This window comes from Tyto alba, unplaced genomic scaffold, assembly GCF_018691265.1.
Source record: "Tyto alba isolate M040663 unplaced genomic scaffold, T.alba_DEE_v4.0 Super-Scaffold_48, whole genome shotgun sequence".
Classification (NCBI taxonomy): Eukaryota; Metazoa; Chordata; class Aves; order Strigiformes; family Tytonidae; genus Tyto; species Tyto alba.
In genome coordinates this window covers 17,074,085-17,209,303 of record NW_024881324.1, presented here as the reverse complement: position 1 = coordinate 17,209,303, position 135,219 = coordinate 17,074,085, and the positions used below count along the sequence as shown (strand labels likewise).

The 135,219-nt window shown below is 38.6% G+C and overlaps 2 protein-coding genes across 6 annotated transcripts; one reads left to right on the top strand and one right to left on the bottom strand.

Annotated features, from left to right (window-relative positions):
- Positions 1–13,760: 13,760 nt before the first annotated feature.
- Positions 13,761–88,352, bottom strand: DROSHA (drosha ribonuclease III). 3 transcript variants are annotated; one of them, XM_042806766.1, is made up of 32 exons: positions 88,289–88,352; positions 84,852–85,709; positions 81,569–81,661; positions 80,356–80,587; positions 79,343–79,484; positions 75,599–75,753; positions 72,114–72,194; positions 69,972–70,058; positions 69,778–69,864; positions 67,918–67,989; positions 66,270–66,351; positions 64,904–64,978; positions 61,343–61,512; positions 56,614–56,738; positions 53,339–53,438; positions 50,239–50,346; positions 44,687–44,794; positions 42,088–42,226; positions 41,361–41,421; positions 39,376–39,435; positions 37,286–37,385; positions 34,466–34,568; positions 31,936–32,006; positions 30,788–30,832; positions 27,665–27,822; positions 26,718–26,823; positions 22,984–23,125; positions 21,908–21,990; positions 21,691–21,794; positions 19,568–19,660; positions 18,711–18,757; positions 13,761–15,736 (listed from the first exon to the last, which is right to left on the bottom strand). In XM_042806766.1, the coding sequence occupies exons 2-32, from the start codon at positions 85,700–85,702 to the stop codon at positions 15,606–15,608; spliced, it is 4,011 nt and encodes a 1,336-aa protein (XP_042662700.1). In that variant the 5' UTR covers positions 85,703–85,709; positions 88,289–88,352; the 3' UTR covers positions 13,761–15,605. The 3 variants fall into 3 exon arrangements, with proteins under 3 accessions (XP_042662700.1, XP_032847807.1, XP_032847808.2); XM_032991916.2 differs by lacking the exon at positions 88,289–88,352 and adding an exon at positions 86,868–87,134; XM_032991917.2 differs by lacking the exon at positions 88,289–88,352 and having other exon boundaries at positions 81,569–81,719; positions 84,852–85,628.
- A 37-nt stretch (positions 88,353–88,389) lies between these two features.
- Positions 88,390–104,564, top strand: CUNH5orf22 (chromosome unknown C5orf22 homolog). Of its 3 annotated transcripts, none has more exons than XM_032991925.2 (9): positions 88,390–88,526; positions 91,738–91,883; positions 93,066–93,215; positions 95,498–95,960; positions 97,954–98,016; positions 100,168–100,289; positions 101,197–101,263; positions 101,876–102,015; positions 103,414–104,564. In XM_032991925.2, the coding sequence occupies exons 1-9, from the start codon at positions 88,422–88,424 to the stop codon at positions 103,544–103,546; spliced, it is 1,389 nt and encodes a 462-aa protein (XP_032847816.2). In that variant the 5' UTR covers positions 88,390–88,421; the 3' UTR covers positions 103,547–104,564. The 3 variants fall into 3 exon arrangements, with proteins under 3 accessions (XP_032847816.2, XP_042662701.1, XP_042662702.1); XM_042806767.1 differs by lacking the exon at positions 103,414–104,564 and adding an exon at positions 102,466–103,007; XM_042806768.1 differs by lacking the exon at positions 88,390–88,526 and adding an exon at positions 88,626–88,760.
- The last annotated feature ends 30,655 nt before the right edge of the window (positions 104,565–135,219 follow it).

The window sequence follows — 135,219 nt, the reverse complement described above, 5'->3', positions numbered from 1 at the left end:
GATGCATTCAAGCTTGCCTCATAAATGGACCATTCTAGTTAAAACATTGAGAAATTAATTCCTGGCTCTGTTTCATTTTACTGAGAAAGAAAACACAGTGGCCTTCTGGGGCAAGATCTTTAATGATTTTCAATGAGATTTATGTGGCAGAAAGAGCTCTCAGAGACAAATCAATATAACTAAGTACGGCACTCTCATACAATCACACTGATCAGGAAAACTGGCTGCATAATCAGAGGGCTGTCATTTTCTCACTTGCATTGTGTGAGTTTGTCTAAGGTTTCTCACAACATTGAAACCAAACCCTCTAGTTGACAGCAGCTAGTGACAACAGGGAGTTCAGGACGAAGGAGTTGTATCTTCTCAAGCTCATGAGTTGCTATACATATTTCTTTTTCTGACAGACTTGCGATTTCCATTCCCTGGCACCATATTTCCAGTGCAGGCACATTCTCAGAGTGCAGATGTCCCTCTATTAGACAATTTTTATAAAAAATGCGAAGCCAGAGATTGCAAGAAAAAGTATATTCTTGCACTTTTTATACATCCATCCTGTTTATGTATTTGGGGATATTTTTAATAAGTCTATTTGTAAATAATGTAAAGACAATGCCTCATCTTGAGTTCCTAAGCAAGATGTTTCTGATCATCAGTTCTTCACTCCCTTATAATCAGACAAACTGACTGCATTGTGTTATTTTCTTGACTCTTTCTACTTCATATGAATTCCCACTGCATGGCCCCTTGACGTGGCTCTGGTTTTGTTTTGCTGCTGTTATGCGTTTTCAGGTTGGTACTACTGAGGAACTGGTAAGAGCAGGGGTCTGCTGCTCTTAGCACTGCACAGAGAAAATGGCAGTTCCCACCCCAGCAAACTTACCAAGAAAAAGGTAACAGATGTCTGAAGGAATTCAGGTGTAAACCAGTGTTGTGGTTTAAACCCAGCTGGCAGCCAAACACCACACAGCCACTCACTCATCCACCCCCACCCCAGGAATGGGGGAGAGAATTGGAGGGGTAAATGTAAGGAGACTCGTAGTTTGAGATAAAAACAATTTAATAATTGAAATAAAATAAAATTAAAATAATAATGATGATAATAATAATAGTAATAATAGAAAATACCAATGAGTAATGCACAATGTGATTGCTCACCACCCACCCACCAATGCCTAGCCTGTTCCTGGCTAGCGATCGCAGAGAAGAGAAAGTCCCAAAACCACAGTCCTGGAAATGAGAGCAAGCTTCCTGATCAACCCTCATCTATATACTGAGCATGATGTTGTATGATATGGAATACTCCATCGGCCAATCTGGGTTTGTTGCTCTGGCTGTTCTCCCCCCCTCAGCTTCTTGTGCACCTACACACTAGCAGACACAGGAAGATGAAAAGTCTCTGATTTCTTGGTAACAACTGAAAACATCAGTACATTACCAACATTCTTCTCATATGAAATGCCTCAAATCCCATACTGAATTCAAAACACAACACTATTCTAGCTACTAAAAAGGAAAAAAAAAAAAAAAAAAGCTCTATCCTAGCCAAAACCAGGACAACCAGTAAAATCAGGAAATTAAGGATTAGGAACTCAACCTGCCCAGTCACTTCTGAAAACCCAGACAGACATCTGCATGTAGGTCAATGTGCTTAAGTATAGCTGTAAACCTGGCCTTGCCTTTCTTGAATGGAAAAGCATCCAAAGCAGGACATGAACACTGAATGCTGTTCTTGTACTTTAATTGCAGCGCACAGACTCTGACTGCTTGTTCAAATGCATGTACCAGGCTCACATGTGTACACGAGTTATGAAGAACCTATGCAAGTCTAAACAGCTCTCAAATAAGATATGCTCTAGTGAGACTTTAAGAAATAGGAATATTAAGTCCTACCTGAAAATAATGAAGGCTATAGCAATACAAGTTTATTGCCGATAGACATTTAAAGCACAAAACTGTGTGATAAAGAAATAATATTATGAAGTACTTTTGTGGAAAGGTCCCTCACATCATTTTAAGGTCAGTTCTGCTACTTAACTATTAGTCTTAAACATATGAGAAAAAGATCACATGTAAAATTAGTTAAAATGCTTAGCTGTACTAGTGATAAAAAGAAATGGGGAGCATACAAATTAGGGAAAAAGAAAAAAAAAAAGAAAAATACTGAAAGAAGCAACACAGGCCAAAAGAGAAACCTCAGGAGGAAAATGAACACAGCCTGTAAATGTCTTCAAGGTAACAATGTAAACGAAGGAAGGAAATTACGCTGTCTCAGAAGAAAACAGAAGAAGAAGTAATGGCCATAAGCAAAGGAAGGAAAAGTTTAGGCTAAACATGAGCAAAAATCTAATAGTAATTAGGCTAGTGAAAAATCCAAAAGTAGCTAATGTGCAAGTATTACACATATTTAAGAACACCGGTCCAAGAATAAAATGATGAAGAGACTAGATCTGTAAAATTTAAGTTTTGAGAGGAAACAAATAAATTCTTCTCTGGCATGCTGTCTATGATTTTTCTCCACAATGGTCTGATCAACTCCAGATTGGCACAGTGTTCAAACTGTTACTTGCAACATTCTTGTTTTCTCATTACACCTGCTTGTTCATAGTATTTTTTTTTGGTTGTTACAGCTGACATCAGTGCTATTCTTTTTTTTTTTTTTTATCTTATTTGACTTCTCATTAGTTATACTTCAGTCACCGCATTTCCTCAGCTCATCATTTTGTTCCCTCTCCATCCAGCTCCTTCAATCAGTATATAGACACAGATGTTTCTTCTGCAGTGAGCAATGATTTGACTGTATGTTCTTTCAGTTGCATTTGCCTCAAGCATTTTGAATTCTGTCATGTTCCAAGAGAGTCTCTGTAGCTGTTCAGGTGTAAGTAGCAACTGTTAAAAGCTGTGCAAATGGATGACCCTTGTTCAACATGGGGTTGGTTTTCAATGTGTCTTTTCTTTCAAGAGACATCTGTGTTTCATTAAGTACATTATGATTTAGTATGCAGCATAGATGTTTTTTCATCAGTGGTATCTCCTGGATATTTTGACAAACTGTAAATTCATGCTTTTAAAGTCTCAGCTACTTGCATGCCAAGGTTTCATTTCAAGGTTCAACTTTCAGCTCAGCGTAGATGCATATTAAAGTCAAGGGAAGGAGCCTATCAACTCAGATGAGTTTAGAATGAGACCTTATATTTCCATTCAAACTTAAGTAACCCAGAGCATAAATTTGCCATTTGGATCCTTTACAGTGAAGTCAGTAAAATAGTTTCCACTTCTGCTATCACAGACAGCATTCTAATTCAGTGGTCTGTTTTAAGTCCTCACAAAACTCTCCATACCTTCATATGCAAGTGCTCAAAAGCCCATGACAGACTTACACAGATTCCAATAATATAAGGTCAAGAAGTGCTATTTTCTGCTTTTGCAGATGCGCAACTCATTCTCACTTAAAAAGCAGCTGGGTGCCTACATAACCTTGATGATCTATGCCAGAAGGACTTCTGTGGTGTCCAAGTAGACCTTAAGCTTTTCCTGGAAAAAAATGCTTGAATCTGAGTTTCCCAGTGTGTGGCCATAACACAGGGAAAGCTGGATGGAGCCACAGCACTACTATGGATGTGTAGTAGTAAGGACTTCATGCCAGCCCAGGGACAGTGATGGGAGGTGAAGAGAAAAGAAAGACAAAATTTATAGTCCCTTAGCATTTTTCTCCTCATTTCACCATTCTAAAGTTGCCCTTGCTGGGGTTAATTAACAACTATGCATGTCAGTGCTAAAGCAACAAAGCAGACTGCAGTTTTTACCCCTCTCCTGCGTTTTCCACAGCAGTGACTGGACCTTCGGTTGTAACCTCACTAAATGCTCTCTCATTACCTTCCTACTAATTAGTACCATTTCATTTATGAGGTGTATTACCTGCGGATTTTATATAGTTTAACACATTAAAAAATAAAGCTTCCTGACATTTGAAAGTACTCTCATTTGAGAGAAATTGTCACTCCTCCTCACATCTGCACATAAGGGGATGGCTGAAGGAGTCGTCTGAGGATAAGGAAGTGTCCTCCTCACAGCAATGGTTATGTAAAGTGTTAAGGGGGGCTATGCCATGCTGACTCAATTTGAGCACTTGTGTCTTATTACAGCTGTATGCCACAAATATTTAAAGCCTAGATTTAACTCATCTATGGGCACTGGACTAACCAAAAAGATAAAAGAGCCATCATCCTTCAGTTTTCAGACAAGGGTGGGTGATTCATCCTGCCCAAGCCATGAACTAGTCTCTGGAGGTGCCCCTTGTCACAGCAGGGGCCTAGGGACCATAGCTATGGCTTCAGCATCTACTATTTAGTAGGATGCATTTCAACCTTAGAGTTTAGTATGGTAGATGAACTTGCCAGGGGTTCTTGAGTTTGGGGAATTTTCTTTTTCTATAGACACACCTTGCTGCAAGGTCTAACTCCAGACATGGTCCTGAAAAGCGTGTTGTGCTAGCCTATGCTTCCCTCCACCTCTCTGTGTGCTTATGTACATTCAACCTGAAGATAAATGTTACTGAAAATTCATCCTAGAGCAGCAGAAGCCAAATCAGCACACTTCTTCCACCATGTTTGCTAAGGTACTTAAAAAATCCAGAGGATATTCTGCAGAGCCAGGTACGTTCAGAGGTCGCTGGTATTCACCTTCAGTAAAATAAAAGCCCTCAGTCTTTTCTCCACTATCTCCTCCTTGGAAATCTGAGAGGGATTGATGAGGATTAAACTTCTGAAAGTGCCATGCCAGAAGTTAGAAAGAGGAGCTTCTTACCTTTGTACACTCTCTTATAAGGTGGTGTCTCCTCCAGACTTGCCTTCTCTACACATGCTTCCTTGTACGGAAAAATTGCTGAACAAAAGAAACTGAGTTAGGGTGAACATCCTGAGTTGTATTACAAGTTTTAAGACAGAAGGATGTGATCTATTCTGAAAGTCCCTGATGATTTATTTAGTGGGCATATTTTTACATTGTTTCCTTTAGCATCAGGGAAAAGGTGCCTTTGGAGAGGCACAGCTTTTATCTCATCTTCTTTAAAATCACACCACAGATCTCAAAAGAAAGACTATGTCATGTCAGAATTTAAAACATTCACCTTATGGCTGTCACCCAAAGTAGATTAAATATGTGCCACTGAGTTTTAAATGATTGCTTATGCTGCCATTCATAGTCAGATTCTCAACTGAATAAGTTCCCACTGTCTCTCTGAAAGTGATGAAGCTGAATCTTTTTATACCAGAAAAGGATCTGACCCTTAAGTTTCAGCATCTTCCAAATCCGAAGTAAATTTATCCACTTGAATAATTTATCATCCTAACCTATTTTTCATTAGTTTGACTATGCTCTCATTCCTCTCAGGCTTGGTACTTACAGTATAGCTCTTCTGCAAAAAACAATGATATGAAATTAGCACTTTCTTACTCAGCAGATCCCTTTCCTGTGTGAAGTCAGAAAGAGCGCAGCTTAACCTACCATAAAAAAAAAATGTACTAAAATTTTTTTTTTTTTTTTCCCCTTCCCTGTTTTCCACCCAGCAGAACCAATACAGCTGAGAGGAAGCAAACCACACAGGATTTTTGGCTCGTGTATCTACAGGACTATTAACCAGACTCCAGGGCCACCTGGGCAGCCTGCGGGTCTCTGGGCTGTGACCGCCGTTACACTACCCCTGCAGACGGCGGAGGGATGTACAGACAAACAGAGCTTGCAGAGCTCTCGCCACTAACAACATGCAAGTCAAAACAATGCAAGCTCCCAGTTCTAGCCCACATGCCCAACTCAGAGACACACAGTCACATGCTTAAAATTCATTTTAGGCATAAGCATTGCAGAATCAGGGCCACTACGAGTCTGGGGACTGAAAACCAAACAAGGCTACTTGTTGACGCGCTGCAAAACATCTCAGGTGTGCACCTTTCTGCACCCATCCTGAGGGATTCACTTAGCTAAAATAGATTGTGGAATCAGATTGAGGGTCCCAAAATCAAATAAGATTTGAGGACAATTTCTTACATTGTAAGAGGGAAACTGATTGCTCTTTCAGGGACAGCTAAAGTAACATTGGCATAAGATCTCTCATGGAAGACAATACAGTTGGAACAATACTCCCTCCAATGTACTGAAATTCATATTTTTTTTCCACTTCTCAAGATAAGTTCGTTCTAAAAGTCACACTACAAATTCAGGATTACTTTCCCCCAAGAAAGTACATGAAATACATAATAAAAATGGGAATTTTCAAAACCGCTTTCAATTTCCCTTTGCCATAAGACATCGTTTATTACCAGAATGTTCTTCAAGTTTAGGCAGTCTCTAACATATGACTAAATATGAAGTCACTTTGTCTGTCAAAAGGTAAAGGGCAAATGAGTTATAAGGGCAGTGAGGTCATCAGAAGTTGTTCTCTTTGGACCCAATGTAGTAAAAATTATCCTCAGTCTTTCAAACTACTAAACTCCCAAAAGGCCACAAATCCCAGCTTTGCAACAGGCCAACCTACTCAACACAAAGGTCAGTATCATTAAACAGAATAAACAAACCCATCCTGTAGCCAGAAATGACAGATCTGCCTAGGAGGCAAAGGAGTCATGCAGCTGTCTCTCTGGGCCTCCTGCACTCCCACAGTTGCAGTCTCAAACTTCTTTATCGACACACACACACTCATCTGTTTAACTCCATACACATATATGTATACAGATGTCTGTACAGTGCATGAACATGTGGGACCAGGCAAAAATCTCCCAAAAACATGGGAAGCCAGGAAGTAAGCCACTACCAAACAGTATGGAAGCAACAGCTGATTGAACTGAGCTCTTCTGCCTTGTACTGTCCTCTGAACCTCTGGTCTTCCTCCTCCCTGCCTCAGAATAAATACTATTTTGGTCAGAGATTAGCAGCTTGTAAAGAGAGAGATCCTGACTGTACCTTCAGCTCTCTCTCCCGTCTCTGCCATTCGAGGCTGAGCTAAAACCCATGATTATTCCTCTGCCTGCCTTCTTACTGGCTGAAGATGCACTGGATGTGTCCCACTAGCCTGCCTCGGCACCGGTGTCCGGTGCTCCCGGCCCGGGGACCGTTCTCAAGCAGGCAGCGAGTAGTCTTGCCCCAACCTCCACCTCCTATTCCTGCCACGGGATTCGGCAGCTGCTAATCCTCCTGAAGGAGCAAGTGCCCACTGCAGCACAAAACTAAGAAGAGGGTGCGCTCTTCTCTTTTAGTGACATTAACCCATGGCCCCCTCTACCTATCTGTGTCCTCTACTGGAAGACAAACAATTTATTTTCAAGGAACCAAGGAAATTGCTTAGGCACTTCAGAATCATGTACTTTGCATAAATGAGAGCACAGCTGTTGGCATGCTTATTTTCTTTGGTAACCATGCTGGAAGTATATTGTTGTGCGTAGAGCCATACTAACCTCTAATGGGTTTGGTGAGGACGCAATCAGAGTTAAAAAAACAACAGCCGTTAACTCCTGGCTGTGAATCCAGAACAGAGACCTGTCTTGTCCGGCGCATGTATAACGGAACAAGTGCCAGCTCCGCCACAGCACAATGACACTGCTGGCTACTACCCGAATGACACTCGTCACACGTACCGTCACAACGTGCTGAGTGGTGGACCTTGGAGCTATGAGCCTGAGCTGCCTCAGCAGGAGCTCAAGAGCAACAGCAGGCAAATGTGAACACACTGGCTGCAGAGACACTCCTATCAGGCAGCACCATCCACTTGAATTTTCTTTCATTTTAAAAATTACTGTTATAAGCTTTCAGCATGAAAGGGATTACGTAAAACCTCATTCTAGTCTGCTGTGTATGAAATTTAAAATGCCCACATTAACACAGAAATAAAACAACTACTATATCTAAAGCTATATGCTGTAAATAAATAGCTTTGCAGTATGAAGAGAGAACAAATCTCAGCTGGGACTTGACAGACTCAGGTTTTGTTCCTATTTCTACTGTTGACCTGTTCAGTGGCTTTGAGTAAGTCACTGCTTTCTTTCTATTTCTTTCTGGGTCAGGGACTGCCTGTCATTTTGTGTTCATAGTGGCTGGCATGAAAAGCCCCAGTGCTAGTGAAGATCTCTGGATATTTCTACAATACAAACAATATTTAAATACCTGTTAACAAACAATGAACACAGAGGAGACATTTTTTCTTGGTAAAAAAGTATCATGTTGCAGAGTGAAAACTTCAGATGTTTCATAAATAAATAAATACATATATATATCTGCATTTACCTCAAGCACACATATTCAAATACGTTCCTAATTAAACTCTAGATAACTATTACAGCTTTGCTAGATTATTTCCCAGCTCTGTATCTTAAGATATTAAAGTTTTATCGCCTCACTTTTGCTTCTAATAAAAAGTATTGACTTGTTATATCTTATCTTTAAGATTTATACTCTGGCTTCACATAAAACTCAACTCTTAATGCATTCTTTTAAAGCCATCCTTATCTCAAGCACATGGCACAGAATTGTATTTACATTACTATGAAACCCCATATTTTTCAGTGCATATTTGATATTTTTCTAGCCAAATCAATCTGCTTCTCAGCAGTCAGTGTTGAAATAGGCCTTTTTCTAGTGTTTTAGGTAACAGATCTGCCTTTTCTTAGCTCTCTCTTCTTGCTTACATGTATAAATGTCCATTTATACACTGCCAGCTGAAATAGATGCCAAACTTAATCCAATTGCATAAATTCGCAATATAAGTTGCAAAAAATACATCACTACATGCCTGAAGACTTCACAATCTCTCTTGAAATGTCTGACAGAAGCCCCCCAAAATTGTACTGGAAAGATTCAGTATTTTGTTTGCATGGGTGTGCAGTGAGGCTCTTGTTCTTGTTGTTGGCACTTGATTTCTGACATAAATGTTGAGGTATGACTTACAAAGGCAAAGAGTTTAAGGTCATTTATTTGCTTTTCTCACAGTGGGCAAGGAATTGATGCTGTATCTGGAAACCAAAAGTAAGGATCAGGGAACTTTGGAATACCACACAGTAGTGCCATGGACCACATTAAAAACCAAATAAACAAGCAATGAAAACATTGAAAAATGAAAAAAAAATAAAATAAAAATAAAAAATAAAGCAATAGGAGCAAAAGGAATGGGGAGTCTTGAAAAGCAGTTTCTGGGTAAAGCCACTGAGTTCTCTGAAAGTTCTGAGAGCTTATAATGTTGGCAGTGTCCCACCATTTTGGATGTCTGGTCAAGACCTGGTTCAAAAGAACAGTAAGCAGTAACACATGGATTGCTTTCGGTTGTTAGTGTGCAGACTTCTACTAAGACAGGATATTGGTTGTAAAATCTGTTCTGACGGGTGGAAAACATTTAAAATATTTAGCTCAGTTTTTGGAAGAAGGAAGAAGACTACAGTATTGAATGACAGGAATTTTAAATGTCAAAGATTAAAACAGTTTTTTTTTTTTTTTTTTCTTATATTTTCCTTTGGATGGCATATTTATTTTTTCTTAATGACAAAGCGAAAGGATTCTCACGTATTTGACAATGTTTATCATCACAACAACAGAAGGTAAGAGCAGCAATTTTGGCTGACTTGTCCAATGAGGCCATTAAAGATTCTTATCTTGGAGAATTTTAATAAACTTTTTTCTTTTTTAATAAAAAATAAATTTATAATTGGATATTGAACAACATTAGCATTTTCAAGTTCTGGTGGATCAGGAGATGACTGCTTTTTGTTTACCAGTTCAAGTATCTCTCTGGAAACAGAGCTGCAGTATTTAAATTGTAATTCTAGTTGGCAGCAAAAACTGGTCACCATGTCAGAACTGTTCTGACACAGTAAATGGCCGAAGTAATGACAGGAAAAAATCTGCAGGGAAGTAATTTTTTTTTTTTTTTTTTTTTTTTTTTTAAATGTTGGCTCAGGTTTTACCAGTAGGGTCCCATGGGTTCCCATGGCCACCATCCCCATCTTTAAATAAAGTAACAAGCTATCTCCAGTGACAAACACTCATCTGTCACTCCTGCATCACTTCTGGACCACTGATATATGAGCTGCTTCTGCCGCCAGTAACAGTTCACATTTTGTCAGCTCCAGAGTCTGTCCATTGCTAATGGATTACTTTTACAATGTCTGCTGTAAGTGGAAGTTTATTTATTCACTTTTTCTAAAAAGGTGTACAAGCAACACACTGTTTGGGCTCTGGCTTCTCATTAGTCCCCCGTTTTAGAGAGCTTCTTGATCATTGCTTCCCAACATTCCGCAGGAAAGAGAGATGAGGGTGACAGATGCCCAGCCTGCATGGCCAAGTTCTCTTTTTCTCCCTCAAAGACACCCTCAGGCATGGAAAGAGAAGCACACCATGCTTTCGAAGAGAAGAAGATACTTAATCCACAGACTAGGGCACCTACTGGACGAGGCATCGCTGCCCTACCGCAGACCTCCTGAGGCCTGGACCCAGGTGACCATTTTGTCCTTGTTTTCATCTCTCAGCAATCAAATAAACCGTCCCTTATTCCCTCCCACAGGTGCTGCGAAGAGCAACAGAATCATATGCTTGAAGCATTCAGCTATGATTATATTGTAAATCACAGGTATAAGATTTATATCCTTATGAAAGACTTTAAGGAATGCAGTGGGGATTTAGACAAAGGGAAATATACCTAGTTAGCAAGGTTTTGGGTGTAATATGACACTCCCTTTGTTATCTGTAGCAAGCACATGAAGAAAAGAGCCTCCGAGGTAAACCTGCTCCCCGATAGATAGGGAAATCTGAGTGGCTGGAGCACGTAACCTATTTCATCTTAGGACCCCAGAAGAATCCGTGAAATTTGAGGGTACCTGAAAAACCAGGCATGGAAACAAAAAATCCAGGACAGCTGTAGAAGATAGCAACTCTTTTCGTTGTCTTTGAGCAGTCCTTGTCTTCTGACTTTTAGAAGAGGGGAGATATTTCCTTTAATTTCTCTTCACAGACTTGGCCTACCTGTTCTGGCTGAATTGCTTTAAAGAAGGAATCCAGAGAAGCACTACCGAGATGTGAGTGATGGTCTTACCCAATGTTTCATTGCTAGGTAGACTCAGTATGTCCATAAACATGAACAATTTGCTAAGAAACACACCATCTGTAACTCAGGCTGGGAACACAAAACACATCAGAATATGAGGGAAGAAAACATTGTAAAATGCTTTAAAAAAGTCATTCTCACTAAAAGAAAAATCTCCACCTTGCCACTTTGAAGTGACCAGTACACTTCCAGATTTAATTAGCATACTCATACGAAGAGAAATTACGTCTTCAAAATACAGGTACCTATTTTTCAGCAGTAGATTGTCTAATGAGCATCTCTGCAATAAGAACAAATGGTATTGAGATGTGTCCATGACAGATCCGATTCCCTACTCCACCTACCATATTGTTATGACAATGTTTTTTGTTAGTCTAATAAGTAAATGCAAGTTCATTATGCAGCCACCAGTTTATTTTGCAGCTGTTTTCCAGGTTATTCACTGTATTTGCTTTACTATGAATGAAACAACAGACAGCAGAATCCAGAATGCCTGTCCCCTAACACCATGGCTTACTGGCCAAGAATAATTACCAGCACCAATGATGAGATGTGTCATATTTCATTTCTGAGCCTGTTCACAGCAAGATGTCAGTCATTCCAAGAGCTAAACATTTAGTCTTGCAGGCAACAGAAGACAGAGCACAGCACTCTTCAACTGTTAAGTTTCCGCTACAATTTCAGGGAACAAAACTGGAACAACTTTCTCATTATTATTCCCAGGCAAAACTATTTCAAATGCTCAATGGCAAATATATAACCTGTGGATGGAGGTGGGAAAAGGGGAGAAGCAGGGTGGGATGTATGGGTCACAGAAATTTGATACAGATGGTATTGAGATAAAAGACAGTGCACAATGGTACAGTGTAGATGATCAACTCCCTAAGCTCTTATACAGCTTTACCAAGCTCCAACAAACAGAAACTTTTTACGAGTGAACCGATTACCTCATTTAAATATGTAGCCTGTATAATCAGAGTCTTTCAAGTAGGGTGACAGACGATCAGGATTTGCCTTTTGATCTTTCCAAATTGTTTTAGCAAGTAACAACTATGCCCGAAGTCTTTTCTGGAAAACTTTATTACCAGCAATGTTTACAACAGCCTTAGAGACCAAGGTTCTCTGAGAATCACTGTTAAATAATCTTCCAGAAACAGAAACCTTACAAAGCAAACTTAGGCTCTGCAAAGAACAATGAATTTTATGTTGTCGATTAAAACTCCTCCTGAAATGAGTTGCAATTCTATTCAATGCTCTGTGCATATGTAAATTAAAGAAAGAGGGGAAAGGGGGGAAAGGGGGGAAAGGGGGGAAAGGGGGGAAAGGGGGGAAAGGGGGGAAAGGGGGGAAAGGGGGGAAAGGGGGGAAAGGGGGGAAAGGGGGGAAAGGGGGGAAAGGGGGGAAAGGGGGGAAAGGGGGGAAAGGGGGGAAAGGGGGGAAAGGGACATGCTTTCACAGGATCTGCTGGATCAACAGAGAAGTCAGTCTTGTTCTTCAGTCATCTACTTGTACCCAAATCAAGTCAAGTGATCTTGCATGAGAACCTCTGAAGAAGAACAGATCACGCTCCGGAGCAATTGAAAAAGGACCTTACTTTATCAGCAACCCAGAGACACCTTCACGTTTCCAAAAAAAAAGCAGCTGCAGTTGCCTAGGTATAAACTACAGTTGTTCTACTGATCAGCATGAGCTCAATAATCATATTTCCCAAATTTAGGCAACTTAAAGAAACAATTTTCTTTCCTTAGTGTGTGTTATAAAGGACTGTGTTCACATTACATATTCTATGTATCTCCTTAAATTATCAGAAACATTCACAACCATTGTTTTTTAGACAGTATGCACACAAAAAGACACCATGGTTTTGACAAAGGAAACGTGAATTTCTTTACCTTTTATCATGATTTCTGCCCTCAAGACAAGGAAAAAAAAAAATTTCTTCAGGCAGTCTTCCTAGCCCATGCTTATACAGTGAAAAAAGGGAAAATAACCCACTCATGAAAAAACGGTTATCATCTACATTTTATTGAGGAAGACCTAAAATTTATTAACTGTAGTAATGGAATGCAGAAATAATTTTTAAAGTTTGTTTGTTTTCAATCCATTTCTGGGTCAAAGAAGAAAAGAGAACAGTTCTGGGTTCCTCCCCCCAAACAGCATATCTAATAAATTCAATCAATTTTTATGCAAATTTTTATGAATAAGCTCACAGTCTTCTTACAGCTGAAAAGTGAAATTATGTATAGGAAGAATTAAAGTAATGTTAAACTGTGAGCTAAGAATTCCACTGGGGTACTCTGGTGATATCAGATATGAGAGAAGTTTGCAAAGCAACCATACACCTGAAAATGAAGTCACTGCACATTCTACTCGATAAACACATGAATCTGGTCACAGTAAAGAGGGAAGAATAAAACAATGGTGTATACAATTACCTTTAACCCTCTACCAATGCACCGTTTAAGCCTACTGCTAGAAGCAGATGGGCAATTATACAAAAGAATTTGAAATACAAAAGACTTGAGGGCAGGGGAGTTGTTGCTGCTTGCTTTTCAAGCCTGCTGCCATTCAGCTTTTTATTTAGACTGAAGCTATAAGGAGTTACAATAACATCTCAAAAGTCAAAGAACAGCGGCATCCAGCAGAGAGTAGCTCCTTGCCTTTAACTTGTTATTTTTATCCCCTCCTTTATATTTTAATGGTTTATTATCACTCTCTAAATTACAGAATGTTTGGTTTGCTTTTTGTCCATTTTTTTTCTCCTTTCATCCTCTGAAATGTATTTAAAGCAACAATCCATTAAAAAAAAGCAATCACAGAAGCTGGAGGAAGTGAGGTAGTGCTGTGGGGTCAAGTTTTTAAAAAACAACATTTAAGTGTATCTCACATTGCATGTGTACAAAAATGTGCTTATGAAACTACACGTATTGATTAGCTTAGAAGTGAAACTTTGGGAAGACATTTGGGCAGTCTGAACTTTTCAGCTACACTTGTGTCTACTTTGGCACCTGCAATAAAGTGCTTTCATGGATGCCCATCACACAGCTAAAGAAAGGTGCTTCAGACAACTGCTGAATTAGTTGCTCAGCGCAGTGTGGCCATTAGGCAAAAGTTTTCTTTCAGGAGTCTGTATGAATTCTTTGGGCCAGACTTGTGCATCCATGCTCATGAAGCTGCCTGGTATCTTATCACATCTATCTGTGCTACTCACATCTGGAAAGATGCGTAAATGACTCATGAAAAAGGATCTGAAGCAGTAATAAGATGCACAGTTGAGGAAAACAAGAGCTGTATCTTGTTTCACCTATTGGAAAAGAAAGCTAGAGAAATGACTACACAGTATTTACTAAGGGACTGTTTTAACTAATAACTCAGCATAATGGAAATGGATGGCTTGAAGCAGGAAAATGAAAAGTATGAACAACACACCAACATCTACAATGAACCAGATAACCAGTGGAAAAAAACACCAATAGACGAAGTGGATGTTCCACTTTTGGTACCATTCAGAGCTTTTATAGAAGAAACATCTGTCTCTCTAATACAAGCCCCAGGCACCAAAAATCAAGGAAACTGGGTAACTTAAAACTGTATGCCACCTTTGAACTATACCTTGGGGACAAAGTCTTCCTTTGTATGCAAACAGTTTGCAATGAACCTATCTGGAACAGCACCTTTATGGAGTTTCTAATACACCATGTAACTGTTATGGTCACACTGGTATCTTCTGGACAAAGGAAACCATTAAAGTAGACACCAGTTTGAAAGAACAAGAAGTTGAGAATGATGCTAAACTTGTAAACTCAGTACATTTTCTGTGAAAAAAGTTGTTATTCTATTGCTTCATAATTACCTTTCTTTTCTTTTTCTTAGAGTTTTATTATACAGATTTAAAGACAAAACCCCCTAAAGTTCCACACACACCTGTGTCACATTCCAGATGTGGAATCCACTGTTTAAAACAAAACTGAGTATCTCCTTTGTTTAAATTACTCTATCAGTTTCTGTAAAAGGACCTGAAGTTTATGGCTCTGGTGTAGCAGAGTCAAGAATTACATTTAGCTGCAAAACTTGTTAGGCACATGCTTAAGTGCTCTGCTGAATTAGTTTCTCATAACACTTTCCCCCTCCACGGTGGAGTTCATGCAATAACTTTGCTTGTCACTGACAAAACAGCATTTGGATATAGGAGACAACTGTTAAACAGCTTTTCCTCCTACAGGCTTTTGAAATTAATACTTTATTACTTCATACAAGACAGTAAAAATAATAAAAATAATCCCACAATTTTTCATAAAAATTAAAAGGATTTAAAACCAAATGTTAATAAAAAGCCAAACAAACTTTGCACTTAAAACCAAAGAAATACTATATATACACACGCTTTTTAAAGAAGAGATTATGGTTTTCTATTTGATATCAACAGGCACTCTTCATTCATCATCTGCAAGAAACTAGGTTAGGTCTCTGTAGGCCACAGTCAGAGTTATTAAGTAAGTAAATATGCCACTGCTTCTGTGCCCTCCTTTTATTTCCTTGCTTCTTCAGTCTCATCTGGCTCTCTCTCTTGATGCTCTCTTTCCCACCTCATTTCTTTCAACTCTTGTCTGTACTTCCGTTCAATGAACCGTTTCTGATGGGCCATCTGGGGAAAGTTATCTGACACAAGGAGAAATATTTTACATTAATAAACAAACTGGTAACACAGAAAGACTCAGTTTTTTGTTTTGGTTTTGTTTTTTCTTTTTTTTTTTTTTTTTTAAAAAAAAAAAACTTAAATGAGATTAGGGGTAGGGGGGAATAACATTATTACCATTTTAACTCATTTATTTCTAATAATCCATAGTAAATCAGGATTGTGTCTCGTAAGACTTTGGTTTCTTTGTGTTTTCCGCATCTGCTTCCCTTGCTACAAAGCACTGACAAATCTAATACCGTCACAAAAATAAAATATAAAATCCTGGTATAGCAACACAGCCAGGTATTACCTGGATTTTACATTCTGTTCCCTTAGCAACAGGTGGTCGATACTGAAAGACGAATGTGAGACTACTGTCAGTGCTGTCAGGGCTTTTTGTCTTGTTCTCACTCCAAAATTTATGAGCCACCAGTTCCAAGCATCATACAGATGTTTCCATTATTATTATTTTAGACCACGCAGAATCCACTAGATGCCCCACATTATGGCAGGGTTCCTAATGGGAAAGTAATAGTGTAACAAAATGGAATGCAGTAAAATCTGTTCCTGAAAAAGTTAATGCTTGGATATGTACCAGAATACAGCCTTAGCACAGCCTAAGAGCGTGGATGAGTGAAGACTGGCTAAAACAGACTAGACAAGGCTGAGGTGATAGAGAAATGGCTAGGAGGATGGATGCTTCTGATTTCAGACATTTGTCCATTGGCTGGTATGTATGTACACTAGTTAGAATGGAGGCTGTAAAACCAGCTTATATAATTGATCAGAATTGCTCTCAATTTAGTGCACAGCTGACAGAGTATGACATTTTCTGCATGAGCAGGGTGCTGACATTCATCGGTGTCTCTGTGCTGCAGACCTGCACCCTCCAGTTGGTCAGAAAACGAAGAGGTGGTAGAGTACATGGCAGACTGCAGCTGGGGGTAAATCCTGCTGGGATCACACAGAGCTCTGGGATCAGCACTGGCTACCTACCTGTGTCCGAGATGAATGCAAAGGTTACTACACTGACCTTTAAAGTCATAAGCAAATTTGGGAGATGTCTGTCTCAGCAAAGGACTGCTCTCTCTCTAGCTGGCTACCATGAGAATTCACCTGAGGCTCCTCAGGGAGGAGTCCCTTGGCACCAAGCATTTTCCTTCTCTTTCTGGGTCCCAGGCAGCACAGATTTGTTCAGCTAGAAAACACGGTGCAGAAGCCACATAATCTGCAGGAGTTTGTGATAGAGCAGAATGACTTTCTACTACTTCGTTTGACTGGCTGGTGAAATTTGTGCCTCATATTATATACTACAGGAATAAATTTTATTCATCAGTTATTTACAATGCAGGCATAGGAGGGTGTATTTATTTAAACCAGAAAGCAATCTCAACAAAAGAAAATCGTTTTTAAAAAGGCTGTTGTTTTTAAAAACACTAGTGCTTTGTTTAATGGAGTTCTGGGATATTTTGTTGCTCATGTGCACCATAAAACGAACATCGGATTTTCAGCACTGTGACGGTAAAGTGATTCTTTAAGAAATCTGAAGAACTTGGCTTGATAGCAAGCTGTTTGTTTATAATCCATTTAAGATGTTGAGAAGGAAATTTATGTAGTAAACTCATCATGGCTATCATATATATAAACATGTACACAAAAACTACTTTTACTTGAAGTTAGCCACTTATGCATTAAAAAAATAAACAAAAGACTCCACTCCACAAAGATATATATAATAGAACAGTTGCCCACAGGGGCTGTGGAGCCTCCACCCCTAAAGACAGTCAAAATTTGACTGGCAAGGCACTGAGAAACATGACCTAACTTGAGAGTTGGCTCTGTTTTGAGGGGGGGTTGGAGTAGAGACCTCTAGAGGTCTATGGTATTCAAACAAATACGTGTCAGAAAAGAGCTGTGAAGTCCTTGGACTTATAGGAGATGAAGCTCACCGCTCTCTGAGTAGAGATACAGTCACGTGAAAAAACATTCTAAGAAAACTTCAGTAATGTATTGCAGATCTTCAGTGGAGAAAGGAAGTTACATTTTCCTACTTGTCAAATTTATCAGTGGTATGAAGTATATGCCTAAGGGATGGGTATAAAAAAAACTTTCTGAATTACAGGGGTTCATTGTCTTCTGAAATTTTTAAGCCCAGGGATTTCCAGATGTAGAGATAACACATTAAAAACCTCTGGCATCTGAGGAACTGCATGTCTTTGAATTAAATGAAAAAAATGTTCCTTCCCATGTTCTTCTCAATAAAGCACTTCTGCCACATGAAATGCTTGTAAACTATTTGGCTTACAGTACATCGACACCTGGCACTTTAACTAAACTGACCCGAGTTCTTTTGTATAAGAAGTTTGCATACACTTATTCCTTTCATATCTGAGACTCCATTGCAATGAAGGACTGCTCCCACACTGGCTATCCTGTGCGTAATTTTGAGATGCATACACAGATCACTGGATCCTCAGCTGATATAAGGTGTTCTTAACAGATAAATATTGACTTACATTGGCCAGATTTTAGCCTAGTTTACTGTATAATCTAAGCTCAAATTTTATTTTCTACATCAGCAACTGAAAAGTAATTTTCCTCCTCCCCTAAATTAGAGGATGAGACAACCACACTGTCAGAGACCAAGCAGTCTTATCCCACTGCATATTTAAGCATGAAAAATCTTAATGACGCTTAACTGCACAGGGCTCCCTCTGAGTTGCAATCTCTGTAGCTGATCAACTCCCTTTTAAAATATGCCAGGTATCATATTAACTTCAGCTGTTGGAAAATTGTCTTGAAAGTACTGAAAGGAAAATCTGCTGCTCAAAAGCTGACAGTATTCAACATACGCATTCTGTTCAAATCTTATCCCCCACAAAACCTACATCTCAGCTCACTACAGACCAAAGATGTAAGCTATAAATTATTTTATCTGTTGCCCAAATATCTTACATTTTTCAAGTGCGTCCATCGCAGCTCCCATTTCCGCTTGCTGAATACTGTGAGAGCCAAACAAAAGCATGTTACATGAGATACAAATTGTACAGAATAAACTAAAATTTCTGACAAAGTGGAACACCAGCTACTCTTCTGTAATAAAACTCTTCGGATAACCAGTAGCTAGTAAGTCCCAGAGTGTATGACATATCAGTCGTTCCATAAATATGTGAGCAATAGCACTAAAGCTCCAGTAGAATATTTTTAAGCTTGGATCAATAACAATAACAGAATATTCTAGTCCATTCTTCACTGAAGCATTTGCTTTTACTTGAGAGAAAAAAAGAACAAAATCAGAGGTGTGAACACTATAAAACCAGTGATATTTTTATATCCACCACCAGATTTAGTAGCAGAAAGTACGATGAGGTCTTTGGGGTTCATGGTTGAAGTCTTTGCAACTTTAGAAACTGTTCTAAATTGCCTAGAAGTAATAAGATCAGCAAAAACCCCAAACAACTGCGAACCTTGCACCGTTAACTTACCAGCTTAAGATGGACAGTAATCCAGTAGCAAAGCTAAAGTCACTATTTCCCAGAAGTTATCTGCAGTTTCTAGTCTGAGAGCCACAAATCGTTTAGCATTGCTAGCCACCTTGTAGGCAGGTTCATAAAAAAAAAAACTTAAGACCCAAAAGTGTACAGACGTTGAACCCTTCAGGCGTTCCTGAGGCAGAAACTCAGAATAGGCTGAAGAAGGCTCTGTAGCTTTCCATTGCTAAGGTCAACCACACACTTGTTTATCTCCACGGTTAGTCATTTTGGACAGTCACACTCAAACTTCAACACAATGTAATTAATTTTTCACTATACCTTGGGCCTTTACCACATCCGATTCTTTCACCTTTGAAGTAAACGGCTACTGTGTAAGTCCTGGCATGAGATGGTCCCACCGTCTGCAAAGTCCTGAAATAAGAAAGGTATGATTTATTCAAGCAGGAAGTATTAAAAAACAGAATCTGTTTGTGGCACATACATCACCAAGCTTTCAGTCTGGTCAATACATATAGTGGAATTAGTGCAAAGCACAGATCAAGGGTTGAAAGATGCCTGTATAAATCACACTAACCCACAGATTACGAGTATGGTGTGCAATAAAAAGGAGAAATTTCCATAAAATGCACCTTGTTTATATTGGTTATATTTATTCCTCTGGCTTCACTCCGGAGCACCACAAGAAAATTAAAACTTTAACCTATAAGCAAAAATGCAAACTATATACAAAGTGCTTAAACACTTGTAATAAAGTCATATAAATTGTGTGTAGTTGTGCAATTGTAAATAATCACGCCACTATGATTATTGTGTGGACTAAAATTTTAGTCCTTGAGAGCAATGCAGTTAGCAAGGTTTAAAAGGACTTTATATTGGACTTGGTAGCTCTCTAAATATTCAATTATCGCAGTACAAAAAAAATTTTCCATCAGCTTTGAAAAGTTACATTTTTTCACAAAACAAACTTCCAATTTGAGCTAATGTCTAGGATATGCATCAACAACCATTTAAAGAGGAAAAAAGATAATTGCCTAGACATGCAATGAATTGCTGCTTCTGCTGTTTCTTCCTGCTGTCCCAAATCTCTACCCACTGTTAGCTCAAGTTCTGTCCACTCCCTTGTTTATTTCTGGAAGGAGCACCAATTTCACATCAATTTTAAAAGTATCTAACTATAGTACTCTGTGTGCTGTGACAAGAGTAAATAAAACCCATCCAAATATAAAAGCAGTAGTACTGACTGCAGTGAAACAGACAACCCCAAGAAAAGGAATTTAACAAGATAATAGGAAGATAACAGCATATTACTATCTCTAAGCTGTACTATAAAAATCAATTTATCATCACAGCAAAACAAAACCAACATTTGGTACTTGATACTCAGTGGGTTTTATGAGAATCAGGAATTGTTTTTATTGTATTTATCTTCCTCACTCAAACAAAGCTGTGAGCACTCATACAGAGACTCTGAGGAGTCACATTTGCAGAGCACCAGTTGCAGTGTTAAAGCAAATACATTTCTGAAGTGCACTCTTTGTCACTAGAACTAAACTGCTACATTTCATTGAAAACTTTACTTCAGTAAATGTGACAAACAGACTCTCGTTCTTCATACCTTTTTCATAAAATAATGCCAACAACACAAGCCTAGAACTTTCATAGCCTTTCTCTCTTCTTCTGGGGGCTGCCATTGGACCCATTCCTACATTAATTGAATGGATATGGACGCAATATACAATCTTAAGTTTATTCCTGACTCTTTGAAGCAGCTATTATGCAATTTTATAACTCCAAGAGAGAAGGGATATCCACCCCATCCAGCTTCAGCTATCTGAGGTGTACAAGTTAAGAGGTTCGTTGCCCTGAGCTCTTCTATCACTTAAACAGAAGGACATAAGTGGGCTGAATTATGCAGTGAAAATGTCCAAAACTTGTGCTGCTCTTCAGTGCCTGACTCAGTGGATTAGAAACAGAGTCTACAACAAGGATGTGTAACACAAGGCATTTATTATGTCTGAATAATAATGTAGAGTGTAGAGAAACTTCATACTACTACTGAAATAGTATGGAGGTATCTTGACTTCACATCCAAACAGCCATTGTTCCATTAATTTTATTTAAAATATTGCTATTCCTTACATTAAAAGAAGAACAAATATAGAATGATGTCAATTAAATACTCCATTTGAACATAAAAATTATATTTTCCCTTGGAACCAGACAAGGTAAAATGCCGCTTTTATCTTGTAACAGCTTAAAACACCTAAAACTTGAAAACATTAGTTCAACATTTTCCATCTTCAGGCAAAAAGAGAGTAGAAGGCTTGAATAACTACAGTAAAAACAAACTATGGTAAAAACGTAGGGTGACTGATAACATCTTCCTCCACGTACAAGACAGACTAATAATTAGCTTGTATCCATAAGATGCCCATTCTTACTTGTAAAGAGGAATGTCTGGCTCTTTTCCTTCTGTCCTGAGTGTCAAGCAGCACTGCTGAAGCTGAGATTTAGGATCATTCCAATCTTGATTTAAAATAAACTCCTGTAAGAAGTTAACAAATAAGTTTTTATGATTGAGAGATTGTGGTAAGAGTCCCAGACACAGTAATGTGTTAAAACATAGTGGCAGGAGAGTAGGAACCTGACAGATCTTACCTTTAGACGTGGAAAAAAGCATACGTTCATGAAAGTGTGAACATATTCCAAATCTTTATCAATGTACAGGGCAGCAATAAAGGCTTGGGGGAAAAAAAAACAACAACAAGTATTGTTATTCATCCAAGGAGAACATTAATGGCTTGCACTTTTAGAAACAAGTATCTCTGAGTACTCTAAAGCCATATTCAATTATGTTTCACAGCAGCGATCTGATGAGGTATTATTATCCTGCATGCACAGGAAAGAATAAAGTTGGCCAAGAGACTAAGTGACTTACCCAAATCCAGTCAGTCATTTAAAGAGCTAGAAACAACACTCAGCTCCTAATCTCACATTTTGACCAGGAGACCGTGGGTATTCACAAATAAATTACTACTGCATACCACAAAAAACTTTAGATATAAATCACTCCTCTTTGTGTGCTATTTCTATTTGCTTAGAGGATCTGGCATAAGCCAATGGGTCTGAATGGCTGACAAAATATATCAAAATAGACAAAATATATCAAAATATACAAAATACAGATTACCCTTCTTTGCTCAATCTTTATCAATGTTTCCACTTTCTTTGGAAAGAAAGTAGCACAAACTTCCATAAATGGACTAAAAATAATTTAATTTCCAGGTAGCTTTCTCTCTTGTAGAATGACCATTTTGAAACCTCCTAAAATGCAGTCAAATGAATCACAGAATATTCACCTGCTGAAGGAACTACTTTATCTTCCGACAGTGACAAGAACATATTCATGAAACACTGAAACGACTGTTAAATAGCTCAACTCCGACTACAAGCTTTAACTTTCTGGACGTGTTTTTGGTCTGGTCATCATGACCCCTTAATTTCTAAGCCTACAACTTTGTATCTGCAAGTATGTCTCCTTCATGCTTTCATACAGACTACAAAAATCTAGTCGAGTGTTCAAAAATCTGGCTTTCAGAGGTATAGGCATAATTAATTTGAAAGCTTGAACATATATTTTTAATAGTGATTTGGGGGATTTCTAATGGATTTCTTAAGCCCTGAGGAAAAAGAAATTGTGTAAGTACTAAGCTGTTATAACCAAATTAACTCACATTCCAAGAGGTCAGCCAAAGTCTTAGTTCGAAGAGCTACAGGTCTTTTTGTCTTGTCATTAGTGATGGCAAATTCCTGCATACCCAGCTCTTCTGCCACCTTGGCCTGTGTCCTGTTGTTCACCAAAGAGCTTCTCAACAACTGCAATGGAAAGAAGTTCCACTCAATGGCAACAATTAGCAATATCAAATTATGAAAGGTAGAGACAGCTGGGGAGAAAGTTACTTTTATCCTTGTAGCCTCTCACTCCTCTCAGTTTATTGACATTTTCTTTCAGCACACCTCAAATGATTTACATAAACACCTACTCATGCTTTCTACTGGTGATTTTTCCTTCTGTTTTGGTTCTTCTCACCAAATTTTATTTATTCTATAGGCATGTTACTTTTGTAGATATGCTTTGCTTATCTAAGCTAATCTGCATTTTTCTAATTTAAGCAATATACAATTATATATATTTTTCCACATGAAGCATAAACATACAATACCCTGGAGTCTATAGAACAGTGCCGTGTCCATCAAATAAAAAATAAATAGGCAGTAATTAAAACAAATGCACATTAAAGCAAGACAGTCTATTGGTTCAGAACAAGCAGATGAGGAAGTCACTCCTTTCATTTGGCCAGAGAAGAAAATGCATAGCAGGACAGCCTGTAAATATTTTTTGCTCTGCTGAAGGCAGTAGAGCTGAGACAATGTATCCCTGACAAAGATCTGGCTCTAACATTTTCAATATATGAAAATGTCCAGGACACCTGGTCCTCCAGCAGGGTTCCCTGAAATGCTTAACCCTGGACCTAGGCAGATTGCCTGAATAAACATAGAGCTCTTCCAAAGATACAATCCCGTGCAGTTTAAAGAAGTATTGTGGAATTTTAGGGTTTTGTACAATTTTCCAAACCCCCTGGTTACGGTAAGCTTTTTTCCTGTTTGTTTGCTTTTTTGCTTTAAATGAAACAACATTAATTTAAGAACTTAGGGATATTATAGGAGGTGGGGGTGAGAGGGAAAGAATGTCTCTCTTGTCCACTGTTAATGTGTAATCTAGAGTTGAGAAGCTGCATACACATTTTTTCTCTCTGTCTTCCATATCACATTTGCTCAGGTTATTAGATCCAAGCTATATGCTACCTGGCTCCAGCATGTCAACTGAGCTTATGAAAATCAAGATTTATTTGCTGCACTTGATACTTCATCTCTGACAACAGATAAATAAGGAACAGTATGTTCATAATTTGTTTGGCAATGATGTATGAAGCAGATACTCAGAATTTGATTTTCATAAACTAGGCTGACTGCAGATTATAACCTACCTCCCTAACCGCTGCTTAAACTCATCTTCTACTTGTTCCATTCCAAAATTCTTCCCTTTTATGTCCTTAAGATAAGTAAACAATGCTTTCCCCAACAAAATCTTAAGTACAATATGCCAGCTACAAGATAGAAGTGCAGTACCACATGACAAAAATCTGTTTCTTGTAACGGGAGAAGAAAGATCCCTTTTGCTGTGTTTGCAAAGTATTTATTTTGATGGGACCTGTAATCATGATTAGTAGTATCATTAAACAAAGAGCAACATATACCCTACACAGTGAATTAGAGGATGGAAAAAGAAAAGCCAGTTATGCTTCTAGCACTGTGGTTATCATCTTGGTCCATATTAGAATTTGCCTCCTTTACAAGCGTGATCTAGTAAGAAACAAAATTCCTCTTAATGATACAGGGAAGACATGCTACCTGTGTCTGCCCAGCAACGTTTTTAGAGCTAGTCTCTACTCTGGCAACACACAACCTGCATCATTGCAGATGCTGTAACATGTGACAGATGCTCAAGTGGAGCTTAACTCTAATTACTAAGCAATTTTATTTTTATTCTTCCATCTTCACACAGCATACCACTACCCATGACTGTAGCATAAGCCAGTATTAGGGAAGCTGTATTTTCCAACAGCCAACAAAATTTCATCCTCTTTTTTGGCAGATCAATTGGCTATCTCAAAATACATAGACAAGACTAAATTCTTCTCTCCTTTTCTTAAATATAGTTAATTTACAGATATATCTCCACAAGTAATCACTACACACTGGGAAGCCACTGCATTGCCAGTCAAGCGGAATCTCCCCATCCTTGACCAAAATTGTTCTCAACAGACACCATTTAGCCAATGTTCTGTTATTACTTTGAATGTAAATATGTTCCTGTTTCTCTTCAGATCCCACATCAGTCTCCTTTCTCACGTCTCGTTTCATTTGCCCTCAAATTTAAAAACATTCTAAAACAATTATTCTTTTCACTGTACACACATCCCCAGAGTTGAAATTTTATTCTAGGTATGCCTACTTCTCCACCTCTTTATTTGTTTTCAGCATCCATTCCACTCTAACTTTGTAGTTTTCCCATCAAACTTGGACTGTGCAACTTGTTCTACTTGTCAACTCACTAATTAAATTAAGCAACACGGAGACATTCTGATCACTGTTCTGAGCATTTACACCCATTAATAGCAGCATTTCATATACTTCCTGCCAAATAGTTCTTGAAAGATTTATTTTAACATAACAACACTGATGCCTGACATTCTGACATTCTTAAAAGTCACCTACAAAGCAAAAAAAAACCCACCAGTCTTGGATTTCTGCCTTATGTTTTTGTTTCTCTGAAGAATTAATATGGCAAGGCTCTTCTTCTAACTTCTACTTCAAAAGTTCAAGCTTTATCTACTCTGTCTCTTGAATGGTACAGAAGAATCTATACAAATGCAAAATAAACTTAAGAACTGCTGAAGAAAACTTAAAATTACTTTCAATCAGAGCATGTACTTTTTTTCTTGTAAACAGCTTTATCCCAGAAGACCCAAGAAACATATTCTTGAAATCACGTTGCCTGCTAGAGATTTAGCATCGCCATCCCTTTATTGATTTGAGAAAACTACTCCAAGTAGCCAACAAACCTACAGTGCTATTTCCTAATTTTAACCTGAAGACTCAACTCATATTCCTGATATATGTATTACTTTTTTATTCTAGTCCAAACTTGAAAACTAAGAAAAATTAAGTAAGTCCAAGAAAATTTCTTCCTCACAAAGCCACAGCTGGTCTAGCTGCAGCACTAAATGAAACATTCAGGAAAAAAACTACCTATGCTACCACCCTATGTTTAAAGTACTGTAAATTGCTGAAAGATCCACAAACTGGGTTGTTCAGAGACCATGAGAGGCTTAAAGGCTAGAGTAATCAATAACAGTTGACTACAACAATAGTAAAATTAAATTAAAAAGCTACCACAGGAGCTCCAGATTGAAGACAACATGAAAACCAGACTAAAACAGATTGTAAAAACTTATTATCGGGAAACATAATTCTGCCTGGTTGCAGGTTCAACAGACTAGAAGCCATGAAGAAAAAGTCATGTGACATGCTTACTTAAATAAATGGTTTAAAACACCCATCTTTAAATAAAAACTAGTCTTATCTCCCAATTTCGTCACTGACACCCTTAAAATTTTTGATCCATTTCACAGACAGAACAAAAATTATTGCACTGGGCTCATAAATCACTTTTTCCTATTCATTGAAGTGCTCATGACTTAAAATTAACAAAGCCTTATTAAGAGAAGTGGTTGCTGAGGCTTCTTTTATTAATCAATCCAGAATAATTCACTAGCTGCTCCCATAATTCCAGTCTCCATCCCACTCTTGCTCTTTTGGAAAGCATGATTGATGGCAGCCTCACCGTTAAGTGCCCTTCATGATGATCGGGGAAATGTATGAATAAATACTCTGTGGCTACCAACTGCATTATGGAGTCACCCAGGAATTCCATCCTCTGGTTGTGGCCTCTGAAAAATGAGACATCAATGCAGCAAAATCAATAAGCACTCAGGGAGGAAAAAACAAAACCAGCATGCACACACAAATTAAAATAGTGATCTGAAAGTGAGCCTCACTCATTTCCAAATGCACTTAAGACAATTTTGCAGTGTTAACCACATGAGACAAAAACACAGTTCATTACTGTTGTAACACCAACTTTCAGGGAGAATGAAAATCAGGATAGCTACATATAAACACAATTATTAGATCACAGATCTAGGATGAACTGAAGGAGAAGAGCAGTTGACACCAACTTTGTAATGGGATAAAGCCTTTACCTGAAATTTCTTATAAGAAAGTCAACTAATAAATGCAACAACTTCAACACAGAAAAAGGTCTGTCCATGCACTAGAAATAAAAGGATCAGGATTTAAACTCATGTGAGATCCTGGACTGGGTAACCACTGGTACGGCTCTACTGTTTCCTCTAGAACAGGGCCTGGCAGCTTTACACCCCACAGAACACAAGGGCTGCACTTGGACCAAACAGCATGATTTTACTTCTTTCCTCTGCCCAAATGTACCTTCACGTACATTTTGCTACTGCCTCAGGAGTGATGTGCAAGTATCAGTGATGCAGGAAGCTCAGAAGAAACAACAGGAGAGCACTCTGACAGCTTTGATAGTCTTTTGCAAGGTATCCACCGAGAGACAGCGTACTGAGCCAGGCAGGCTTGCGAACATAGCTGCTCTATTCTCTTCTGGAGAACAGATATAACATCTAGAGTTTGTTTACAAATAAAGCAATCTGGGATACTAACAGAAGGACCAACAGAGCTCCATGAGGACTCTTGCTGTGTACTCACAGAGTCAGATGGTTAAAGCCTACAGTTCTCAGAGTGAAAGCACGTGCTAGAAGACGAACGTGAGTAAAGATGACTCCAATTGCTTCCTCAAACTCTGTAAGCTTTTGAAGAACTGGAGAGGTCTCAATGAGTTGCCTGTCAGTATTGGACTCCTGCAGCTGTAAATAAAATGAAGTGCAAATAATGATAAACTGACACTGTTTCAGAACTTTTCAGAGAAGAGCAAGGCTTTTGTAAACCAAGGGCAAAGAATACAGTAAACAAGTTGTTCCATGGACAGCTGAACTGAGAAAACAGTTTCCTGTGGCTTTTTGTCTTGGATAATTACCACTCAAAGAAGATGTGAGCTCTGACATATGCATTTTTAATAGCTGAGGCATTTATAACACATTGCTTATATGGTCTTGTCTCTACATGTGGGTAGCACGGGCTACTTATTTTCACAAAACATGTACAATTGTAGGTGTCTGAGTTTTCTAGTATTATCACGTTTGCAACTGAGCAACAGATTAAAAAATTATTATAATAGGGCTGTCAGACTGACAGAATGTCAAGATGAGACAAAACCCAAATCTATTTCTCCAACTTTCCTTCAGTATCAAAAATCAAGAACAAATACTTAGTACAGGAAATTCAAAAGGGCACAATAACACAAGAAAACTAGAATTATCACTCTGGGTCAGGATCTTTTCTTATCAGTTTCTTGTTTGATGTCCTTGATGTGGTGACACCATTCAATGGCTTTTTGGAACTGGAAAATGGCTTAAGCATTTCCTCCAGCCACTCCTGGCATCTCTTTTATAGCTATGCCTTAGAGGATGAATCAGCCAGATAAGGATGCCTAAAGAAAAAGTAAGACTAGCCACAGTTCTTTAAAGTGGCTTTAAGATCTTTTTTGGTTTGTTGCCTCTCCCTTTTCTATTAATTAATTACATTAAATTTGTCTTCTTCCTTAAACACTACTGAGCTTTCAGCTGAAATTTTCATTGACCTACATATCCCAGCAACAAAATCCTATGCTTGGGTGATAATGATCAGTTTGGGGTTCAGTTGCATGTGGAGCTGAGACTGTTTTTGCTTCCTCATGCCTAGTCCTTTAAATTTACCTGCACAGAATTCCATCTGCTTTTTTACTCCATAGTTAGTCACTCTTGCATTCTTGCAATCAGAGTGCAATTCTTCACCTGCTGTTGTCCCTGCTACCCTGAATAAATTGATATTGTTAACAAACTGCTACCTCACTGCTCATCCTCTTCCCTAAGCTGTCGATGTGAACACCCTGTACTTCAGCAAAGATCCCTAGGGAAATCTGCCAGTGATCTCCATCCCTTGTAAGATGTGGTCATTTCACTCCTGTTCTTCATTTCTTAGGTTTCAGCCATTCCTTTACATTTTGTAAGGGTATGACAGTATTCACTTGGGTTGGTTTTTTTTTTTTTTTTTTTTTTAAACATATTTTTAAAAGCCTTTCATGAGTGCCTTTCCAACAGCTTCTTAGGAAACCCATCAGACAGTATCATCTGCATCATCGCATGCTTTTATGCCTTCTTTAAAATCTCCTATTCATTTGGGAGGCAGGACTTGTCTTTACATGTTGACTTTTCCTAAAGGGACCACATTTACCCAGGTGACCACTATTTTTTTCATCACTAATTCTACTGACTTGATGACTACCAAAAATAACGACTTCAGTTCTTTATATCTTACCCACAGCTTTTTTTTTTTTTTTTTTTTTTTTTTTTTTTTTAATTTGCAACTCACTTATCATTTTGTTATGGTAACTTTTAATAATTTTTAAAATTACATTTTTCAAGCTAGCTGTGCCCAAAGGCTAACCTGAACAGCCTGTGTTTCCCCTACTGGCAAGCAGAGAGCTAGGTTGGCTTCTGAGACATGGAAGAAAATAAATTTTCATCACACAAGGTAGTATCAAGAAATGATAAGCTGCATATACTATCTCCGATCTCTAAGCAGAGTCCAAGTCTTCTTTGTAACAGCAGAGATAAAAAGGTTAAATTGAAGAGAAAAGAAAGAAATCCAGAATAAGAATTTTCACGGGAGCTTGTGCTACCATGCAGGACAGCTGGTGCTGAATCTCAAAAGTTTATCTTCCCGTTAAGACTCTTTTTGTATTTACACTCACAGAGAGCTGGTCATAAAAACGCTTCGTGTGCACTGATTTGTTGCTGAAGATTTTGTCTATGTATCCATTGCAAAATCCTGACAAACATATGACACTTTTCAGATAGGAGCCTCAAAGCGACCTTCTGCTGGAAGGGTGCACAGTTTCAAAGGAGTCAAACTGACTGCACAAAACATCAGAGATTTGTCTGGACAAAAAGTACCTCTCAGATGTTCATATGACCCTGAAAAACTTACTAAGTGGATGACAATTTGAATACAGCTATTCTTGCAGCACCCCTGCACATCTGGAAAATGCTACCATGTTTGCTCTGAAGACAGGAGCTACAGTGCAAAGAGGCTCTGTGACTTGCTCTAGGTTTCCGCCAGAATTCAGTAAGGGAACAAGAACTGGGAAACCATTCTCCCAACTTCCAGCCTTGTAAACTTCCATTCGTCAATACATGGAGGATAAATGAGCCTTCAGACACCCTCATAATTTCAGTGTTTACTTGGTATTAAAGCTACTGGAATCACTGAAACAACCATGTTATCATTGCACACACACATCAAAAAAACTCTCAAATCCAGAATCGTACTCTTACTCCATTCAACTAATGTGCCTTCCTACTATTAAGGTTTCAGCCTTAATTTCAGGTCAACAAAACATGTACATAGATTGTTTTTATACCATTTTCCCCTAACTTCAAGAAGATGAACAAGAATCCACCAAAATGTTACCTCTCACTAGATTTATCATTTAAGCACAGTTATATATCAAACATGAGCCTAAGAAAGGTGAATGATTAATTCTCACAGAGACAGAGACTCATTTACTTAAAAATACCCACACCAAAGCCAAACACAAAAGCAAATATATATATTCCTTTGGCTACTTTCTAGCACAATTTCTGAGATGTCATTACAATGGAAATCTATGGAAAAGTACCCCTGAGAATAAAACAGAGCTATGAAATTTATTACAGAAAGGGATACACTTACTTGGAGTGGGTGTAGTGGATAATTAAGCCATACATCCCGCAGGTCCTGCAAACATTGAGAGATGCCTTTAATGCTCAAGGGAGTCATTTAACAAATTCCACAGTACTAAATAAAATGTCATTACTTGAAATACTGAACTATTTCAGATGCTGACTCTGCTTATTGCAAATTCAATAGTGCTGGCAAACTAATTTTTAAAATCATGTATTTGCTGTTCAAACTGCCTGTAGTTTTCCCAATTAGCTTGTGTCAAAGAGGTGGAAAAATCCTTGAACGAAATAGAATGTGGTTAAAGGAAGAAAAAGATTTATTTAAGCCTCAGGACTAACTTTATCTGCAAGTACTCCTCAATCGCAAGTTTGACTTCACCAAAGGCAAGGACTAAAAAAGGAAAAAAAAAAAAACAAACCCACACTTATTTTCTTCTATTTCATCTTCCTTCACTATAGGCACTGAACAGCAAATAAATACTGAGTTACAATAGCTTTCAAAATACTTTTATTTCTAATAAGCTTTGTCATTTCAGACTCAGAGACTTTCAAGAAAGAAAATACTGTATAATTCATTGCCTCATGACGGCCATGTGAATTGTCCCAGCAGTATGTACTGGTTACTTTCCTTAGCCATTATATAGGATAAATTCCAACTAACAGCGATCTAAGATACAGGGTACAAGAATGGATCAGACTTTTAATTATGCAATTGTGCAAATGTTAGATGAAATCCTCTGTATTTTCTTCAAATACATGTTTTTAAAACTTTTAGGGGTAGGATGATTTAATTGATGAAACAGGAATAGTCACTCTATCTGTGCATTATTTCCCCAAAGCATGGTGCCTGGGTGGACAGCACCCATCTCTGTTGTTAGAGCAGCACTTTGAATAGGAGCCTCTGGGTTTCCCACTCTGCCCACCCTTCCCAACCTAAGCCAACCAACAAACAGCACACCTGAGGAAACACCATAATTTTTTTGCCTGAACCAGTGCAGCTTGCTGCCCTAAACAGACTATGCTACATTCAGTTTCCAGGAAGTAAGTACAACAGATGTATTCCTGGTCATTTGTGATTCTCAGGTAAAACAATGGACAAGAAAGAATGCCTTCAGTTATTTTTAAAATGGAAGTCAACACATATAAACACACAAGTACCTTGTCATTGAAGAGTAAACGTCCAAATAATTGTTTTGCTTCTTCTAGGCTTCCCTCTAGATAAACAGCTCCTGCATGAGGGGACCAATGTCTAAGGTCAATACTGCATTAGTACTTAAAACATTACTAAGCACAGGAAAGTGCTTAGTAATGCCTTCATCTCCAGTACACTTATTTTTTAAAAGCATGCTTTCTGTAGTAATACCTAATTTTTTGAGAAATTTAAAGCGTATTAAACACCAATATAAATCAATGGTTATAAAATGCACAGAAAAACCTGAAATAGTTAAATCACTGATAGAAAATAATACATCCAAAGAGCAAAACTTAAACAAATTAGTCTAGCAGCAAACTATATCTAGGAGTAGCTTCCAGTAATCAGCTAACTGATACCACATACACAGATAGTGAAAAACATTAAGTACATTTCAATAGCTAGCAAATAACTTTCATTTATTCTGTACTTTCAACAATATTACATTCTGCATACAAATGATGTCAGGACTATTCCAAATCTCAGTGTCTCCCCAGTATCACAATACATTGTCTGAACTGGAAACTTCACCTCTGCATCTCTCAATTTCTGGAGATTACAGTATTCTTTCTCGTTTTCTTTTTTTTTTTTTTTATACTGCATATACTAGTCCTTCACATGTCCCTTAGTAACAAGCTCTGCAAAACTTGTGCTAGCATACTGTATTTTTCATGTGTACCATATACACTCTGTATCTGCACAGGCACTTTATAAAGTCAACACTTTGTCCTTTGATACTCTTTATAGGAGGTCTTCTGAAAATCTCAAACTAGTTCTTGTAAGCACATCTTTGTAAAAGCAAAGGGAATACACAGCTACACAAAGAACAGAGAAAGGCAGTCAGGGTTCCCATATACAGGGAGAACATGGTTTGCCTTGCTGTGTCTTTCCCTGCCTCTTTACTTTTAATTCCTCACTAGGTCAACTGCTTTCATTGGACTCTTTGGAGAACAGTTTGGGGATTTATAATAAGACTATTGGAGTCATATTATGAGAGCACAGAATTTCAAACAAGTCCTAGAGAGCCTGCTTGTACTTTTGATTATTTTCATCACAGGGGAGAAGCACCAGTCTTTTATAAAGGTTCTCAAGTAGGAGCACCAGACCCCACATATACTTTTATAGTCCCTTAACAAGCTCCCAGATTTTAGCTATGGCCCTGACAAAAATCTTATTGCTCAATTAAATCTGAATAACTTTGTATTGGAGGTTAAACAGTAAGCGTCTCTCTTAGCAAATCCCAGTGCTTGCCAAATAGTCCTGATCATTACATCCTAGACAAGCCGAAGTATATGAACAAAGCCACAGATACATATCTAGTGTTCCTTTCTGCTTGTTTTTTTATTTTTAAATTAAAGATCAAAGCACTCATGGAAAGTAAAATAGAGTTAACAAGAAAAGTCTTATTTCTTGATAAGACGAAATGCAATTTGGCCCAAGGCAGAACGCACAGAACTGCTGACATCTAAGTCAACTACAATCTATTTTTCAAAGCAGGAGAAAACGCTTTGGGAGCTTGTGTAGTATGTAAAGACCTGGATCAGGGCTAAACCATTCCCACAGCTAATATCATGTACAGTACATTTGCATGAATATGAAGCCACATCAGTGAGATTTAGCTTGTTTTGTGTATACAAACAAGTAAAGTTTTATAAAATATGCTATTTAAAATAGAGCTTGTGTGGATATAATGGATCAGATTTCTGCCTTACTGCTTGCTTATTTGGTAACTGTGGTCAGGCAGTCCTGATTTCTTCTCCAACATAAGGATATCAACTAGCACAACCAGTCACTAATTAGCATCTTAGTGCCCAACAGTGAATTTGACAAAACTCCCCTTCAGCCCCAGCTAGAGGGGTTTAGTAGCTTTATTACACCAGCAATGGCATATTGCCATGTTTTTTATTTGTAAGGAAAACACAAAGACCAAAAAATATTTAAGCAGCAAACGCCCTGTTTATTTCATAGAAGACGGTTAGCAGGGCACAGAGGAAGTGGGCTGGTGACTTGGTTGGGAGTGCCTGGTACATTCAGAAAGCAAGCTGCAGAGTTTAAAATTCAGGACTGAGTTACGACTCCACATTTTGCAGGTCTGCGCAAGTACTATTGGAAGCAGTGAACCTGCTCTTTTCCTGTCAGGCCACGGTGACTAAACTGCTCCTCTCAGACGACTGCAGGCAGCAGGCCACGGTGGCACACGAGAGGTGGAGCTGTGCATTGATGGACAGAAGTGCTGCGCCACAACAGTATGAAATGGGTGCATCTTCAGTGCATGGGAGGCAGGAATGGGCAGATGAGGTTTTTCACTGTATTACTGCACTCATCATGTTATACACACGGCGTATGTGCAGGAGATGGGAAGAGATGAAGATTTAAGAAGCTTTAATACCACCTACCCTTATTAACACTGCTCAACACAGACCCATATCTCCTCCATCACAGGCAACATGGCATGTAGACATATTAAAACATAACTGTCTGCACACACGTCTTTACCTATTAGGGCTTCAAAGCAGTTGGCCATGGCATGGCGGAGATCCGATTCCCTGCAAAGGTCTGGACCATGAGCATAAAGCATAAATCGATCTAGTTCCAGCTTCTGTACAATATGTGGAAAGAGTTAAAACCATGGCTTTAGAGGTATGAGAGAAGCAGTTCTAGTCACTAGAATTCAATTACACTATTATTATGCGGCAACTGGGTTTAAGGGAACTTTAAAGCTTTTCTCCACGGTTTCAGACATACGCTAAAATTAGAAGATTTTGTACTTGTTTACCACAGGCAAGCAACTAGAGTGTGATACCATGGGAAAGCTAGGAATTATCAAACCAAATTGTCAATGGAAGCCAGATCAAAACATGTTATTAGGGAGATTTAGGAATAAGTTCAAGTAAAGGGCTGAGGGTGTGACAGAAAAATATCCTGATAATGGCTGCGTGAGCAATGTGCCATGTTTTTTGTCAGTAGTTTGATCTCATGAGATTTGCCTTCAGAAATGCCAAAGGGACATTCAAAGGGAAGGGAATTTAAACTGAGGAAAACGATTTTGCCTACAAGAAGATGAAGTAGAACAGTGAAGAACTGGAACTCTGGTAGACAAAATCCACTGAACATCTGAGTGTCAACAAGTGGCAGTAACAAAAGTCTCTGGACACTGCAAGCAGAACACTGATATTTTAATCGGCAGTGCCACCTAGCTTTCTTTTTCCTTTCAAATGTTTATCACTAACATTCATCTGTTGCCTAAACCATAGTTCTGCTTGCCAGTCAGAATCTCGTGTAGTGAGTCAGATATCTTATATATGATAATTCTGCTATAGAAATGCTGGCAAGAGCTACTAAATTCTCTTTACATACTAATCTTTCTGACACAAAACTATTACTGAGATTTTTAAAGAAGAGATTTGTGCATCTTGCAAAGTTCATATGAGAACAGGTTCTTCCCAACTGGGTGTAAGTTTTTACTGACTAATTTCTCATTAACTTTCAACTTCATCCCCCTGGAGTATAATTAAGACTTAAAAGTGGAGACTAAGTTGTTTGAGGTGCATGGTTTAGGCATATTTCAATTTGAAAAAAGGGCTCTTCTATTTTCAATGAATGAGAGCCTATTCACTGCTCAGGAACACAGAGAATTACCACTCATGATGTTCCACTGAACTTTATAAAGTGCAGGGAGCACTTGTTAGAATCAACATAAAAGTGGAACATTAGTTGTTTTATATTGAATTTAAACTTCTTACAGATTACTGTCATTCATTCATTTTAACAGCTGGTGTTTGGGTGTTGGGGTGTATCCTCCACTTCCAGTGGCCTATCTCCATTTTTGAGGCTTACACTCATCTGTCTTTACATGTGTTCTGCTTCTCATTTTTTGATTGCAACACATTTCAGATTTTTTTTAAATTTCTGCTACAATGTCTCTTAGAAACTATAGAAATTTATTGTTTGATCCTCAGTTAAAACAGCATTCCACATCCACAAGAGAAGTTGAAGAGCTGAGAGTTATCTTGAGTAAGTAAACTGAATGCAACATGACACTGCAGGGGATAATTAAAGGGGATGAAACCAGGAACATCATATAAGAGAGGAAAAAAAGGGTAAGTTTGGAAATTAGGAATGTACAGATACCTAATATTTACAGTTGTATTTAATATAAATAAGTACAGTTTAAAAAATGTTGCAATAAAAATTTTCAAAAACTGTCCATATTATGATAAAAGCTATGAACAGACTTTAAGGATATATAAGCATTCCTGATGCAGGTTTTACAATAGTACCATGACTTCAAACATCAGGCAGTTCAATACCATATTTGTAAACAAAACTCTGATTTGAAACATTTCAATCAATTCGTGCTTAGCTAAATCATTAAAAGAAAGCTTTGGAGGAGAATGATTCTGTTCACTCCCTTTCCAATGCCTCTCCTAAGAACTGAGCAAAAGATGACATGTTAGAAATCATGAAGTTTTTGTCAAAATCTCAAGATTGGATATGCATGTTTAAATTACTATGTGAATATGAACAGAGAAGATTAAAAGAGCACTTGAAAACTATCAACAACACACAGTGGACGTGTGTGCACGTGTGCATGCATAGCTTAATACATCAGTAAGTTTCAGGCTGTTTTTTAAAAAAACATGATAACAAAATCAAGAATGAATAAGGAAATTTCAAGTTATCTACAAATAGAGACTTAATCAACTTTCAACATCATATTCCTGCCCCCCAGTACCATGTAAAAACAAAATGTTCTGTCATTCACAGAATTAAAGAAATACATTTCAGAAGCATCTTGATTTTTCTGATAAGATAATACAACTTTTCACCAAAAGCCTTTCTAACATATTTCTCTCATAGTTCACAGTGAATCTGAAGTGATAGTGTAGGTTAGGGAGCAGACAAAATTATTTCTTCCCCCCACTTTCACTACAACCTGCTGCCACATCCTCCCTACATATTCTTTCAGGAAGTCCTTTCATAAGCAATCAGTTTGTTTCTTTTTCTTCACTAAATTTCTTCTATCAGCAATTTGAAGGAAATACAGACACACCTTCAACATAAGCATCCTAAAATACTTATCCTTCTGTCTGCAAAAATTATTCCTCTTAAAAACATGCTTTGGAGAGAACACTAAGTCCTACTTCATCTTTAAAATGTATTTTCAAACTGAAAGAGTTCCTGTATCCCAAATATTGTATATGAAACACAGTAAAGACACTGATGTTCAAAGCAGGCAGGTCCCTCAAGAAGCAATGCACACACTAATAGTATCCTACCTACAGGTGTCAAATACAGAGACGTGTAAAACTGTACCTTAGCCAACATGGCCAGGTGCTGGTTCTGTACGATGGCAGTGCGGTACGTAGCTAATCCTCCCTCCTCTAGAGTGGGAAACAGGTAGTACAAGTGGACACTGGCAAAACAAAAAATCAGATCAGATGCTGTCAGCATTTGGTTAAAGATGAACCACGTGTGCCTTTAGGGAACCGTGCCCTTCCCTCAGATCCTCGCTGGGAACACAGGTCCCTTCCCAAGGTGGCCACTCAGCTTGAAGTAAGGTAGAAGAAACAACCATTAAAACAATGCTCAATAAACTGGATCGCATTAGTGACAGGGGAGGAAGAGTTCTTTTTCTCTACCGGGCAGCACTTAATCTCTAAATCCCTGCAACAATATGCAGGTTCCTCATCTGAAGATTTCCATCCACCAGCAGCAGTGGGTTCACCACGGTTGACACCTAGAGGACGCTGAGGAATAAAGCACAACGGAATTGTCAGCCTTGAGAAAATCTGTGCTGCAGGCACGCAGTGCTTTAAGATGATACTACTGATTCAGGCTGGACCACCACTCAGGACATTTGTTTTACAAGTTTCTTACAGTACTTTATCAGATGATACTGGAGCCAAAGAAGAGAAGTCAACAATCTGTATTTTTCAAATGTGTGAAGTCATTAATACCACAGGAAAAAAAAAAAAAAAAACTAGTAAAAATCACAGGCTTTCAACTGCCTTTAATGATATTTGTCATCACACAATTAAGATACTTAATAAAACACAAACAAACAAAAAAAGTAATCCAGTGATCCAACCAAGATCTGAGTAATGGATAAATTATTCTGCATATCTTCATATATGACTATCTAACTCATGTCAGAAAGAAGTTAATACAGAATGTTTCCAACATCCCACAAATAAGGCAGTAGATGACACTAATTATTAAAATATTTTATTAACCCAGTACACATGGAGAAAACTGCAGATGGATGCAAGATTATTTAAGGACAAAAATTGATGTAAAACTTAGAGGCAATCTAATCAAGCATCATAAATCACAAAAGCAGAGACCTGAAGTCAAGAGAGTTAGAAAAAAATTTAAATAGGTGCTTACATGCTCTATTGAACAGAAAAGTAGTTCATTTTTTTTCTGAATTGAGAGAAAAGTTAGCTCAGAAAGTCAACTGATGGTTGATGAACAATGACAATGAAAAATGCAAGACATTTTAATCAGCAAGTCTTCCATCTTATCAGCCTATACTGTTGTATATGAGAAAAGGCCATGCGTTTTAAGGGCAGTGGAGACCTTTATAGACTACTAGCTTTTAATACTGAGTAGCTAATGGCTAGTAGGGGCTAGCAGAGAAGGGAGATATAAGAGAGGTTTTGTTATTCATATAACAAGCATGCTTAAAGAGAAGCTTTATAGTAAACAAGACTACTCCCCTATTAAAAACAAAGAAAATCATCTGAAAATAGATAAAAATCTTTGTTTTCTGCAAACTGCCTGTTTGTCATACTCAGGTAAGAGACCAATGGAGGTAGCTGATAATACCCCTGTATTGTCCACTGATTTCAGAATACTCAAAACAGACCCAAACTGGAACAATTTTTAATGAACCATGTTTTTTTGTTATTACTTCTGAATAAATTACATTTGTGCTCAACCATTCTATTTACATATAGACTTACATACAGACATTATGGAAGCTATAGCCCTAGTAACTGGAAATACAAGAACAGTAACACATTCAGTATTACCAATAACTGCTTTTCACTTGCAACTAGAGAAAGAGAACCCATGGAAACAAAATGGCATGCTAAGAAAAATATCTTTCCTTTAAAAAAAGGATAAAAGATTCACCTTTCCTGTTACTGAATAATCTTTAACCTGAATCAGCTTAAATGCACTCCATGAAATAGAAACTCTAGCTTTTAATTTTGTGTTCTTCCTTCTATTATCAGCACTGAAGGAATTTTCAAGCAAGCTGTGTGCAGATGTGCAGCTCTAAATATGAGTCAGGATTGCAAACATACACAGCCATAGAGTAGATGCTGCAAAGCTTTATAAGCCCAATGGTATGACAATAACACACAAAGGTGAGGACTGTTGAAGAACCCCCCATTTACCTTGTTAAGAATTCCACCACAGCATCTCCCAGAAATTCTAAACGCTCATTGTGGTTAATCCTGAAAAAGGTATTTTAAGGTTTACTATCAGCTAAAAAACACACGCTGGTTATTTACACAATACAATTAAAATAGAACAAATCAGAGTTGATTACTAATCAGCCATGATAGACATTTCTGCAGTCTCCCCCACCCTCTCCGGGTTACAATCCTTTCCAAAACAGAATAACAACTACATGAATCTTGCAACTCAGGACTAACACCACCACCTTTGAAATTTTCATATGTTCCATTCTGAGCTATTGTCAGAGCTTAACAAATGGAGAAAGGAAACAGTACCGCTGATTGGCACTGAGGTCAGGTTTCTTTGTCCATCAGAGGGCACCAGGTGATTGAAATACACAGCCTGTCTTCAGTCTTGTGCATGCAACTAGGGAAGTGTATGTAATTAACATCAGCACCTGCAGAGTGTGATGACTGCAACAGATTTGTTGGTATGGCAGAGCTACAAGGAAGTACTTCCATTTTTCATAGCACCTTTAAATGCCCCGATTTCTGTAACTTCATTTAAGCTCAAAATTAAAAATGGCTGTACAAGAAGATGCATTCAAAGATGCCATTAAGCTAGTAGAATCTTGTATTCCCTGTTTTCCTTTTATTCTATCACTGCTCCTGATTTTCCATTGATGTGGATTTTTGGGGTTTTTTTTGCAAATATTTTGTTTCCTCCAAGCTCTCTGCCTGCTTATATAACAAAGGACTAACAGGACACAGCAGCTGAAAGAATATGACTGTGTCTTTGAATATAAACACATTCCTGCTCTATACATCAAAGCATATAAGTAGCACCACTTTGACTTAACAAATGATTGTAACAGGACTAAGACCACTGCCACAGGATTTTTTTTTTGTTTTAAATCCAGAAGATCCTTCTCAAGTGTTTGACAGCTTTTATTGTAATTTGCACTCTCCCAACAATTATATAGTTAGTCTAATTTCCGAAATGGGGGCTCTTGTTATGTGCTGAAAGAATTCAAGTACTTCTGCTGTGTAAAGCAATAAAGTGTGAGCAAAGCTATAACTCCTCTGTGTAGCAACACAGTGGAAAACAGATCTCTCAAGTAGGATTTTATATTTCTGTGTTATTTGGTCAGAATTAACGCAATACAGCCTTATCTCGTGTTATCTTAAGAGGGCTGAAATAAGCTTGAGTCTGACTCTGAAAGAAAAAGGCACAATCTAGCTGAAACAGCATTTGGGGAATACTGCAACAATAATTTATTCAGAATTCAACTTCTCCCATTTCTGAGCTTCCTCCAAACTGATGACTCCTAAAAGGACCAGTCATAGCACTAGTTAAAATACACTCTGCCATCTAGTTCATTCATTTAGGACGTTTCACATGAATCTGTTTCTTCCATTATCCCTATGTGCTTTGTTTATTCACTTCAGCTAAATATGGTGCCTGTGGCTATAAACCACATCTTAAACATTATTTATTTGCACAGAATTCTTAGTGGTCATTTAAGGATTATTACATTACAGCATTAATGGGTTTTGCATGTGTCTTTAAATTGGACCAGTAAATCAGCAAAACCCACATTCAGTATTACACTCATGTTAACAAGGTGCCATGACAGGAAGGTACTACTGTGAGGAAACATGATAGAGAATCCAATTTACAGCAGTGATAACAGTAACAACAAATTTTATTTTTTATTCTGCAGAAAACAAAAAGGTAACCTTTTAGTCCTCCTCATTTCAAGGATAAACAAAAATGATAAAATTATCTGTTAAAACCTTCCTCGTGAGTTTTCTGCAGGCATGACCAAATTACTATGTCACTGCTAATGGAGGTTCAACACATCTTCATAATAAAAAAGTCAATTACTTGCCAGAGCTGTTCCTGACAGTAAGTTGGTTGTTTCTATTAAACATCTCCCTACGCAACAGGTTTTCTACTTGCAAACAATTATTTTCATTACCTGGAAGGAGCTGGATCATCCTGTCCCAAACGGGACATAATATTTATCAGGGTGTTTATCCCTAGAAATATAAACAATGCACTATTAAAGAATCACTAATTCAGTTTGAATAGGCTTAGAAAATAATTACTCAAAATGTTACTTTGTAATTGCTGTATACCAGATCATCCTGTTTTTTACAGGGTTTACTTACAGCAAGTATAATCCTTACAGATGCTCTCTGACTAACTGACCACAGTCTCATTACAATACTACTGTATTTTTGCATTCAGAGAGCCAGACAAAAATACCACTTTTGCATGAAAAAGACATGACAAACATTACAGTAAACTATTTACTTCATTACAGCTGAATTTATTTTTGAGGGATAAGGAATATTTTGCAGCAGACCACATATTTTCACATTAATAAGGCATTTTTATAAAATATCATCCAGTTTGCTCACCATGTTGAACAGCAAATTAAAAAAACAGTACCTGCCAAAAATCAAAGAAAACACATCCTCACATTTATTATCCTTGCTTTTTCTCAGCTCTTTACTTGTTGATTAATTTGCAAAATGCAGTCTTTTAGAAAGATCTCAATGGTGCCTGTGTATAATCATTTGAATCTTTCACTGAAGAGATCTCTCAGAGGAACAATGGCCAACGAAATAATAATGGACAAAAGTTTTTCTTACCGATTAAGTGTGAGATGAGAGAAAAACGGTAGTGGTGTAACAGCATACCTTTTTTTCTCATGTGCATATGGTGAACTTTTCTATCTCCATACTTTGGCTGTCGAATCCCACAGTTGGATAAGGAATTTCTGGCATGATCTGGATTCATTCCAAAGTTTAAGTGATGGCTTGGATGAGTCATGGCAAGCTATAACGTAGCACAGACAGGAAAAAAAGAAATCTTAGATGTATTTTTGCAAATGTAGGGAAAAAAAAAATCCTAGAATGGTAGCTAATAATTGTTATTTTTTATTTTGAAGAAAGGCAACAAAGTGATGTTGTCAATCAGTAGCTTGGTTCCAGCAATTTAAATGTAGGACGTACTATTTCAGATGCCAGAAAGAAGCAACATTTATGTCCAATCATCAGTTTAACTCATTAATTTTCAACAGTTTTTTTTTCTTTAAAGAAAAATTAGTTTAGAAGAAAAAAAAAGCGTGAACTGTCAATTTGTGCTAGCAGTTTGCTTACCAGTTTTGCTGACCTAACTTCAACGCATTTGCTTATTTAAACATATATTCACTTTACCATTGCAACCTAAATATTCATATTAAAAATACGAACAACTAAAAGAGCTTCTCAACCATTCACATATTTAATTTAGGTTAAAAATCTATAAAACCTTCCTACTTCAAAAAATGAAACAGCAACAAACAAGTATATTATCTCTGTCATGGTTATTCACAGAACTCTCTCATGACTATACAGGGCCACTCTTCAACCAGAAGTGAACAGCAACGGCAGGATTGGTCTTCTGTTTTACATCTGGACAACCTAGTATTACCAAAAGCTTACTCTGCTGCTGACACCACCACTACAAAAATGGCAGCAGTAAATAGAACTACAGCTAGCTTTTATTACTTTATCTTGCAAACTCACACATTTCCTCTTTCTTTACACATACAAACCTAAAAATATTATACATGTATGGGCACACACACCTTATATATAAAACAAGAGATACATTGGCAAATTCAAGCTGCAGAAAGTTACTTGTGCAACACTTGCAGGACTGGTGCCGCAGGCTGTGAGCAGATATTCCAGTAGTTCATTCAAATATTGTCCATGGCTTTGCAAACACGAGACTTAAGAGAAGTTTATTTTAATTGTTTAAGAGAGTAAAATTGTATTTAATCAACAATAAGAATTCTTCCAAGTCCTTTTTAATTCCTCGCTAATATTACTAAATTTAACATAATTGCATATTCTCAATTTCTGCTCCATCTGAACTGGCTGGATGAGACATTACAATTTCTCCAAATAGTTAAATTTGCATAATCTTTCTTGCCCAGTCTGTACTTTAAAAAGAATACATCATGATGGAACAGGTAAAAATCAATGCAAAATTATATATCTAATATTGCCTATGCTGAAGTAGGTGATTGGTGCTACATACATTTTTAAAAAGCTCTTTCTCTTCTGGAACAAGTTTATAGGTTTAAAATAAATTTGCATAGGGATCAAGAATTAAAAAGTACTTTTGTTATAACTAAACATTAATTTGACTAATGCTGACACACTGGATTTTATGCTTTCTCCCCTTTTCAATTGTAATTTGCTTTTTGGTTTGTGTGTTTGGTCTCAACAGTTTTAAGATCTCCATCACTGCATTTTTATCTTTCATGTTAAAACCAAGGCAGCCTCTGAACAATCAAATCCTACAAGATGCTCAATATTTAATGTACCTTTCAGTAGGGGAAGACCTGGAAACCAACTTCTAGAAAACAGAAAAGCTATGAAAAAAGATTTCTCTGCAAGCATCTGCTTAAAATAGTTTGGGAGTAAAGTCTCCATACACATAGAGAAACTGCATGTTTTGAACTTAGAGAAAATTCACTTTTCTCAGCCCCAGTCAGTGGAGAGATATGATGCTTATTTCAGGGGGAAATCCTGAACATAAGTCTCCATTTCCCTTCAGTAACTTCAGAAAAAACATAAGGTGAAATGGGCCACCATGCCAAGAGTTAGCTTTTGGAGCTGATAAATTCCAAATATGCACTTACATTAATGGCTGATTAAGCAGCATGGATGCATTTAAAACAAGTAAGAAATTCTCCTCTCCAGTTCCTGCCCTTGTTTGTAAATGCAAATATTTCATCATGTACGTGTAGAAACCAAGAGCTTAACATAAGTTTGCAAATTCCTTTTCACTAGCTTTCACTAGCAAAATAAAAAGCCAATGCTTAAGGTTTGGGTTTTTTTGAACAACAGACTATAAAAGGAAGAAGCAAGGCATATATGCTCATCTTCAGAATAACATCTCATTCTTCACAAATATCTAAAAAAAGAGCTTACACATAATAAGCAATGTACCTGACAGTCTTTTCAGTAAGCATATTTTTGTCTTTCTACATGTTACAAGCAAATCCAGACCTACCACTGGAGCAAAGGTAGGTGTATGCCTACATGAACAACAGATGTCTCTATTCATAAGTCTCTTGGGAAAACTGAAAATTTTGAAAGATCTGCAGTGCTAGTAATCAACTACCTCCAGGCTGTGGTAAAGCAGTGCATTTCTCAAGGTTGCACAGCAGGTAGGATTATGGAGAAACTCAGTAATATTAGGAAGACAAAACAGCAAGTAGTTTATTTTTTTTTTATATCTTACCTGCAGCAAGCACCTGTCTCGAAAAGTGTAGCCTATCAATTTGTCCAAATGCATCAGACACTGATGGTAGCGGACATGGTGGGTGAGGACAGGAAGCATCATTGCATGCTAAAACACAATTGAAATAAGGAAAAGCATTCAACTTCAGTGTACAAGGTACTCAGCTGACTAAGCTATAAACACAAACACTTTCCATTTGTCACAACACATGGTTTTACTGTTTTGGTTTAAATGAGGAAAAAAAAAATGGTTTCTCAAACTTCATCATTAGAGGACTTAAATCAGATTTGTCCACCTGCATCATCACAGTGGGGACACAGCCCCACCCAGACTAAATATATACATATAACCAGTCTTGTACTTAAGTATTTTGAATGAGGTAGAAAATGTCTGGTCACCAGTAACATCAAATGTCAATAATCTGTGACTGAATACAATGCTGTATGTTTGTACCTTCCCATTTAACACCCTGCAGTTTTAGGTTAGTACCAAAGATAAAGGAAGATCATTTCCCCTTTGCCTCATAACACTAGGGAAGAAGTACTTTATAGCACCTTAACCAGCTTTCAGGAAACAATGGTAGCCACTTGATTTTCAAGCAGTTATTAGTGCCTTCATTTCCTTCTAAGGAGAATTAGGACTTTTTGAAATGCTGTAGTCTGGCATTTACTAGCTCAGTGTGCTAAAAAAATATCAGAAAGGTTGCTGTTTGATCATCTAGGAAACAGATAATGTTCTTCTGTTAGGGAAAATTTCGATAACAATTTAATTCACTCTGTTTCAACAACAAAAGTCTCCCTCTTTCAGTGTTTTAAAGCAGGAATTCTACACTAATATTGACTTCAGTTGGATCTGTGTAGTACAGTTTATCAGTACAGCAGTACAGCAAGTATGATAACATCAAAAATCTTGTATACGAGTGAAGAGTAAGAGCTACAGAAGAAATGTCAGTATTTAAAGAATTTTATGCATGTGACCATTTTTGTGACATTGGTATCAAATTTCAGTTCTTCTAATCATTCCTGTTAGTGACGTGACAAGAATATATTCAAAAGAATGATGTGTTTTAAGGCAATCAAAATCTGAGGGCTATCACTATTAATTTCAGAAAGAGGAATGCATATAATTACAGAAGATGAGTGTACAGTGTGGAGAGATGCAAGAAAAACAAGCATACAAAGCAGACATATAGTTTATGGAATAAATCATATTATGGATTTCTGCATGTCACTAATGAAAGAACAGCAGAAAATACCAGCTGGTGAATGTTACAAGATTGAGAAGTTAAGAATAACCAATAATTTCTGTTTAAGTAAAAGACTGCAAAATGCTTGAGAACTGAACACATAGCCGGAAGGTAATCACAGAATCATTTAGGTTGGAAAAGACCCTTAATGTCATTGAGTCCAACCATTAACCTAACACAGTCGACTCCACTACTAAAGCCATGTCTGTAAGCACCACACCTACATGACTTTTAAATACCTCCAGAAACGGTGACTTATCTAGGCAGCCCATTCCAGTATGGGTGAAGAAATTTTTCCTAATATCCAATCCAAACCTCTCCTGGCACAATTTGAGGCCATCTCCTCTTGTCCTATCGCTTGTTACTTGGGAGAGGAGACAAACACCCACTATTTATGACAGAAGCCAGGAGCCAAGGGCCTTCTTGGCCACCTGAGCACACTGCTGGCTCATATTCAGCTGGCTCTTGACCAACATCCCCCAGGATCCTTTTCTACTGGATGGAAGCAACTAGTCAACACCAAGAAAACAACTCTCTGGATCTCTGAAAGCAGGAAAATGCAAAACCAGACCAAGAAAACTGAGTAAGTGTAAATGAAATTTAATTCTGTTACCATGTCACACATTTAGATTTTTCTTAGGGTGATTCACAAGCTAGGAGAACAACCCTTTTACCTCCATATAAACTGTACAGGTGTACTTCCTATGTATTCCTTCACAGAAGGAATTCATTACAAAAAACCCAACCCCAAACTTGCTTCATGGGACAACTCTGCTTCCCTGCCTGTATGTTCCACTGAGCTAGGCAGAAGGATTCCCTCAAGCAAGGTTTAATATTCTTTATACCAATACACGTGGCCCTAAGTTTGAGGACTGAGATACAAAGTTTTAGTTTTTTATCAGCTGTGGTGCAGTGAACTAACAATTGACATCTCCTTGGGAACACGCAGAAGGCCTTTAATTTGACTCTTGCAGTTATATTGACAAAGTGCTGCTTCCATGGCATTAAATACTTGATTGAGTCAATTAATGTGCATCATGTTGGATTATAGCTATTTGATGTTTTTGATGTTTTATGTATTTATCTATTTACAAGAAAATAATAAAACATAAGCTTTAAAAATTGTATTAGGCTAAAGAATAGCTAATGATTAAAAAAAGTCTCCTGAAACCATATGGCCACAGGAGTTATCCCATAACCTTGGCACTTGTAACTGGTTATAAACATATAAGTAACTTCTTTTTGGTTTTTAAATATATATGATTTTAACTATGCTGCATGTTCTTCTCTTGCTGCAGCTGGCATAGCAAGGCAGGGACACTCAGGCGGCCCCAGCTAGTGCCACCACCCCCCAGGCTGGCAGATAATCCTGACCTGAAGCTACTAAGAACCAGGTGAACTGAAATATTCTGAAATGAATCATTTCCCTTCTCACCTTGAACACCTAACACAGCTGTTGAGGGCACACCAGCAACAATACAGGCAGTGATGTGGGGGTGGGTAGAGGGTAGGGGGAGGGTTTCTTTGCAGCATGGCCCCATCCTGGCAGACTCCATAGTAAGCGCTGCCCCACTTAGTAGCCCAGTAGTGCACTTCATCTACCAGATAACTTGAAGTGAGCCTGGCAGAACACAGCCATTTTACATTTTTGGAACATTTCACTCACCCTTTTTCCTCCCCCTCCAAGCAGTTCATTTATGATACTGCAAAGACTACTGTGATTACTGTTCTGTGGAACTTAGAGCAACTATAAGCTATGAGAGTGACTTAAAAGAGTTGCAGTGTTCTAAAGAGCAATGCTTTTAAAAGTATTAATTTTAAATCACTGCACTTCAGCCCTGCCCAGAGTTGGTTTATGTGTATTTAGTTTAAGTCTTCTTTAATCTGGGAAAAATCATGTAGAAACAGCACCAATCTTTCATTTTACAGACATAGAGTTTGCCTACTCTTGGCCTCTCAAAGAAATCAAATCAAAGGATCTTCATTCCAGAACTGGCTGATTTAGATGTTATGGCTGCAGATGGGCCCAAAAACACCAAACAGCTTTACTTTCATCATTCCTTGGTGTTTTGCTGTCCTTTGACAGCAAAACAAGACAGGAATATCCAAGAAGACTTTAAGAGATGAATCACAGAATACGTTACGAATAATACAGAACTGTTTCAAAGTTCCTAAATTAGAAATTCACACTGTTTACTTAACCTGTAAAAATAGATATAGTTCACAACAAATTAGAAAAGTGCTGTAATTTTCCTCAGCTATGTGAGAAGATATTGTTCCACTATTATCTATCTTAGACTTCAGAAGCAATAATAGAATCACAAGAAATGTTTCAGACAGAAGAAAAGCAATTTTAGTTATTAGCATTTACCTCCCATTAGAATTTCCCCTTTGGCCTTACCAGACTTTTAAGATAACAATGGGATTTCTACCTATACCTTTGCTGAGCAACCCCCAAAGTTTATATTTTATACTGTTAAGTCAATATTAAACTGTAAGCATTTAATTCTTTGTCATGGTTTGGGCCTCGTTGGCAGCCAACCACCACACAGCGGCTCTCTCTCCCTTCTCTTCTGGCAATGAGAAGGGACAGAGAGCCAGGCTTGGGGTTAGAGATAGGACTGGGATGTGGAAAAATCCCCTTTTATGATCATGAGCAAAAGGCAGACTCATTATGGGAAGAAAAAAAGAACATACATTTATTACAGGCACTAACAACACGTAACAGAGTAGGACAGTGAGAAGCATTGCCACATCTTGAGAACACCTTCCCCCCACCCCTCCCTTCTTCCCGGGCTCAGCTCTGCTCCCGATATCTCTACCTCCTCCCCCAGTGGCGCAGGGGCAGGGAATGGGGGGTGCAGGCAGTGCTGCCATTTTCTTTATCTTCGGTGGGGGGAGTTTCTGGAACTTCTTCCCCCTGCTCCATCGTGGTCCCCCTCTCACAGGAGACAGTCCACAAACTTCCTCCGACATGAGTTCCTCCCATGGGCCGCAGTGTTCCCCACACTGCTCCGTCATGGGTCACTAACTTCCTCCAACTGGAGTCCTTCCCATGGGCTGCAGCCCTTCCCGAGCTGCTCCAGCATGGGACACCCCTGCATGCTGCAATCCTCCCAGTGCTGAACTACAATAGTGGGAGTTGCTTCTTCCCATAAGATCCCGGCCTTCTTTGGGCACTGTCACCTCTTACTCATCCATGTGAAACCCCTCACAGGCCATAAATCAGAGTCTGCTCCATCATAGATCTTTATGGGTGGCGGGGGGGGTCCACCCTGCCGTCTCACCACAGGATACAGGGTGGTCTCTGCTCTGGCACACCTCCCCTCTCCTTTCTTCCTTCGTTCCTCCACTGACCTTGGTGTTCATGCAGCTGCAGCAACTCCTCCTCACAAGTCCTGCTGCCCGTCACCACGTCCCTTCTTAAATACGTTATCGCAGAGGCGTACCTGGTTGGCTCAGTTTCCAAACAGAAGTGGATCTGACTTGGAGCTGGGGGAGCTTCGGGAAGCTTCTCACAGGGGGCTGCCCCTATAGCCCCCTCCCCTGCTACCAAAAAAACTCCACCACTCACTCAACCCAGGACATTCTTAAATAACATCTCCAAAACAGCAGCTAAAAAAAATGGTGCAAGTATACCTCTAGTATATTTAATTGTCTGATATAACTACTTGAATTTTACTAATATAATATTATATAAAAGCTGAACTTATTAACGTATCACAAAGCTAGTCACTGACAACTGCTTCAGAATAGGATCTAGTGGAGAACTGTACCTTGAAGGTGTCATGTGTATGAAACAGAGCATATGAAACATATTTTCATACCGAGGGCCACCTGTTCTAATCCAGAAGTTGTTTGTGGTGGTTTTTTTTCTTTATCTTCTTTCAGGCAAAAACATATTTCTTCACACTTCACAGTAAAATTTGTTTTTAAAAAATATCTAAAAAAATGTATTAAAATAAAAATATCTAAAATCAACCCAATTGATGGATGAAGAAGCTCTTGGAGTTCCACACTAGACTCAACATTTGGCTAACCTCTAGCCTCAAACTGGCCGTTCCTACCCCCCCTCACTTGTGCTAATCAACCAGTGGCAAGAAAACTAACATTTTAAAGTAACTTTTTGTGTGCATGGAGGAGGTGGACAGGACACTAGAATAGTTCCCTAAATCAACAGAGCTTATTGAGGCAAAGGTGTTCATTTCCATTTGGCTCTTCAGCCTAGAATCACAGCAAACCCTTGCAAGAGGTAAATGGCAGCTATCAAGAAAATACATCATAGACATCTCTGTGGCTTAGTCACCTGGCAGACATCAGAGCGTATCCCTGTTTTCCAGAATCCCTGGCTACTTAACTCAACAGTCACTTCACGTCTCATTGTGTTCTTCTGACGAATTTTCTGCAGTGCTTCCTAGACAGGGAGAGAACAGTTCTACATCACAACAGTATCAATGCACACATGAGTGTTCACAATGCCCATTTAAGGTTTGCTTTTGGTAAGCAGTTTCTAAGACCAGTCTGAATCTGCTAACTGCCTGCCACCAACTGTAGAGGACATGCTGGAGTACAGTGTAGACAGAGGATTTTAGTAGACCAAGAACAGAACAGAGGTGAATATGTTTTTTACTGCAAATAACAGAACAAACCAGTCTAATTCATACATCCAAGATGATACACAAGTAAGCAAGTTTAGGTCCTTATAATGAAAACACCTTCTTGACCCCTGTGTGAAAACAACCTCTTAATTCAAGTCCATCACCATGGGTAGCCCTGGATTAAAGCATTCAGCAGGAACAAAACAGACTGAGTGAAAGAAAGGCTTTGTTCTGTGATGCCAGCTACTTCATAATAGTTCCTGTTCAACACAATCAGTACTGGGAAAGGGGTCAGCATTCACTAGCCCTGAAGCCTATTATGATGAAATCTACCAATATTATTTCAATCAGAAAATTAAAAAAACAATAATCTGTTTTGCCTTGACCACTGGCTGTCTGTTATTGTGTGAAGAGTTTATTTGTCTCTAGAAACCATGAAAGGGACAGAATCATTAAGATTCTGACAGAATCATTGAAAGACAATATTTTCTGTAAAAATTGAATGAAAGAAAACCAGCTGAAATATATCATCCCTCCATCAGGATGTCCTGGTTCCAATACTACAAAAGCTGTGGGGTATACAAGCTCCCCACACAGCATGCACTAAAGGTAAAGACTCCCTCAGTGCTCTTCCCTTCTACAGAATATGAAACTTTTCAAAGCTGCAACCCATCCTCCCTCTCCTCCTCCTTTTCATTACAGGGCACTTGCTCAAAGCTGTCTCTTCCCAGCTTCCAGTCTGAAGCCTGTGAGCATCCTTGGGCAGGAACAGGCTCTGTCTTCTGTTCTGCAGAGACTCAGAGTGGTTCTAAGAGGCACATCTATCCAGACATAGATTCATCAAACCTCAGACGTCTCAATACTGAGGCGTCTAGGGTAGGAGGCTAGTTAGCCTTGGCTCCTTTTATATTCAATGAAGAGGGATAAAAGGCTTCAAAAAAATGCATTTCTCTTTCCATTGACTTCAAAGTGAGCCTTCAGGTTCCAATTTATGCACCTGCTGTAAACGCTCAAAGTTAGGTTAGAGGAACAAAGCCCCCAGGCACGACCTTGTCACAAATAATAACATCATACAATTCCATAGCAGTGAATGATGGATGACAGAGGGAACAGAGACACTTACAACGCTGCACCCCTTGTGCATTGACTAAATTTGCATTTCAAGGCTGTGTCACTGGGTGTTATGTGAGACAGGCACTACAGTGTTTGCGGGACCTAGCTGTACTTTCAGGCTGACTGGTTCAGGAGCACTCCAATATTACTCATAATATATGATTCATAATCTTTAAAAGCCCGTGTACCAGTCAGGTGCAGTCCTACAGCTCCTTCCAAGTTACTGACACCTCCACTGGCAAAATGCATAGGTTATCCTCAAATAAAGCCTCTGTTTCAGTCCTGCATGCTTCTCTAATGGCAAACTACTTCATAAACTCATTATCCTAGATAATATGGTCTAGAAAGAAAAATCAGCACACCACACAGTAACTGATAAATATCGAATGAGCATTTTATCTTTTGAATCAAAACATAATCATGACGCTATATCCAATCCACTACAATTTTACAAATAAGTCATCCATTAGCCCCTAATAAAAAGATCCCCATAAAACAAACGCCTTCCCTTCTACTTGCTCTGAGTGTAGAAAGCTGTAGCAAACAAAATCACAAAATCACCTCATGTAGAGACAAAAATTTTTTTTCCTTATAGCTGTGGCACAGTCAAGTCACAATATTGTGGTTTTTTTCCATTTACAAGTAAGGAAGCTCAGGGCTTATGTAGTACCAGCATAAATAAAATGTTAACTAAGACTCTTGCTCATGCAACAGCATACTATGCTTTTCAGTAATAATAAAAATCAGGTGCAATGTCAAATGTGTCAAACATTTACTGCAACCAAAGCTACACAATTAGCAAACTGGGAAAGACTCGAGAATTTGACTCTGATTCTCATGGGTCCTTTCCAACTCAGGATATTCTATGATTCTATGAATCATAAGGGTTTCTAATCAATAAATAAAAACACAACACCACTTAATTAAATTCCATCCAGTACAAAAATAGTTAATTTCTCCTCTATGTATTCTTTATGTAAGTTGTCCAATTAAGAGTGCCTGGTAGACATGCACCAGACATTCAAAGCTTCAGTCCAAGATCCTAAAAAAATAGATACCTGAGAGCAGGCTGCTTCAGTCTATATTTAGGTGACTTTATTTTTCTGATTTTAATTCCCAATTGGTTGAGCATCTGCACTTAGGCAATGCTTATTGCTCATCATTTCAGGGAAAAAAAAAAAGAGAGAAAAGACAAAAATTCAACAAATATCTCATTTGTCATTAAAGATTACTGAAAATAACAACCACCAGATGATTTCAACTCAAAGATCTTAAAGAATGTCACTAAGACTGACTAATAAATTACGGCTTAAAACCATGCACAAGTGTGGCAGTTTTTATCTCAGAAGATAAATGTTTAAAATTATGAGCCAGTTAAAAGTGCACTCTGAAATAAAAAGTCCTTCTCTATGCTAATTCTTGAAACCATTAATGGCAACGGCTATAAAGAAGTTGTGGTTCTAGAATGATGATTTCTACAACTGGATAAAAAACTCGTAGTAGCTTGACAGCTGAAAAAGGGAAAAAAATCCATTCACTAACAAGCAAAGGTAAAAATAAAATCAGTGTTAACAGCCTGAAAAAAAATTATTTTGTGAAGAATTTCTATTGTTTCCATAAACAGGGTTGTCATATGACTTTATTCCCCACTGAATTACCGTGTTCAATTATCAGTTATAGGAAGGCTCAACATACCTCTCTCTGTGATAATTTCTGTTTATCAGCCTGTTTGACTTTAGGACTATTAGCCAGCAGGTGACGCAGCTTCACATAACTCTTCCATAGCTTTTGGTATCTGAACAAAAAAAAAAAAAAAACAGAAAACAAATATTTTGGTTGATACAACAGAAGTCTCTCACCATTGTCCTAAGAACACACCAGCCGCTAATAATGCACCCATATACACAAAGATTGACTGGAGGTGTCTTTTTGCTCCAGAAAAAAAATCTCAATGCATTTTCCAAGAGAGGTGACAGTCTCTCTGCAGTTGTTCCAGCAGGGTGCACACAGCAGCAGAGAGGAGGCATTAGTGTGCAGTGTGAGGTGAAGAGCAAAGCTCAGGGCACAACTCAGGTCTCAGATAACCTCCTATCCTCTCCAAAGGGCCATCTCCACAGGCTGAGAAGACTTGCCTGCAGCATGACATCTCAATTCAGACCAGTGAAAACTCTCTCTTCTTCACAGGGTTTACCTATCGCTCACTGAAAAAGCAGTAGTAACCTTTCCCAAGAAGCGTCTGTCCTTACACTGGTTGAAACATTTCAGTGAAGCACACGAGGAAGAGCTCTACAAATCATGTGCAACGTGAAGTCATCATGTGAACAGTGAAATGAAAGTTTCATTCCCTATGGGTTTGTGTTGAACAGAAACAGCAAGTCAAGTTTTCTCTGTGGTTAACATACACTTAAGGTTTTTGGTTTTCTCCAGTTGTCTAGCCTTTTCTTATTTTGTGACTGTCTAATTACACAGAACGTTTTCCTTGGTTGGAGTCCCCCTGCGATCTAGCATGGATTTTCATAAAACTTGTAAGAACTTACTCCATTTGTAGACATCCCACTGTTATATTCAGCTGCAACTGACCAACAAGTTCAAAACTTACCATGGGAAGGGCAACCAAGAGAATCATGACATGGACCTTGTGTCCTTAGGAAAGAATGCTATCTTCAAAATAGTATCACCTCTGTAGAGTTTTCTCAAGAAAACCCATAAAACCAGACTTCTAAAAGGAAGCAGGGAATTAGAGGACAGAAGGAAGAAGTTTACTCAAGTAATTTATTTTCTTTTATATTTACATTATAAAAGAAGATCCTTCTCAGCACCAACTTAGAGCAGTGGTAGTAGGAAGCTACCACATTAACGGCAAAGCAGTAAATGAAGTAGTAGCTCTTTTACTATTCCATAATCTTCTGAGCACCCCACATTCACAGACACACAAACTGATCTCCTCTTACTGGCATTTTTTCCATAGCTATTTCTCTGCAGCGTTCCTGAATGTATACTCTAGACATGCTGATATTTTTTGTGTCTATAAACACATCTGAAATCATCAATCCATAGATTATTCCTATGCTCTCTTCTCCGAATTTCTGCAATCTGCAGAATAGCACATCTATTTCTGATAAATCCCTATCCGAAGAAAAATGAGTTAATGAACAAATCAATCAACCAGAAATAAAATAAATGTGGTGAGGAGGTTTCAACCCAAAACCAAGAACCTGAAACAATGATCTACAATGTATGTTTTATTACTAGTATTAATATGGGTGGAACAAGCTCTGTTATTGAAGTTAAGTTTGAGAATTAATAAAGAGATTACAATAACAAAAATTCTGTATTAAAACCTCATAAAGAAAAGACATACCAGAGGAAAATCTTTTTTGGGTATTTCTTATTTCAGACATATACCAGAGTTAAGCCTAAGGTTTACGATGGCACCACAGAGGTCTTTCACAAAAACTGCTTTGTTACTTTGGTAAAAAGAAGCACACCTAAATTCTGTAAGCAGTTCTGGGGAAAAAAAAAAAAAAAGCCACAGAAATTTTAAAGAAAGTTAAAATAAAAGAGTATGGGAAGAATATTTTTTGTATCTTTATACTGCTTCCAATGCAAGGTACTAGAATTTTAGAAATATTAAGAAATTCAGCATCAGAATAGAGGTGGTTCTCAATTCTTTGGTCTAGTTATTTTCTTTTTAATGGATAAGAAAACTAAAAGATGAGGAGGATTAAAAATCATGCTCAAAGCCAAAGGAAAATATATTACTATCTGGATAAGCACTCACTCTTCCCACCATTATTAAATCTAAAATTCTCAGCAAGCAGTTGTAGAAGAAAATGTCTGTCATACATGCCCATATGAGTGTCTGGGTCTCAACACTGCAGGTGAAATTCAACATCCTTAAAAGACACTGGAGGAAAATGTACGAGGAAAAAGACAACCTTTACTACACATGCACAAGACATGGGTTCTATAGTGTCTGTCATCATTCAGAAAACAGATCTCTACATCATCGGAAGTGTTCCCTGAAATTGTCAAAAATTAAGAAAAGGATTGTGAACAAAATGCAGCAATCACTTTTATGCCACTACATGAATCCACAGTGAAACAGTAGTTTTTGCTCTGACTGTAGTTCTGATTCCCTCTCCACTCCTTCACTACATTCCTCCCAATCTCTGTAAGGATATAAAAGTTACAGAGAAAAATACCACGGATGCAACAGCTTCCAAACTGTGAAATAGTATGTACACAATCTTTCAAGGCACAGAAAGGGACAACTAAGTAGGATATGGCAGGGTGCAAGAAACATAAATGTCATAAAGGAAGCAAAGAGAAGATTGCTATATTCTTCATTATTAGATTTAAGACCTGAAGAACATCTAATTAAGCGATCAAGTAGCAGCTCTGAAGCAAAAGTCAGTCCTTTTTCTTATGATGCACAATATTACTGGGGAAGTGATTACCTGGAATCTTCTTCCTGTCAGTAGCATAAAAAGATTCAAACAGTGATTTGAGAAATTTAGAGAAGGAAGGTCCATTCAGGGCTGTTAAACAAAATGATCTAAATACACCCTCTAGCTCAGAAGTCCATATGCTACAGACCTTTGGAAGCCTGGGTATTTCTCCCTCTATGCCTTCATGTTACACTATTTTCTCTCTAAAAACCCACAAATGGCCTCTCGGATAAATAACGTGGAGCTTGAGGAAACTCTGGTCTGACCTAGAAGATCTATTCTCAGGTTGAGAAATTTCATACTGCACATACATGCACATTTATTTCAGCAGACCCTGAATCATGCCAGAAAAAAAGAAGTTATACCTTATATTCTCTAATGTACACAAGCTCTTGTAAAATGTCATAAGCACTAAGCTTTGTATCAGCCTCAATTAAGCACATAAACCAGCCCTATTTAAGCCACAAATGGCAACAGTAATGACTTTCAGAATGAAAGATGGAAGGAAAAGCATCTTACTGAGGATCTCCAGCATAACTGAGTTGAGCAGGTCGTATCCCGAAGTGGACAATAATGGGGAAAGTAATTACATCAGGATTGAACTGTTCGCGATCCAGTTGATCAATACGAACTGAGCTGGGTTTCTAGGAGAAAAAACAAAATATACCCAGTTGACAACAGCTCCATGGAAAACTTATTGCCTCTAGCCCACACTATCCAGGAACCATGAAGAAGCAATATTCCACATATTAAAATGCACATAAAAGTAATCATTAATATTATAATAAATATTTGGCAATGACAATGACTGAAACAAAGTTAATTGACTTAGCTCTCTCAGAAAAAAAAGGAAGTCCTTTTATTTTCATTTTGCAAGTCAGAAAATTTACAGTTTGTTTATTTCCAAGAACTTAAAAGTAACTTTCTTTAGTCAAAAGTCACACTGGAAATTAGATCAGGATTAGCATTCTGGCACCCAAGGTCCCACATGCCTGAGCAGTTCACTAAGGTCAGGTTACATCTCTAATTTTGCCTTTGTTCCTGATTTTCCAAAGCAAGTGAAGCCATTATTAGATCCATTCAATTACACACACTAAACAGCATTAAAAAAAAATCTGTCATGCTACTCTTAGAAAAGGTTCCCAGGCTGATGTGTACAATGAGGAACACAGTCTTGTAAAATGAGGAGACTTCTGTCCTTTGTACACTTCAAAACAGAAGTTCTTTTTATAGTTAAAAAGGACAATGTAGAAGGATTCAACTTTCGCTTCACCCCTAAAAACACAGAAAACCATTAATTGTATGTCACTGTAGAAGACATGCTGCTTACAGAGCTCTCAATCACTTATCTAACATTTAAAAACTCAGTTGAAGTTGCACAGTTTGTCTCCAAGTAAACATTTTCTCCATTACCTGGCAAGCTGCTTTGCTATGTGCCTGCTTATTCCCTGCTTTGCAATCAGCTGGATGAAGCCAATATTTTCTGCTTGTCTAAGGTTTCAGAAAAAGGGCATTACTTCTAGTTACCTGCATCTCAAAACTTCTAATTCAGCATTGTGAATCTCTCAAAGACAAGATTCAGAGTTACAGAAAGAGCTCCCACCATTCTCTTCACAAAACAATAAAAACCATGTCATGAACAAAGCTTTCACCCTTCAAACCACCTTGGTACAACTGTTCACAGGAATCATTTTCTGCACGGATAAGCAAAGCCAATTCTATAAAGGTAAGCCTCATCGGGTGGCCACACTTCCAACCTACCCTAAAAAACCCAAAAACTTACTTAAAACTTTGACAGTCAGAGAAACATTTTCTAAGGGAAAAATGCTTATCAGCTTCCCTTTGGACATGATGACTGAACATAGTTACCTCTCCTCACCCAGAAAGAGAGAAAAATAAAAAAATGTAAGTTACTTAGCTCATGCTGCCAGGTTTGAAAAAAAAAAAAGAAAAATAAAAAGAAAAGAAAAAAGAAGAGAAAAGGTTTTCCCCACAGCATTTCCACTAAAAAGGGATTAGGACAACAAAATCTAATGGAAAACATGTGGAGGATTTGTAGCAGACAGAATGTTGCTCTCTAAATCAGCGCTTAAAGTCCTGAAATTTAAGGTTATCTGGTTTTGTGGGTTTTGCACAATGCCAATTTGAAAAGTTTTTATCTTCACAGAAGTTGTTTGTTGGTTCTCCCCTTTCTTAACACTAAAAATGAGGAACTTCTTCCATCCCCGCCCACCTCAAAAAAGCATCCTTGCTACGCAACAACTCCTCTGAGAACCAAGGTGGCAAAATATAATTAAGAGAATATGAAACAATAATTACACTCAGTAGACTGATATATTTTAAAAAAAAATTTTCAACAATATTTTCCTATTCAAATGTTTCACATTTGAGATACCTAAACAGAAGTAATCTGATCATCAAAAGTGTGAGAGGGAGAAAAGCTTTCACTATGCCTATAGCAGGGTCTGCGTGAAACGTGTGGCCTTGGCATCTCACCAAACTACGCTTTCTTTATTTATATGCCACTGCCTTTGAGTTTTGTCACTCAGTTACACAGCTGTTCACAGATGCCTGGTAACAACCAGGACAAAAGAACACCTTGTTTGAGACAATCACAATTGTTCCTTCACTGACAGTTATGAGGGGGATATAGCTCAGCTTCCTTCAGCACAGCGAACACTAGCTTCCTCTCTGCTGCTGTTTCTGACGGATAAATGAACGAATAGCACCATACAGAAACATACAGTATAAATTGTGCACCAGCAGACAGGATGCAAGCAAATTAGATGTTATTCTTCCAGATTTTTATCCCCATGTTCTTTTAAAAGTGCTGTGAGAGACTAATAATCACAACCTTGCTTTTAAGATCTCATGAAAAACAAAGAAATTCTAACAGACAGAGGCCCATTATCTTTGTTTCCTACTCCAAACCTCATCAAACAAGGCTTTGCTGATATTAGAAGACATGATGAAACTGCATGCAGATGTAGTACAAATGTATGCTAAAATACATATATTTGTACTAGTGAGAAAAGCAACAATGTTTTAGGAAGAGTGATGTGTTAGAGGACTAAAATTTCAGAACCTTTAAATAAATTCCAACACAAAGTTTCACTGAACTAATGACTCACCATGAATAAGTTAAATGGTTTTAAATAATGTCGAACTGTTGTTAGTTGTTCAAGTAAATGGGATTTATTTGCCTATCAAAATTTTTTCCCTTCTCCATCATCCATATATACACCTCACTTTTAAAAAAACCTAGAATATATATAAATAAAACCTAGATCTGCTCACAGAAAGAATTATTATTTCTGAAGTGATGTTGTAGAGGAAATCAGCAAAATAAAATTTAGTGTATTTGCTCTGTTGTGTCAAGTGGATAAAATTGAATTGAAGAGCTGTCATTTTCTAAAACAGTTTCACATTCTCTCTATAATAGAACTGTTTTATCTTCTAATGTTATAAAATGCATAGAAAATACTTTCACACTCTTGTTTTTCACTTACTTTCATACTCAATAGAATCTGCTGCAATCAACAGAAAAAAAAAATCCAAACTAAATCATTGCAACCTTGAGAAAAAAAAGCATGTTCTAATGATGGCATTGTAACATGACAATGTTTCAAGTACTGCAGATTTCTTTTATGCTTACATATTTTGATGTCCACACGCATCTCAAAACATTGTGTTTTAGTAGAATGCAAAGTCTGTCAGTAAGATCACACAAAATCTCAAAATTAACACTGTAACTCACAAACTCCACTGCCTTGTGCATACAGACATTTACACTTCAGCGACGCAAGGAAGAAGCATATATGCACTCTTTCATGCTAAACAAAAAACCAATTTTTCAGGTAGCTGAAATCATCATATCTTCAGCAAAATAACTGATGCTAGAGTATACCATTCAGATGCTGACAACTTGTGCACTAGCATTTACCTTGTATCACAGAAACCACAGGCAACATTAAGTTAAACAGCTAAGGCTATCTAACAGTTTCTATTATGAGACTGACTTAGCACTCAGTTTTAACCAGCTCAGGTAGAATTTTCCATAGTGAGAATCCACACATATACTGTATTTCACATTTCCACAGGTGATCTTATTTTCCTTTTAGTGTAGAAAGTTTTAGCCAGAATGAAAACACTCACAGTGAGATCAGGGAAAAAATAAATTATCCTGCCCAAGTTATGATTAGCTTATAAAGTACTTTAGTAAAAGGAATGCTGCCATACTTAAAAATATGAACTTGAAAAATATATTTAGGAGTATACCCTGGCTGCAGTTCAGGGACAGGTTTTTCATTTAGCAAACTAAATTTCCCCTTAGGCATGATACCAAGTCACACTTTCTCTGCAGAAGCTAAGAAGTTGAGCTATGAGCAAAGAGGGAAAATAAAGCCCAAGAAAGGTATTATAACTGAGACAGTTGCATGGCAGTCTAAAATATTAGGTCCAAAACATGTCTCTACTACTGAGATACCACTTTGCAATACTGACCATACGACACAAACAGAACCCTCGCAGCTTTTAGTGGACATCATCCATTCTGGTACCCACATTTCTTAAGTGTCAAAGTCAGAAAATGGGCTAAATTAACATAAACACTGGAGCTGAAAGGAGCTGTGTTCAGAGAACGTATGCTTTAAAATACTAATTGTTCCAAAAATAATAAGGCCATAGGGGTTTCAAGCTTGGCACTGAAAATTAATAGATGCATTCATTAATGAATACAAAATTCCTCAGTGTGAGTGAGAGTAACATACAAACAATGTGGAAAAAAAAACACATAGGCAGAAAATACCTTTTCCATATTCAGGGCAGAATCTGGAAAGAGCACTTCAAACAGAGCTAGGAGGTCAAAAGAGCAAGATGAAAGAAAATAGCAAATAGTTACTAATTCTCTGGTCCTCTGTCAGGGAAAAGAGAATGAGATCATCAACATAAAGACTGAAAAAATAAGAAAGCATCCTCTGCAAACTACAGTTTCACATACATAAAGTATAGCCACTCCTTTTAACATGCACATTGAAACAGTGCTCATCTGGAAATCTGCCCTTCATTAGAGCAGCAAAGGGTACAATTCTTCCCAGGGCTAGAGAACAAGTAAATGAATTGTTCCTATAGCAATTTGCAACTGTCACTGGTCATCCTTTCCCTTTCCTATTCAGTCTGTAGCAAACTCTCTGAAACAGGACATATACATGTCATTGGGCTGTTCATAAATCAGAATTATTTGCTGTACCATGCCAGGGCTGATAACGATCATCCCTTTGCATTCTTCTGCATATTTCTGCCATTCCAGTTCTTCCCACTGAAGCATGTTGGCAATCTCCTCTTCAGGCACCAGAGCTTTATTGCATCGTAACAAGTAGAGAAGAATCTGATGCATCGAAAGGACTTCTTTTCCTCCATCTTAAAAACATAAATAAATAAAAGAAACACATTTCAGATATTCACTCCTAAAGCATAAGTAAAAGAGAAAATATGCAGAACACATAAAATATTTGGATGAGCAAAATAAAATGCAAAATGCTTAAGTGACTTGACAAATATGAAGGCAAATGTTTTACTGATGAATACTGCAGATGCATAAATGCTTTGCCAAATTGGAAGCACTAACAGTAACAGTTACAAGAGTAACAGTTTCTTCATCCTGTAAAGCTGAAGTTCCTAACTTGCCTGAAAAAACTTTAAAATTAGTAGGCAGAACAATCAGTTACATTGTCCAGTTATATCTTTCTTTTCACACTTTTATCATTCTTTTTATAATGGTAGTTAAAAAGACTTAGGGATTTATGCAGATTTTTTTAAGAACACTCAAAAGTTTACAGAATACTTTTGAATGAATGTAGCAAGTTATAGTTGCATTTTAAACTCATCTGTAGTGCTTACGTGCTGTACTTGCAGTAATGAAGACTAAAGAGCCTCATGCTGTCTTCTGTCACTAAATGAATCAAGGGCACATGAAAACTGTGAAACACTTCCGAGACACCAGGAAACATGCACAGCAAAGGCTGCTTGTAACAAAGGAAGACAGCATAATAAACATCTGACTGGCTCCAGGTAGCCAGTCACAGATGTGAAGATGCAAACAGGAAAGATGAGTGATGGTCCTGACAGACCACCACTCAGAAGACACTGACTATTCAAATTCAGTATGTCCGCTCATGTGAGTAAGAGATAGGTATGTTATAGCAGTGCTTTAATTTTGATACACATCTCTCCGACGTCCTCCTCCAACAACAGGGTATAAATCTGTAGGCATCAAGGCATCTTCAAATTTCATCCCCACAGAGCACAAACATTGGTTTCCCTTCCCCAGGGAGCAGGAGCAGTCTGGTCCTGCCATCGAGTACGTTCTCTCTATCAGTACACACACAAAAAACAGAATGGAGACCAAACAGAAGTAAAGCCTTAGAGCAATGTGGGGGATGATGCCACAGCACAAGGAATGTGATCCCAGGCACACAGGAAAAGCCTCGCAGAACTGCTGCATAACAACAGGGTTGTTTAAGTTGATATCCTCTACAAGACATGTGAGGGAACAAGCCATTCTCTTACTTCAGCTGGGATTACAGCACTATGGTACAGAAAAGATGAAAGGGAACGATATAATGTGGCCTCTTAGAACAAATAACCTCATTCAGGCTCCAAGAGGGAATCTTAAATGGGGAAAATATATCCCAAACCTCACCGGAAACAGAAAACACTTCTAAATAGCTACAGAGGCAGATCTTTAAATCTGCAAAATTTTCCTTCAAATTAAAGGCAGACTCAGTTTATAAGACTTGTCTTTGTCAACAACTAGATTATACTGTTGTGCAGCAGGCAACCCATATCCAACAAACACCAAAAAGAAAGTAGAGTTTTACTCACTGAAGACAGTGTACAGGAAGGGTACAGGTTGCTACAGACAGCTGTGCTGAACAGTATCTAAAGACCCAACCTTTCCTGGGTCAGAACATGCAGTATTTGGCAGCTCAAATGTTGGTTTTTTTTTCCTAGTCTTCTACTCTCTTAATACATTTATAATCATAAAAATTTATCACAATTAATACAATATAGAAACTATTCCACATACTATGTATCTCTAGCACTCAGTAAACCTGGCATGATTAGCTCAAAGCTACACAAGGCCTGTCTCTAAGTAATCCATGTAGAAAATGTGACATGCCAAGCATCATAATTTAGATAATTAGAAAAATAAGAAAGAAAAAAAAAAGTAGAGGGGATGGGAAATCAGCAATTCATTTCTATCGTTAAAGAGACAGTTGATGGACATGTGGAGATCTGTTACACCAATGTATCTTCTTTAAATAGACATAGATATATAATATTCTGCAAACATACCTGAAGGAAATAGATTCCCACTCTATGGAAATTAAAAATCTCCAAGGACATCTCAAATAAATAATCAATACAAAATGCAAACTTGATTTTAAAAATACCTGTCAAGGATGCTGAAAGGCAACTATCTATGCAGAAATATGAGGAAAAATACATTTTTAAAAATAGTTAAAAGGCTAGGAACCTTAATGAGGAAGCACACAGGAATACATGTTACAAAAACTTTTCTCTCCTGATCAGTAAGCAATCCAGCAGTGCAGAAAGAGCTGACTTCTAAACTAAAATAAAATAAATCAAAATATAAAAACCCCAAACTAACAAGAAAACACCCTGAAGCTACACAAACCAAGCAGGTCAAACGTGTTCTCATTTTGTGATGAGGTCAAGTTAATCAGCCACATGTGGCTTGATGGCTTATTTTGTAAATTGCTTCAGCAGAACCAAATCAATGTTTGCTAGCAAGCCTCAGAGCTCTGCTTCTGATTGAACAGTGTTGTGTATCCAGGAAGGAACAACAATTAGAAATATAGTCATCTAGCCATCAGTACTCTCCACAGTAATGAGACAAATTTCATTTAGCTACAGCTATAATTAATATCCCAACTAAGTTTCAAAGCCCAGAGCAGAGAGGACCTCCAGGCCACAGCCCTCTTGATGAAGACTGTTCCATGTCACATCTGCACCCTCATTCTGGCAGCTGAAACGCATCCTCCTGTCCACACAACCCTTCTGGAGCAATCACTGACAGGATCTCAGCAGGACACATTTTCAATGGAGCCATGACATTTATATCAACTGAAAGTCTGTCCTAGTATCTTAGGATGTGTTAAGTGCCTGCGTAAGCTGTTCATTATAAATTAGCATAATGCTCCATACAGAAGCTTGTCCATGGCTGGCAGGCTAGGGTTGAATTGTAGTGGAATGATGTTTTTCTGTCTTTCACCATTTGCTGCAAGGTCTAAGCTTGCATTAAGATAAAGAAAGAAACAATCAGAACAGGTGCTCAGGGCTGCCAATCACGATGACCCTTAAAACTGCACATCAAGAGTTTTAATACAATCACACGGTATCCTGAAGAGCAGAGGGGACATTAAATTAAGTTTCACACGTGCAATTAGGTAAAAGCATTCCTCCTCAAATGCCACAGCTCCACTGCAGGGCAAGACAAGGATGACCCAGCAGCACTGCCTAAAATCACCACAAGAGAGACAAAAACTGGAAGCGAGACTTGGCCTGTTCATCTGAATCCCAGTTCTGAGGAAACCATCCACACTGCCAGAAAGCACTAAAGACTTCAGATGGAAGCACCAGATCTCCATGCTGACTGAACCATTTGACTTGAAATAGAGGGTTTTTTTCGGTGGGGTGGGGGGGAAGGTGGTGGGGTTCATTGTGTTTTTTTTTGTTTTGTTTTTTCACATCTCATTTCCATAATGCTACATAGTACAAATATTACCTGGAAGAAACCTCACAAATCGCGGCATGAAGTGAAATCTAGGGCAGGAAATAGTATCATTTTCAAGTGAAGGACCTTAAATATGAAAAAAATACAGAAAATTTATGAACAGCAACATATTTGCAAAAGAAGAAAGACAGAAGGCAACTCTGCTGCAGATGAAATCAACGAACAGTGATTACATTTGATAGGGCCTAAGTTTCAATCAGAAAAGTAACAAATTGAACAGAGAGAACAGAGTAACAACTTCTAGTGAAAGCTTTCACATGGACAATTTCAAAGAAAGCTACAATAACTTAAAAATAATCTAAAAAAAGCACAGTAGTTTTATTAAAATAAAACAGTGATACAGAAAAAAACGTTAATTAATTCACTTTAGCCTTATAGACACAAGTATTAGTTTACTAGTCCCTCCCAGTTAGTGGGGTGTTTTTTGGTTATAAGAACAAAGGTAACAAGGAAATATCCACAATGCTATTTTGTGGACTTTTTTAATTTCCTATTTCATCATCCAAACCTTTGCATTAAAATAAAAACAAAACCAGTAAGCACCTGCTGTTAAAAAAGAAAGATAAGAACCAGTGATATGAAAGATAACATATTAGAACGCATTTAGTATCAAACCAAAGAAGACTACACAAAATGTACGAAACTTGTATGCTTCTCTATTTAGCTGCAGTAAATGCAGAGTGCATCTTCATAGACAAAATCAAGACACCAAAACACACCTACAGATTCTGAAATGAAATTCCTCTGATATTCTCAGCTTTCTTTTAGGTCAAGGGTAGGATCATCCCTGAAATTCTCCTTTGTTGCAGTCTTCACAGAAACATACATTTTCATCTTGTCAAGTCAAAAACATTCAGCTATAATGATATATTATCCCTCTATGGCTGTCTGTATGACACTGCTTTGTAAGTTGACTGTAGAGAAATATTGTATGAGTAACCTGTTTGTTAGCTTGTAAAAACAGAGAGAATAGTTTACCTAACATCTTGGCTTTCAAAATACCATGCGCACTATACAGTGCCACATTAAACATACAATAATATTCACTGTTTGATTAAAAATAACAGTTTTGGATTAAGGAAGAAAATTATTTTATCTGCAAGAATACAGTGCCAAGTTAGTGCATTTTAACTGCTACAGCCCATACTAATGAACTCTAACATATTTCAACTTCTTGAGGAACAAAGTGGAAGTTTGTCCCTCTAACATAAACCAACATTTGACTTTGTTGTTTTGAGGTTCCTCCCCACTTTTTTATTTTTAAATCAAAGAATGTAACAAAATAGCATCCTGTTTACAAAAATCTGCAATTAATTGGGGTTTTGTATGTTTTTTTTTTCCCATAAATAAAAGGTACCTTTAAGATTCCAGTCGTAGAGCTCTAAAATATCTTTGAATAGATATGAAGAGAACAGCTCAAGACCTCTCACACAAAAATTCTGGGGAAAGAAAAAAATAAACCAGAATTATATAATACTATAATACAAATAATGGCACTCATATTTAAATAAAATAATGAAAAAAACAGTGTCATCATATTTTCCAACTGCAAGACACTGGGCTTTGGAAACAATATTAATATATCTATAATCATCTACTGTGACAACACAGTGATCTCTTCAGAACACATTTCCAAGAAAGTATTGTAATGAAGACTCTTTAGTCAATGTCCAAATTAAGACTACAGGCAGAAATTAGGAATTTGCAGTAATTTGCCATGCACTAAAACCCCTTCACCTGAGTAAGCTAAGCAGATCACGTATTTCTGAGAAGCATCTTTTTCATAATTCACTTCCTACCTGTCCATATTAACAGTTTATAGATCACCATCTGTGATATCATGATCACTTCCATAGCAACATATCAGTACAAAGCAAACTGAGGAGTTTGACCTCGAGCCAGCAGTAAAAGAGAGAAGAAAAAAAGGGGAAAAAAAAAAAAAAAAAAAAAAGAGATTCTTCTCATCAAATGGGGGAAGCAGCTCCACCAATGCAAAGAGCTTTCATTCAGAACTGAAGGAACTTAATAAAGCCTTCCTTAATGAACAAAATCAGGCCAGGTTGATATAAATCATATGTGTGCGATACCAGACATAAATTCCAAACCCAGCAACACAATCTCTTTGCAAGAATGCACTAGTAAAGACAGTCTGCAAATAGCGATGTAGCCAATTGACCAGGATTCCAAAAAAATGTCAAATTCTCTACTTTGCTTGGTGGCCATTTGTTGGTTTAGAGCAAGATTTGAAGACAAAATAGCAGATTCTGTAACAAGAAATTAATCACTTTCATCACATTAAATCTTGCTGAGGAATTTCAGGTTTCTTGCATATATTTAGATGCTGTTGAGCAACAAAAAGAGATAACTAGAAAGAAAAATGTAAATATATGTGACTAAATTAAACACTGATCCTATCTTTGTAGTTAATATGCAGAGATGTTTCTGCACCTACACATGCTGTTCCACTGCAGCAATTTACTTCACAAGCTGGCTTTACCAGGGATTAATTTGTAATAAAAAAAAAGATTATGAACTGAATTTGCTTTGTTTGTATCCACCGGAAATTTGTTTTGGCAACAGCTTATATTAAGTACTGATAAGCAATCTTCAAAACTTCAAACTCATGATTAAGTTTCAGCTCTGCTATTGACTTATGTGGTCCTGGCAAACCTGCACCTCCACATGCCTTATTTTTGTCATCCATAAAAGAAGATAATGCCTAAGTCTTCTTACAGATTAGAGTACCTGACATATATTGCATATAACTTAAAATGAAAACAAGCTATGCATATAAGCACTTCTTACTATTTGATTTTAGCATACAATAGCCTAGGTAGATGGATTTATGCTAGTACCTGTGAGTGCAAGTTCCTTTTCAGCCATTCATTCAGAACACAGCTTGTCTCTTAGAGACTTCACAAGATGGGATTCTGAAGAGTTTAATCCATTAAGCATATCAACAACTCATAACTCACTCTGACTTTTTGACTAATTATCCTTCTTACCTCTGGCATCATCTCCTCAATGAAATGAATTGTATAGTCAATGTTAAATCTGATTACTTTACATAGCGGAATCTGGAAGGAAAATAGAAATTCAGCATGAAAAACTATGCAGTATCAAATGTATATTTAATACAATTTTGTATGAAAAGGTATTACTGTCTGCTGAAAAGGACACTTACTAAAACAGCTGCTCTGAGGGATCATGCAGACAGGAACACAAGCATGTGCATGAGAAGTAACAGTTCTAACCTTCACCTCTGTAATAACAGGGCTGACAGGAGGGATGGTAAAGGAAGATTAAATAATGCCATCTACTGGAGATGAAATTTTCTTTAGAAGAAAAAGCAAAGCTCAGTAAACGCACTTCTCTCACTTTATATCTGAAAATTAATTTATTGTTGGTGACACAACATGTCAGATTGATACAATGACCTGAAGGCAGGGTGTTTTTAGCGCACTGACAATTCTGTTAGCTATACTGTCTTAAAATATGGCTCTAAGTCATAGCAACACAATGTAAGAACTTCAGGATAAATGTATAGGTTAATACTAATTTCATCCAGTAAATATTCTCAGAAGTTCACTCAACTAACTAGTAAGACAAAGGTCTAATTCCTTTTTTTCACCTCTGAAAAAAGATTGCTTTGTTTGCAAAGTCTATGGACTGCTGAAGGTGTCTGTTTTTTTGGTTTTTTTTTTTTAAATAGGATTTTTTTAAAGAAAAAAAGTTAAATTTCTAAAAGACTACAGAAATGCCTAATCCTACCCTACACATCTACAGCTCTTAGCAAGTTTTGCTATTCACTGTCCTTGCAAGCATAAAAGAATTGTATAACAATTCAATGGTTTGTGAAAATGAGGCAACCCAAGGTTATTTTGCATTGATAATCACACAAATAAATATCTGAAGAGTACTGGGGTGGCACTGAATCAATGGATTTAGCAGATATGCAATATTCTGCTTGCACGTTCTTGCAGCCCACTGTCAAACATTTGACTATTTTGTCTACAAAAATCTGTTGATATCTGTATGATAAACTAACAAGCTACACCAACCAAAGAAAAAATAGTATTTCCTACAGTTTGATACCATATTAAACGTGAATACAAAAATACAAAAGCTTGGAAGTCAAATGTCCCATTTAGAATCTGAGGAGAGCAAAACCTGTCACATAAATCAGCGTGGCTTTTTCAAAAAAAAAAAAAAAAAAATACAGGGAGTATTTTCTTACTTTCTAACATGTAAGTTAAACCAGAAGAGGATATTCTGATTCAGAAGCTCAGTAGCCTGGGGTATTTTTCTTTGTACTGAATAGAAAATGAATGCTTTAGAGAAGTGACCATGACCAAAATCTCCATGAATTAGAGTTGTATATATACAAGCAAATACATAGCAAAGGAACATGTGGTTGGTACTGTAACTGCTGAGTTTTTAGAAGAGAGAAATCCCTTTAGAGTGGATCTCTGAAAAAAGTCCATTTGTCACACAAAGGGAAAAGCCTTTTTTGTTGTTGCTGCTGGTTTTTTTTAAAACTTTTCCAACTTAACAAACCTCCTCATACAATTTAAATCCAATTAGCTGCTTTAACAAGTTATTCCATGATTTCACTTCCAAACTGTGAAACATGTAAAAACATTACTTTGATGCACATCACAGTCTCAGTAACAGTTTGAAGACAATACTTACCACTATTAGCCAAGACAAAACCTGAGACTCATTAGCACAAATGTCTCTCCTCTGTCCCTGATGTTGACAAGATGTAACATACATGTAACATTGTTTTAGAGAAGTTCTACTTCAAGGCAGAAACAGCTTACGTTCCAAACAAATCCCATCCATGTAGTACTGAATGTACTTACGTTTGTTAGTGGGGCATGTGCAAACATTGAGAACCCTTCAAAGATATATTCATGGTCATCATACTCAATAACAGTAGGTCGGTCTGTCTTAAAAAAGCAAATAAGACCACCACAGAGTAAGCAAAAAGCAGTACTACTTCCATCACTGAAAACAAAATTAGAGTCCTAGTTAGAATTATTTATAAAATACTTACTAAGAAGTTTGTGGGAGGTGACACTGTAATTCGATAGTGGTACAGTCTTCCAGCATTGTTGGTCATGGGGCGACATGGTTTAATGGGCTTAAAGAAAGAGATAAGTACAATTATGTGTAGAGTCAAGGCAAATTTAGATTAAAAGAGAGAATAAAGTATTTCTAATAGCCATGAAATATGCACTAGGAAAAATTAAATAAAGGCAGGTAGTCGTAATTAAGCATTCTGGGAAGAAAGAATGTTTGGCCTTATCTACATTCTCACTCTCACAAATATTTTTAAAGCTATTCAGAAGGAGAAAAAAGGTGAAAAACATTGCTGCAGTTTTTTTGGTTTTCCATTTGACTCTATCTTTCTTATAGACAGCAGTTAGTTGTTTACATACCAGACTAAATTTCCTCTTTTATATAAATTTGTTTTGGGAAACTGATTTTAAAAGCTTACAAAAAGAAACCTGGACCTACCATGAGAAGATCTCAAAATAGGTTATCAAAACAGACAGTTATTAGATCATCTGTTTGGGGCAAATCTGGGGGTGGAGGAGAAGGGATTAGTCTATGACCACAGAGGCAGCTCTGCTAACCCTGCTCTGTCTGTCAGGTTGTAACACCCACGCGTGAGGTCCAAAGGCAGCCAGCCCTCCGTGTACTCTGGTGCAACACCAAACACCTGGGATTCACGTTTGCTTCCAGCTTATTCTGAAGCAGTCCAGTTTAAAGACCTACAAATCCTCAAGATTCAGACAAAACCAGTTTCTCATATGCCCTACATCCAATTTGCTGCAGTTCAAAGGCTGCCACCAGCCTGTTTGGATTACATTTGACTGCTTGGAAAAAAAAACAAAAATCACCACACTGAGCAGGGTACTACTCTAAACAGCATTACAAAAGTTGGCCTGATTGCAATGGCAACACCACTCTGTGCACTTTGCAAAACCCATCCAATAAGTAGGGTAATTACTCCGGCTGTTCAGCTCCAAATTAAGCTTCTCACTACTGTGATGAGACAGTTACAAACCAGTTAGTTTAAAGTTAAGCAGTTTTACCTACAGGACACTGTAAAAACAAGTATATCTTAGGAGATTTTCTGAAAGCTCAAATTTCCAGCTGTCCTTGTTCCATGGAACACAGCTGCCCTCATGCAGCAAGTTTTACACATCATTTTTCTCCTCCAAAATTTTCTCTCTCCTTCTCTGCAAGAAAAGCACTAGAGACAATGTGGGGAGGAATTGATCCTGAACTGAAGCAATTTATAGTAAACTTCAGACCAAAGCCATTTTTCTGAACTGGAATAGTCCACAGGAACCTTAAATCCTTAACTGCAGAGAAATACAAGAATGTTTCAATATAGGTAAAAAGGCATATAATAAAATTTTTCAAGAAAAATTACAAAGGTAAATTGTAAGACCTACATATTCATGTTCTCCAATTCTTTCACAAGAACAAAGTTTTTTAGAATGAAAAAGCTTGAGGTCGTCCAAGCACTGTTTTTATTTCCAGAAACATTATTGATCACAAAGCATGCTATTTATAAGTGAATATTTCTAAGGAAAATAACCAAACACTATTTCAACATTCTTCAAAAGAAAGACACTACCATTCTAAAATGTGTTTCAGGAAGCTGATGGAGTAATTTTTTCTAATCACATATTCATAAAGAACTGATATTCATTAATAAACTGACTGACAGTTTGCAGTGCAGACATGCTCTAGTGCTAAGGCAAGAACACCTCCTGACAAGCTTCCTGACCCTATTAGCAGAATTACTATTTTATTTACTCTTCCTCTTACTTTTAAAGCAATCCCTTCACAAAGAGGGCCCTTGTAACATACTCATACACTTGAAGATAGTAGATCTTAGATCACAAGTTCTTTTTTATTAATGTAATTCTGTTTCAGAAACTTTTAAAAAAACCACACCCTAGAATTAAACAAATGCAGGCAAAAGTTTTCCATAGTTCTGAGGTGAATTTCATTGCCAGCATTATGTTTTAAATATGAGGTTACACAACTAACTGATTTGAAGTCACACAGGTGTTTTTACTCAGCCTGTAAATCATGGAAAAATAAACTCAAATCAACCCAAGTACGAGTTTACAGCAGCAAGTTTGTATTCATAATTGCAATTCTTAGAATTACTTACCTCTTCGCCAGGATAAATGCCATGTCTTATTCCCGTTCGTCGGGCTTTAGCACTGCACTTGCACAAAGGTCCATCATTCATCTGTCAAAAACAAAACAGGATTCTGTTTTTATTGAAAAATGTTTTTGAAAAAAAGTATGTTGGTTTTAATGCTTAGAGTGCTGAGGCTTCTAAAAGCCTGTCATGCTTAGATTAAGTAGATGTTCTTAAGCCAATAAAACTGAAAACAGTATAGGCTAATGTAAGAAAACTGCACAATAGCATTAGAACTTCATCACTGTTTCAGAAGCACAAGATGGAAAAATGCTCGCAGCAGAACTGTACCACTCTACTATCACATACATCTTTTCCATTACTTATACAAACATGCTGTCTACATAAAACAAAATTCAGGCCCTAAACATGCATTTGCAAATATATACATGCTGAAATCTCCACATTCAAACAGTTCCAGTGATGGAAATCTCATCCCTGACTAACCCCTCTGCCATGTGGCAAGGCTATCACCTGAAGTATGCAAAGCAGACCATTTGAAGATTTTACCTGGTATTTTAAAGAACTAATGGGAACACCTCAAATCCAACTCGTGAACAGATCAGTAAAAAAGAGGAAGGGAGGAATAATATCAACTTTAGCGTTCTGTATGGGTGCATCAAGTAGCTATACCAAAAAGGGCCGCTGCACACATTATAAAGCTAGTGTCTGTCTTTTCACTTTTATGACCAGGTTCAGTGCAGACTATCAATTACTGCAATACCCTGAAGTTTTCTGCTCTTAACATTATGCCCGTTGCAGAAGTCCAACAAAAAAATACCCAAAACCAAACCAGAGAAACAAATTAAGTTCCCGACTCCAGACTCTCATAGAGTTTTTCAAAGTTTGAATCCAAGAACTGAAAGATTTCTTTTAACTTAGAAAAACCTCAACAAGCTTGCAATGCAATACAAAAACCAGCAGAATGTTCTGTGACACTATAAGCAGTTTGAAAATGCTAACAGCATCCGTGGTGGGGCTCGATAGCATCATTACACAATAGATATAATGTGAAGATAACCTTAGGAGGCAAGAACCACCAAACTGCTGTTAATGGAGAGAAAGATGCAACTTTTTAGTTTTGATGTTAATTCTCTGAATGTTCATCTCAATTTAATTTCTTCAGACTGGCAGAATACATACATGCAAAGGAACATAAGAAGTTGGGCACTTCTCCTTTGCAAACTTAGTCGTGCAATCTTAACAAGTGACATGACAGTGTTTTGTTCATGCATTTTTTTTCCATAGTCGGAGACCCTTGAAGAAAGTACAGGCTCAATTAAACTGAATCATGCTTGTAGGTAAAAACATACTTCCTCCCTGGTTTATACAGCCACAAAACAGAAGAGAGTTTAAAAAAAAGCAGTCAATAGCAAATTGCTCATCACTCTCAAAAATAAGGGCCTACTGAGGCTATTAAAAAAATAACCACTTCTTTTTGAAATCTCATACTTGATTCTTAGCTCTGTTCAGCACTAATACTGCCTCTGTTACATTAAATGCACAGACCAAAACCGAGAGATGTGAAGTACCTGTAAAGCCCAGGACCTGAAAAGCAAGTCAGATATATACACCCGTTTTGTCCCTAATGACACCACTCATGCTAAAAATTGCAGAAGAGAAATTATGAAGTGATATAAAATGATGTTGAAAGATCATAATTTTACCTAGGCAATGGCTTCTAACTTTCTCTGACCAACAGGGCAACACAAACAAGCAGTTAACACTTGTAAGGAAAAGGCCACTGTGGTAGCATGAGCTTTAACATTTTATTTTCTGGCAGCTGCCAGCATTGCTGGAGATTACCCAGAGTAACAAACACACCGCTCAGGTGGAAGGGTTGGGAAGATCCATCCTAAAAATCTAGTTCTGTGTCAGATGGTGTACTTGTACATGCCAGCGTGCACGGCAATCATTCCTGTTTTATGCAGTGATAGTTAGAAAGCATTTTGGCATACCAGATAAATACCCAGAAAAACTTCAAATGTTTTCAAATAAATTCTACTCAACAGTAGTACAGCACTGACAAGCTTGCCATGATCAGATTTCAGCCCCTTAGAATCAAAGATCTCCAGTTGGAAGGGACCCATAAGGCTCATCGAGCCTAACTCCCTGCTCCTTGCAGGGCTACCTAACACCAAACCAAACATCAGCACGCTCCCCACCGTTCAGCCTCAGGTGCTCTGGGATACAGCTGCCAGCATGTACTGGGACAGGGCCAAGTGTGTACTGAGGCAGAGCCAGGGAATCCCATTTATATCGAGACAAAGTCCAGTCCGTACTGGGAGGGGGCCAGGGGATCCATTTCTTAGTGGGACTGGGCACTGTATTGGGAATGGAGCCAGGGGTTACAGTTTCTACTGGGACAGGACCCAGTCTGTGCTGATAACAGGCCATGGGATCCAGTTTGTACTGGGATGGGACCCAGTCTCAAGTGAACAAAGAAAAGCCTCAAGAAATTTTTTGGGAAAGAAAGGTTTTCAGCAGGAACTCATAAACCACACCTTCCTGAATCTATTAATCCTAAAGTTATTCCACTTATTTTTATTTAGCTAATATTCTGGCCTAGAACATTACTTTGAAGTGTGCCCAAGAGCTACACAATTTTTTCAGTTAAATATCTAAACAGTTTGCTAATTTTATTTTCCACGCAAATAAAAACAGCTAGCTATGCTCAGTCAAATGATTATTTTTTTTCTTAACTAGAAGCATAAATATGAGTCTGTAATAGAATATTCAACAGACCTTTGAATTACCACAGTGGCAATAAGCTTTGCAGTATCTCTTCGCATTATGATTTGTTGCATGCTAAACTCATGCATCAAAGTGCCAGAAAAATAAATTTACTGAGGTGCCATTTGACAATGAGTTAGACTGTAAAATATTCAAGTAAGAAAGATGAAGATGGCAAATTTGCAAACAAAAACTAGTCTTCTGTGCAATGTATACATTCAAAACAACACTTCATGAGCGCAGCAATTACATCTAATGAGAACTATAATCTCCATGCAATTACAAAAGAATCATTAGACAAGAAATTAGGAGCATTAACTGCATATTTAAAACATTATAAATAAATGAGCTGACAGCTTTTAGGTGAAAAGTTTGTAAAGAAGGTAAACATGTTGCCTTTTCTGCATCCCAGAATTCATCTGTGTACCTTTATCTCATGGCTAAGAGGACAGCATTAGTACACTGTTAGCAATTCAGGTTTTATTAACACTGTCAGACATGACTCCAGCTGAATAATCCCCAGGATTCATGAGCTGGAACCACACTCTTGAAATAAAAAGTGAAGTGCTTTGAAGAAGATGAGAGAGAAAATGGAAAACGGAGGTAAAAAATGCATATTGAAATAGGTGTCACTCAGCATATCTGACAACAACGCAGAATTTACGGTCTACAAGTGCAAACGACTTTCAGACACATAGTACTTTTTCCTCTCACCATACCTGTCCTGGATCATTGTACCACAGTTCTTCATGAAGACGATCAGGGTGTGCTTTTTTACGCTTAATTTCTGCAATGACGTCAAAAACATCTGAATCTGAACTGCTAGAGCAGCTGCTGTCATCTTCAGAGTCACAGTCTGAGTCACTGGAGCTCTCTGATTCACACAGGAAAAATAAAATCAGCTGAAAAACACTTCCACACACTTTTCTCCAATCGCAATGCATTCTCTAGTGTGACATCGCTAACTGTGCATATTCAAAGTTACTGAAGTTGTGCACGACATTTACACCAACAAAAAGAACAGCAGCAACTGGATTTTTAAACGCAGTTAAATTTAAAAATGACAGCAAATGCTATGGATATTAGATGCCTATAACAACTTATCCTGGTTTCAGCTAGGATAGAGTTAATTTTCCTCCTAGTAGCTGGTATAATGTTGTGTCTTGGATTTAGTATGAGAATAATGTTAATAACAAACTGATGTTCTTAGTTGTTGATAATATATTAAGTCAAGGATTTTTCAGCTTCTCATGCTCTGCAGCAAGAAAGCTGGAAGGGCACAAGAAATTGGGAGGGGACACAGCCAGGACAGCTGACCCAAACTGGCCAAAGGACTATTCCATACCATATGATGTCACGACCAGTATATAAACTAGGGGTGTGTTAGCTGGGGGGCTGGATCGCTGCTCAGGGACTGGGCTGAGCATTGGTCAGTGGGTGGTGAGCAATTGCATTGTATATTGCTTGTCTTCCTTGGGGTTTATTTCACTCTTTTTGTTATCTTCTTTTTAATTACTATTATTATTACTATTATATTTAATTTTTATTTTAATTATTCGACTGTTCTTATCTCAACCCACAAGTTTTACTTGGTTGTGATTATCCCCCCCCCCACTCCATCATGGCAGGGGTGAGAGGGAGCGAGCGAGTGGCTGCGTGGTGCTTAGCTGCTGGCTGGGGCTAAACCACAACACAAATGCATCAATTTGCATTCACGAGAGATTGCTGTCTGGCTGTCCAGCAGCACCACTGATCAGCTGTAGAAGAACAATTTCAGTTACCTGACAATAAAAATTATAGAGCTATAACCAACACAAGTATTACCATAAAGTTTTGTTGTTTTTTTAAAAAAAAAAAAAAAAAAACAAAAAAAAACCCACAACCTAAAATGAGAGAGAAAAGGAATACACATCAGGTCACTAGCAAGAGCAATGAACAAAGTGCTTATGCCTAGTTTCATTTTACCTAAAAATGCTCCTGTCTGCAGCAGGATATTGTCTATTTAAGAGTTTTGAAACAGCACATATGTATAGAATTATTATACAACATGTATTGTTAGACTCACTTTTCAAAATCAATTATTTCTAATAAATCCATTATCACATATTAGAAACCACATACAAGAAGAAAAGCTGGAACTACTAGTTGAGTGAATCCAGGTATAAATTTTTTGGAAGCTCTGTCCTGCAAGTTTTCCTTTTTTTTTTTTTTTTAAAAAAGACATTTTTATTTGTCTGAAACAATTTTTCTGATTTATCAGAGGGAAGAACAATGCTAAAGTTAAAAAAAAAAAGAATAGAAGATGGTCTTAGACTTGTTAAATTGTCTTCTTTCTGGTGTTGTCAAAGTAATGTTAATAAGTGTCTGGATTTAAGTACAAAAAAATCCGAACAAACACCCCTCACAAAAAAAAAAAGCCAAATCTCACATATCTCTAAATTTCCTGTGGTACATAAAAGCCACTCCCTTTCTTATGCATGTAATGTCATTCATTTCCACAGATCTCCTCAGCTCCAACTTAAATAAATGCCTTCATAACCAAGACATATACCACAATGCAAGTAAGGTTTATTATTCTTGGATGAAGGGATGCAACATTTCCTCCATTTCTAAGTTTTGACTTAAGAGAAAACATTACTACACTGCCAGTACTTTGAAATACTGTGATACTATGGTTTAAAATATGTGTATTTATTGAATACAAGACTCAATTCTCCTTAGTTAAAAGAAAAAGGAGGAGAGAGAAAAAAAATAGAGAATATTACTAGTAAAATATGTTTCCCTTTTTTTTTTTTTATATCAAGATCTAATTTGATACAGTCTATAATTCAGCATAAGGTGTTACAAAAATACATCCTTGTGACATATGGTTTACATTGTTCATATATGCTCAGTTGAAATCCAGGATTGTCTAAATGTGCATACATTTATATTCCTAAACATTAGTTGTGTAAGTAATTTTAGGTGCAAAATGAGTGTGGGACCTGTGAGAGTAAGCTGGAGTCCTGAAAGACCAATGCAAAACTTTTGGATTTCATGCAAAAAACTCTTGGAGTGCACTACTATCTCACTACAATACACAATTACTGCTAACACAAGGCAGAACAGAGAAAGCACTTAAGTGCAAAATAAGACAAACTATTAGACACTATAGAAGCTGGCACAGACACCAAGTCAGCCCACGGGACCAGTTCAGATGCAGAACCTTTGGGTCCTCAAGAAAGAGTGGAAAAAGAAACAGATAAGTTGTTCTTGGCAACTATCATATTTTAGCATGGAGCAGCAAAGGAACTCGTTCTGCAGAGATGTGAAGAAGTGAAGCTTTACACAGGCATGTTGAATGTAGCAGTTTTGCCCTTACTTCATCCACATGAAAATATACCTCCTGAAAAACCCTACAGTTAACTTTGCTAGTGATTCTTGAGTGAATTTAAATATATGCAAATACACTTCACAAAAAGTAAAACAGATGTTTCCTTTACAAAAGTGAATTCTCATTTCATTTAATCTGTGTTTATTTTTTCTTTTCATCTTTATTGTATATTATTATACTGTCAGCATGTAACTGACCATGTCATTATATACCTGTATTTCAACTTCAGAATTTTTGATACGTGATTTTCAAAAGTTACTAAGCTCAGATATGAAAGTCTGAAGCAGCAAAATGGGCAAACAAAGTATCTGTTAAAAAGCAAGCCCAACAGAGTATCTAAATTAACGTGATATGCCTACAAATTTCTTGAACTAATGCAACTGACTGAAAAACACACTATGAAGTACTGAAATGCTGGAAGCATAAAAGGAACAGTTAACAGTTCTCACAAAACAAAGAAAAAGCTATATAGCTTTCACTGGCTTCTCAGTAGGCAAATTGCTATCAAAAAGCATGCTCTGCTAATTCAGTCAGTATTTCCCCAATAACTGATATAGCTAGTAGATTTATTTCACTGCAAGAAGATCCATATGGGTGGTGCATGACAACGCAGATTAAACTACGTTTTGAAAACAGATACTCCTGCATAAGGAGGACTGCACAACAAAAATACACTCCAGAAGAAAGATGAACTCAGTGCCATAACAAGCAGCCATATGAGTTTATCATCATTACTCTTGCTTCCTTTCCTTTTTAGAAATACAAGGCCAGAAGCTCCTCAAAGCCTCTTGTGTGCCATACTTTGGCCTGTCTGTTCATGCTCAGGGTACTTTCATGGCATGGAAGACTTTAGCATAAAGCAGTGCTGGATACTCACCATCTTCCTTTAGGCTTTCTGGGTAAAGAATCTATCTCTACTTAAGTCAAAAGCAACAGTAAAACGCTCATGGATATGCAATATAAAGGAAGAATTAAAAAAAAAAAAAAAAAACACAGATTAACCTACCAACATCATTAAATACACAAAGCTGCCAAAAGCAGATTAAGTACAGATTGCTCATTTCAGAGCTTTGTCATCATTTCCACCTACCTAAATCTTCATCCAGCTTGGTCTTTGGTGGCTCCCATGGTGGCCTGGCTGCTTTGGCCTTTGCCTGTCGCTTTCCTAACTCCTCATCAAACTTTTCGTACAGATCTCGGAGTTTGCTTGTTCCTACCACAGTAGAGTCCCCCTGTTAATTAAAAAACAGAACAACAATTAAAAAAAAAAAAAACAAAAAAAACAGTGTTGAAATAGTGCATGAACACAATATGTACCAGTGTTTCACAATGAAAAGCAAGAGTGGGAGAAGACAGATCTATGTGGTTCAGTGAAACATGGAAATACCTGTTAAGGCTTCAGCATACCATTACATTGCTCCACCAGGTGAATTAGCAGCGAAATTACTTCATCTGCTTTATCATCAAATCTTTGGCCTAACAAAGCAGAACTATGTCTAACTATATTCACTACAGCTCAGCATTGATTTTTAACAGGTTTAGAAGAAACAGGAAGCCTGTGAAAGCATTCTGCGATTAAAAAGAATTTTATCACACACAAGAAACACAAAACCCAGCTCATTTTGTTGCCTGCTTTGAATCACCATGAATTCACTTTCCACATCACTCTCAAAAAAACCCCACAACTAACTACAAACACAAAAAACCTCAGAAAGCTCCCCCCCATCACTCCTCCTCCAGCAAGTGTTACTATTAAGTACAAAGAATCCTAACTCCCTGCTCTGTACAAAATTTCTCCAAGGCTGTGGGAATATATGGTGCTTGAGGCATCTTTGCTCAAATACAGATATAATGGAAAAAACACCCTTCCCTCCTGGACAGAAAAAAAGGACCCCTCCCTCTTCCATGTACCACTAATCTGAATGCAGACGGAAGAAGATGGTGAAAATAAAGAACACCAATAAATCCCTTAACAGGGTTGAAAGACTGAGATGGCTGGGAGAAGGATTAAATGACACAAAACATAATCCTGCTGAAGGGTTCTTATTAATCACGTAATCAAATAATCAATAAAGGAATTTGAGAGTTCTCTAACAAACATACCACTTGATCCATAGGATCATTGGAATAATAGCTTTCAGAATGGGTACAGCGAACCCAGACTGGCTTAAGTAATTCCTCATCTTCCTCTTCATTTTTTTCAGATGCATTCTCCTCTGATTCTTTGTCTTTGATAGCAGTATAATTTTTCTCTTTGCTGGAGCTCTGGTTCTCTGACCACCTTTCTCTGTCCTCCTCCCACCTGGGTCTCTTTCTCTCTCTGCTTGGAGACCGGCTTAGTGGGAGAAAGCAAAAAAAAGCAATTCTCTTTATTATTTTAACAGTGACTCTTTTATAATGAAAAACAAATACTTTGCTTCAGATCAGTACATCATTCTATCACATAAATTACAGCAAAATCCAATTGCCTCTTCCTGCTTTTAACTTGCAACATAAAGAGTAGCGTACTTTGTAGTTCTGACCTACTACAAAAAATGACTTAAAATTGAAAGTGTTTTTGTATTTTAAACCCTATTCAAGAATTAGAATGAAAAAATATGCGTTCTTTTAGATGAAAATTCCTATTTGCATTCTAGGTCACCTTCCTTTAATTTAGTTCCGAAGTTGGAAACTCATTGCTGAAAATTAGAAGTCACATCACTCACAACCAAAAGTTACAACACAAAGAGGTTTTAATACATAGTCCACAAACTATCTGCATGAGAAAAGAATTAGGGTTTTATTAGAAGGATTATACAGAAGCCACACTGCTTGTGTTACTCTAACTCTGGTACTCCTTTGAACAACACATCTGTGATATTTATGTATTGCAAGAGTAATATTTTCAAAAGATGAATGTAGGAAAACTACTTTTTTTTTTTTTTAATATCCTCTGGCTACAAAGCCAATAATGTTGCACTGGTTTCAACTATCCAGAATTCAGAAGGAAAGGAGCATCAATACAAAAAAAGTTCCCAAAGGATGATCTAAACATAGAGTGACATTAAATAATCTTGGTACTCTACAGACTGGAAGCAGATATAAGAGGAAGTCTTTAGGACACAGCAATGAAGCCCTCTCTCCAAAGATTAATCCTGTTTCTAAATCTACAACGCTTTGAGATAACTGTCATTTGCATGTATAAGCAGATGGTTATAAATTTAAGACACTCATCTTTTCTGAGTTTCAAACCAGGCACATATACATACACAAAAACACCCATGTGTGGATGCACAGAGCCCAAAATGCACAAGAGACCAAATGTAACCTTCCTTACCTTCCTGCCCTCTTGTAATCTTTTTTGTAGGATCTGTCTGGTGATGGTGATCTTCTGCTGTCACGGTGCCTATGCCTCTCCCTTTCCCGCTCCCTTGGAGAGTTCAAAACATAAATTAAATGAGAAATCTGGCATTTCATATATTCCAAACCTGAAAGGAACACAGAAGCAGGCTGAGATCATGTAATGTAAAAAGATACACACATGCTGACTGCTAGAAACCCAGACATTCTTAATGCTGACCTTCAAGAAACTTGTAAAAGACAGTCATCTATCTCAATACGACAGTTAATTCATACCATACAGAAGTAAATTCTACAAATTCACCATGGGACTTGCTGCCATTCTTCCTCTTCTCCTGTTATGAATGGCAAAGGGTAAGATTATAGTATCTTTAACAATTCTTAGTTCCTCAAAGGAAAAAACCTATTCCATGCACAACAGCTTTGTAAGCACAGAAGACATTCAAGTGTTTCAGGCAAGTCCTCTCTTCTGGACAGCCACCTGAACCACCCACAAAAACCTGATAGACACAGAAAATCTGCATCATGCTGATTATCATCTACAAGACTCAACCTGCACATACACATAATGAACCTGACCACTCAAACGATTACTGGGGTAAAATAGCTTTAAATTAACTGAAGGCTTGGGGAACAGTGGCTGGAAAGTTGCCCAGCAGAAAAGGACCTGGGGGTGTTAGTCAACAGCCAGCTGAACACGACCCAGCAGTGTGGCCAAGAAGGCCAATGGCATCCTGGCTTGTGTCAGAAAGTGTGGCCAGCAGGACCAGGGAAGTGATTCTCCCCCTGTACTCAGCCCTGGTGAGGCCACACCTCAAATACTGTGTTCAGATCTGGATTCATCACTACAATAGAGACGTTGAGGTGCTGGAGTGTGCCCAAAGAGCAATGAAGCTGGTGAAAGGCCTGGAGCACAAGTCTTATAAGGAACAGCTGAGGGAACTGGGTTGTTTAGCCTGGAGAAAGGAGGCTCAAGGGACACCTTATTGCTCTCTACAACTACCTGAAAGGAGGTTGTAGAGAGGTGGGTGTCTGCGCCTCCTCACAAGTAGCAAGTGATAGGACAAAAGGAAATGGCCTCAAGTTGCACCTGGTAAGATTGGTGAGATTTAGATCAGGTATTACAAAAAATTTCTTCACCCACAGAGTTACTGAGCACTGGAATAGGCTGCTCATGGAAGTGGTTGACTCACCATCCCTGGAGGTATTTAAAAGACATGTAGATGTGGTGCTTAGGGACATGGTTTAGTGGTGGAGTTGGCTGTTAGGTTACACTCAATGATCTTAAGGGTCTTTTCCAACCTAAATGATTCTATGAAGTTACTGTGTACACAAGGCAGCAAAGATCACACAGGCACTTTTCACACTCCGCTAACAGCTGATAATTCATTAGTCCACAGTCATTTGTGTATCTGTCAAATCTCCTAGTAAATGAATCTGCTGATACACATGGAATTATAAATATGTGCCTCAGGTGGTTTGGTGGGCTAACAGAATGAGTCAAGATTATTTATGAGCATATAGATGTATGTTTCTATATGCAAAACATGAAATAGAATGCACATTTACAAAGCAGAAAGTTCACATAAATTATCTATTGTTCTTCTCCACACCCTTTCATCCTTCTCTGCCCATGCCTTGTTCAAGCATGGATTTCAGTCTTCAGAGAGAGCATATTCTATGCCATCTGATTTGCCTGAGAAATGGACGCTGTGCAAAAAATACACCAAGACTGGCAAACAGTTCTCATTAAAATAAGCAGATAGATTGTCAAGTAGACCTGGAAGCCGTTGGCCTCAAGCAGTAATCAACGAACGTCTGAGAAAAATGCTAGTGAGAACATGCATTTTCAAAACTTAAAACCGAACTTTAAAATCTAAACAATGAATTGTGAAATTACATGGCACATATTTGAGTCATCTACAAAGAGTAGAAAATTCCACAAGCTCATCATACAGAAAAGGCCAGTGCCTTAATGCCAGCTGCATAGAGTTTTAGGAAAATCCTCTTCTGGAAATCAAAGTAGACTTACTGAACTTGAAGTCTGGTGTTTTGGGAATACAGCTGTTTAAGGTTCTGCAATCAAATCTCTGTATCTAAATCAAAATGGCTTCATTTCCACAGGCACCACGTGTAAATTCATGTTTCACAAGTGACATGAGAAAGCTCAGAGCTTCTAGAATTAGAGCATGTGATCCAGGTGCCCTGACAAATACTTAGATACTTAAATTTACAGTATCTCTTTGAATATTCTGACTTAGATCATTAGACACAAAGAGCCACAAAGAGAACAAGTCTAAGATCTGAAAGATTTAACTGATGACCATTTGCTCTAAAAAAAAAAAAAAAAACACACAGCAAACTGCATCAGGTCAGCTCATAATTTGCAAGCTGTGTTTATGAAGCAGAGGGACAGAAACTTCATGATACACCCCAAAATAAGCAGTCCACTCATTCATCTGAATTATGTCAATGTAGCCTACAACTCGCCTATTTCTTTTAAGTGATGTATGCTAATTTTCACCTTCGTCCTCTCTCGTGATCACAGGCTGGCTTGCTGAGGTCTTCATCCTGAACAGAATCACACAGGCAGGTCTAAGCACCCACTTGGAGGTCCCAGGAAGTCTGCACACATCTGCACTGGTGTCCCATGAGGATGAGGACAGAGCAGGATGAAGAACACCGCGCAACATGCTTTTCACTAAAACACCTCACTGCAGGGATTAGATATGTGCTCTTATCAGAACATAAACCCCCTTCAAGTGCTGCTTCTCTACAAATACAGGGCTTACTCCAAGAAAGACCAAATTCAAGGAACACCTGGAACCCTAACTCTAGCACCTAAATCTTGAAAATTGAAGTGCTGGGACTTAACCATTTGTAAGGCTCAACTTTGAACACAGTCTTTCGCACAAAGTTGTGCCAACTCCACTTTCATGCCACATGTGCATGTTTCTATGGTAAATACCCACGAAAGTAGAGCACTACCCAGAAATCCACTCAGTTTTCAAAACAAGAGCTTCTTTGCTTCCAGCTATCTCCATGAACACGGGCAACAAGTCTGCCAGCTCGCAAAAGGGAGGCAGAAACAGTGTACCTGAAAAATGACAAAACAGTAGCTCTTTCCATGAGACCTGAGTACTGCCTACCTCCTGAGATAGAGTGAAAAACAAGGGTGAGGGAAGAACATTGACGCAAACAAGTACTAAGGGACAGTGATGACAGCTCTCCCTCTGCAGGCAGAAGATACCTCAAGTTACCTGTTACGCTCATAACTTCTGTGGTGAGGCGATATCCTTCCCCTGTCGTAATCGGTCCGGTGCCGACTGCTTTCCTGTCTCCTCCTATCTGGACTCCTGCCTCGATCCCGACGCTCCCCATGGTTAGCGGACCGATGCCGGTCACCGTGGATGTGACTGTGATCCCGATGCCTGTGCTCGTCGTAGTGCTTGCTCCTGTCAGGAGACCGTCTATCGCTTTGAGACTTCTCTCCCTGGTACTGACCTGCGTGGCGAAAATGGCTGCTGCCACCACTGCTGTTGGTGGTGCTGCTCTGAAAGGAGCCAGAGCTGTGCTGATAGCTATTGAAGTTCGGTGGTGGGAACGCTTGCTGTGAGTACCCTGCAGAATACACAGGCTGGTAGTTGACTTGCTGCGGTATGACTGGTGGAGGGGGAGGATGCGGTACCGTGGGAGGAGGCATCATGTAAGGAAAGGTGCTTTGCCCGGTAGGAGTTCCCGGCACGGGAGTGTTGCTAGGATTTGGTACTGGCGGAGGAGCAGGAGGAAAGCATGGAGGCACTGGGAAGCTCTGTCTCATCTGGTGGTTTGGAAATGGTGGCCTCATGGGACACTGGCTGATGGGATTTTGCGTGGAAGGGGGCACTGGAGGAGGATAGGGCACAAAGTCTGGCCTGGGAGGCATGTAACCGGTAGTTGGAGGGTTTGAATAGGTTGTTGGAGGGGCTGTTTGCTGGTCATACTGGTACTGTACAGAGGGCTGTTGTGGGTGAAGCTGTCGTAGGTTCTGAGGGCGGTAGGTCTGTGCTGAAGTTCTTGCTCCTGGTCCCCCCTGACCACGGGGACATCCTCGCCCAGAATGGAAAGACATGGCTCACCTTTAATCAGGAAAACAAAAGTCCAGCATCACACAATTTTGTAGGATGTCCTTAATGCATTTGCAGGAATTACTCCCAAAGCACTGAAATTATAGTTTCTGCAGTTCCCTTTAACAGAAGCAGTGAACGATGTCCACTGACTCTCACTAGAAGCTTTGTGCTCCCTGGACCTCTAATATAGGTCATTTATGTCCCTTTGATTCCTTTAAGACTCTAATCCACAAAAGCACTCTGTCTTTAATCCAGAATCCAAACTGGATGACACTCTGACTTAGGGCAATGCTAATTTCCACAAATCACTGATATGACAACTGGCCGAGGATACAAACACTTCTGCTAGTATTCACTAGACATTTTGACGTAAAGCCTTCAGATATCCCACACAAAAGAAACTACCCATTTTAACAACTGCAATTATCATCCAAAGTTCCACAATGAAAAGAGTCTTTTCTAGACTTCTAGAACACGATTCTAAACTTCACGAAGAATGGCTTTACTAACACCTCATTGCAACTTACCTGGTTCAACAAATCATGTAAATTTAAAATGAGATGGTAGCAATTTACATGCACAATTGAGACCTCAGTTTAGTAAAGGACTGAGTTCAACAGATACTTCAAAGTATTTTAAGTTAGGTATATTTTTGTGGAATGAGGATCTTACATGTTACAGAAATAATTTTTATGTAGACTGTGCTGTTATTCCAATTTCATTTAAATAAATGATTCCCCAAAAAATCCCTCAGCTGCCTGCTTTGACCTGTTACCGTTCCAGCAATTGCCTCTGCTTCAAGTAGGCCTAAGTCTTGCTCAAAACTATGCATGTATTTAATGCATTGTATTAATGTTTATAAATTAAAAACACTGTGCTTCATTAAAGTTAAAATTCATTATTTAATTACACTGTTAAATTTCAAAAACTGGAAAAAACATCTAAAATAAAATTTAAAAAAATCATTCATGGTGTCTTGACTGGAATGGAGAGAAAAAAAATTAGTTAAGCAGTTGCAGAAGTCAAATCCTATTTTCCATATGGGGAAAGGAGAGAAAGGCAGGAGACACACACATAACTGGAAGGATCACCAGATAAAGAACACAAAGCCTCCCTTTTACTGAGGCTTTGTGGATGCAGAAGTACAGCCACAGAATATTCTCCCATCTGCTACCATGCAACATGGCTACCCTGGAGTGCGCAGAGCACTGCTTTCAGCTGCATTCCGGAGCCAGTGCTGCAAAAGATGTAGCTTGCTGAGAGACAGCAGACAACTTCTGGTGAACTGGAGGGAGAAAGGAAAAGAAATGAAGCGGGCAAGGACTGACATCGAAGAAGGGAAATCAAATGGACCCTAAAGTGTCTCCTTACGCATGCAGGGCTTAGTGGAAGCCACTGGAATTGGTGGCAGTGGCATTCATTCCCTCTCCAGAGCAGCCAAAGGCCAAAGTGAGTGACAATCCCACATTTCTAGGAGGGAGGTAGCGGCCATAATGGTAAAGCCAATTGCTCCTTCCAGTCAGCCCGTGCCTGCTCAGTACCCTCCAACCTTGTAAAAGCTCTTATTTGCAGTGTGCATGTGTGGGGAAGTCCATTTCCATTATTTTGTCTGGCAATAGTACAACCTTTTGTCATTATTAATACCAATCCATTAGATGCTGAGCCAATTTTGCATTAGGTCTCCTGTCATGATCTTACATAGCTCATGCTTGCAACAGAATACTGTTTTATACCTGGCTGACATTTACATACACAGTTTACTAAACAGGCCAGGTTAAACTCTTATTATGTTAAGCAAATTAAAGCAAAGGCCACTCTACCACGGTGTCTTTCCTTAAAGCACATTTCTTTTTAAGATGTTACAGCATTCTAATTAAAGGTCTTGTTTATCAGCTCTCTCTTAAATAGAGCTCTAAGACTTTCCCAACATCAAAGAATTGCTCTGGTTCTACCATCTTAGTTTCACTGCTTCAGAATGCACAGAATCACAGCTACAAAAAAAATACATGACATTATTTTCAAGCCCTGAATTATTTGAAAGCTCCCTCTGTGGCAAACTTCGGCCACGTTCAATTTTCATTTAAACTTAAATAAGTTTAAAAGCACTGGAAAGGACAAACTCTCGTTTTTCCGGCACCCAGAAACGGAAATTTATTGTGCTGGTGGAGGCCGTCACCCTCAAAAGTAACTCGAAAGTTCCTCCAAAAACACCGAAAACCTCTTATCTCCCCGCAGACACAGCCGAGAGCAAAGGGGCACCGAGACCCGGCCTCGCCCAACCACTAACGGCCCCCCACGGGCCGGCAGGCAACAGAACCGAGCCAGACCCGGCGGCGAGCCCGCGACCCGCCCGGCCAGGCTCTGCCTCCCCGCACCGAGAGGCCTCCTCAGCCGCAGGCCGCCCGCCGCCGCCCCGACCCCGCCGGCACCGGCGCCGCCGCCGCGTCCCGCCCTCACGCCCCGGGGACCGGCCCCCGCCGCCCGCCCTGGCCCCCGGCCCCCCCGCGCCGCGCAGGGCGCCGCGGGCGGAGCGAAGCCCCCGCCCGCCCCGCGACCCCCGGCAGGGCAACCGTGCCCGCCGAGCCCACCTTGCGCCCCGCCGGCCCGGCCCGCAGCGCGCCGGCTCCGGAAGAGGAAAACGGTGGGAGGGCGCTGCGGGCGGAAGCGCGGCCCGGCCGCGGCGGCGGGAGGCTGGGCCGCGCTGGGCCCTGCCCGGCCGGCATGAGCGGCGGGGGCCCGGCCACCGGCAGCGGGGCGCGGCCCCGCGGGGGCTGCCCGCGGGCCTACTCGGCGCTGCCGGTGTGGGTGGTGGAGGACCACCAGGACGTGAGTGCCCGGCGCCGGGACGGGGAGCCCCCCGGGCGGTGCATGGCGCGTAACTTCGTTTGTTGCTTGCTTCCTTTCGTGGTTCGCGGGGCGGAGGCTCGGTGGGGCAGGAGGATCCCCTCCCGGGACGGGGGCGGTTGGCAGCGGTGCGACCGGGGCCTCCCCGCGGCGGACGCCTTCAACCCGCCTCCTCCTCCTCCGCTGCTGAAGCAAAAATGAAGTTCAGCAGCTCAGGTGGCCTGGATTTCCTTCCTGATTCAGTGATTTAAGTTAATTAATACCATGATTGGATTTTGGCCTCTTTTTAACCGATTATTGCTGACTGCTTTTTGGTTGCTTGCTTGCTTTTGGTTGTTTTTGGTTGCTTGCTTGCTTGCTTGGTTTTTTTCTCCTGGGGAAGGGAGGTGTGCCGTAGTTTCTATAGTTAAAAGGAAATAATACCTACATTACACTGTTCTTAGATTAGCTAGGTATCAGCTCAGTATTTTGAAACTCAGCTCAGCACAGTGTACAAGACATCAATAGCAAACCGCTAAATATAATCACACCCTAACAAGCAGAATGACTGGCATTTGCTGAGAAACGTTAAATATGAAACTTACCTTTTTTAGTTAAGTAGTTAAACAAGGGGGTGAAAACCGAGTTGCTTTTGAACTGCTTTTTCTGGTTTCCCATATGATTTCTGTATAGTAGCGTAAGCTAAGGCCTTAGTCCTAAGGAATTAGATTCTTTACCCAGTGGTGCAGAAGCCCTCTGATTTCAGTGGGGATTGCTGGGGGCATGAAGACTTTGTGGAGATAAAACTGAAAAGCATTAACACTGTCGGTATCTTGCAAACAGAAAAAATTACTGTGATAAAGTTTATTAAAGCAAGTAATGTTCTGAACTTGTAAGCAAATAGTTTAACACAGACCATTTTTGCTAAGAGTCACTGAAATATTTGGTGCTGCGATAGCTGGTTTTCCTTGGTAACCAAGGACTAAGAGTGTCACTGTGATAAAAGTACTGAGATAATGACTATTAATGATTCATCTTTGTTTTGTTTTCTACACTTCTATTTTCAATTAACTTAACAAAGTCTATTCATACTAAATATATATGCTGTGTTTTCAGTATATGTGTGTACATGCATTGGTCTATCTTGCATAAAGCATATATGGCCTTTCATCTCAAAGTGTAAGAACGTCACAGAAACTTTATATGGTCCTTTGCTGACACTGATGTTCCTCTAGGGCAAGGTATCACTAGATGCGTCGTACTTTGATTAATAATAACAGCTGATGTAAAGGAAATTTTGTTCTTAATCCAAAGCAAGAGAGCTTGCAAGGTTAGAGATCCTAGTTGCTTGTATCTTCCTCCATCCTCTCCTGCTCTCACAATTTGTAGTAACAATACCTGAAGGTAAAACTTTAACTGGTTCTGGTAGGCCAGATGATTTGCTTTTTCCAAAGGAGTAAAAGTCATGGATAAGAGAACCCTTGTTATTTTTAACCTTGAGGAATTTACTACTAGGTAGATGGAATACAGTCCAAATTTCATCTGTCAGTCGTATTTTATGGTTATGCCTATGCAGTCCACAGGATTTGTCATCTTAATTAGTTTTATGTAGAAAAATTAGCTCAGTTTCTGTTGTAATGTAGAGGTCGTGTAATTCTTGTTGCCCAGTCCTTTTACAGTCTTTGCAGTCCCATTATAATAAGGCTGTGATTCACAGTCCTTGCTGGATTTGTTCTGACAGCTAAGGTAGTTACTGTCCCGTAACTGTAGGAGGGACTACGTACTGCGGTTCTGTGTAAGAGGTATCATGAATCAGCCATTTATGTTTTCATACCAAAATGGTTTTCTCATTTTACCACCCTGCATTATTGTACTTAAGTGGTTTGTCTCATCTCCTGTTTTTCACACTTTTGAGTGAAGACCTTCATCAGGGGATAAAGTTGGGCAGTTAAGAAAGGTAGCTTCTTTACTGCAGCCACTAAATCATGTAGGGATTAGGAATTAAGCCCTTTTTTCAAGGGGGATAGGTTAAAAGATCAACTACAGTTTAAATGATGGTGTGGTCAGTTTTCAGTCTATATTTGTTAACTTATAAAACAAAAGTAATGAGATGTTTTTATCTCCACAGCACCCCTGCGTGCTGTTGTGGTTTGAGCCCAGAGGACAACAGAGCACCAGGCAGCCTTTCACTGGTTCCTTCCCCCATCATGGATGGGAAGGAGAGTGTGAGGCAGAAATGACTGGAAGAATCAATCTAAGGAGTAGCTAGCCCATTATGGTCACAGGCAAAAGACAGACTCCTTAGGGGAAGAAAACATCACTTTAGTTCAAATGCTAACAAAGACAACACTTACTTAACAGGCAAGGCCGGGACAGTGAGAAGGGCCACCACATCCAAAAAAAAACACCTTCCCACCGCACACACACACACACCCCCACCCGCTCCTCCCGTCTTCCCAGGCTGAGCTCTGCTCCCCATCTCTCTACCTCCTCCCCCAGCAGCACAGAGGGCAGGGGATGGGGGTTACAGTCACCTCTCGGGAGGTGGGGTGAACGCTGCACATCCCTCCCCTTCTCCACGGGGCTCCCCTCTCACTGCAGACAGTCCCCCACGAACCTTCTCCGGTGTGAGTCCTCCCCACGGGCCGCAGCCGTTCCCGAGCTGCTCTGGCGTGGGTCACCCCTGAGTGTTGCAGTCCTCCCTGATGCACTGATACCTTGGCCAGAGGTGGGTCCGACTTGGAGCTGGGGGAGCTTTCAAGATGCTTCTCACGGAGACTACTGCTGTAGCTCCCTCCCCTGCTACCAAAAAACCCCACCACAGAAAACCAGCACACACGGTGAGGAAGCTTTATAGCACGGACAAAGCAATGCAGGGACAATGTTCTGCAGAAGAGGAAAGGTATTCCTGGGGTTCAGTAGTAAATGAAAAAACCTAGGAATTGAGTTGAATGATTAATGAGAAGAGCTTCTGCAAACAAGACTTCCTATGAAGAAGAAAGGGAGCAGAGCTGTGATTCTTCAGCAGCTTCTCATGTGTGGAACTCCTGGGCTCATAATTACTACCGTTCATGAGCGTCTTGCCACTGGAGTTGTTTCTCCTTTGTATTATTTTCCATCTTCTCCCTCCAACTCAAACTAGTGGTTTTGTTATTAAAGCCATTGCATTTTTCAGCTCACTGGTTACAATGGAGATATTTGTGTGTTGTTTTAGGTGCTGCCTTTCATCTATCGTGCCATTGGTTCAAAGCATCTTCCTGCCAGTGATATCAGCTTTGTTCATCTTGATTCCCATCCAGACCTCCTCATTCCTGTGAATATGCCTGCAGACACTGTATTTGACAAAGAAGCTCTTTTTAGGTGAGTCCTGGATACTGCATCAGATTACTTTAAGTCTGCTTCCTTCTGCCTTTGATTTACAGAGAATATTGGTATGACCGTGTAGGATGTATGAACAAGAGCCATAAGTCAGCCTCAAGTTACATCTGCCTTTTCACTTTTGCTGAATACTTTTTAATGAAAAAAGTTACGTTTGTGTCTTTTGAATATGGTCAAATATTTAGGTCGCATATCAAGCTATTTAAGATTTACAAATTTACTTTGTTTAGTTGTGCAGTAGCATATCATGTTATTAGGCCAATTAGTAGTTTGTCTGAGTATCAGGACAGCACCCTGAGTGGATGCTCTTATGTCTGAGGAGCTGTGGATTTAAAACAGCCTTTCTCTCTTCATACTGGAAAATTGACGTTGAGATCGAAATAACATCTCCTGTGTTGATGTGATGAATATGTGAAGTTGAACAAGCTTTTCCTATTAAGATTATTAAGATCAATACTTTCCTCCAGCTTCTCAAGTAGATAACAAGCCACAGAGTGATTTTTCCTATTGTTTGTCTTTTCCTGTTTTGAAATAAGTATTGATTGCTTCAGTGTTATGGTGATTTACATCAATTACAAGATGATGTAATTGGTACGTAAGTAGTTGTATCATGCTACCATTAGTCAATATTTTGTTTTCTTTGTTGGATGAATAAGAAGTTTTGTAGGCTATATAATACACCTAAAAAAATGGGGTACTGATAATCAGGAAAGTTGCTATTCTGTAGGTGCTGATTGACACACTTTAATTGCTGAGATTATATTTAAAATCTACTTAGAGCAGTTTACCTTACAATACTCTCTTGAGGTCAGTTTGAAGTTATTTAGAACAGTGTGGGTGATGCTCCTTGTACTTTCCTCTATGTGATGTATCAAGAGAAGAAGGACAACAAATCCATGTAGTTTATAATCAAAGTGCCACACTAAGAGGGAGGCTGATTGCATTCTATAATCCTAACTTTAAAAATTCTACTGTAGACATTTTTGTTCTATGAATACAGATTTCCCTCTGTTTCTTTGATGACATGAACCTTACACAGAATACTAATTTCATGATTTGCATGAGGGCTCTCAAGATGCGGAAGATGTTTGTTGTGTTCCTGACTGTGTTTTACTAACAGGGAAAGTAACAGTATTATCTCCAGTCTTTCTCTGTTCATTACAGTGAATTAAGTATTGAGAACTGGATTATGCCTGCTGTTTATGCTGGCCATATTTCTCAAGTAGTATGGCTTCACCCACCCTGGGCTCAGCAGATCGTGGAAGGAAACCACCATTTTTTAGTTGGGAAAGACATATCAACAACTACAATCAGGTAAATTGTCTGCTGTCATATGCTAATAATATAAATGCTGTCTCTGTAGCTTTTCATGGGTGTTTTTTTATTCTTGGAGAAAAATTAAAATTTAATTTGTATTTGTGAGTTCTTTAGGACCTGATATGGCTGACTATTTGTGTGAATGGGTACAATTAAAATTGTGCCTTAAATTCTCTTTTTTTATAGGTAACTCGATGTTCACATTTCATTTCAGCTCCCAAGTTTTCAATTAGTTTTCTTAAAGTCAAAATCTCAGAAAGCAGTACTTTTCAACAGAGTATTTGGGTAACAAAGGGCAGCAATCAGATCCTCCTCGGTCCTCCCTTACGAGGACAAAACAAACCTAGTTCCTTCAGCTTCCTCATCATGTGCTCTGGCCCTCTAATCACCTTAGCGGCCCTTCTTCAGTTTGTTTTCATCTCTCTTGTCCTGATGCCCCAAACCTCAGCAGAGTATGTCAAATGTGATCTCACTGGTGCTGAATAAGAGGAGAAATCTCTTTCCTTCCCTTGATGATTCTGTTTTTCTCACATGTGTTTTTTGGGGCTTTTTAAGTTTATCTACTAGTTAGGCACTGAAACAGATACACAGGCAGACAGAGAATTCTCCATTCTTTGATAAAGTCACAATTCAACTGGTCAGGGCCCTGGATGCCTTCATCTAGCTTCAAAGTTAGTTCTGCTTCAATCAGATGATTAACAAGAGACTTCCAGATGTCCCATCCAATCTTAATCATTCTGTCATTCAAATTCCGGTAACAGCCCCTCATAATTCTGCAGAATGCAGTCAATGACATTTTCACATTCACCATATTCACTGCATTGTCATTTTGTACAGCTTGAATCGACGTTTACAAACCCTGCCTCTTTCCATCGTATCAGAATAAATCTTTTGAAGCAAGTTTAACAGCAGATGGCAGAGAAATGCTTTGTTTTACCACATAAAAACACAGCAGCTCTACAGTTCTGAATCTGAGGCCTAAAGTATACTATAATAATAAGAGAAAAGCTAATGCTTTTAGTTACATTTAGCCATGAGAACTAGCACACATATAGAAATACTTCCTGATGGCTGAATAGCTCTCCCACAGGTCCTCTGGTCACCATAGCAGCCTTGAAAACAACATTTCAGTCTGCCTTTTGAAGAAGGTCAGGTATCTTTTCTTCAGGTTCTGGGGTTACAAAAATCATGAAGGAAGAAACGGAAAGAGTCCTCAGAAATGGGAGCTTCCTGAAAGTTTTGTTGGCAGCAGGTGGCTGGAATAGGCAATAGATACCTTAGTGTCCCTCTAAGGGAAAGGCTGTGGCGTGAGCTTGTGTTGAACGTTGGAGAATCTCTGAGAAGAGGTCCTGTGAATGCCCCATCAACAAGATGAAGTTGTGATTCAGGCTCTCACCTTAGCAGACTTGGGATAATCCAGCCACAAGACACAGGGGAACTAAGCTTCAAATTATTGCTGCTCATTAAATTATTTGTGGTTGTGGTTGATTGATAATGATACCCTGTAACTAATTGAGGCCTTAACACAAGTAAGCAGAAGTTCACACCACTTTTTAAGCTTGTTTTTTAATCTGAATTTACAATGCTTAAGGTTTAATGTACCAAAATATGTCTTGAAAATAATACTTTAAAATTTTCACTGTAAGCAGAGTTTTTAGTGTTGATTTTTGTTTGTTTGTTTTTAATTAAATAGATTCCATTGATATGTTGCTCTTCATCCTCAAGCTACCTGCTCTCCCCCACTTAGAACAGGGAATCCGTATTGGTGGTAAAGAAAAGTTAAATGCTACCTATTAATTCATAATATTTTATTTTTACTAAATGAGGATCCATGGGTTTTAGGGCAATTCTCAAAATACGACTAACAGAATTTTTCTTAAAAAATTACACCAAGACAAAAATACCAATAGCTTTACAGTCTTATATGCCATGGTATCAACAATATCTTGTTAAATTATGAATTTTTTTTTAAAATGCCATTCAGTGGCAAATTAATCTTAGTAGCACATAATGTACAATCTTACCCATTAAAAACCTTGTAGGGCTATCATAAAAAATGTAGAGTGAATTTTAACATATCGATTCAGCAATAAAGAAGTATAAAAAACTTTAATTTAGAAAGCTGTGGATTAAAATAAATAATTTTGTGTACACAGTTTTATTGCTTTTGTTACCCTTCAATCATCTATTCATTCTTCTCCGAATCCCTTCAGTGTACATGCTTTTTCCTAAAGTCTTTGTACAGATGTATATTAACTGTGAGTTATTGTCAATTGTAGGGTTACAGGTACAGATCATTACTTTTTAAGTGATGGTCTTTATGTCCCTGCTGATCAGCTTGAAAACCAGAAACCTTTAAATTTACACGTTATTCTCATCAATCCTACTGAAGCATCAAACAGCCAGGAAGAAAATGGTGAAGTAGCATCTGCTAAGAGACTGAAGCTAAATACAGATGGCACAGCAAGCACTGCTTCTGCCTCTTCATCAGTGGCTCCTGGTGACCTTGATCACAGCACCCCCAGTCAGAAGAAAAAGGAAATACAAAATGCAAGTGCCCCAAACAAGTCAGAAACATTATCAGAGTGCTCAGCTTCAAGCTCTCTCAGAAACAGCAAATGCCCAATGAGGGAAGTTGTTGAAGATGTCTGCCAAGTACTGCAGAAAGGGGATGCATATGTTTTGGACATTGACTTGGATTTTTTTTCAGTTAAAAATCCGTTCAAAGAAATGTACACACAGGTAAGCATGACAATGGAGAGGCCTCTTACTGTCCACAAAAGAATACCAGTCCTAGCATCTGTGTCTATGGAGAAACTTTCACCTAAGCTAAATTAGCAGATCAGATGATCATGATTAGTGAATCGTGATAATATATGAAGGAGAGACATTCTGAGGAAGTGTAAACTCCAGAGAAGTACAGCAACCACGTAGGGGTAGATCCTTATATTTGAATAGGTATTGAGTGCACGTGCAAGATCAAAATTGTATGGCTCACTTTTGCTTGTTGCTTGGGACATAAAAGTTATACTTGGGTTACCAAAAGTAATGTTCCAGATACTCACAGCAAGGTTCATCAGGGAAGGATGAGAGATTGTATCATTTTTTACCCCCGAAGAGTGGTAACTTGTTCTGAGGAGAGACTGTTAGTCTCATTTCCTTCGTCTGGACTCTTATAAGGGTGAGCAAGCAACTGTTTTCTCTGATGCCATGGCTCTGAGCTTAAGACTCTGCCTTGTGTTCCATTTATAATTTGCCGGCACAGCAAAGTTAGATCATCAGTAGAGTCATAAATATGTAGATCCTCAAGGGAGCAGAGCAGTTAGCAGCTTTTGATGTGAACAGGATTTTTAGGAACTAGCTAATCTTCCCTGAAAATTGAGCGTGGTGTTTAGGTTTACAGATTCTTCTGCAATACCCTGACTGTTGTTACCATTTATATCTCTATAACATGGCTTTAACTTCAGCCTGTGCTGGAGAACATCTGACATCTTTGAGTTTCAGCTAGACTACTTCTTCCTTGTTTAGCATAAAGAAGTGAATATAGTGTCTCTGACCTCTTTGCTTCTGACATTTAGCATTTATGATCACAGTATCTTGAGACAGTGTGCAATGCCATTTGTTCTGAGTCACAAAGAGAAGAGTACAGCAAAGGGAAAGCACCGTGGGGGTCTTGCCATATAAGAATAAAATTCAATACCTCTCTTAGGTAAAATACATTCTGAATAAAATAATGGAGGAGTTTGGGGGGGTGGGTTTGGTTTTTTGGGGGGGGGTGGGGGGGAGGTTGGTGGTGTAGGGAGGGGCTGGTTTTGTTTTATTTCTTGTGCTTTTTTTTTGATTTTATGCTATGATAGGTTCACAATTCTAGGAACAACTTTTGAAAGTGGGCTTGTACAGAGCACCCAGTGTACCTTTTTTGATATATGATTTCATTTGCAGTTAATGTTTCTTAACTAGGTTCCCTAAAAAACTATGATAATTCCATCCAAAAATTTTTCGCAAGCTAACACTTGAAATGTAAGAATACAAAGAAAAGCTAAAAAGCAAATATGGTTCACCAATACAGAAGAGTATTGTCTTCCCACCAAAAAAGTCTAAAATCCAAAACATTTCCCTAAAGATGCCTTGTTTCTATAAAAATTGACTAGTCTGCCCTTTCTTTCTCTCTCTGCTCCTGAAAAATTCATGAGCGTTCACCTTTTAAATGCTGTCAAATAAATAATGAGGTCTGTCTATCCTTGATTAATTAAGCCTAAATGTTATCAGGAGAAGGGCTGACAAGCCACTGTAATAGTTTACTTGTGAACTCGGCCGACCAGCCTGAAGCCTTTACCTGTCCGGTTTTCATTTACAATTGTACTCTCCTGATAGTTCTGTCAGCCTACGTCTGCTACCTCAGTTTTACTCAACCTCTCATTGGGACCATAGTTCAGCAAAATGCATACTTAATTTCAGAGACTCTTTAGCTAACAGACTGTAAATACTTAGCTTTTAAAGCCGTGTTCTTGAAGTCAGGTTTAAAGTTAAGCAATTGCAAATTTGGCTGAGGCCGTGAAGTCCTGCTTTCTCAAGCCTCACAGCCTCTTCCTCCCCTGCATTTATAGAGAGTTGTCTGCAGTACTAGAGGAATGATTTTAGCGGTCAGATTATTTTATTGGAGAAGCAGGGCTTTGAGGATTTTGTTTCTCATTTGAAAACCCTAATTTTTTGCCTCTTTTTTTCTTTTTCAAAGACAGAATATGAGCTTTTGCAAGAGTTGTATAATTTCAAGAAGCCCCATAAAAATGCAACAGAGGTATGGTATTTCCTTGTGGGATGTATGAGAGAATGATTGTTTAGATTTACCCAATAAAAATAAGTTACAGCAAGGAAGGAATCTGTGAAAGGTGCTTAATGAAGTGGTCTCCAATTAAGATATACAGCATGCTGAATGCTAATCAGCAGCATCTTAGGAGTTCTTTCCTATTCAGCGTTTTGGTTAAATGCGTGAACTGCATAAATATTTAGCATGAATGTGAAAATTAATTTCTGTAAACAAGTGGTAATTGACAAGGAAGAAATGAACACATAGTAAGTCACCTGCAGTCTTCTTTTTATAGCTCAACAGGGCTTTGGTCTGTTTTTTGTTGTTTTTTTTGGTTTGGTTTGGTTTTTTTTGTTTGTTTGTTTGTTTTTGTTTTTCTTTCTTCCCTCCCAGGCTCTTCCCTTCCTTGCCATAGTCACTCTTCCTTAATAGTCAGAGCTGTGCTGAGTGCCTAACAAGTATTTTACCTATTTATTTAGATGTGGAAAGGACAATATTATACCACTGTAATGTACTTTTCATTGTATGCGTTGTATGCTTTTGAATCATGGAAATGTAAGCCTACTGTAGCTGCCAAAATAGTCTTTTAGCCCTGAGCCCAAATCATGGAGACAGCCATGTTAATGGTCACGACACCAAGTAATTTCTAAACAAGATCTTGTCTTTGCTTTCATGATCTCATCTGAACACTGTTACAGAGAGTGTAATATATTCAACACATTTAATTATTGCAGATTAATGAATCCTCATTAATATGTGTGTATAAAGAAATGGAGATATGTGGAGGATTGTCAAGCTGATTTTCATATTTCTTAGTCAATCATCGATAAAAGCGGTTACCTATTTAAAAGGTAGTTAAATGTGAAAGGGTTAAACTCTTGTGATTTAAGTTCCCAATATGATTTTGGGGCATAAGTTATTTACAAAAGCCAAGAAATTTATAGGATGCAACTGAAATAGTTAGCAGATAGTAAGTAACATAGGTACAGAACTGAAAAAGGGAAGACCAGGTAGAAAACTAGTGACCTGTGTGTTTTTCAAAGTTTCAGAAAATATCCTAGATGTCTAGTCCCTTAAAACTCTGGAGTAGGGTTGCATTTCCATCATACGACAAGATAATATTGTGTTGTTTTGGTGGGTTTTGTTTGGTTTTGTTTTATAAGTAGTATAGAGGGGGATCGAACATGTCTTTAAGGTTAGTTACTGGTGTTGCTTAGAAAAGTGTCTTATTCACACCCCAGGATATGATCATAAAACTGTACTTCATGAATGATTGATACCCCCTCAGCTCCTGTCAAAAATTAGCCCAGAGTTGATATCACTGGTCAAAAGAAGCAGCGTCTGTTACATGATACAGCGAGCAGAATCCTAAGAAGGAATTGCTGTGTTCTTAATTGTTATCCATTTATTCCAAAGTGCTTTTTAATTTCCTTCACACACCACTGCCCTGAGCATTTTTAATACCAAATATGCCAAGTATTGCTTTTCATTTGATATGTAGGATCTCTTTCCACAAATGTTTGCATGCTCAATTATATTCATATATGTAGTCTCACTCCAAAAATATTACCTCTTTATGTGTTCTGAACTTTTAAAGAAAGGGCATAAACATTTGCAAGATCAGATCAAGAACTGACATTTTAAATTAATTCCATGTTTTTTTAGGCATGTGGAGTTGATAAAACCTCAAAACATCACATTTTCTTTTGTTTTTTTTTTTTTTGAAAATACATTTGATTTAATAATATTTTCTTCTTAATTTTAAAAATTAAATTCTCCTTTCATTATAAAAAGGTAAAGCTTTTACTCATATGAACATTTCAGTGCTGTAGAAACAAATCCAACAATTAGTCATAAACAGTTTCTTAGCTCTCCACAGTGTCTTCTCCTGTAATGTATATGTCCCTCTTTTTCATTTGTGCTAGGAAAGAGCAAAGACAGGTGATTTATTCTGAAGGTACAGCAGCTTCTGCAGTCATTGATTCTGATCTTCATGAAAAGAGGTTTTGTGGTAATGAATCAGTTGTTTCTGATTCCCCACTTTCAGCAGATCAGTCATTTCAGAATTCAAATCATAGGGTAAACCATGACATTCTTACCTCTTTTTTTTCCTAACATACTTTTATATGTGCTTATTTAAAGGAGGACTTGCTGGATTGTGTTGAAAACCGTGTTCATCAGCTAGAAGATCTGGAAGCAGCATTTGCAGATTTGTGTGACAATGATGACGAAGAGACCCTCCAGAAGTGGGCTTCATATTCTGGGTAGAAGATTTCTAAATGGTTTAAAATGCAAACAGTAGTTTGGGACCTGATTAGCCCAGCGCTCTGCTAACAGAAAAGGAGGGAGTCTAGATAGGATCTATGCAAAGCTACCATTTTTCCTTTAGTTTTAGAGGAAAAAGAGTCAGACAAAACAAAAGGAAAGGCAGTCTGCTGTCTTCAGTGCCATATTAATCCTTCCAAAATCAACAAATTCCTGCAAATTCTGTTGTCTGTGGAGGGAGGCATGTTTGGTGACTAAAAATTTAGTGTGCAGCATAGTGATCTGTGTGCAGCATATCTCTCAAAAAAGCAGCAAATTATGGAGTTTATGGAGAAGGACTTCTTTGGTGCTCCCAATGGTTCTGCTTTCAGTATGAAAATGGAAGTGAATGAAAAGCTGTACCTGAGCAACTGTGTCCACGAAACACCTCGGTGCTTTTAAACTACATGTTTTCAGCTGAAAAGAAACAGCAAAACTCTGAGCTTTCCTGTTATAGGAAAATCATTGATTTTCCCCATCAAATGCAGCAGTTACTGCTAGACCTGTAACAGTGACCACAAGTGTTCCATATCAAGTTCATATGACTTTGAGCTACAACAGCTTCTCCAGGTCTGCCCTTGAAGAAGTGCAAAGAGGTCTTGCCAGAGGCAGGTATAAGGGCTTCCTAGGAAAGACCTGGTGAAACAGTACAGTAGTACCAGTAATTTGCATTTTTCTCAGGTGCAAGATGACACAGACGGGCAAATGTCATTTTCAAATCCTCAGCCATGATAACTTCTATTTTCTTCTTTTCTCTCTCTCTCTCTTTTTTTTTTTTTTTTTTTTTTTTTTTTTTTTACCACTTAAGGTAAATATATATGTTTCCAACTGTTTATGTAACAAGTTTTGGTTTTGTTTTACCTCCAGAATGAAGCCACTTGTTCAGCTAGTTCACAGTTTGAAAACCAGGATGGAAAGCCCAGACTATGAAATGGTAGGTGACTAGGTAAAAGAGCAGAAAGTAGACAGATTTCAAAAGCATGGCTTCAACAGGGTGGGAAAAGATCATGCTTCATTTCATTTCAGACTTGCTTCTTGATTCAGGAGTTCAGGCGATTTTGGTAGTTTTCCTTTTATTTTTTTAATGCCTTATTATTTAGGCCAGCTTTTCATTTTAAAGCTTCTGAAATTCTACTCTGCTTGTCTATATTAGGCAACATTAATGTGATCTTTAGGGACTGTCACGTCTCAGGCTGCTTTCTGTGAAGGAAGGTTTCATTTCACCAGGGTCTCTTGATACACTTTATAGAACTTAAGGTACCTATTTGTAAAAGATCAGACCTATCATCTTCAAGGGCTGCAGCATACTCTGAATTCATAAGAGAGGCACAGTGTACTGAAGATAACGAAACAATCCATACAGTCTCCAGAACTTTGTTCTTTTTGTTTAAAGAACAAGTTGGGAAAAAAATACCTGACTCTTACTGCATGAAGAGGTGTAAGTTACCTACTGTGCTAGGAATGGTATCTTAGAGACTTTTTACACAGATAAGCTATATCAATAATTCATCAACTGAAATTAAATTTCTGTTTAATTTATATGTAGGTCCATCAGGCTGGTCTGACCTGTGATTATATGGAGCTTCCTCACCATGTTAGCACTGAAGAGGAGATCGAAGGCCTCATACAATCCGTTAAAGTTCTACTAAAAGATATGCCAAAGCCCACACTTGTGACAGTTGCTCGGTAAGACTGTGTAGATACTTTTACTTTAAAACGATGACTGTGCTTATGAAACTAAATAATTCTATTAATATAGAATTATTGGTTGGCACACTTAAATTCTGTCTTAAAGTGGAAGCCTTACAGTGTAGTGAAAATTGACATTTGAAAATGTTGATCATAAGGCAGAGACTGTATCTACACAGCTAAGGGAGGGTTCTGTGCTGATGGCCAGTTTTACTGGGCTTTAAAGTAGCTAGCAGATTTCAAAAGCAGTGAAAACATGATGACTTAATGAGCTTCAACACAGGCTATATAAAGCCTGTGATGAAGTTTTGTGTGTGTTGAGACTGATGGCTGTCGCCAGCATTCATACTTCTCCACTATTTTTATTAATTGTGCTAGTTAGAGCAAAGCTAGTTCAGAGAAGCCTGAATGAGCTGAAATCTCACCTTCCTTACTCTCTTGCTCTAGGTTTTATTGTACTACAGAGAAGACTTCTGTTTTCAGTGAAACTTCTGAAGGAAGTGGTTTTCACCTAATAGGCTGGAAGGGATTTATATTCTAGAAATCTCTAGTAAAGCTTTGTATGGGGTAAAAGTTACCCTTCCAGGACTGTAAGGGTATTATTTGGGAGAACAGGATGGAGTTTGAGGCCAGAGACCTGCAAGAATGAGGGATCTGTCATGGGAAAACTTAATTTGAAGACCACAGTTTATCTGTTGACAAATTGTTATACTTTAATCACTTCAGAAATACTAAGTGTGCCTTTAAAGAGCAGGCAACAATATCAGCAGCTGACATGAAATTGTTTTTGTCAACAAGAAATAATATGGCTAAATACCTACAGCAAAAGAAAGCTGTATTTCCTGTGTCAGCTGCGGGGTTATCATCTACTGTTTCAGGGAAAATACAGAATCATTTATGTAGATCGACAGATAAAAAAATCCAAGAAGTGTCAGCTCTGCTTTTTTACTAGTATCTGTTTGCAGTTCGTTAATAGATACTGTAAATAATGTTATATCCCAGGGATTGTGAAGATTTGTTTTTAAGTTTTCCTACCTGTTTTACTAGTAGCATTTGAATTTTTCAATCTTAACTTTCCACCAGTCCTTTAATTAGATCATTTGCTTGAGCTCTGACTGCAAACATGATCTGTGTCAGAGTCAGGAAGAGAGTAGAATTGGAAGGATGAACAGGTCACATTCTTAATCTGCTCCAGACTTTCTATTTAACTTCAGGCAAACTGTTACCACTGAAAGCAGTGAGGAGACACTACACTTTGAAGGGATAATGGGAGGCAGAACTCACCACAGGTTGAAAGTAGCTTCAGCCTAGACACAGAGCACTACAGGAATACAAAATGTGGTGATAGTGCTGATACCTATAATATCTCATGCTTTTTTCAATTCCTTGTTACAGATCAAGTTTGGATGACTATTGCCCTTCAGAACAGGTTGATACCATTCAAGAGAAGGTTCTCAATTTACTAGGCTCTGTGTATGGCACTCTGGATGTGCACTTGGATTACTCAAGCACCTCATCTTCTTTGTAACCTTTCTTCATGTATTGCCCTCTACTGCAGTGGGTTAATTTAAATTGCTTATTAGTTATGGTTGCAATGGGAAAAATACTGTTATTTCAGCAGGTGGCACTAGAACCCAAGCTGACCAAGACCTAGTTTTGAGTTGCAATGCTTTCTCCAAGTCAGCTGCATCTGAACAGTTAACTGTTTGGCTCTGCAGATTAGTTCTGTGATTATTATTTTTACTGTCTTGCTTCTTAAAATTAGTGCAAGATAAACTATTTTTTGTCCATAAAACTTATTTTTTCACCTGATTTTTTCAAGTGTCTGTAAAAAAAGTAATAATATATATAACTTCTTAAAATACATGGATGTCTTTTATCTAATTAAACTTTTTTTTGGTGGATTTTGATGAGTAACAGACATGTTCCTGAGTTGCGTTGTATCTTTTAAAAATTACCTCAATAATGCCATTAAGACATGAAGTTTACATAGTAACCTTCCTTAACTTCTGTGCTTGACGTAACCAGGCAACCCCCTATAATTTCTCTAGAGCAGCTTATGGCTCTGCCCCATCCACAGAATATCATTTATATTTATACTCTTGCATTAATATTGTCTTATTTTGCCTTAGAGTCATTGGTGACCCAGATAATACCCCTAATGTACAGAGATTGGCTTGGTATTTCCATTTTAACATATTTTTGAGGATAAAAAGTATGTGTGTATGTGTATGCTTTATCTGTTGAATCCTGCAAGGATCCTGAATTGATGTTTTCTTAAGAAACAACCATTTAACTTCACTGAAGTCAGCAGCAAAACCTTCTGTACCAGGTTTTTGCTCATTTCAGTATTCCTATTTGGAAAATAACAGTTTTAGAATCATTTAATTTAGAAAGCAATCTGGTTCTAGAGAAAACTGCCACTTTCAGAGGAAAATAAAACCCACAGGATTTATTTGGGAATGAAACTGAAATGGGAAAGAGAAAATACCACCTAAAATATTGTCTTTTATTATGAATAAATTTTGCCTCTAATTTCTTCTTAAGTAGTTAAGTTCATTTGGTAACATTAGTATTTGTTCTACAGAGACTTTGTGTACTTTTACAGTTTTTTACTAGTGCTGCTGTTGCTATAAATTACTATACTATAGGTTGCAATTATATACTTTTTTAGAAGTATTTCTTCCAGCAGAATAAATTCTATAACCGTGGAATGATTTTCTTCATGGTTATGCATTCTGTCACAAAGACATGGCTAGCATGAATTACAAACAGCCATACATTGCATACATAAGCTAAGTGGAGTCAAATCACTTTCAGCAGTATGTGTGTAAAGTTTTTTGTTTTTTCAAAGTAAGAGATGCTCTTTGCTCGGCTTTGAATAAAATTGTAGAAAACAAAACCACCACTGGATCAAAGGTGCTGGGGTACTGCTGTGCTATGGAGAGTTACGTTAGCCCCAGTAAGAGAAGTGCTCAGGGTGCAGTAGCAAGGTTCTGCCTGCCTACCTGGTGTGCTGCTTCCATGTCCCAAAAGATCTGCAGCACATCTGCTTGTACCGGGTGCGGGTGCCCAGGCGCCGGGGGCAGCGCGGGGGCTGCGGGGTCGGCCCCTGCGAGGAGCGGCCGGGGCTGCCCCGCGCCGGACACAGCCGGTTCCAGCCGGCTCCAACGGCCCCACCGCAGGGCACGGCTGAGCCCCTCAGCTGAGATGGCGGCGCCTCGGGGAAAGTCTGGGTAAGGACGGGCAAAACGCTGCCTGGCAGCCAGGGCTGAGGGGAACAGGGGGAGAAACAGCCCTGCGAGCCCCGAGGGGAGAGCGGGAGGAGGGCAGGAGGTGCTCCAGGAGCCCCGGCAGAGACCCCGCGGGGGCAGGGGAAAAGTGTGTGGAGGAAGAGGTAGCAAGGAGGAGCTGTAACCTGTCCCATCTCATGGTCCTTGAAGCTGGCCTGAGGATTTCCTGGGGCTTCAGCCGTCCAGGGGCTGTCCCAGACAACACAGCCCTTTGGAGCCATGGCTGTAACCAGTTGACTTCCCACCCTCCCTCTGGTTTTCCCTGCACTATCTTTTCTCACTGCCAGGATGTGCACAGGCTCTCGAGTCAGCCCAGTCCCAGGGACGCAGCCATGCCACAGACACTCTAATGCTCCAGTTGTTTCCAAAGGGAGTAATGTGGAAACGGGAAGGTGCTTGGCTGTACAGCCCTCACAGAATAGCTGGAGGGAAGGAACAGAGGGGAAAAATTGGTGCTGCAGAGCCGGTTGTCTGGCCCACGTTTCCAACTACAAGAGGGAAGATACTCATCAGTCCTCTAATGAGCTCTTCCTTTAGGAGTGTGATGGGTTAACCCCACCATCCAATCTAGCTGATTTAGGTTGAGGTCTAGATGTATAGATACAGACTTTATTTACAACATTGAATCAAACCAGTTTCTTGGCTCAGAATTCCTGATCTGCATCCCCATTGCTTGACTGCGATCCCACAGGGCAGTTCTAGCAGAAATAATACTCTTCATCAAGACCCTGTCTCCTGATAGAAATGCTAGTAGACAGCTTAGTCCCTCCAAACGCAGGCTGAGAAGGTAAAACTGCATGTAGATCAAAGGAATTCCTGTTTATCCAAGCTGTTTGGGGCCCTTTTTTAAACAGTTGGGGTGGTAGTAGGGAACAGTTTTAAAGAAATCAGCCCTAATTACATTGTGAGATTTGACAAGAATGAGGGCCCATTCATCCCATTCATCCTTATGGAAAAATCACATGCCTTGCAAAATTTACTGTCAAATCAGTCCTTCTCTTCTGTACTTTTCTGAATGAAGGAAGAAAGATGGCTTGACCTCTGTCTGGCAAACCACTATACCGTGTTTTCATTGCAGTATTTCAACAATGTTTGATCTGCGCTTCAGAACAGACACAAACCCTCACTTTTCTCTTTCCTCTTTTTCCCTTCCCCAACTGTCCCTTTCAAGATAAAAAAAACATCACTCAAAGCAACTTTTGGCTTGATGCACTAAGCAGTTAGCATCACCACAGATCAGCACCCAGAGAAAACAGTGGTCTGGAATCTTGCCACACTGGTAATAAACTGCCAGTCACTTCTGTGAACCTGTCATGCCAGCGTCTGTTCAGGCAATGAACGCTCTCACAACCAAAAAGCCAGTAAGGTTAATGCCCTTTCTTAGGGAAGTATCTCGTCATCCATATTCAGTTATTTCATACCCTAAAGATTGAGCCAAAAAATAAATGTTCTTTTTTCTGATGCTGAACTCACTGCAGATTACCACAATATAGGCTAGGAATAAATTTATTTTACTGAGAAGAACCCTCTAGGAGAACATGAGAAAGACCATAACATTAATAGACCTATTAAGCAAACACAGATCTGCTTTATTGTCCAGGAAGACAGTACCAGGGCTATTAAAGGCCTCCCTAACATTTTTACTGGGTTGAACTGGTTACTGAGCAAAGACACGGTATTACAATCATAATTTTTAAAAGGGTTTTACAATCAGACAATAATCAATCCTGTCAAAATGGGATCAAGAAGATGGGACTTTGCATAGCACACCTCGGAGCTGACAGAGGCACCAGGTAGGATATGTGTTGGGAGAAAAAGGGAAGGATAAGCCATTTGATTTGATGCAAAATGATCTGATACCATTTCACTGCCCCATCTGTGACACCGATCTCCCCATAACGTGTTCTCTCTCTGAAGATGGTTCATACCCTTTATATAGAAAGGTGGGCCATTTGGAAGTCAGAAATAAGTATCTGCATAACGAAAAATTGAGTGGCCTCGGCCTCTTTGCCTCTTTGGAGAAATTTTTAACAAACACGGGCACTTAAGTGCAGTGGGAAGGAGTGTGGGGAGTAAAGTGCCCTTGCAATATTGTTAGAGATCCAAATTCAATTATATGCATTCAGAAAGGCTAACAAAAATCACAAATCTGCCTCCTATTTCCACCAGCATACTTGTGGTTTTGTTACAAGTCACCTTCGTCAATGGCACTTTGACAGAAAAAGAGCTAGTTTTAAATACAGTATTAGGAAATAAAGGAAAAGGCTGCACCAATGTTACCAGTTTTCTCTTATACTTACGTTGTGTTGCACACTAACATCAGCTAGTCCAGTTTTACTTCAGCACCACAGACTACAATGTTGTCTCTTGAGTTCACAGCTTGCTTTTCTTTCATAGACAAAGGGCACATGCATTGCTAAAAACACTTAAAAGGAGAGTGAATCTATAGTTAAGGTCTGGAAGGAGCTCAAGAAAGGGCAAAGCAAGTGTCTTTGAAATATTCTGTTGTAGAATTTTTAAACTAGAAAACTGAGATACCTCCAGATGACCAACAATTAATTTTTGCCCAATTCCTGTAGCTTGTTTTGCCACAGGTCGACACTTGAAGAACACATATAGGTGACCCACTTTACTGTCAATGTATTAATGGAAACACTTCATCAGTCAAAACCTTTGAACAAATGCAGGGAATACTCAAAGTAACAGTTTTCTTTATGGAGAACATTTTCAGTGATCTAGATTCAGCTGTGGGCTTTTTTTCTGTTTCTTGCAAGAAGACGTTGGTGCAATGTAAGTTTTTACTTATCCCAATGCCAATGGACACTTTTGCATTTAACATTTCACATACTTCATCCAGAAAATAAAAAAAAAAAAAAATAAGGTACATTGTAAAAAAATTCCTCAGGACAAAGAGAAATGTTGTAATTAAATGAACTGAAATTATTCATTACTTAAGTAATGCACTTAAGTAATACAGTTAAAATATGTTATATCCTTGTGTTTGGGAAGATAAAGTTATTAGAAACAAGCTTAAGCCATTTACTGTTTTGTACAGATATGCTATTAAAGAAATTTGATCAGAGTAGGGCTTTTGAACATCACCATGAATGCACCAGGATTGTAATTAACTCAGTTTAAATAAAGAATACAATAACTTTTTTTTTTTTTTTTTTTTTTCTTCAGGGAATAAGCAAATGACATTTTTAAGAGAAGAATGGATTTGATTTTAAGTAATACCTACAGCAGCAGAGTGACTAATACAGGTATTCGCTACTCTACCAAACTCTGAAATTTGAGAGCCTGTGCAAAACCTGAGCAGCATACAGAACAACTGCAGAAATCTCCAGGCTTTACTGCAGAAGAAGCAGTAATAATTAAATTATTGATAAAATTTGGGATGCTCTGCTCTATATAAAGCACCTTAACTGGGGCTTAGGATAAAAGGGCAATGATTGGACACTTTAAGACAGTCACCAACGTGTAGACTGCAACCCTCTTGAAATGACCTGGAAGATGTGCCTAGTGCTGTTGGTGCCCCAGCACATTCAAAGTCACAGGGGGAAAAGCACAATGCTGGGGTCACACCAGGGCTGGGGGACACCTAGCAATCCCTCATGCTGGCTGATACATACCACCAAGTGCTCAGGTCATCCCTGCCTCATCTACCCCTCAGGCCCCTGAAAACATCAGCATTTAAAGGTAAAACACCGTATTTTAGAGGTATCAAGATTTGGAACTTGCCAGGGAAACCGACCATTCTTTCAGGGTAGATTTCCAGCTTCAGAAGCAAAAAGAGTCAAGATTCACTCCTTGGTGGTCTACACCAACCATGGAGAGGCAAAGGTTAAAGATGTAGGAAACGCAAGTTGTGCTCACTGGCAGAAACTCATCTAAAAGGGGAATTAAGGAGAGGAAACCCTTCTCTGCAGCTTGAGTGGTGAGATTTTTAATTTGCCCTTTGCTTTGTTGTGTTTTGTGGAGGGTTTTTGCCAACTGAATGGAATAGCCCACCCCCAATTTGATTTTCACTGCAAAAACAGATTTCTACATCTTCATCTGCTTTTACTTTTTGAAATTTTATCATTACTCCTTTGCACTTACTTGACTTTAATCAAAACATTGCCAGGATGACTCTGGGAACAGAACTGAAAACATCCAGAAAGTTTTTATGTTAAGTAGTTCTCAAGATATCTGCACATCAAGATGGTTGTCTCCATGAAAACAATAATCTTAGACCTAGTATTTGCTCTGAGACTTTCATACCAGTTATACATGATCTTTTGAACACGTAATGATATTCTTTATTCATTATAATTAGATAACTGAGTTGTATTAATTAGCCTGGAACAGCAGCAGCATATTACAATGAAGTTCAAATTTCAGAATGTTGTAGGGTTTCTCTTGCAATTAAAATTTAAATTACTGTTTAAAATTACAGTTCATTTCCATTTTTATTCTTAAATCCATCAGCACTGATTTTCTTCTACATCAAGAAATGGAATCATACTGACATTTTTCAGCACTGCAGTAAAAGATGCTTTTTTCTCTTCTCTGAGACATTGACACAAGATACACTTAAGATGAACCTATTGGCAATACAAACCTTGGGGTTTTTGTTTGTTTGTGGGGTTTTTTTTCAAGTTTTAAGAAGGAAACCTTTTAAGACTGTATTTATCCACTACTGCTTTGAAACACTGAATAGCTAGTCTTGCTTGAATATGATATTTATGTTTTAAAATGCAGCATTTGGTGCAGCCTTAAGAACTGGAGATAGACAATGATCACATTTGCATCTATGCTCAGATGGAGGATTGGGTAGCTCAGACGGAAAGCCACAGAGCCTCCCAGAAATGGGCAATAATTCCTTGGACACACAAGCTTTATAACAAGTCTTGAAAAGGCAGAGCTTTGGCTTCCTCTTTGACAGAAAATTAAAGCTGAACTGAATAAATAATTCAGGTTCAGAAGCAGAAGGGAACATCTGTACTTTCTTTTGCTTTGTGTGGCTACAAAAAAGCAAGAATGCTTTAGGAAGCTTGGCTATTTCCTTCTGGCACGAATATGTTACATAAGCTTAAGAAAATCAGAAAGAATGCAGAAGACTTTCTAAAAAGCAGGACACTGTAGATCAGCTGGCTTAGGCAACAGTAGCTGGGTATTAGTACTGAACAAGAAATATGAATTCTAATTTCTTAGTATGCAACAGTGGTGAAGCAACCACATATTATCTCTTGACTAAAAATGTCACCTATTTCATCCATATTATCATCTTCACGTGCAAGAGGACACATTTTAAAAAAACATATTTCTTGAGGCTAAATCTTATTTTTATGGATGCACACATGCCTCTGGAATCACCAAAGTGAAACTGAATTTCACAATTTTCTGTTGTTTGAAAACAACAGAAAAAAAAAAAAAAAAAAAAAAAAAAAAAAAAGCAGCATATGAAGACATTCCGCTCTATTCTGGGCTAGGCACAGCCATAGGATTTCTGCCTGAAGAAAAAGACGTCTGTTAAAATCCCAGAAAGGCTGGAATCCCAGTTCATGTAGGAGCTCATCACATTTAGTTAGCATTCACCTTTTGCCTCGGGAAACCAAAAACCTTAGAAGGAGTCAAAAGTCACCCGAAGGGTGAACAAACATTTAGGGCTCTGCTAGTTTAGCCATATTGTAATAGGCAGTGATCCTAACGAGATTTGCAAGTGATAGTCTTTGAATTAGCTAATATTAGTAGTCTTAGTGTTGGAGTGAAGGATGTCCACAAAGAAATGCTAGAAGAAGCTCAGAGAGCAGGTCAAGCCTAACCCAGTTCCTGAGTTATAGACTGCACTGGAGACAATTCTCTGTCTTTTAAAAAACCTCAAAACTCACTTGCAAACTACATTAGGATGAAATGAAGACTTTTCACCTTCGTGCAGCTTAGCATTAGATTCAACACTCACCATTATCCTTTGTGCAGACACATTCTATGTCATCCAAAAGTGATGTCTGGGAAAGTAAATCATCTTGGGTTGTGGTTCTATGCAGCACAGAGCACCTAAACAGTTAACCATCCTGTTATGATCCTCCAACTACTGGAGCCCGGTGAGCTGCAATTGTTTCCCGAACTGAGGAATCCTTCCTGGCCGTGGAAATATTTGTTATGGTCACTAGGTGGAGCAATAAATGCATCATTTGAAAGCTGCTTGGAGGGCTGTAAGTTAGGTGGAAGAAACCTGGAGCCTTTGCAAGTTCATCCCCTGACTAAACTGTGATCATGAAAAAGCAATGGGATAATTCCCTCATGAGTATTCAAGGATTCTCTATTATATTGAAAGGTCAGCACTACTTTTTACCATTTTAATAGCTGATGCATCTCCAAAAAAAACTTGCAAAGAAATAGAATAGTATAGGATAGTTCCAAGTAAAATAAGAAAATATGAAGGGTGCACTGACAAAGTATCCTATGGTACCTAATTTTTTAGGGAAAAAACCTAATCTCATGAATATGGTTTTTTAGTAACACTTTTGACCCCAGCACGGTATAAATATTTTTCCCTGCAAAGGTACAGGGCCTACTGTAATGCACTGGATAAAAGTCTTAAGAGTGTAAATACCACCGATGCAGTACATGGGTGTCTTCAATAAAGTTTCCATTTGTATCTTATCTACTCTTTTGACTGTCTTTAGTTATGTCTGGATATTTCTTTGTTAAAATCACTCATAGCATATCTCAACTTGAGTACACTGTGTGGGTCAGTACAGACAGGACGCAGGAACAACCACCAAACCACGGATAAAATGCAAAAAGTAAATTTATTTTTGTTGCCTCACCAACCAAGGGATCCCTGAAGGAGCACCCAGGCAGAGGCACACAAGCGCCGACATGGGCACCGCTGAGCTTAGTCCATGCTAAAGGATCCTCAGCTTGTTGAGGTAATGAAAATAAATTTACTCTTTGCATTTCGTCCATGGTTTTGTGGTTGTTCCTGCACCCTGCCTGTGCTAACTCACACACACATGTTCACTATGATTCTGCAGAATTAAAGTAACATCATGAACTGTCTGAGTGTTAGACAAGTTATCTTTGCCTTTCAGGCAGTTTTTATTCATGAATGTCAACTCGGTATCATCTGAAATCTATGACTAACACAGACTGTACAATATATTCCAGAAAATGCCAGTCTTAAATAATTACAATGACATTCATTTCTACATTAAGAGGACACTTGCAAGGTTGTTTTCTACTTTGGCAAAAAGTAATCAAACAAAACCAGAAACAGATCTCTTTGTTTCTCGCTTCTTCTGGATATGGCTTATTTATTGACCACATGTACAAATCCTCCAGTACCTGTGTCTGCCTCAATTTCCTTTCAGCTTATTTCAATATCTATTATGCAGAGCAAGACAGCAAAATTGAAATGTATAATGCCTCTGATCAGTGCTGTAAGGATAGGGACATGCAGGCTCATTAGAAAAAAACTCACTTGATGGTTTCGACATTAGCAGTGCCATATAAGACAGCAGCTCCACATTGTCGCTTTTATGCCCCACCAGCCCTGCTGCTCCCTTTGGCAGCACTGAGGAGTGTGCATGCCCACTTTGGGGGGTATTTACAGATACTCCTGAGCATCAGAGGCATATAGAGATAGTTCTATCTTAATTTTGTCTCAGCTTCCAAGAAGGAGCATCAGCCTGAGCATTTTGGTAGAAACAGTAAACATATCATGTATTTGGGTGCAATACAAAATAGGGTCTTAAACCAGATACACTGAGCAGTGACTGTCTTTCCTGTGCATCACCAGGTCTCCACACTGCATTCTCCCTGCTTGTCACTGTATAACAAAATGAGCTTTTTCAGGAAAAATGGCCAGGGGATGAGTCAGGTGGATGAGGTTACCATGCCCTCTGTTACCATTTCTTACCCTCATTGCAGGCTTTCTGCCTCTGTCTCTGGCAGCTCTGTCCTTTCCTTTACATTGATGACTGCACCATGAGTTGATCTCTCTAGCCACAAAGCTGGACTGTGGGGGTTGAAGTGTCAATTACATGAACATTTTCCTTCTGGTGCTGCTGTTGAGGAAGAAAATCACTCTCCATCAAGGTCAGTCTTGGGGGAAGAGACCCATTTCTAGGAGGACCAGGATAAGGGTCCTGTCTCCTTATGCCTCCAGTAGGCAGAACCTGGAAAAACCCCTCCTGGCCTGCCTGCTGGCCTCATCAGTGCCACAAACTCTTTGCACATCCCATTCACTCTCAAGAGGGAAGATGCGAGGAAAGACATCAGTTTTCTGCCTTCAGCTTTCAGTGTCTCTTGCAGGAGGAACTCCTCTCTCCCTGCAGAGGAGGTGCAGCTCCCACACTCCAATGCAGATGGGAAGCCAGGGATGCAGCAAACCCAGTCTCAGCTCCTGCCTTGGCACCAAGATCCTCCCTCATCCTCATCTACTTCAGTCACAGACCCATCTCAGGAGCGAGGCAGTCTGGCTAGGTCCACTGTGACCACAGGGGAGTAACACAACACCCTGCAAAGGCAGATTCATTCCTTACCTTTCTTTCAGTCTGTGGGTCCCTGGCTACCCCGCTTCTCTGTCACAAGCACAGCTTGTGAAGGTGGGGGATCCCTTCCTTCCCTGGTGCTCACCTCCCCATAGCCTTACAGGGACACCCACCTTCCTGCTCTCTCAGATAAGGGAACTCACTTCTGCAAGGAAAAACTGCTGCTCATCATATTCCCAAACATTCAAGAAATGTCTCTGGACTGAATTTTCATCTGATTCTATTTTCTGGTTGTTTGTTTTTTGGTTTTGGTTTGGGTTTTTTTTGTTTTTTTTTTTGTTTTTTTTTTTTTTTTTTTTACAGTTTAATTGTAATTCACTTTGAGCATACATAATTTCAAAGAGGGATATTTAGCCCTTCCAAGAAATAAGCCACCTCACTGGAGAGAGACAAATCATTCCAGCCCTCCGTCTCTAAATACTAGTTACATATTTTCAGCAGTTTCTATAAATGTCCTAACAGTTTTGCACATCCACCACAGGGGACTGCATTGTCTGCTAGGGAGCTTTCTTATGTGATTGCTTACCTTTAGCAGAATCATTAGCATATAATTTTGCTCAAGCCCTTGGCAAAACAAAGAAAAACAATATTAAATTTGTGTTTGTCTTTCACTACGTTACAGAATGAGGTCCATTATGTGCAAATGTAGGGCTAGACCTCCTAATACAGATTTCATATATGTCCATCCCTCATCTGCCCTAAGTGACATTAAATCTTAGATTTATTTAATGTGCAGTGTCAGTCAGTCAAGAAACATCTCACAGCAGTGTTATTAATATGAAGCTGGGATAATATGCTGAATCTCACTGCACTGCGTTCTGTTCTAATGTTTATGTCTTTTGTACTCTGCTTGCTACCCAGCATGTCTTCCAGCCATTCTTGTTATTGCCATAAACATGATTTAGAAAATTCAGATTTAATATGACTCCAAGGTGTATGAAAGCCTTCTGGAACGCTCTGCCCCACACAAGGTGGTGCCTCCCCGCCACTTGATTTTGCTCAGCCCTGAACACTAATGTCCAAGCTAACTCAAATACCTGACTTCAATGCATCAAAGACTGCCTTGGGGCTTTCTTCTCTCTAATTCAGCTTTATTTATTTTTTCACTTAAAGGTAGTACAGGTCACCAGCTACCCAATTCCCGTTAACACTGAATATCTGCTACCATCTGTGTAATTCCAATTGCCCGAACTCGAATGCCCCCTTGTTCCAAGCAACTGCTTCTCTGAGTCCCTCCCTACCTTGGCTCTAGGCTACTCATTAAACTGGGAGGTGGTTGGTCCTCCTCAATCAGCACACAGAGCTAATTCTTCTCAATAAGCAACTCTGATGTGATAATTAAAATGTGTCATTTTATAAATTCCTGTAACTAAAACCAGATCTTGGATGCATTCTGTTTCCATGTCTCTAAGTGTTATTTTATTAAGTAAATATGGGACTGCTCACAGCTAGCTCATTAAAGTTCCTGAGAAGTGCCAATCAAAAGCTGATGCGTTAGTGACTTACATTTCCCGGATAGTCCAAAAGTTTCTATTCAGGCAACAAAATCATGTTAGACAAAAATACTTCACTAACAGGATTTTTTCTTTCCTTGTTTATAAATTGCAAGAAGAATATAAATAGGTTTATAAAATATATATGATACACTACAGTTTTCATAGGGTGTTTGACAGCAAAAAAAGCAAATTGCTCAGTCCTTCAGTCCCTAGGAAAGAGATACTGTTCTTGGAGATTTGACAGAATAAAATCTGCAGATTAAAATTTCCTGCCTTTGGCGAGTCTATTGGTCCTTCTTTTCTAACAAGTCACTTCACGTAACATTAGACAGTGCAGAAGAATAGTAGTTCCTTTTTCTTCCTTGGTTTCTCAGATCTCAAGGAGGCAAGCAATCCCAGCAACAAAAACTTTGCTCCTTCCTTTCCCACCTGCTCATCCTTTTTTTTTAATCTACTTCCTTCCCCTTGGTTGTCTCCTTTTTGCCTTTAAGCCTTTAATTCAGTTTATATTTTCTGACTGTAAGCAACAGTCAACCACACCTCACACATTCTGAAAAACACCTTTCTTATTAATTTGACTTTGTATTAATCAACTACACAGCTTCTTTCATTCCATTCAGACAAGAGGAGAATGGAAAGCTACTCTTACTGCCTAGGACTTTCAGGCTCTGTCTTTTGCCCTTCCTGGTTCTGGGTTTTGTGTTACAGCAGGAGGGACAGGTGTGCTAGAGCTGTGAGCTCTGTCCAACATTCAGCCTTAAAAACACATAAGGCACAAGACACTGCTAAGCGCTGAATGTCGTGGTATTAAAAATCTTGCTTTAGCCACCTCTAATGCCATAGTATTAGATTTTCTACTTAAGTGACAACCCTGTGCACAGTGCAGAGTAAGTAACACTAAAATCACCAAACTAGACATCTTATTAAAGAGAGGGTAGCTAGTTATAAAGTCGTGCTACTTAAGCCCTTTGCCAACAAGTCCTCATAATTAGGTCCATGCTGTGGTTTGAGCCTGGTTGGCAGCCAAACACCATGAGGCCGCTCACCCATCCTCCCCTCCAACCTGGGAATGGGGGAGGGAATTGGAGGGGTAAAGGGAGACTCGCAGGTGGAGATAGAAACAGTTTAACAATGGTAATAAAATGAAAACAATGACAGCAATAGAAAATACAAATGGGCAATGCACAGTGCAATTGCTCACCACTTGCTGACCAATACCCAGCCCGTTCCCGGCCAGCGACCCCGAGATACCAAGATCCCTCAATCGCAATCCTGGAAGCAAGAAAGAGAGAGAGAGAGAGCGCGAGCCCCTTCCCGATCACCCCTCCTCCATATAGTGAGCATGACGTTCCATGATACGGAATATTTCATTGGCCAATTAGGGTCAGGTGCTCTGGCCGTGCTCCCTCCCTGCTCCCTGTGCCCTTGTGCACGGGCAGGACACGGGGAGTCGGAGAGTCCTTGAAATCTCAGCAGCAGCCGAAAACATCAGTGTGCTATCAGCATTCTTCTCGTACCAAACCCAATGCTGAATCCAAAACACAGCACTACTCTAGTTACCAAAAAGAAACATTAACTCTATTCCAGCCCAAACTAGAACAGTCCAACAGCTGAAAAGGAGGACTGGTCAGTGAACAAAATGCCTGGGACTTGCCCCATGGAGAAGAAACGCTTTTAAAGCACTAAATCCGATTGGGATGACTTCCTACTAATGTGTTTATTTTTGGTGCTGCTTGTGATTCTTCAGGTTTCTGAGGAAACCCTGGTAAATACCTGACACAGGTCAATAATCTTTTAAAAAGTGACTGGAAACAGAAGAGAGGTTGCTCACTTAACGGTAGTTTTAGGAGAAATTTCCAAATATAAATGTGATGTACTATCCCCTTCTTTTGTGTCTTATGTCCTTCCCTACCTTGACAAAGATACTCCCTCAACTTCCATTTCTCATTTTTATGTTTTGACGCCTAATTTTGTAACTCATAGTTGATAAATATTGATTAGGTTGCTTAAAAAAAAAGAATACACCTCCCTTTTGATTCTCTGGCAATAATGAAACTTCATCATTTTTAATTGTAATTCTACTAGTTCGTAAAAATTTTTCATACTGAGTTGGTCAAAATTGTTTATGTTTTTAATGTGTTTGCTTCAATGTGGAGTCTCTGAAATATTTTAAGTAAGATTAAAGAAATGTATAAATAGAAATCATTTCATATGAAAAATGAAAAGTTTCAACTGAAATAATATCAAAATGTTCTGACATATATTTCAGAAGAAAAATATACTTTTCTGATTTAAAAAAGAAAACTTACCAACAGTAGCTAAGAACAAGAATAATATTGTCAACCAGTATTCTAAAATACTGTCTAAAACTTAACAATTATGGGTTGGTGATTTATTATACTTAATTTCTTCTGTATTTGTCTTCCAGAAGCTGTCCTGGTCATATTTTGTCACATTAACTAATGTGAAAAAAAAAAGTTTATTTTAAAAAACCCACCACAGTAGTCTGCAAGTCACAGCATCTTCCAAGTCTGCTTCCAAGACCTCCCTTTTAATGATGTCCATAGTTCCACAGGAGTAATAGAGAAAATTGATGAAAGGGCTTTAACAGCTAGATTATTTATATTAAATAATTTATTTACTACATTTAGCTTTCTTTCTTGTTAGTAAAAAGCATGACCTACTTCTGGATTTTACAAATTGGTTTTCTATGTGCAATTGTTTGCTTTTTTGCATGAATGAAAGATAGCTTTCCAGAATATTTGTTTTTTGCGCCAAAGAGTTTATTTATTCCTGATAATATTTATGTATTTTTTTCTGAAAACATTCTTCCATTGTCTATGCCCATTTCTTAGCTTTGATAATTTTCAAATCAGGTCAGTACTTATTTGCTCCAAACAGAAAGTTTTTTTGTCAGATGAACATGACCATTCTATGTTCAGATTCTTACCTAGGTATGAAAAGAAAGTGATCATTGTATTGATCACACTTTGCATCATGTCATATTAAGAATTACTTGAGAATTTACTAAGTTATTTAACTTGTAAGTATAGAACAGGTATGAATAGCAAGTGTCATCAATGGCTTTAGAGATTTAGCCACAAAATCATTGTATAGAGTCATAAACAGCTTGTTGGTCTCTGGTCTTAGAAGAACCTGTTGCTAAATTCTATAGCTGGAATCTGTACATTATAAACCCTTATATGTACGTTAGTGCATACCTATAACTGTACACACAATGTGTAATTATACAGTGTATAGCAGTTCATCTTTTATTAAAACTTATTTTGGACATACATCAATCCTAATCAACCTACACTTCGTTCAGCCTTATCAGTCACAGTGAGGGTTACACTGAGTAAAGGAGAAAAGAAAGAAGAAAGCGTTATTCCACCATTTGTTATGTTTGTTACTGCAGAATTTTTATCTCCTGGATTCTTTCTTTATTTCTGATTGACCAGTGAAAACAGAGGAACTAATACATGGTTATTGAAAGGGTGACTATTAATATATGAAGTACCTTTGACATTATCTTAAATATGTTTATTCTCTACAAGTTCTCCCTGTGGTCAGCAGGATTAATAGTGTGGCTATGTTTTGATGATGTAATGTTGATTTTCAGAATTAAGTATTTCCTAAGGATGGAATAACATTAGATATGAGCTGTCTGTGGGTAAGGGTCAAGTTGTAGATATTGTTTTCAAACAATGATAGCTAGGGGGAGGGAAAAACTTTTTTTGTTTGTTTGTTTGTTTGTTTTTTCCTTTAAAAATAAGAATATAACATACAAGGAAAATAGTGTATTGTTTGTATTTGCCACATTTGGAAAACTGATCTTTCAGTTGCAAAACATAAATATGAGAAGAGATTTATGAACAAAACAATTTTCTATTTTTTTTTCCAGAAGCAGAAATCATATATAGTCACACACACAAGTACTATGCTTATTTGATAATCTTCATTCCCAGCTATGGTTTAGAAGCTTTATTTGCTTCATAAGGTGAGAAGGATTTAAGGACAACAAAGGATGCTGGTGATGATTCTCCAGTCCTGGAAGGAAGGGACAGTGACAGACCTACTTACCTGCACTCTGTAATAAGCTAGCAAGCAAAAGGAGCTGAATTAAAACTTTAAATCCTATCCATTCTGTAGATACGAGGACAGAGAAACAATTTGATCTGGAGGACAGATGGAAAAGTTCTCAAAAATGTGTAGCCTCCTAAAGAAATGAGACATCTTATCATCACAGTGTAGGAGTGAGTGTGACTGTGGTCCCCCATCTTCCCTTTCCGCCAGATAAATACCAATTCTGTTGATCTGCTTCAGGCAAACTCTACACATTAGTGTCTCAGACTTGTCAGCCTCACCCTCCCATAAGGTCTGTGTAAAGAGCAAACCAGGAATTGGGAAGAGACATTACAAATGCTCCCAGTGAGGCAGCAGAATGAGTCAACTATTAGGCTCTAGAGAGTACACAGACACAAGCACACAACCATTCTGGACCTCCCAGAGGTGAGAGAAGTCTGGTAGCTGCTCAGTCTCTCTGACACAATGACATCACACAGGTGACACAGCTGCACAAGGAAAGATGCCTCCTTAGTTCTGGTTGATCCAAGTACCTCTGATCTTCAACCGGCCTGCTGCAGCCTGGGCTAAAGCTGTCCATACCAGGGGTCACCTCTTGTTCGTTTAGGGTCAAACACAGCAAGTGTAGACACAACCATGCAAAAGGCTGCAGCTGTCAGAGATTAAGAGGAAACTCAGGGATCAGCAAAACAGAGGTTTGTGGAACCAAAGAGGAGCTCCAGAACATCTGCAGCAGGAAAACACAAGTAAAATCAAGGTCTGTAACACAGCATGCAATGAATACAGCTCTTCTCTGCACCACAGTTTGCCCAAGATAAGAAACTCCTGTGCAACGCTGAGCCTGGGAGAAAGACATACTTTGACTCTGATAACACTTATCTGTGAATATGCCTTTATTAGTTTTGGAGGTTTTTCTAACAGTGGGATAGGGGAATGCTAGAAGGAAATGTGGGCTCTTACAGAGTGTTTTCCAGGTAATCTGAAACTGATGAGTTTCATGTTGCTGGAGATTGAGTAGTAATTGTCTGAAAGTCCGAGGAGAATCAGGAAAGTATGCATCTTAGGCAATAGCAACAGCAGCACCAAAGACAAAAACATCTGAATCAGCCCTTTACTGCAGAAAATATTATTTCCTTTTCTATGTGTTAAAGGAAGTTTATAACAATTCTGACCCTCTTGAAAGTTGAACCCTTTTGATACTTTAGAATGCTTTTTTATTGAAAAATAAAACAGCTGCTAAATGTTGCCTCACCACCTCATTTGCAAAGTGAAACCTGGGACCTCAAGATATTTAAAAGGGATATTGCCTCCTATAAAAATTAAGTAATCAGTAATATATGTGTACAGCAGACTTCATTCCTACTAGTTTTTAACTGCACACTGAGACACAAGACTTGGGAAACATTAACAAAAATTATATATTTTTTTTCTTTTTTCTCCTGGTTGATTTAATTGCTGCGGTAGTTTATCTTAGGCCTTTAATGACAGGCTTTCCTCTTTCAGTCATCTTGAAGGTTCTAGATCTGTAAATAAAATTACTTGCTTTGGTCTTATATAGTCATATACTCTGTTACTGTGAGAAAATGAAAGGCTTTAATGGGTAGCTTAATGCTTCATTTACTTGCAGTGCTCAGTGTGCCAGAGATGTCTAGGTACTTGGTAATTCTGATCTTTAAATTACCTGCTGTAAGGGCAACAGCTACTTCACCAGAGAGTATGAGACCCTGTCATGATTTAACCCTAGCCAGCAACTAAGCACCACCCTCACTCTCTCCCTTGCTCAGTCGCAACTCTTTGCTGGATTATATAGGTGAAACTAGGAAGGGCTGCCAAAATAACCTGTAGCAGTGTGTACTGTTTAGTTTCAGTAGCCTTGGGTAAACAGCACTGGTTCACTGAATGTATTTAGGCTGATACCTCATTTTTTGGGGTACCCTCGTAATGAAAAGGTCACCCAAGGATTTCTCTTATTGCTGAGGATGGGAACTCTGTAATACTGTAATGTATATAACCAGAGGCTACATGCATTATATCCCCTTTTCTCCCTCAAAATGAGAAAGTATGAAATAAAATGGCAGGAACTTTCACTTTTTTAAAAACATGTTGGTTTTGTGAGATAGTGGAATCCTAGAGATGAAGGAGAAATAACTAGAAAAATTTGGAAACTAATTATTATTAAAAAGTACCATTTAACGTGTTGGCCAACTGAAATAAAGGGAGAGGCTGGGAGATGAAGGGATTGGGAACAGTCCTGCAGAGAAGGACTGGGTGGTACTGGATGAAAAGCTGGACATGAGCTGACAATGTGTGCTCACAGCTCAGAAAGCCAGTTGTACCCTGGGCTGCATGAAAGGAAGCATGGCTAGCAAGTGAAGGGAGGTGATTCTGCCCCTCTCCTCCTCTCTGGTGAGAGTTCTGCATCCAGCTCCGGAGTCCTCAGCACAGGAGAGACATGAACCTGTTGGAGCAGGTCCAGAGGAGGCCACGCAAATGGTCAGAGGGATGGAACCCCTCTCCTGTTGAGGACAGGCTGAGAGAGTTGGGGTTGTTCAGCCTAGAGAAGAGAAGACTCCAGGGAGACCTTATTGCAGCCTTAAATACTTAAAGGGGGCTTATAATATAGATAGGGACAGACTTTTTAGTGGGGCCTCTTGCAATAGGACAAGGGGTAATGGCTTTAAACTAAAAGAATGAAGAAATTTTTTACGATGAGGTGGCAAAATACTGGCACGGGTTGCCCAGAGAGGTTGTAGATGTCACGACCCTGGAAACATTCAAGGCCAGGTTGGACAGGGCTGTGAGCAGCCTGGTCGAGCTGAATATGTCCCTGTCTATTGAGTGTTGGACTAGATGATCTCTAAAAGGTCCTTTCCAACCCAAACCATTCTATGATTCTATTCTATGAGTGGAATTAACATGAGATTGTTCCACAAAGACTTTTCACGTATTTGACAGTTAAGCCGCTCAGTTATAGCCTTTGTCATCTACCACTAAATTCCTGATAAAAAGGAAAGTTGAGCTATTGGTTGCAAAATGTGTTCATTGAGACCTTGCCATTGAGATCTTGCTAATATTAACCGTATTTAAGTGAGGTTTTATTTCCTGTAATACTTCATCATTCTTGGTCATAAGTTGCTCTGCCAGCTTTTCATGTCCATAGTCAATGGCATATACTTTTCACTGTTACTGCTCCCTATTAGTTAGGGGACCAGCCAGTATTCCTAAAGTAAGAAAACTCTTCAATAATGCAAAGCCTTTGCATATGAAATCTGCTTTCTGGTGAAGTAAAATGGTACTTGATTACTGTCTTCCCAGGCAGAAATGCCTCAGTGTATAGGTTACATTAGGATACTACAGACTAGAAGCCCAGTCTGACACCAGTATCTCACTGCAGGAGCCTGAGGTTCAGGAGAAAGGACATCTCAAACAATAGACAGTAAGAATCAAGGTGTTTTTCTGACCTCCAGAAGAGTTGAGGGAGAACTGTAGATCCTCTAACCCAACCTTTCTTGGGGGACTAGCTTACTTCTAGCTTAACTCCTTGATTGCCAGTGTTGACTCTTTTGTTTCTCAAAGTCATCTGGCATTTATCTGCTGATTCTTTGGCCATACATGGGAAATCCAAGTTGTATTTATTCCCTGATCATCAACACAGCAGATGGAGTCAGCTCCAGTCTGCCTTTGGGAACAGCTAATAAACAGGTATGCCTGTTATACAGCCTCTCTTCTAACTGTACACTTGCTAGGTAGAAGTATGTTTGTTAGACATGAAGAATTAGTAGTCCCTGTGAAGGACTGGAATAAAATAACTGCCACAATTATTATCAAAATGTTTTAATGTCTTCACCTCCTAAAATGGCATTAGCTGGCTCAGTTGTGGGCAGGAGGCAACTATCACCTGATGAGTTACTAACACAGCAGTAATTATAGTCATTTTTGTGCATTGTTTTCAGAGGATCCTCAGGGTGATTTCAGTCCTGTCTTGTCTCCCAAAATCATACAGTGACTAAACAACATCCAGAGTCTGTTCTGGTTCTTGTAACAGAATAATTCTTGCAAAAAGCAAACAAATTTGATTCTGCTTCCTTCTGTAAAAAACAGTGGGAAAGTAGGCTGTCCCTGCCCCAGCACAACTGCTGCAGCAGCATGATGTTTTCTGCTTGTATCTTTATTTGATCACTTCAAATGGTATCCTAGAACAACAACAACAACAACAACAACAAAAAAGTGCAGCTGGCATCATCCTGGGTCCTATGATTGGAAGTACTTTAGGCTTTGGAAAACTTCAACATTAACAAACTTCATGTATCTCTTGTATGAAGTCCAAAGAAGTATTGTCCTATTATCCAGCATCCCTTGATCTGTGAACTCCTGACTACTAGTAGTCCCTTTCTTAGGGGATGTACTCAGTGAGTCACTGAGAATGAAAGGGGTGTAGTGAATGAGAGGTAGAGAATAGTATTCATGAACTGGATTTCATAATAAATACAGAGAAAGTTTTAATTAAAATTCATTTCACATTGATTATGCATATTTTGTGTAATAAAGATGCCTATTGAAATAATATGTCAATATAAATTAAAATAACATTTTATTCTGATACTTCTACGCAAGTGCCCATAAGAGGAGGCATAAATATAATTAAGTTTTTCACACAGTTACTGAGTAATGTTTCCTTCTCATTTTGTAATTGTTTCTCTGACTAAACATCATTTCTTGCAGACTAACCTATATTTGCCAGAAATGTGCTGAACTGTTCTAAGCTAAACACATTATATTCTGTGAAGGTAGGCCTGTCTATGCATGTACTGTCAAGTGGAAGTATATGCTGCTGTTGACACTTTTTATTTGTACATCCATCCTCCTCCCTCCTTCCTAGCTGTTGAGAAAGTTGGTCTTCGGCTGGAAATGAACCTTCCTTGAGGTTAATTGTGTCTATAGTTGTGATTCTTTCTCTTGCAACTCAGCTTTGAGAGAGGGCCCCAGCTAGATGTGGAGATGACTGTTTCCTTGCATCTGATGCATAAGGTCCTGAGCTTTTCTTATAAGCAAGCTCTGATGCTGCCTGGGACATTCTGATCCATGATTTCTATTGGCTAGCTACAGAAATGGGTCCTTAGTCACTTTTCTGTCTCATGTTTTGCAACCGAAAGTATCTTATTAGGAGAAGTAATACTTCAGCTTTCACATGAGTAATTAAAAGGCTCAGGGAAGTACATTTTCAAGATGTCACAGGTGTTACATGAAAGTGGTGATAGCAAAATTGCTGACAGAGTGGGTGACATTCTACTCTGAATGAAGCCACTTACCTGTGATCTTTACTGTTTTTGAACAGTCTACTCAAAAGAAGGGTCAGAGGGCCTGACTGCTTGAATATTCAGACTGCAGACTTCACAAACCTGAAAGCAATCAAGTCCTAAGCCTTGTGAAGTGCTGACTGATTCAAACTTCTATAGGAAGACATTAGCAAACCATCTTTGTAAAAGTTCAGTCTTAGGAATTTGTCACCTTGCATAAGAAGAGCTCCACAGAAGTTATTGACTCTAGCCAGATCCTTCAAAAATATATGGGGAGTTAAAATTTCTCTTTTTCTACATACTAAGCCTTTAGGTTTTGAGCCAGTCTTTTACATGAAAATTAGCATTTTTTCTTCTGTGCCCTGAACCCTGGGGTTTGGAAGTTCTCAGCCTGGAAAATTACAGGCTCCATAAAGGCTCTGCATAAAGTTTGAGGATCTGGGAATGCAAGCCAGGTTCTCAACAGGTACATTCCAGGCACAGGACCCACCCCAAAAATAGTAAAAATGGAATCACAGAATTTCTGAGGTTGGAAGGAACCTCTGGATGTCACCTGGTCTGACCCCCTTGCTCAAGTAGGGCCAACTACAGCTAGTTTCCCAGGACCATGTCCAGATGGCTTTTGAGTATCTCTAAGGATGGAGACTCCACCGCCCCTCTGGGCAACCTGTGCAAGTGCTCAGTCACCCTCACAGTAAAAAAGTGTTTCCTGAAGTTTAAAGAGAACCTCTGTGTTTCAGTTTGCACTCATGGCCTCTTGTCCTGTCAAAAACATCTCTCTGGGGACTTGGAAGGAGTGCACATAGACTGATACACCATGTCAAATAGTTTGGTCTTTTTCCTTAGCAGGACCTAAGTTTGCTTTGGGGAAATGCCTGATTCCACGCTGTCAACTGTTAAAGGCTTTTGCTAATATTAGCCTTTAACAGACTGTGCAGTGTTCTGTCTGGGGAACATCATAGGTAAGTTCCATGTCTTACTTCCCTCTGCTGACAGCTGTCCAGGAGGTGCTTCTAAACTGTGGATGGAAATGCCAGTAAAATGGTTAAGAATATCAATTTCAAAGTAGACACCTCTACAGATTTGCAAAGATGTATTGCTCTGTCAAGTCTTTACTTACTAGGTCTTATAATCTAGAGTTTTTTACTGAGTTTGGAATTTCTTTAATTTCTTGAACATTAAGACTCTTTCCTTGGAATGATGTGTATTCTTCCTGTTGTCTCACATTGCTCAAGTTTCTCTCTGGATGTGAACAGCAGTGTAAAGCATTCAAGGAAGATTATTCTGAGTGAAACTTCAAGATGTTCTTGGCAAACATTTTCTCTCATAATGTAGACCAGAGATCTTTAACAGATCCCAGGAGATGCCTAGTTGTCTTAAAGAAATTTTATCTTGTACTAATCCATCCTAGTCCATCTTGCATAAAATGATAAAACTTTGAGAGCTTTAAAACCACCAAAACAGACAAAGAAACTCACCAGGAAAGATGGTAGCATTCTTATTTCTTAAAATACATGTAAGTACTGGTTCAAACTTTATTCAGCTGAAATAGCTCAAGAACTGGGAAAGAACTGTCATGATGTAAAAACATTTTGCTAGGAAATATTTCTCATGGTAGCTACTTATTGAGGCAGTTGTCTCCTCAGAAGGTAATGACTTCAGTTATAATTTCGGTATTACAGGTTAAATAGTTCCTGTTATCTTCATTCACCGCTCAAGAGGTTGTGATCTTAGTTCTTAAGACAATTGAATTATGCTAGAACAATAGCAGCAAATTGCATTCACATAGGAATGTGAAGAGTCTAGTAGTTTAAGACTGCACATAGGAACAGAATTGCTCTTTAACATTCACATTCATTTTATTTTCATTGTTGTTTTGAAATCCATCCATACCGATTCTCTCCTGTGGAGACAGGTTTAATGAAACTTGCATTTCTCAATACTACAGTTATTGTACCATCTTATTCTCTTCTCTGAGATAAATCGTTCCTCAGGATAAGGATGAAGCTGCCTTTAATTCTCACTGATTCTTATTCAGTTTCAGGTAAAAGGAATTTAAAACTATCTTTACATTCTGATTTTCTGAAACAGAAAAAATATGAAAATGGTAGTGTAATCTGTAAACTTTATAGAGTAGGATTAGACTTTTGCAAGAAAAACAGAAACGGAGGCTTGTATTGCTTGCTTGAAGGGACACAGCGAGAGTCTATAACAATTAAATATTAGAATAAAAATAGAGTTTTTTCAGAAAGAGATAAGAAAGCGAGTAACATTTTGAAGATGTGCCTTTACTCTGTAGAAATATAGAGAGAGGAGTGTATTGCATAGAAAAATGAAAAATGGGCTCATTTTTCTCCTTTCTTTTTGTAAAAGCTGGTAGCGTATGCAAATTGTAAAGCTATTGGCATTAGATTCAACAGCAAAATTTTATTTCTCCAAGGCATGAATTAATGTGGCTCTTGTCCTAGACAAAATAGCTTTATGTATTCTCTTCTCTCTATATATGGTGGTATATGCCGTATTGAAATGTGGTACACATTCTGAGGTCTGAGGCAGGACAGTAAGTAGATCTGCCAGCCTCCCACCTCTCAGGAGGTTTATGATAACTGGCTGCAGTTATCTTTGGTGAACAGGGTTTTCTTCATTACTTTCCGGTTAAGAAGTTTTCCTCAAAATATATCTGTCTCTTGCTGCATATCCATAAAACACCTGTGGTAAACATTATCTTGGTTTAAAAACTAAGCAGTAGCTGTTGCTCTTGAAAATAACATGGTGTACGTATCTGGAATCTGAACATTTCAGTGCATGCCCTTTCCTTAGTGCAAGTATCTTCCTCCCTTAAGTCTACAGAGTTTCCCTCTTCAGTGTATCTTGTTAACTAAAGTTAATATTCCTTCTTTTACAGGTAAGGAGAAATGATGGAGTGCAGAAAACTCTGTCTCTACAAACTCAACCGCTGACCTTGGCTGTGTAGATCTCTAGCATACAGTTAGATACAGTGTCATTTCACTTCATCTAATTTTATCCTGTGACAACAAGGAGCTACTCCCTCCTTTGTACTAGTTTATGTGAACTGAAACTCCACCCATGGTTCCTTCCTGTATAAAAGCTTCTTTGCAAAAGATCATCTCCCTACTCCTACTCCTGAGAACATCTTATTTTTTTTTCCTGAGTAATTTGTAGAAAATTTTTTTGCCATCTCTAATGCTATTCCTTACAGTGATGCATATGGTTCGGTAGAGTAAAAAACATTCTGTAGTTCAAGCTGCAGCTCAACCAGCTGAACTTTTTAAAGATGTGGGCTCTGTGCATGTTAAGATGTCCTTAAGAACATAAAAAAATCAATACAAACAGCCACTTGTATATGGACTACAGCATGCAGGATTGAAAATGGTAAACAACAGATAGAAGTGGTGAAATGGTAAAATTGCTTATATGAAAGTGAAAGAAAATGTAGCCTCAACTGTCTGTGACCATCTTTCTCACTACTGCAGAATAATAATTGTTTTGGTTACTGCATGGAACTTAAATCTCAGAGTCAGCAATGGAGACGGTACATGTGCTGAATGTAGAAATGCAATACATATGGCATTAAAGGTGGCCTATAATTGGGTTCATTTAAACAATTACTAGACACAAAATGGATTATTTGTTCTCTCTTAGGTATAATGTTCGATTAATACAGTTCTATTAACATTCAGGTTGGAGAACAAGACAGGACTCAAAAGTTAATTGACTGTACAGTAGCCTGTTGCTTTTGAAGATCTGAAATGAACTTTCCTTCACACTTAATGAGATAGAGAGTTTTTAATTGGAAAAATATTTGTTATAGTGCTCCAGCTGTTAACATTTTAAATGCCCAGGGACTCCTCTAGTTTAATTTGTTATGCTCTCATTTAAAGTTTTCCACAATACATTTTAAATGGCAACATATGAACCAGAGGAAAAATTGATCACCTCTCACAGAAGATTCTTCAAAGACTGAACAAAACAGTGCTGAAAGCCCTGACAAAGCTATAAAGCAGACATTAAGAGCAAACTATTATTCATGGTGGGTGACAGGCCTCATGTCAGAGACAAACACCACAGTTTGGAAAAGGCTATTTATGCTCTACAGAATCTATCTGAATAGGTGTCTTCTTGCAATACAGAACATACCTTTTGGATGTTACAATTTTTATTAGGTTGTGAGGGGCAAGTGAAAAAAAAGTCAGTATATTGTAGTTATAATTCTGAAGTATTTCCTTGCTTCCATTGCTCTAGTAAAATAAAAACATCTGCAAGGTTTCTTTTTTCATTATCTTAACTTATCAAATGCTCAATCAGGTTTTAAACCTGAAGATAGCTAAAATACATGTGAAACAGTGTTGGAAGGAAATTATTTTTGCCACTTAACTTCCGGTTCTTTCCATGCATCAGGAAATGATGTACAAGCACACCTCAAAAGTGATTTTGCTTAGGACAGGTACCTGTGATTGAAAGTTATTTCACATTTTGGACTCTGCATAAAAAGTAGTGGTACAAGTATAGAAATTATCAAAGTCATCAAAACTCTTGCTCATCTCAATTTAAAAATAGAGTATTATGAATTCTGCTTCAGAACTAGAAATTACAGAGCAAAATTTCTCAATATCATCAGGAGATTCACTAGATCACAAAGTGCATAACAAATGCATGTCTTTATCTAAATACTAATGTTGTAGTTCATCTTGTATGCTTACAGCAGTTGAGAAAACATCTAGATCTTTAAGGTTCTGTATCTTATTTTATGCCTATATGTGCTTTTAAGGGAAAGAAAACCATTAGTCATGGTGTACATTAAAGATGAATGACAGTGTTAGTCTCAAGTAGAACTCTCAAGCCAAATAAATCCAGGATTGCTATAGGAGTGTTGATCCTATAACTGAGATCTTCTAGATCAAGGACTGCCACTGGTTCCAAAATCATCATACCCAAGGAAAGGGTAGTCTTCTGTGCACAGAGGGCAGTTAGGCAGTTAGGCTACTGCCAGAACAACTTCAGGCTTCAAGGATGTCCTGGTTTGGGTTGAAATAGAGTTAATGTTTCTTTTTGGTAACTAGAGCAGTGCTGTGGTTTGGATTCAACACTGGGTTTGGTACGAAAAGAATGCTGATAGCACACTGATGTTTTCAGCTGCTGCTGAGATTTCAAGGACTCTCCGACTCCTCGTGTCCTGCCCGTGTGCAAGGGCACAGGGAGCAGGGAGGGAGCACGGCCACAGCACCTGACCCTAATTGGCCAATGAAATATTCCATATCATGGAATGTCATGCTCACTATATAGAGGAGGGGTGATCGGGAAGGGGCTCTCTCTCTCTCTCTCTCTCTCTCTCTCTCTCTCTCTCTCTCTCTCTCTCTCTCTCTCGTTTCTGGGATTGCGATTGAGGGATCTTGGTATTTCGGGATCTCTGGCTGGGAATGGGCTGGGTATTGTTCAGCAAGTGGTGAGCAATTGCACTGTGCATTGCCCATTTGTATTTTCTATTGCTGTCATTGTTTTCATTTTATTACCATTGTTAAACTGTTTCTATCTCCACCTGCGAGTCTCCCTTTACCCCTCCAATTCCCTCCCCCATTCCCAGGTTGGAGGGGAGGATGGGTGAGAGGCCTCATGGTGTTTGGCTGCCAACCAGGCTCAAACCAGCACAAAGGACAAGGAGCTGAATCTACTTCCTTATTAATCCCATAGCTGTGACTGTGATTGATTATTGAGAAAATGCTGGCTGCTACACTGGAAATATAAAGGAACTCCAGGACTGGAGAGAGGAAAAAGCATCTGGGGAAGAGACTATATTGTCAGGTGTTGGGTAAGAAGATGCAGATATGTCAAGCTTACAAATTCCCTTCACAGAGGTCCTTGAGAGAGAGGTTGGGGACAGGGCTGAAGGCTTGCAAGGAGGTGAGTGAGATTTCAGGATACATAAACTAGAGGTACTGAGGGAGAGGAGGCAGAGTATGAAAGCTGGAGAAGGGAGCATTGGGGTAAAACATGCCACTGTGTAAAAAGAATGTCTGTCAGTAACAGTGTGTGCAAAGGGCAGCACAAAGATGATGTGGTCCAGGCAGCCAAGCTTCTGTGAGATTTGTGGGAAGACTCTGATGATGAAGGAGTTTGGGGTAGCCCATTATCTTCAAAAAGCAGCTTCAAAAGAGAAGGCTGTAGACTGCAGTCCTGCTACAGCAACATCACCTCCTCCAGAGAAAGTCATAAGAACATACTGACTAAAAGGATAATGCATGTTTTTGCTGTTTCTGTCAACAACACAGTAACGTATATCCATCTATGGGCCTGATAACATTATAAACTTTCTAACCAAGTTGGTACGTGCAGTTAAGAGACTGCATAACCCTTTTTACTTAGACTGAATCAATCTGCCCTACCATGGATCTGTTTGAACAGCAAACACAGATGTGGTTTTGGTGGGATGGAGTACGGGTACTTCAGCACACATTTAAATGCAAAAGATCAGATATCTAATTTCATTAAGCAATACTCTTAAGTTACAAAGCATATGTCTTTCAAGATATGCATTCCCTTTAAAATTACTGTGCTATGTAATGCTTTTTAATCAAGTGGCACTTCAAACTTCTAGGCAGAAGTGACTCCATTTCACTGACGGTGTGTTCCCTTGAAATGTACAGGTCACCCTCTAATTGTCATGCACTACCATCACTTGATTTCTAGAAGGAGAACCACATATACCCATCAGAAACAAAACCAGCAATAATCCTCAGAGGCCACTGAGTACCAGCTTATATTTTTTTTTGCAAGAAGATGGTGGCATAGTTTCAAGAGTGTGATTTTAGAAAATAATAAATTGATTGAGCTACTCATGCATAATGGAACCTATTTTTTCACCCTTTGTCCTTGACAGAAAGAGTTCTGTTGTCTTTACTGGGCCAGATGTCACAAGTCTAAAGCAAGAGATTCTCATCTACATCAGTACAATTGATTCATTCAGAAGTAAGACTCTACATTACAGTACTTCAGTATGAGAAGTGTGAGACAGGTCATGTCATTGATTTTTTTTTTTTTTTTTAATGGAGAAGTAATAACTGTAGGTCAACATATTTGGGCAATGGATGACCTGACTTCTTACTGAAAGAAACTGCTTCAGAATAAAAACCTGAGTCTTATTGAGTGGATGAATCTGAACCCTATTTATTATTTCTGCAGGAAAATATGGGCGCCCAGCAGCTGCATCAAATGTTCGATGCGGCAATTTGTCAGTGCTGTGACAACTGCTTAACTATTTAGGGATCATCAGATGCAATATACATTTTATCATTGTACACAGTCTACATCAGAAAGGAAATTGTGTTATTACAATGCATTGAGCATGTTCAATTTCAAACAAAACAAATTATTCTGAACATACTTGCTTCCACTTGTAACATTTTTACAGCTACCTCTGAGTATATACTGGAAAGTGTCATTAAGAGAAAATGGAAGAAACTGTTCAGTTCTAACCAAATTCTCACAATTCAAACTGTCTGTTCCAAGAATAAAGGGAAGGCTTGTGATATGTTGTTGAACTGAAAAAAAAAAAAAAACCAAACAAAACCTCATCTTGCCAGAATTCCTTAAATAAATAATAAACTGTAAATACTGTAAATATATTCAGACATATACTTCTCAGAACAAAACCAAAGGAAACTGAAGCATGGAACAGATACAAGCCAAAACTATGAACAGATGCAAAACATAGCAGAAATCACATTTGATATCTAAAATGTAGATTGCCATAGATAGTATGATACATTAGAGCTTCTTTTTTGATGATATATGGTACTTGGAGCTAATAGTACCGCTCATTGGTCTCTGAGAATCTGAAATATTAATGAAAACAAGTGTGCTACAAGCCCTGTGGCAGTAGTGTAAATTCTGCAAATCCCATCACATGTTAACAGGAAGATGTAACCAGAAGAAATTATTATGATTGTCAAAATGTCGTAATGAAGTTTAAAATTTATTGTCTGTAAGTGGAGGTACACAGCAGGCATGAAAAGGTAAGGTTTGTTTGGACTGAGAGCTTAACAGCTCAGTTACCTAATATTTTCAATGACAAGCTGCTCAGCAAGGGACAAAAGCTCACCCCAAAAGATCAGTTCCTCAAGTATCTCAAATTTCCTCTGACAGGGGATCTTAATTGTTGTTTCTAACTTCCTGCCTGAACTCCTGAGATATGTGGCGGTCTTTCAATTGACTAAACAAGTGCTACAGTTTGGCTCATGGTGTCACTGTAACATTCAAAAGCACTAGGAATTTCTAGAGCCTGGTGGAACAGAGAAAAACCCTGTGCTGATACCTCCTTGCCAAACACTTAGGTCTAGTGATCCTGCTGTCTGAGCTGAAACTCCCTGCCGAGTCTGGAGAACAAGCGTATGAGTGAGAATCCACCCTATCATCCTTTAAACATGGAAAGGTCTATTGTCCTGTCCTTTGTATTCACCATTTTCTGAGTAGAGGTGATAGAAATGAAGCCATATCTGGCTGTTTTCTTCTCTCACCAACAGCTTCAGAATAAAGCCTTTAAGACCAATTATTGACATTTCAAAAATAAGTCTTACTGTTACCATCTTTGTTAACTAGGCCTTCTCTTAAGCTGTAGCTGTCCACACTATACTTCTCAATGTTCAGGGTTGAAACCTGGTTGCAAAGGAGTTTTGCAGTGAGGGAGTTTATATCTCTGTACTACAAGGGGTAACTGACCTCTGAGGGGCTGAAAGGAGGAGAGGGCTGCTTCTCACACACCCTGACAGCTCTTCAAAAGTAGTATCAAGTCCATTTTTGTGTAGGGCTGTGAAAGAAGGACATGTACCTTCCCCCATTAGAAGATAGCAGTGCTGCATGTATTCATGGTTCTGCACTTTCAAAAAGACTGGGATTTTTCCCGTATGAGAAAGAATCACAAACTTCTGATACATCAAGGTTAAGTAGGGGCATGAGAGCCTAGTGACTAGACTTCTCTCAAACCGATACCTGAAGAAAAGCACCATCATATGATTAAACTATCCGAGGCATGAATTGCTGTAAAAGGCAGTCTTTGGTAAGTCATCAAAGCTGTTCCTCTGCTTTCTTTGCATTTCTAAGGATGTAACTGTAAAGATGAGGAATGGTGATTCTGAAGGCTTGCTTTTCTTCTGCATATTCCCCTTGCAGCTCTGAAAGCTGGCAGTAAAATACTCTCTGTTAACATCTCACTCTTCATCAGTTCCACTAATGAGCAGACTGTCTACTTCACAAATAATGGCCACTTAAGAATCAATTGATTGTGCTTCATAGTGAAGCGTTGTGCTACTGAAAATGCTACCAGCCAAGAGATTTTTGGCAGCTCTAATCTGCAAATCTAGATAACTTTGCAAGTCTTTCTTGACAGTTCAGAACACCTTAGTGAAAGGCAACAAGCTCTTAAGTAGTATTTAAATGTCACACCTCTGTAACAGGAAGATAGAAGCCCAATGAAGCTGAATATAGATGTCAGTTTACCGCAAGAAATAGCTTCTGCTAAGAATTATCTTTGCTGTTAAGACCCAGCTCAGCTATAGACTACAATATTTCTTAACTGCAAATTAACAAAAATGGGTTCAAATTCAGCTGGATCTGTGTGCTGATATATTTGAATACATCTTCTGTACAGCTGTAAGAACTTTCTTGGTTTTAGTAGAGTTAAAACCAGGTTATATTTCATTTTTGTGTACAGATTTGCCTTTATATGTGTATGATAGGTAGATTTTAAAAAGCTCTTCAGAAATTACTTCACTGACAAAAGATGAATGCATAATGACCCTAACAAATCAGTAACTGCTACACAGTTAATGTCCTGTAACTGTGAACCCCCACGTCTTCAGTTCAAAAAGAGTTTGTATTATTAATACACAAAGCTAACCCATACTGAGAAGACAATGCAAAGACTGTTAGATAAGCGACCTAACATACCTAACATCAATTAACAGAACTGTTAGTGTTAATTCTAGTGGAAATATATTTTTGAGTGCTGAAGGATGTGATAACAAGGAAAGCGATGAAGCCTCTAGTTTAATATTAAATACCACTTTAGTTAAATGCTCAAGTGGTGGCAGTAACACAGAAGGTAAGAGTAGGCAAAAGAAGATGAGCAATGGCATAATGTGCAAACTAGATTAAACTACACTGAAGATGTATGGCTTTCATTAAATATTATTTCTCAAGGATAGAGGCACTCAGACACATGGTAACAGGGCAGCCAATGACTTTGAGGACTCTGCTACAGGCTGTGCCTGTGTCGACACCCAGTGAATAAATGCTTTCTCTGAGTTCTTCCACTGAGTGTACTTCTCTCAGATTAATCCCGGTAATCTGTATCATAAAGTAAAAGATATTAATAAATCAGAAATTTATGTTGTTCCTTGTCATTACCAGCATCTAGCCGTCTGCCTGCTCAGCCTCCAAAGGCACAGACACGTAGATCAGAAAAATATTCTGTAGG

Excerpts from the sequence above, each read along its gene's own strand:
- DROSHA (XM_042806766.1), bottom strand. The coding sequence starts at position 85,702 with ATGTCTTTCCATTCTGGGCGAGGATGTCCCCGTGGTCAGGGGGGACCA. Across the intron at positions 41,422-42,087 it reads TATGCACATGAGAAAAAAAG|GGATAAACACCCTGATAAAT; the intron begins GTATGCTGTTAC and ends TTATATTTCTAG. Across the intron at positions 18,758-19,567 it reads GGATGTGGTAAAGGCCCAAG|TATTCAGCAAGCGGAAATGG; the intron begins GTATAGTGAAAA and ends TGGCTCTCACAG.
- CUNH5orf22 (XM_032991925.2), top strand. The coding sequence starts at position 88,422 with ATGAGCGGCGGGGGCCCGGCCACCGGCAGCGGGGCGCGGCCCCGCGGG. Across the intron at positions 88,527-91,737 it reads TGGTGGAGGACCACCAGGAC|GTGCTGCCTTTCATCTATCG; the intron begins GTGAGTGCCCGG and ends GTGTTGTTTTAG. Across the intron at positions 95,961-97,953 it reads TCAAAGAAATGTACACACAG|ACAGAATATGAGCTTTTGCA; the intron begins GTAAGCATGACA and ends TCTTTTTCAAAG.